The 141416-nt window shown below is 44.4% G+C and overlaps 7 protein-coding genes across 17 annotated transcripts in view; 4 read left to right on the top strand and 3 right to left on the bottom strand.

Moving 5' to 3' along the window:
* The window catches only part of GPC1 (glypican 1), a 200785-nt gene extending 193616 nt beyond the window's left edge, over window positions 1–7169 (top strand). Inside the window, exons 6-9 of the mRNA XM_041486923.1 lie at window positions 1–97; window positions 534–667; window positions 1807–1982; window positions 2485–7169. The exon at window positions 1–97 is cut by the window's left edge and continues 23 nt beyond it. Coding sequence (XP_041342857.1) covers window positions 1–97; window positions 534–667; window positions 1807–1982; window positions 2485–2705 — 628 coding nt within the window. The 3' untranslated portion in view covers window positions 2706–7169. The remainder of the gene's footprint in view (window positions 98–533; window positions 668–1806; window positions 1983–2484) is intronic.
* Window positions 7170–8487: 1318 nt separating this feature from the next.
* DUSP28 (dual specificity phosphatase 28) lies at window positions 8488–10336 on the top strand. Its single transcript, XM_041486959.1, has 2 exons — window positions 8488–9233; window positions 10096–10336. The coding sequence occupies exons 1-2, from the start codon at window positions 8886–8888 to the stop codon at window positions 10228–10230; spliced, it is 483 nt and encodes a 160-aa protein (XP_041342893.1). The 5' UTR covers window positions 8488–8885; the 3' UTR covers window positions 10231–10336.
* A 654-nt stretch (window positions 10337–10990) lies between these two features.
* Window positions 10991–25052, bottom strand: LOC121364045 (claudin-19-like). Its single transcript, XM_041486958.1, has 5 exons — window positions 24833–25052; window positions 16564–16728; window positions 16333–16414; window positions 13625–13735; window positions 10991–12317 (listed from the first exon to the last, which is right to left on the bottom strand). Exons 1-5 carry the CDS (start codon window positions 25050–25052, stop codon window positions 12218–12220), a joined length of 678 nt encoding a protein of 225 aa, XP_041342892.1. The 3' UTR covers window positions 10991–12217.
* Window positions 25053–29680: 4628 nt separating this feature from the next.
* On the top strand, window positions 29681–42295 carry PARL (presenilin associated rhomboid like). The gene is made up of 10 exons (XM_041486997.1): window positions 29681–29771; window positions 29864–30062; window positions 30969–31109; window positions 33582–33630; window positions 34968–35063; window positions 36420–36569; window positions 36942–37012; window positions 38372–38473; window positions 40272–40369; window positions 41910–42295. The coding sequence occupies exons 1-10, from the start codon at window positions 29683–29685 to the stop codon at window positions 42025–42027; spliced, it is 1113 nt and encodes a 370-aa protein (XP_041342931.1). The 5' UTR covers window positions 29681–29682; the 3' UTR covers window positions 42028–42295.
* Window positions 42296–47219: 4924 nt separating this feature from the next.
* Window positions 47220–62816, top strand: MAP6D1 (MAP6 domain containing 1). The gene is made up of 3 exons (XM_041487104.1): window positions 47220–47782; window positions 58029–58146; window positions 60699–62816. The coding sequence occupies exons 1-3, from the start codon at window positions 47280–47282 to the stop codon at window positions 60774–60776; spliced, it is 699 nt and encodes a 232-aa protein (XP_041343038.1). The 5' UTR covers window positions 47220–47279; the 3' UTR covers window positions 60777–62816.
* A 2859-nt stretch (window positions 62817–65675) lies between these two features.
* YEATS2 (YEATS domain containing 2) lies at window positions 65676–114427 on the bottom strand. 6 transcript variants are annotated; one of them, XM_041486900.1, is made up of 30 exons: window positions 113719–114425; window positions 110553–110650; window positions 110363–110455; window positions 107132–107374; window positions 104889–105004; window positions 103575–103736; window positions 101811–101922; window positions 100238–100282; window positions 99068–99254; window positions 97193–97432; window positions 95150–95308; window positions 92567–92670; window positions 90040–90147; window positions 88409–88579; window positions 86540–86798; window positions 85640–85801; window positions 84622–84746; window positions 84108–84263; window positions 83215–83388; window positions 82249–82447; window positions 79504–79635; window positions 79150–79248; window positions 78060–78171; window positions 76828–76901; window positions 75708–75787; window positions 74587–74788; window positions 72982–73208; window positions 71768–71842; window positions 70333–70406; window positions 65676–69282 (listed from the first exon to the last, which is right to left on the bottom strand). In XM_041486900.1, exons 1-30 carry the CDS (start codon window positions 113963–113965, stop codon window positions 69174–69176), a joined length of 4344 nt encoding a protein of 1447 aa, XP_041342834.1. In that variant the 5' UTR covers window positions 113966–114425; the 3' UTR covers window positions 65676–69173. The 6 variants fall into 6 exon arrangements, 5 of the variants coding, with proteins under 5 accessions (XP_041342834.1, XP_041342836.1, XP_041342837.1 ...); XM_041486902.1 differs by lacking the exon at window positions 79504–79635; XM_041486903.1 differs by lacking the exon at window positions 95150–95308 and having other exon boundaries at window positions 113719–114424.
* Window positions 114428–116551: 2124 nt separating this feature from the next.
* Window positions 116552–139490, bottom strand: KLHL24 (kelch like family member 24). 6 transcript variants are annotated; one of them, XM_041486844.1, is made up of 9 exons: window positions 139351–139490; window positions 139154–139253; window positions 136166–136258; window positions 131810–132797; window positions 126617–126801; window positions 125621–125739; window positions 124359–124547; window positions 123737–123925; window positions 116552–122575 (listed from the first exon to the last, which is right to left on the bottom strand). In XM_041486844.1, exons 4-9 carry the CDS (start codon window positions 132727–132729, stop codon window positions 122375–122377), a joined length of 1803 nt encoding a protein of 600 aa, XP_041342778.1. In that variant the 5' UTR covers window positions 132730–132797; window positions 136166–136258; window positions 139154–139253; window positions 139351–139490; the 3' UTR covers window positions 116552–122374. The 6 variants fall into 6 exon arrangements, with proteins under 6 accessions (XP_041342778.1, XP_041342782.1, XP_041342780.1 ...); XM_041486848.1 differs by lacking the exon at window positions 136166–136258; XM_041486846.1 differs by lacking the exons at window positions 139154–139253; window positions 139351–139490 and adding an exon at window positions 138717–138990.
* Between the last annotated feature and the right edge of the window lie 1926 nt (window positions 139491–141416).

The raw sequence follows: 141416 nt of genomic DNA, 5'->3' as shown, positions 1-141416 counted from the left end.
CAAAATCAGCACAAGAGGCTCCAGTAGTGAGGACAAGAAGAGACGGGGGAAGGTGACATTGGAAGCCAAATCCTCAGCACAGGCACTGGAGATGCTGGTGGGTTTGTGTCTGGAGCTGCTCCCGGGTCCTGCGGGTCAGCTCACACTGCTCTGGGGCTGGAGCTGCACGGCTGGAGAAGATCAGATCATCAGTGCTGCTGTAACCCAAGCAGACCTGATCTTCTTGCCTCTGCAGGGTTGAGTCTAATAACCAATAGATAACCAATTTGCTGATTACCAGTTTCCCAGGGATTTGGTGCCAGACATACCTGAAGAGGCTCCTAGACTGATGTGGTACTGGAACAGTCCTTGGCATGTAATCTTTAGTCTTGGGCACTTGGGTTGATGATTGGGGAGGGTTGATGATACATCCTATTTTGCATAAAAACAAATTTTGTGATGGTAGAACAAAAAATATGCAGAATCCTTGTACTTTCCTCCGCCCTGGGGCACCCCAGAGCTCTTGTGACCTTGAGCATCCCCTTTGCTTACAGGTTTTAGATGCCAAAGGGAATCTGACAGCTCTCAAGACATACTGGATCACCCTGCCCAGCAGCCTGTGCAGCAAAAAAGTAATGGCCAGCTCAGCATCAGATGACAAATGTTGGAATGGGATGACCAAGGGCAGGTATGGAGTGGGTCACAGTGCCAGGAGCACCAGTCTGGGCTGAGAGGAAGGGTTTGAAAAGGCACTTACACATCATCACAGCCAGCCTTACTTGTTCAGAGTGAGCAGTCTGTGCCTGTCCATAGAAATGCTGCATTTCCAGAAATGCTCATACCTGGGAATGTCAAGCCTGGTGTCATTTTGCTCTGTGTTGAGGGTTAAGCACTGAAATGCACTCACCATAAAATAACTGTGTAGTTTTCTACCAAGGAAGCAGTTCTGCAATTCCACGTGTGCTCAGAAGGCAGCAGGGCTGGATTTACCACACAAGCTCCAGAGCTGCTGCAGAGAATTGCATACACTCATATGTGTGTATGCACTCATATGCATACTCCCTCTATCCATACCTGCTCTGAAATGCTGCTCCCTCTGACAGGGGACACCTGGGTGACATCAAACAGATATAGAAACAGCCAGCCAAGGTTAAAGGATGGCTGAGGGGAGATTGGCAGCTGCTGGACATGCACCTTTCTCCTCTTCTCTCTGCAGTCCTCTTGGGCTTGGCTTTGCCAGCCTGAAGTCAACACCTTCAGTTCTTCCATATTTCACATTGTTGCCAGCAGTGTCCCAGATCTGCAGGAGCAGGAGGACCAGGGCACTGTGGAAGTCAGCAGTGCAGCTCTGGGTGACAGCTCCCAGCTAATTAAGCTTCCCTGGGAGCCTGTCTGGTCAAACTAGGCTGGGGCCATTCAGTGGTCCCAGGGTGTCAGTCTCCACAGGATTTAACCAAGCAGGGATTAAAATGCTCCTCAGCCTCCCATATGGACAGAGATTTTCCACAGGGTAGTGTCACTGTGGGCCCAATGGTACTAGCCTGCAGGAAATCCCTCCCCATGCTGGGACAGGGATTCTGCCAGGCCACCCAGCCACCTCCTGCAAGCTGAGATCCCTTCTGCTGGGGTCTGGCCATGACAGCATGGCTCAGCCATCCAGAGAGCTGGGCTGCCCAGCAAACGCCAGCTGCAGAGGCTGTTCCAGAAGTCAGTGGCACTGACTGCAGCCTCTCTGGGGTTCACAGAGCCTGGGTTATCCCTGGTGTCTGTAGGAGGAGGGGAGCTGAGCTGGGGGGACACATCTAAACCTTCTGCCTTCCTTCCCAGTTACCTGCCCGAAGTGATGGGGGATGGCTTGGCTAACCAGATTAACAACCCAGAGGTGGAGGTGGACATCACCAAGCCAGATATGACCATTCGCCAGCAAATCATGCAGCTCAAGATCATGACAAACCGCCTGGGCAACGCTAACATCGGCAACGATGTGGATTTCCAGGACACGAGTGAGTGCAGCAGAACCAGAGAGCTTCAAGGGGGGGTGAGGGGGGCTGAGCAGTCCTGCAGCCTGCACAGGTGTCCCTGCAGCCTGCACAGGTGTCCCTGCAGATGCTGCTGCTGGGCCTGTGGGCAGGGAGGGGCTGTGGCAGCCTGGCTTTTGGCTTGGGGCTGCTGAGGGGCTGTTGAGTGCAGACAATTTGTGGGGTGGCTGGAGGCTGTGCTGTTCACAGTGCCTTACTGAAAGCTGCAGGGCTGGCTCCAGTCCCAGCCCTGCTGACAGGGCCATTGCTCCTGTCTGCTCCGGAGTTTCCAGCTGCTGCAGCAACAGGTGACTAAAGCCAGCAGGAGGTCAGGTATGGGCTTGTATCCCACGTTGAGGGACAGGGGCAGAGAGGAGGGGGTGGCCAGGGTAGGGCAGGTGGCCAGAGCTCCCTGGGGTTGCAGCAAGGGGCCTTGCCCACCATAAGGACGGCAGTCTGTGCTCACCCCACGTCTGTCTCTGCACAGGTGACGACATGAGCGGCTCGGGGAGCGGGGATAGCTGTCCTGATGACGTCTGTGGCAAAAGACTTTCTAAGAGCCCCAGCACCAGGCAGCCAGAAACACACGCTATTCCTAAGCAGTCTGGACACGGCATCAATGGGGCCAGCAGCAGATCTTTGCCTTCTGCCTCCCTCCTCCTCCTCCTCTCGGTGGCTGTCATCGCCGCACAGCACTTGTGGCGGTAACTCACTGGCACAGCCAGGAAACAGACTGCGGCTGAGGGCTTCACTTTGCCAAAACCAACCAACCAACCAACCAACCAACGGACATATTTAATTCACCTTGGCAAAAAAAAAAAAAAAAAAAAGAAAAAAAAAAGAGGAGAAAAAGGTTTTCAGAAGGTTTCAGTTGTTTGCTATTTCTGGCAGTGCTCGAGCTGTTTTCTTCTTTCTAGGTCTTTCCCCAATGCTGGGCCCTTCTTTCCATACCTCATTGTTTTACTTTTGTTATTGCCACAAACTGGCTCTTGGGGCTGAAACGAGCCTTTGCAGAGGGCTCCAGGGGAACTCGGCCGAGCCCTCGGAGGGCAGCGGTGCTGCTGCCTCCAGTGGAATATGCAATTGCCCTGCCCTGTTCCCCGGTGCGGGCCGGAGCCACAGCCAGTGCCGCGGGCAGCGCCGGCTCCCGCGCGGACAGACCGGGATCCTCGCACGGCTCCCGTGCTGCGTTCAGGGGCTCTTTGGGTTCTTCCTCTGTGCTTCCTAGCTGGGCAGAGACGGCCCTTCACTTCCAGTGGTGTACGTAGGAGCCTGAGCAGGTTTGGTGGGTTGAACTGAAAGAGTTTGGCAGTGACTGTTGGACCCAAAAATGCAGAACTCGCTTTTTCTTTGGAAAGGTCACAAGTGGGTTTCTTGACTAGAGCTCGTAGCTGATGACAATTTGAAATGTAGGTTTCCTACATCTACGTGACTGGGAATGAGTGTTAGGGGTTGGGGTTTGGGGTACTTTTTCTTTGCATGCTAGTTGGAAAGCCATTTTCTACCCAAGTAACAGTGGTCCAATTTCTACCTGCAGTGCAGTACCATTGTAGGTAACAGAGAGATGCAAATATGCACAGTGCGATTCTCTGTGTGACAGGCAGTTGTGCTGCCTCCTCCTTCTCTGGCCCCAGCCATAGACAGGAATCCAGTTTTTTTTCTTGGTAATAAGAGAGACCAGGGACATTTTCTAACTGGAGCTTTGGGACTGATTGTGCCCCTTCAGGGGCTGGTGGGGATCACCATGAGCCCTACCCAGAGCACTGGCTCAAGGCAGCACCCACCAGGGGGGAATGTGAGAATGGGAAACATTTTGTTTGGGATTTCTTTTTACCTTTGGTGTTTGTTTCAGTTGTACTTTAGGTTTTTAATGGATTCCCACTTTCCCTCTTCCTTCCCAATCATCCAATTCACCCTCCCTAACCCCTGCAGGCAAGGGCTGAGCCCATGGGTCAGACACCACTGGCAGATTTGTTTTGGCTCAGGGGAGGGCCAGGCTCACCCTTTGCTGCCGCATCCCACCACTCGCCAGTGGGTGATGTGGGCAGCTGCCCTAACCCCAAATTGCTCGGTGGGGTGGGCTCTGTGCCAGGTTTTGAGACTGGGGGTGGTGAGTGAAGTTATAAATGACCTCATGTAGCTGTAGGAGTGTCTGTGCTTGTTAGGGCTGTGTGTTTGGGGCTTCCAGAGGCTTCCATGCCTCATGAGCAGCAAGCATGGGCTGGAGCTGTGGGTGTAGCAGATGCTGGATACAACACAGTCCCTGTGACTGCTTGGGCCAGGAGCACACACAGGTTGGGTTTGAGCTTCAGACGGGTTTGTATTGGGGTGAGAGGGAGGGCAGAGCTGGGCTGTCTCTTGCTTTTGCCAGCATTTGAGCATTTCTGCTCTGTCTTGCCAGAGGAGATGTGCCTTTGGGCTGTGCAAACATTATGGGATTGGGGTTTGGTTGTCCTCTAAGACAGGGGAAAAAAACCCTCATTTTGAACATGCAGTTTCTGAAGGGTGCAATTTAAGGAAAGAGGAGGACGTGAGCAAGGTAGTGCTGAAAGCCAGTTGGTTCCCTGCCCTCCCTGGGGCACAGTGGTGGCACTGAGGGTGCCTCAAACTAGGCAGAGATTTTAGGCCAGCTTTGACCAGCCTCTCCAAGTCACAGTGATTAATGTCACTGACTGTGCATCCTTTCTGCCTTGGCCTCACCTTCCTGAAAGGCAAAATCACACCTGATCTGGTCCGGTGTCAGAAATGAACACTGGGGTGTTGGGCAGTGGCTGAAGGACAGACAGTGCCACTACACCCATCAGAACCCTGCAGAGGATAAATGTGGTTTTGTCTAGATTTATTTACTCCTAGACATACGGCAACTTCACATGATTTTTACTGCTCTAAAGAGTTCCTGTCTTTTCTTTTTAACTTTTTTAATCAGAATTGCAAATACAAATTTAACTTTCAGTTACAACAATCCCCACAACCAATCCTGCAGAAGCTTTACATCCAAAGTGAGAAAAAAAAAAAAAAAAGCTGGGGGGAGGGAAGAAGAATGAAAACACTGTATCCTCATCAAAACACAGTTGGGTTGGGGTTTTAACACATGGATGCTGAGGTCAATGTTTTGCTTTGCAGAATGGGAGCTTGAAAGTCACTTCCATTTCTGTGCAATTAGTTTTTGCTGTCTGCCTGTTATCCTCAAAAGCTCCTTATGGGCCCCTTCACATCTTAAATGTGAAGCCAGGAATTTACTGATTATCCAGTTAGTATTTTAACAATTTAATAGTCCAAACTAGTGGTTCTGCTCCAAGAAAAAAAAACCTGATAGTGCAAATTAATAAGCAAAACCTCAAAGAAACAGTAAAATCTGTTATGCAGGGGAAACCCTTCCTGAAGCCTTCACCTCTGGGCTGGGCTTGAGCTCCCACTTCCACATCCCTCCTGACCCTGAGGGTGGCAGCTCCCACTTCCAGAAGCCAGGCCAGGGAGAGAGCAGGACAGCAGCCAGAGGTGGGGGCAGTGCAGGGGGCTCAGCCCCCTCTGTGCCCAGCAGTGCTCAGTGGTGCTGGTGGCCCTGCATCCTCTGGGGTTGATTTTTATATCTGCCCGTGGTCAGCCTACGCTGCTGCTTTTTGTTGGTCCCTGGTTACTCAGTTTTTCTGTTCTCCCTTGCCCTGAAGTTGTTTCCTCAGCTGCTGCCATTAAGTGGCCTGTGGTTGTGCTTGGCCGTGCCACCTTCCCCAGGAGCTGAAACAGCCAAAAGCCCCCAGGATATTAACTCTAAACTAAAGGAAACTGTAATTACTGCTGACTAAACAACCACTGGTGGCTGAACAAGCTGAAATCAACCCAGGTCCAGACAAGTCCCGAGCCTGTGGTCGGGCTGGTGCAGAACCTGGGGCCTTTCAGTGCTTATAAATGACATTTCCTGGGCTGCTGCCTGCTGGAAAACACTGTGACACACCTCCCCGTGGCTGGTGGCTGCATGAGGGGATCTCTGAGGAACTGGGCTGGCTGGGGAGAAACATCTGCTTCCATGTTATCAAGATGGTGATCCATGGTGTTCTGGTGTGAAAAGGCCTCATACTTGACAGGGGTGTGGAGGGGGAAGTGGTGTAGGAAAAAAATATTTACAAAGGCCCCGTCCCTGGGAAGGGAGAACCGTAAATGGTGGATTTCCAAGTGTCTCTGTCTTTCAGCCTGCTCTTTGTGCCATAATGTGTGTTTTAAACAATGGTGAGGGTCTCAAAAGGCTTTGAGAGCACAGCTACTCCTCATTTACAAATGACAAGCTGCCTGTTGTTTTCTGGTGGGCTTGGTAGGGGCTAAGGTATAGCAGGATATCTAAAGTCCACCTTTGCTTTAAACAGATGCATTTCTATCTGCAGGAGTAAGAATTATTTCACTTATCAGCATAGCTGGACAGTTATCTATTTCTTTCTGTTACCAAGGTACTTGTAACTCTCTTGCACTGTTTATCTAAAGTTGAAATATGTTCTTTGAATCCTTGTATAAATAAAAAGGCTGGAGACAAATCTGTATTTACAGGGCAATTATTTCTTCTCCATTTAAGCCAAGTCTGGCATTTTCTTTCTTTTTCACTTGTTAAGGCACAGATAAAGGCCAGGTCAGGAGCCCTGAGGAATGAAACCATGTTTCAGCCACAAGTGTGTCATGGGCTGATGGCAGCGTTGCAGTAGGGATTTGTGTTCCTGTACCGTTCAGAGCAGCAGCTGCTGGGTTCTGTGTGTTTGTGGGAACAAGGTGAGCCTGGCTTGAGACATCAAAGCGAGGATCCTAAGTTGTCTCTTTCTCATCTAGAAGCACAGAAAGTCATGGCATAACAGTGCAAAAAATCAGAAATGCCCTTGGTATTCATCTTTACAAAGTGTTGTGGTAATTACAGACCATGGCTTTGCACCAGTGCTCACAGCAAGCAAAGCAGCGAGGGGATGTGTGTTTGTGGGAACTCCAGCATGTGCTTGAGACTGGACTGGTGCAGCACAAAGGTTTGTGCTTCAGCTCCATCCACTTCCAGAAGTGGGTGAATGCAGCTGTCAAGGTGACATGTTGGAATCTGCTCATGAAATGTCTGAGACTTGGTAATTGAAAACTATTAAAAGTGTATCCTTCTGCCTGGAAGCAAATATCAGCTACATTTAATAAACTGACTGATACCCTTAAGTGAGTAGGTATTTATTTAGGTTCCTCTCCTGCAGCTGCAGCTATTTCCACCACATCCACACATTTATATAAGTACAGACAAATGCAAAAATACAGGTCTTCTCCTTGGAGAAGTTTTGTGCACACCAGTTTCCTGCTTTGCCTCCTCGGTGTATAATTATGATCTGAAATAACAGCCTCTGATGTCTGGGTGTTTACTAAAGGTGTCTGAAAGCATTTCTGCAGTTCATAATGTCACTGAACACTGCATGTTTGCAAATTCATTGCTGAGAGCTTGCAGGAGGTGTAGGGTGTGCTCCAAGCCCAGCTCCCACTCCACGGCAGCCAAGCATCACTGCTTCCCTAGGCATGGAAGGCTGCAGGGGCTCCAGCAGCAGCCCAGCACATACTGGGAGCTCACCAAGACAGTGAGGCCAGGCACTTTGCAGGTGCACGGCAGCAGGACAGGAGACAGCCATTGTGACAGGGGCTGTTGGCACTGTACTCCAACTGGCAGTGCCACCAAGACCAGAAATACTCCAGCAAAATCTGGACCGAGGCACCAGACCTTCTCTAACGCCTGGACCAGTGTCCCGGGATGAGCTGCAGGAGCTGTTAAACCAGGAACTCACACCAGACTTGTCTGGCAGATCCCAGAGCCATCTGCTGGGCTACTGCCACCCACACGGTTCTCCTTCCTGGAGACCTGGACCTGCCACCAACAATGGGTGGCATTGCACTTCACACCGGTCTGTGCTCTGCTGCTGCAACAATTCAGGTTCATTTTTGTGTCAGCAGCAAATGCCATCAAATGCTCCTGTTTGGCCTGAAAGCAAAGGGTTGAAGCAGCTCAGCCTCCAGGAAGCAGCTGGCACCTGCGACCAGCCCTGCAGCACCTGCCCGGCACTGGCCAATGTGACCTTCACCTGGCTGGGCTTGGCCCATCCCCACCCATCCTGTGCGGTTCTAACCCATGTCAGCACACTCAGGTGCAAGATGCTCTCTGCCCTAGCAGCACACCAGCAAGTGAAGTCCAGAAAGATTAGCACTACACTATCTGACCAGCCTAGTAAATCATTTTCTGGGCACTCAAAAGATGCTTTTGTTGTAGGAAAGGGGCACCGAGATGCTTTGGAAAATCACAGACTCAATCACAGAATGTGCTGAGTTGGAAGGGCCCACGAGGATCATGGAGTCCAAGTCCTGGCACTGCACAGAACATTCCCAAGAGTCACATCATGTGCCCAAGAGTACTGTTCAAACCCTTCTTGAGCTCTCTCAGGCTTGGTGCTGTGCCCACTGCCCCGAGGAGCCTGTTCCAGTGCCCAACTGGATCTTCTCTGGGTGAAGAAGCTTTTTCTAATATCCAGCCTAAACCCACCCTGACACCACTTCAGCCTGGCATCACTGCACCAAGAGCACCGCCCGCAGCAGCAGCAGCAGCAGCAGCAGCAGCATTCCGGTGCAGAACACAGCAGGTAAGCAGCTATTCTGGAGGTAGCGACTGTACAAATCCACTGCCTTTACAAGCGAGCTGTGGGCTCTGAAAGTGCTTGCAGCTTTCCAAGTCCTCTCTCGGGATGCAGCCGGCACTAGGACCTGCCTGGAGCCTCTACGCGCCAGCCCGTAGGGAGCGGATAAAAACAGCAGCGCGCGGGTGGCTGCGGGCGGCGCGGCCGTGCCGGCACCGGGAGCCCCGCTCCGCCACCGGGGCCGCTGGGTGCCCCGTGCCCGCCCATGCCCCAGCTCTGCCAGGTCACGGCCTCGCTGCTCCTGGGCACGGCCAGGGCAGCGTGCGACGAGGAGCTGCTGGCGCGGGAGGGGGTCACCTTCTGCGTGAATGTCACCCGGCAGCAGCCGTTCCCCGCGCTGCGGAGCGTCCGCGGCATCCGCGTGCCCGTGTTGGACGACCCGGCCGAGGATCTGCACCGGCACTTCGAGCCCTGCGGAGCCGCCATCGAGGAGGCCGTGCGGGCCGGGGGGAAGTGCCTGGTGTACTGCAAGAACGGCCGCAGCCGCTCCGCTGCCATCTGCACGGCTTATCTGATGAGACACCGGCAGCTGCCGCTCAAGGACGCCTTTGAGGTAATGTGCCTACGTCCAGATCCGCGTTTACAGCTCTCTTGGGGAAGAAATGCAATGCTTCTTATGAGTAATGGTGATTTCTTGTAGAATTATTTTGGTGCTTTCTCCTGCCCATCAGCGGTTATACAGAGATTCAAACCTTTAAGTTTTTTCATGCCCAGCTTGGTCTAATAAATTTTCAGTGTGGGGTTTCTAGGATGAACATCAATGCAAATGCAAATAGGCTTTAAGCACAGCTAGCAAACATACCAAGCTGGTTGCTTAGTGAACATTTTCTCTATCATTTGCACAGTCATGGTAAGACAGAGACAAAGTGAGTGGGTGCAGGAGCTGTTGTGCAGGGTTTGCTCCTGTGTGACAGCTCCACACAGCAAGGAACATCCTGTCAGGCCTGAGAGCCCAGGGCCCTGCTAGCTGTCAGCCACAGCTACATGGCTATAATGACCTGTCAGCTTTCCTAGGAAGCCTATCCAATACAACCTGCTTGTGCTCTGTGGGTTTTGGCTTCACCCATTTGTCAGGTTTTGCTTAATTTAAACTGAGGTGTGCAGAGAGTGACCAAGTTTCACACTATCATCTTAAACACAAGCAGTGTCACTGCACGTGGTGAGAGACTTCCCATTTCCAGCAAATCAACAGCTCTGTCTGGTGTCTTTCCCATTAATCCATTCTGTAACCAGCCCCACCTGCCAGCTCCTAGCAAGCACAGAGTGAAGTCAGCTCACCAAAATAGGTGTTTGTTACTCTGTAGCCAAATCAAGTAAAGTAAAATAAAGTGAATCTTCTCCTGTACAAAATTCATTTGCATGACTCCCACAAATGCAGGATACCTTGCCTCTACTATGTCTCTCCTGTTCTCTAGGCTGTGAAAACTGCCAGACCTGTAGCAGAACCGAATGCAGGATTTTGGTCTCAGCTGCAGAGATATGAAGAAGATTTGCAGATATCAAAGCAGTCTGCTCTGCTGAGCAAAGGACTTAAAAATAGCGATGTGTGAAGATACTTTAAAGAAAGTGAAGTGACTTGCTACAGACTTAAAAAAAAAAGGAAAAAAAAAAATCACATCCTAAATCACCTGTACGTAAAACACTTTACCCCCATAATTGAGATGATGGTTCATTGCATTCTTTCAGAGCATTTCTGTTGGTAATGCATGGAAAGAGGGCCGATAAGCAGGGAATAACAGCAGAAACAGAAAATGGTTGGAAGGACTGTAAACAAACCAGAGAAAGGCATGGAATCTTCAGCAGTGATTTTCCCCTGAATGCCTCTGAGTATGGTAACAATGTACTGAACGAGGGAAGGAGTTACCACACAGGGATTTTATTCCTGTTTTTAAAGTAAACTTCCCAGCGATGCCATTAGAAGACACGATGCCCGACCAAGGAAGTTCTGAATTTCTCTCTCACCTACTGGATCATAATTCATCTTAATGAGCTGACACAACCTTTGGTGGGAAACTGACAGTAGTTGATGCTTTGTCTCTGTGATTTTCCTTACGTTCAACTAGACCAAAGCACCTTCACAAATCACCTAAAAATCCAGAGGACAGAATATGCAGGTGATGGTCCCACCCTGCAGGCTAGTGCCTTTTCAGCTTTTGAAATTGTTCTCTAAAACACCAAAGGAATTATTTTAAAAACTGCAGATGATAGTGGAGGGAAGAAGATGACACTAGCAATCTAGAAGCAATCACCACTCCTTTTAGCTTTACTTACTAAGTAAAACAAGGCCCAGTTCATGCCTTAATGTGTCACTTTCCAAGTCAGCTGTTCCTGCATGCAAGCAGCATGGCTAAATCATTTCTGCTGAGACTGCTTACAGGTTGCCCTCTGAAATTATCTGTTGGGCATGAAACTTCCAGATCAGACTGCTCTGTGTTTATCATCAGCTATTCAAAACAGAGTTTTGTCAAACTGTATGAACACATTTGTAATTTAAAAGGGATGAGTTATGGACCCCGAGAGCCTGCAGGATGAAATTCCATTCCACCCTGCTGAAAGCATAAATATGAAGTAAGGTTAGTTCACTGCCATCTGCCTAAGTGCTCACACAAGGTAAACATATGCTCCCAGCTGTGGAGGAGTTTAAGGCAGAAATTCTAATGATGGAACAATGACAGAAAATCCAGCCACTGGGGAATTACATGAATTAGACAATTCAGATGCAGTACAAGTTCCCACAGTTAAAGACTGCTCAAAGTTAAAGTAGTGTTATTTTAAAAGCTGAAACCATAGAAATAAAAATAAAAATTTCAGGCTATCATTTTCTTAGTTACCACGAGGCATTTTCACACCAGATGCTTTCTCCAGTCCCAGCTGTGTTTTGTTCATTCTGTATCATTTATCTTCTCTATCTGCATTACAACCAACAAGAAACTTGTTGCACATCTGCAGATTTGAGAGTGTTTCTAGCAGACTTGCTAGAAAATTTTTTGTAGCTTTTATTAAACCTTGACTATCATATATAATAAGAATTTCAGTATAACATAAGATCCTTATTAGAGAATTCCACTTGTCAAAGAATCTGTTTCAGTCTGTGGAACAAAGTTTATTTCTTGTCAAAAGCTTAAGCTGCTAAACAAAAAAAAGGAAGCTAAACATTAATGAAAACAAAACACATTTCTAACTGTCAGGCATATGAACTTGCAGTCAGATACAGCTATCAGTTCCACATGTTTGAGTCAGCTGAAATAGGAACCATTGCTCTTGAGTGTCAGCATATACTGCACTCTGGTTAAATTTTACCAAGCTTCTCAGCATGCAGAAAACCTTCATGCCACAGGATTTCACGTCACAATGTCTTCTGTAGAAAGCTATTTACATCTGAAAACCATTCCTATTTACATTGAAAGCCATACCTCCTCCTGGTACTGCTCCAAATTAAGGCATAGGATTGCAGCTTGGAACCAGAATAAAGAAGTAGCTCACTTCTTTACTGGAGTCCATAACCCACTAACGCTACAGGTGATGCAGGATGGAAGCTCAGACATACTCCTTGTTGCTTATGACTGACTCAGAGCTCCTGGGGTACATGTGTGGCTGAGAAGCTGCCTGGGCTGCTGAATATGCATACTTCTTGGGACTGTGAATCAAGAAAAAAAGATACAAAATAATTGGTATTAGACACATGCCCATGGTTTCAGATACTTAGAAGTTACTCGGGTAGCTTTGTATCCAACCCACCCACAGCAGGTTCTTCACAACAGGGCAGAAATGAGAGGCCTCCTGTTCTCATTGTTCTGGTAGCTAAGGGGGAATAGATGGGGTCCCTGGTGGGCTGCACAGCATCTCTCATAACCTCAGCCACATCTGGATTCCTAACTCATGTGCTCTTCCTCCAGGCATTTCAGCCAAGGCCCTAAAGCAGAAGCCCTCAGCACCTTTGTACAAGCTGCAGGTTTTAATACAGGAATCAAGATGACAAAGAAAGAAAACAGTAGTATCTTTACCCAACCCCTTCAACTGTCATTCATCATGTTGAACTTCTATTTCATATGTCAGTTTTACCTGATTTTCAGGACATTTCAGGACATTTGGTACTTTGTATCAAAGTAAGGTGAGCAAGATCTAAAGTCCAATGTGGCTGATGAAATATTACCATAAAATTGAAATGGTTTCAGATTAGGCAATGCAGTACCAGAGGAACACTCACTTACTACATTTTGATATAATTTTCCTAATATTAAATAGACCAATAGTGAATATGCTTCTTCCTTGCATATTATAACCCTCTCAAGCTCAGCTAGTACAAGCTCCAAGCTATTGGAGTTCTGGTAGACATGGACCTCTGCTATTTCTGCCTGTTTCATCCCTCTCCTTCAAAAAGAGGCCTTCTGTATGTGTCAAAATTAAGACTGAAACAAAAAAGCAGGGAAGGTTAAATATTGAGGCCAGAAATCTCACCTTTCCTGATTTGATGTGCAACAAGACATTTCCAAAAAGAACAAGAAAAAAAAACCATGTTTCTAGTGATCAATTCCATGTGCTTTGGGAAAGATCTTTACACTTTCTGCAAACTGAACAGTGTTTGAATATTTTACTCACAGTGAGTACTGCAGAGGAACTGGATCATAATACATTATGGGGTTTCATATACTTTTCTTTTGGTGACAGTTTGCTCTTTCACTGCACATTTTCACTATCAGCAGTGCCCACAATTACCAAATACAAGTTAAAGGTGACTGCTGATGGTGATGCATGAAGTACCCTGTCTGGGAGGTACAAGTGTTTGGTACAGCATCCCCTGCCATCACCAGTCTGTGACATGCCACAGCACTGTTTGTAATTTATACATATTTATACAGGGGGTGGAGAGAGACAGAATAGTGCACAGGTAGAAAGTGGTATGTGATTGACAGCTACTACTTCAACTGGCAAATCCAAGATTACCTGTAATTCTGTTTTTCCTTCCCTCTGCATGAACAGGTCAGTATGATCCCACCAAATATATAAAGGATAGATCCAGTCCAGCCTAAGTACAGAGCTTCTCCTAGTTCATACCTGAAACATGAAAGATTTTATGGAAACAACTTATAACAGGATCACAAAGCCATGCAAACAAATTTGAATTTGCATTGAAATCAGCTAACTGAAAGGCACTTCAGCAGTTAACGGAGAACAGATCTGGCTTTGTGTCTGCTCAGTAAAACTCTTATTTGTATAGAGCTGTTCTGCCAAATTACTAACAGTACAGAGAGTACTAAGCAACATAAAGATAAGTAGCAATAAATAATTGTGTATATATAACTAATTGTTGATAATAAATAATAATGATATACCTTATGTGCAATCCATAACACAATTTTATTGGTTGTGTCCCTGAAATGATTTTGTGAAGTTGGATGATTCAGATCTTACTGTCTATATGCTGAGAAAAGGCTGACCACAGACCTCAGTTTTCTATGGACACAACACTAGGTCACCTACAAGTAGCTGGCTGAATAGGGCTAGGTTTCAAATTTAGATACCCTAAAGGATATTCAGCACCCTCTGTGGTGGTATGGCTGAAAGGCATTTATGAATGTCCCAGGCTGAAAAAGAATAGTTCCCTATTTTACTGTACAAAACTACACCTTTCAGGAAACCCCCTAGTCCAGTCCAAGAAAGTAATTGATAATGAATTTGTTCCAAAGACTAGACACAACTGAGTCTGGAAAAGTCTGGCAGGAGTTTCATGAAAAGAGGAAAACAAATTTTCATGATCAGACAAAAACTATATCCACAATTCACCTGTACATCTCTGGTCTGAAATACCCCAATATAAGAGCAAAATAAGTGTCCTGGACTGCATTGAAGGTACCATGGAACCAGAGATTTGTGTTTTCTTTCCACTTGGAAACACAATTATTTAAAAGTGTCAGAGGTTCTGACTCTGGAGTTCATTGCTCACAGGAAGGATTCAGAGGTTTACACAGGTTCACAGCTCTCTGTCTCATCACACATGGGAGCCACAAGGTCTCCACTGGTTTAGGTACTTCCAAACATGGAAGAAGCAGAGTCACTATCAAACAAACCCAGGAGTACAAATTGCACATTGCCCAGTGCCTGCAATCATTTCTGCTCACCAGTCACCTACAGACAAGAATGCTGTAGATGTCATACCAAAGTATATCAGAGACATCTGCAGAACAACTTCGTTTGCCTTCAGAGATGTAGGAGAAACTCCTCTAAGAATTAGCAGAGGTCAACTTCACTAATTTGCTGAAGTCAGACCAGAAAAATGCAATCTGAAAAACCAGACTTGCCAGTCTCTTAAGAGTGAAGATCAATACTGGCATGCAAGTGAATTTAAAATTGTCTCACAGACTGCATGCCCAGCTTTATCAATGATCAAACTTAATTCATCAAGAACTGCTCAGTGAATCAATGGCTTAAACATGAAGTTTAGCTATTAAAAAAAAAAAGATTTCTTTAGCTACTGAATGCAAACCATCTGGTAACTGATTAACAGGCATTGATGTTGAAGCCCCAAAGCTCTAGCAGGGAACTATCAAACACACCAACTATCCAACTAACCGAAATTCCTTATCAACAGTTGTTTCTGCTCTCTAATGCATTTATTACCCTTCATATAAGTTCTCTCAGGGGGATATAAAGCAACAAAAAGTAACTGCACAAATACAATTTATTTCTAAGCACTTCATTGAAAACACAGGGAAAACTGACAAACAACAAAAGCAATTGCTTAAAGTACTTTGATTTATCACAAAGCACTTCACCTCTGACTTCCCTGAACTGATTCCTGGGTGGGAACTTTACAAAACACTTCAAATATGAGCCTAGCAACTAACAATTTATAGTTTACTGAGCTATGATTTATATACTTGGTAGAAGTATATTATAGATGTCTCATATCCCACAGACAATGTTTCCCTCTCCTTTTCACCCTCTCTGAAGGAGAGGCACAGTTACCTCTGCCCTTGTTCCTCATTCCTAAACAGGACACCTAGATAAGGTGCCATAAGCTGCCATTTGGTTTTGACAACTGTTACTTTTATATCAGACAAAGAGCAAGGGCTTTTATACCTCAAAACTTGTTTGTATGCAACTGCACTGGCTGATAATCCCACAGATTTTGCCTAGTTTTAACTCATAAGGCAAACAAATGCTGAGCTGTTAAAATATAGACATGTGTAAGACAGGCAGCAGATTTCTCTGCACGCCACTAGTACAAAGCTCGAGCTGCTTTGCAGGCGATTTTCCCTTGCATGTGCATCTGAGGTACTTTATTCTAATCAGAACTTAAGTTTTGTACCTCTTTTGGTCTAAATGCCAAAGCAGATTACGAATTTTACCTTTTCTTCTTCATAAGATTGAGATACACACTTAACTGAGTCTCTCAAGAAAACGCAAACACAGTACAAAACCCGCTCAGATGGGGGTTGGTATTCCTCGCACACTCACTAACTCTTCCAGGAAAGAACTCTCCTCCCTCCCCACCAACATCTCTGAAGTGAAAAGGTTCCCTGAATACAATTTTTCCCTCCTGCATGACTGGATAATGGGATCCATCCAGGTTCTGAAACTCTGGAGCAGCTGAGGCTAGTGCAACTCTCCAACACATGATGGAGATTGGTATCACAGATACATTAACTTACTTGGTTCCAGCGTACAGTTGGTTAAAAAACTGAGCAGTAACCATTGCAGCGTACCAAGAAACAGCCACCATGGAGCAGAGACCTACCAGAAAAAGTTTAAAAAGCACACAGGTGAATGATTCCTTTAATGGCTGTAACAGATCTAAACCAAAAACAAGTTTGTTTCATTTAGTCTGGCTGTGAAAGCCATACAAAGTATCAACAGTGCTCTCATTTCAGCCTCAATATTACCTCCTAAAATAAAAAGAAATCCTCCTGTGACAGTAAACTTCATTTTTCCGTCTTCATCACTCAACCCAATGTTTGTGCACTTCATACCAAGCAGTGAGAGTACTGCAGCTAAGAATCCCAAAAGGATGGAAGTAATCATCAGGGCACGGCATGCCTGAATGTGAGCTGAGACAAAAAAAGAGAAAACAAATCAGGATCTATACAGAAATTGCATTAATCTTGTGCTGAAAGAAATAAAAGTGATTAGAGAAAGTGACAAAACTAACAGGTGCAGTAACGAGTGAATCTTGTCCAATTTTGTCACATGGCTCAGAGAAGTCTCCAAACCCAAGTGTGTTTAGCCTTCAAGTCAAACAGATTTGAGAGTTGAACTATGCCTACACTTTATAAGCTCAGTAAATCTTCTTGTGTCTTTAGTAAATCCTGAAGAACTACAGCAAGCCACTCATCCCTTACATTCCTGTGAAAATGCCTAGTGGTAAACATGGTCATTTGCAGGAGCAGGAAAAAGTCTCCTACTCACAAGTCCTTCAGTCTTCCTGACACGTTTACAGCTGAGTGCACAGGACATGTCTGAAATGCAGGTGATAGTGAAGGTGTGCAAGGCTCTGGCACTGCTGAGGAACTGGAGAAAGGTACCAGCTTTGCTGCTTCCAGGGAGAGGTAGGAAAGAATGGTGCTCAAGTTAGCAGTGCACTTCAAACTCAGTGTAACGAAGAGGAGTGAGCGAGTCTGAGAGCTGCAGCACTCCTCCCTGAGACACTCTGCTGTGGAGAGGTTACAGCTGCTGTGGGCACTTCAGGGAATTTGGTATCCTGGAATTCTGCATCATTTAAGCTCCCAGTCTTCACATCTAGGTATCAATTGCACAAAAACCAGGACTAGATTATTAATCAGCCTAAGAAAGAAGGTCACACAGGGACTTTGGGCTCCTTTAAAATGGCAGCCTGCACTTGGCAGGCTCCAGGTCAAGTGGCATTTCGGCACCTTTGTTGTGAGATAAACAAGCCAAGCGTCACAGCCTGGCAGGTCACAACTGCTAACTTTGTTAGCTTGATTAAGTCCTCTTCCAATCTAAATGGTTTGATGACTCTACAGTTATAATCCTACGTCAGAAGGGTCAGACCTGATTCCAGCTGGACACTCACATCATTGATGCCAGCATTCAAGCTCTTGCTCCCTGACCACCTCCACATCCTCCACAATAACCTGCTGGGCTAGTTCTGTCTGTCTCCAGACAACAAAAATCAGACAGAGAGACAGAAGGTAATGTGATATTCACACTCCAACTCAGCCTAATGTGGCTTAAGAGTATTGGTCCTACCAGCTTAAGAGTTACCAAAGGTAGCTATAAGCTTCCATGAGATAAATATACAGAATTAAAGGCTAAATTCATTTGAGGAGTTAATGCATTGTTAAGCACAAATTTTAAAACTTTCATGGAAAAAAATTAAGACAGTAGTAAAAGTGGGAAGACCTCTCAAAATACCACTAACAGTTCAAGGTTTTTTCCTGCAGAAGATATGGTTAAGGTAAGTACTCAATAATGTTGCTTTCAGGTTTGGGATCTTTCACGGTGGCAATCACCCAGCAGGGTCCAACAACTGACATTTCAGGTCTTGGGGACTCCTGCAGTGTTAAATGGGACTCCCCATATCTTTCCAGGACACACAAACATACCCTTGCTTGCAATCCAGTGGGAAAGGGATTTCATACAACTGTACCACAATACCATAACCTTAACAGCCTTAACTGAGGACCTTAGTTCACAATTCAGAAAACTCAATTTTTTATTTTAAACTTAGCTTATTTAACAAGACACAAGTCAGTGCATTTTATTAGTCCACACTAATTGTAAGAAATTATCCCCAAATCCTGTCATTGGAAAAAACGCCTATGGAACTTTAAAAAGAAGGTGAAAAAAAAGAGGGGGGAGTTTACAAAGCTTTGGCAAATAGTTATATCAAATGTTTGACTTAGTTGTGACTAGACAGACAGTGCTAGCTACATGGACTAGCCAGTCATGGTTTCAGTCTTGTTCAATATTGCATTTAAAAAGCCCCTCACTTCAAATACTTGTCATTTAGACTAATGGTATAGTGAACTCAAAAGCATTAAATTGGTTTAAAAGAACCAAGCCTGACTTTTCCCATACATAAAGCAAAACCCAGAACTATTCCATATAGCTCAGCTGCCAATAAGGAAACTTCCAAGGAAAATCTTCATTGACCTTCTGATGAGAGGTAACAAAGACACTTTTGTTTTTTCTTTTTGCCCTCCCTCCAGTCCCTGGCATCCTGGCAGCAGTTTCATCTAAGCTTCTAAACAGGAATTTGAAACACACCTAAACTGACCATGGTAATTTTTAATCTGCCCTGGTTCATATCTGCCAGCCTATGGATGTTTCTCAGAGGTCCCACTGTTTGCTGAGCCCTTGCTGCCAAACCCATTTTCTTCCTCTTTCCTGCTTTGCCCAGCTACAGTCCTTTCAACTGTTAAAAAGTGTCTTCTGACTCCTCTTTTTCAGCTTTCTTTTCTAAAAGTGTTTTATCTTCACAGATTTGCAAGTTTTCCCTTCTGCTTCCCCCTACCTTTGACCCTCCACTATACTGCCATCTTCTCAACTGCAGGACTGATCTCCTCTTCAACAGACCAAAGCTAATCTTCACAAAATCACTTCAGGGCCTGTCCCAGTCATTTACTTTCTGGCTCCACTTTTCTCCTTACTGCTGACTCCATGTTGTTATCTGTAGCTCTCAGGAGCCCTGCTGTTTCTTGCCTTCTGTTCTGTTTGCTTTAACACTTGTGGTGCTCTTTTCTGTCCCCCACCAGGTTCTTTCAAACCCACTTTTTTCTCCAGATGCTGATGTCCTGTGAGCCCATGGCCCAAATGTGCACATACTCACCCCAGTGAGTGAGTAAACACATCAATGACAAGATGCTGCCTGGAGTCAGTGGCAGTAAGCTACAAACCAGCCCTTGGAGGGTTTTTTACAAGAATCAGATAAAATCACAGAATCATTAAGGCTGGCAAAGATCTCTCAGATCGTCAAGTCCAAGTACTGACCCAGCAATGCTGGTGCACACTGACATAGGTAACCTGCAGAGGATAATGTCTGATGGAATGATCCTGCTGTTACTGAGGCTAAAATGCTTAAATAGGGTTATGTTCCTCTTCATACACACACACACACTCTAAAAGCAATTGTTAGAGAAGACTGAAAGATGAAAAGAACAGAAAGATGAAAAGAATTTATTCCCTAAATACTGGACACAGTTTCAGAGAATTGCTATGAGAGTATTAGAGCTGGTCAACAACAAGCCTTTACTTCAGATTGAGGGAGAAAGTGAATTTAACACCTCGTTCCCACTAATCCTGTATTACACATTCTTCAGATTAGGAATACCCTTTTACCTATGTAGTTTAGCCACCTCCTAAGGCAGATTCAGCTAGAAGGAAGGCATTTTTATTCCAAATAAGTATCTATATACTGAATTATTCAAGATTAATAAAAAAATAGCTTTACTGTCTATAAACATGCCTACTCTTCACAGAATATCGCCTAGTTGGGCATTTGAGGACAACCACAATTATGATGAAGACTGATACACAGGACAAGGGCCAGCAGATCTAAATTTCTTGATATTTAAAACCACATCTAAATGGACTTTAGTTACTGTCAGTTAACTAACTGACAGTAGTTAGCATTAGTTGACAAGCCTAATGATATATTAATTTATAGCATATACTCCTTCTATAACTTATAATATAATATGTTTAACATATTATCATGTATTTCTTGGATTATCTACAATTTTCAATGTCAACTTACAAAAACCACTACCACTTCTCAGCTAAAAACAGTATTTCCTATTACATGGAAAAACTACATCTACGGTACATTAGCTATGAAGTATTGCAAAATAAGGTCTACACATTAATTCCAAATAAATAAATAATTAAAAAATGTCTCCTACTAAGATAACCCACGAGATGCTAGAGAAGAGATTACAACCCACTTTAAATGCTTGTTAAATGCTTGATCAACCGACTTCATTTGCCTTAGTTTATAACCTTTCTGCTGCTTGAGAGAATTTTATTACTTCAGCCTACAAAGTCCTTCTTGGCCAGTTATTTTCCAGTATTACCAGATCACTAAAACAAAAGCCTTACTACTTTTTGCCAATAAGTTTTTAAGCAATATAAAAAAGCTGCACAAAGTCACCTACCAGGCAGTGCAAGCATAGAGTCAAAATCCCTGCAGTTGGATACTCCAGTGCTGTCTGTTGCACAGCTCTTCCACAGGTTTTCAAACAACGTAGATGTTGTGATCACAGAACCATGTATACTGGAGACTTTCCAGTAATTATTTGGCAAAGTAGCTCCAATAACTGCCAAGCCACCCAAGCACAAAATAAAGCCAACAATTTCCAATGTAGCAGTCATGCTTGTGAGTAGTAACAGGTAAATATCCTTATAATTAGATTACAATTAAGTGAAGCCTTTCAGAAGCCTCCTTGCTGTTTTATCTCTGGGTTTCACTCCAAAATGAGTCTACCTTTGCTCTTTGCTCTTTCCCCATAGATAAGGCTTACTGGGCATGACAATAAGAAGTGGGAGCAGTTCATGATAAAGATATTAGCATGTAAAAAAAGTGACCACATTAATTCTTTTTCTAATAGGAAGTGAAAAATGAGCCTATTCTTTTTCTCAGCCTAGAAAGTCCAGTCAGTATTTCTACAAAATACCTTGTAAGAGTGATAATATAGGCAAATATTTTATTTCTGTCTCTTTTCTGAGGTCAACTAGATTTTACACTAGATTAAGATTGCTTCTAGTTTTATTTTGCTGTCAAATCAAAAAGCTTTTGTGTAATATTCTCTTGAGGACTCAAATATAAAACAGCTTGAGAACAGAATCTTTATACGTCTGCTAGAAAATTTAGCACAGTTTTTGGAGCTATGATCACAAGTAATCCACAACAACTGTACTGCCAGCTTCTTTCAGGAAGGTAAAGTTTATGGATGAGTGGTTTCCATTAATATTTTACTGTCTATTGATCTACAGCTAAACACATTCAGTCTTAAAAACCATTCCGCTTACACTGTACAGTTGTACAATTTATTAAAATTGCAATAATGTATGTGCCATGGAATTGAAATGTAAAGAAATGAAGGAGCTAGTGTGGCAGACCTGTCTCAAAAGGAATAAAATTATGAAGAAAAACAGCTATAAGAAAAATAATACATTGCAATAAATTGCATCTGTTTGTTAGAATACCCCAGGATTAAAAAAAAAGCTACTGTAGGCAAAGCATATGTAAAATTCAGTTTAGTTGCTTCTGCCCTTGGCTACACAGAATGGTAGCCTCAATTCACATCACCCACTCATGTTAATGCTTTAAAGTACTTGTGGATCCAAACGTGGTTAACCATCTTTTGCAGTGATAACCTGCCCTTATCTCCAGGAAATGGAGTCAGAGTTTCTTCATAAAATAATTCTGCTATGATGCAACCTGGTAACAGTTCCACAGCATTTATGTAAACACTACCAGAAGGATTAGCCTTTGAGAGACCCACAACTCGTCCCTAACAGGTATTTGTTGTTTTTCATCAAAATTCACTGTCACTTTGAGCTGATGCTGTGGGTTGGTAGGTTCAGCTGCCAAAGGGTATTACAGTGCCACTATGACATTTTGGTTCCCATGGCAGCCAAGAGAATCATTGCCACTGATTTAAACAAGACCAGATTTGGCACTGTGATCCTGTGCAGCTCTTAACTTGCAATCTTTTAAGGAAACCAGATAGTGTGTGGTAGGAATTGATCTCAGGTGACTGTTACAGAATTCCCTCCTTCTGCTTAGTCACTGCAACTTGAAAAATGATGGCACAGTAAAATGAACACACTGTACCAGTACCATGGAGTATCTGCATTTCATTAAAAGCCCTTCAAAGAATTTCCAGCTAATTTATCCATACACTGGTGCCATGCTGGTGATCTCAGCAATCACTTCTGCTGACAGCACTTTCAAAGGTGAGATAGTTGGGACCTTGAATCAAGTGTCCACGGCAGTTATACTGCTGCCAAGGATGCAATAAAAAATTAAGAGTATAATTTTTAAAAAATCTCTTCTTAGTTAAGAAATGTGTTTCAACTGGCATCATACAGCACACATATAAACAAAAGATTAAACTGCAGACCTCAAGTGCATGAGTTTTCCTACACAGCACCAGGCATTTTAATAATTCCCTTCAGAAAATCACTCTCCAATGTGTTAAAGACCATAAGGCTATTCTTCACTAAATTTTGTAAACTGTGGCTTTTCAGGCAATGGGCCTAACAGCCAGTACTGCTCTGCAAGAGGCTCTGCATCAGCAGGGCTTAAGAGTTGGTGTTGACAGCTTCACATCAGCACCTTCCACAGCTTGGGCGCGTTCCTTTGGGCTTGCTCTAACCCAGTCAGTTGAACCAAACGCTGTCATTGTTGGCCCCATCTCATCACTGTGATTTCCAGAACGCTCCCAAGCTGTGGAAGGTGCTGATATGAAGCTGTCAACACCAACTCTTAAGGCATCCTGGTACCTACACAGAGGAGACCCTGGAGAGGAGCCGAACAGGTACCAACATGATGTGAAAAGCTGACATTGCCTCTGATGCAATCAGCAATGTTTTTAAAATCCTCGGAAGCATGTGATTAGCCTCCTTTTGAGGCTACAAACTCTGGCCTCATTATGGGATGCTGATACTTATTCTTAAACTGGCCTCCCCATTATGAAGGCAGATGAGGCCACCAAAGTGAGGGTCCTGCAGAAGAACCATGAACATGCTGCATCTTGAGAGTTAAACTCTCATCCTTTAGAGATCTGCATTACAGTTAGGCAGCTCTGACTCCAAGGAAGTCCACATCTGTGTCAAGAAAAGCAAGGTTCATAGTCTGTGACACGTGGTATTTTTAAGGTTTAAGCACTGCACATTCAGAATAAAACTGCTGGAAGAGTCCAGACAAATAGCAATGACAGCAATCAGGAACCTATAAAGCACAGAAGACTTGAAGAAATTATATTAACATCACTCATAAAGTGACTGCAGAAAACTGAAAGTTGTAAAGGAATAAATGCAAGGTTATGTTCAAGACAGAAAGCTTAACAAAATACTATTTCCAAAGGCTACAGCGTTACTGTTTCTACACTCAGTCTGCTGAGGAAACAACTTCAATGTCAGTCCTTCCTATCCTTTACCATAAAGACAGTGGTTACAGAAAGATAGTTTTAAAATCCATAACTATTCAAACAAATACTTTCCAGCCCCTACTGAGACATTTCTTCTTTTTCTAGCTGCAGATGAACTGCTACCCTGCTAGCATGGTTGACCCTAGAAAACACAGAAGCATCCATTGCACAGATGTATTTTAGTCTAAGCTCACTACCTCTGAGAAAATCCAGAAAAAATATCCAGGTACACAGGTTTAGCACAAAGTATCAAACCAGTTCTGTAATATCTAATAATGCTGTCTCACACTAAAGCACAAACAAACACCAGTGCTCATGGAACTATGCTTGTATCAAAGAACTGGGCTGAGTGAAAAGATGCTATTTCTTCCAAAACTATTTTTTAAAAATTCTCAGATTTACTGTCTATCACCCATACCTCTATGTCAATGCACCAGAGAGGGCAGCAAAGCCACAGCAGTGACCGAGCTGAACTGCAGGGTGAAACATTGGTTTTCATTTCATTGGTGGCCCTTTAAAGTGCCTGCAACCACAACAGGATTTGGCCATACTAGACATACAGCCCACACGGCTGTTCTGACACCTCCAGTGCATGGCTGCTCCCTGATATCCCAGCACAAAGATGCAGGTGACATTGTGCTACCACTTAAAGCACACACATGTGCACCACTGCAATCCTTAGGCTGAATTTTAGCTGCAATGCTTTGTTCGGTATGTCATCATACCAGAGACAGGTTTTGGTATACAGGGATTTTATCTTGCCCTAACCCTTTTCCTTCTTTTGTATACATAGGGTAAGCACACCACATTGAGAAACAAAATTGAAAGCTGGAAGTTATTTTAATTCAGTGAGAGACACTGATGGAGAAGAAGGCAAGTGGAAATAAAGCACAGAGAACTGTAAAGCACAGAGAACTGCAGTGCCCTCTGGACAACTGCACTCTGTGCCCCTCAACCTGCTAACACACTGCCCAGAAAGAAGGACAAAACCCATCTTTGGATTTTATGAATATATACCATGACTACTGAGTTCACTTACGGTCTGAACTCAGCATGTAGAGAAATTTCTTGCACTCTACTGATCCAAGAGCAGTTGCTGCACAGTCCATCCAAAGACCTTCAGAAACCCAGTCTGCAGTAACCAGCTCTGTTGTGGTGTCCAAAACCTTCCATCTGCTGGACATGGCAGTAATAAGTGATGTAGCGAATCCTGCTAAAGCCAGCAGCAATGCACAAATCTGCAGACAGGATGATGCCATTGTGACAGAAGTTTTCCTCAAAGATGTTCCCCAAAATTTCTGGTATTAGAAACCTGTTGAAACAGTTCATACATAAAGTATGGAGTTACCTTTACACGAGCCTGACCTTTGCAAAAACGTTTAAAAAATGCCTACCTACAACATAATGTATCACACAAGGGAACGGTAGAGGTGGAATCTAAATCTCATCAAGTAACTAGAATAATTGAATATTATTATTCACATTAATACATTATTTTTCTTAGGAAAACTTTTATTATTGTACACATTTACCACTAAAAAATGCAAACAGAGCAAAACCACAGGAGACAACCAAAGAATTCTCTAATTTTAATTTGCAATGTTTCATCCATTTGTTACTTGCTTGCTAACTCAAAATTCATGTAAAAATTAAAACTATCAAATGTTTTAGTAAATTATTCATCTCCCAATTACAATGTCTACCAATACAAATTTAAAGCAAGATAAATTGTGATACTCACGTTTATGGTATGTTTCTAATCCTTTTCTCTACCTTCCTGCTATATAGTAGTGTCAGCACTTTGTGAGGACCAGTTCGACCACCCAAACAAAATTTTGTACTCTTCAGGACCTTTGTCCTATTCTAAAAATCAAGGACCCAGGGCCAAAGCTCTGTCCAACTGTTGCACAAAGACCTGGCATGTCAAAAGGGAAAATTACCAGGAAATTATGTAAATTAGTTCCAAATATACTCAGCTTAACTTGGCATATAATTTGCTTTGTCAGGGCCACCGAGCTGCCCAAGCACCACTGGAGAGCAAAGCACTGCAGAAACATTGCTACAACTTCCACAATGGCTGGTTTACCTAAAACCATTTCTTCTAAAGAAGAAATATGCAGCTGGACACCTGTGCAGTGGATGACATTACCAAACCAAACTGTTTGTGACTGCAGGACAGACCTCCCTGGCTCACGGCCGAAGGACTGGCAGCCTGGGACAGCTCTGCGGCCACTTTGCTGCCGCACTGCCTCCTCTCTTTGCCTTCCTCCCTCATCACCCCTTCCTGACCCTGTTTCTACCACACAAACCCCATAGGACTGTCCAGATAATACTTTATTCCAACAGCACATCCATCCCCTTTCAGCCCATCCCACGGACACCCCACCCTACAGGACCTGATTGTACCAGCTGTCACACAGTGCCATGTTTATAAGTTTGAGGTGATGGCACAGCTGATAGCAAATATGCATCGCAACTGTCCAAAGGAGAATGACAATAAACCAAAAAGGAATAAATACACAAAGTCCAGAGCATCTTCCCTCACAAAGTACACATATAGGTTATATGCAAGTAAGAGCTATAATGTGATAAAAACAAACCCTGGGGGAGCAAAAGGATCACTGTAACAACATTAAAAACAGCACAGCCAAAATGTACGTGGTTTGAACACAGCACAGGAAAGGTTAGCAAAGAAAAATATTGAAGTAACTTAAATAAACAAATTACTCCTGATAAGGTCTTTGGAAGCAAAAATGAGTGGTAAGTGTCTAAAATGGAAAGTTAAAAACCTCTTTTACTTCTTTTTTATTTTGTTATGCAGCAAAACAGGAAAAAAAGCATTTATTACAACACTGGTTTTCATTTATATATAAATTTCTAACATCAGCAATAAATGTCTTTGAACCTACTAATCACTTCTTAGTTCAGGTAAATTCTGAGGCTGACCCATGGCCACCAGCGCAATCAGAAAGAGATAAAATGCAAATTTAAATACGGTACTAAACCACTTAGAGCAGTTTCCCACCACAGCTCACAGAGTTTTTCCCTCATCAGAATCTGACCTTGGGGTGAGAAGGCAAACTCTTTTCACTACTAGGTAAGGGGAAAAAGTAAAATAAAAAATAAAAAAGAGGAACAATGTTAATTCATTTCCTACCACTTCCAAAGAATATGACTTTGTAACTTTGTTCCTGAAGTTGTCATAACATCTTAATAAATGAATCAGTCTTATAACCGCTTGCAATTATAATATCCAGATCACTCTCATCTTGCTATTAACTTTGCCTTCACATAATGAACTACAAAATAACTTGGGGCCACACAGATGTCAGCCTCCCACTAAAGCAGAGTTACAGTGTTGGGTCAGGTCACCCAAGCCTTATCCGGTCACAAGAGAGGGGTCTCCAGAGCTGAATTTGCACAACATTCTCCTGTGGAGCGTGCTCCTCTCACCCATGCAGAACTTTTCCTGCTGCATACGTGACTGCTGCCTCTTGTCCTCCACGTGCACCTCTGATTTTTCTGCTGCTGGATTTTGGTAGCTCTGCACTCTGCCTGGTGGCCCAGGCATGTCTGGCATTGTGTAGGTGGCTTTGCTGTCCCATGAGTATGTCCATGGCAAAACAGGCAACCAGGAAGGGGCATGCAACTTCTTAAGACTCACAAGCTTCTTTCAATGCAAATACCTGTTTTCTTTTCCCATTTAATTTCAAGAGGCTGGCGGTGTGTACAGTGGACTTTTCTCTGCTAACACAGCTCTCCAGCCCTGCAGAGCTTTGCTGGCATGGAGATGGTGCTGGGAAGAGCAGCACAGTGCCAGAGACCAGGCACCTTGGTGGCAGCAAGGGGACCACAGGGGCAACTGTAGCACCTGCTCAGGCATGTGTGGGTAACTACAGAGTCATAGAATCACCGAGGTTGGAAGAGACTTTTCAGATCATCCACTCCAACTGTCCACCCAGCACTGCTCCTGTACCCCTAAGCCACTAGACCACATCACCCAGCACCAGGTGTAGGTGCCTGTTGAGCACCTCCAGGGTGGGCACTCCACCACCTCCCTGGCAACCTGTCCTCATGTCTGACCCCCTGAACAGGGAAAAATATGTTTTAATATTTAATCTGATTCTCCCGCCTCTCTTAAAGCCATTTCCTCTGGTCCCCTCTCTGCAGACATGGCAGAAGAGACTGGCCCCATCTCACTACAGCCTCCTGCCAGGGAGCTGTACAGCGCGAGGAGGTCCCTCCTGAGCTCCTGCAGACCAAACAGCCCCGGCTCCCTCAGCCACTCCTCGTCAGACAAGTGCTCTAAACCTCTCACGAGCCTTGGTGCCCTTCGCTGGACACGCTCCAGCACCTCAATGTCCTTTTTAAAGTGAGGGGCCCAAAACCAGACGCAGAACTCAAGGTGTGGCTTCACCCATGCCGAGTACAGGGCATGATCATTTCCCTGATCCTGCTGGCCAAACTATTCTTGATACAGATACAGGGAAGAGACTGGAAAGAGCTAGTGGGGTGGGAATCCTGTCATCCAGCAGCCCTTTGCTGGAGCATCCCAGTGGTGAAGCGAGGTGAGGTGAGGTGAGGTGAGGTGGGGTGGGGTGGGGTGAAGCGGGGCAGGGCAGGGCAGAGGAGCCCGGGGAGGGAAGGTGCTGAGGTGTGGCAAGGTGATGTGGAGCCACACACGCAGCAAGGCAATGCTGAGGCAGCAGCTCCAGCCTCCACCTCGCCTCCTGGGCTGCTGCAGGCTAGGCAGAAACTGGCTCTGCCTATTCCACAAGGCTTCTAGAGAGCAGTACAATAAATCAGCCCTACAGAGAGACCTTGATAAATCAGAGGGCTGGGCAATTACCAGCTGTGTGAGGCTTAAAAAGGGAAAGTGTTGGATTCTGCACCTGGGATGGGACAACCCCAAGGTGCCTACAAACTGGGGAACAAGACCCTGGAAAGAAGTGCTGTGGAAAGGGACCTGGGGGTCCTGGTCAGCAGCAAGTTGAATATGAATGAGCAGTGCCCTGGCAACCAGGAAGGCCTGCTGTGTCCTGGAGGGCAGCAGCACAGCATCGCCAGCCGGGCCAGGGTGGGGGTTGTTCCCGTCTGCTGTGCTCAGACATGGCTTCACCTCGAGTCCTGGAGGGAGTTTTGGGCACCACAATAGAAAAAAAGATATTAAGCTATTCGAGAGTGTCCACAGGAGGGCCACAAGGATGGAGAAGAGCCTTGAGAAGCCATATGAGAGAAGAGGCTGAGGACACTTGGTCTGTTCAGCCTGGAGGAGACCTCATTGCGACTTCCTCATGAGGGTTAGAGGAGGGGCAGGCACAGGGGACCGGTTACAGGACCCAAGGGAACAGCCTGAAATTGTGTCAGGGCAGGTCTAGGTTGGATATTTAAAAAAGGTTCTTTATTTGGAGGGTGGCTGGGCACTGGAATAGGTTCCCTAAGGAAGTGGCTGCATAACCACACGTAACAGAGTTCAAGAAGCATTTAGACAACACTCAGGGGTACACGGTGGGATTCTTAGGGATGGTCCTGTGCAGAGCCAGTAGCTGGACTCGATGATCCTTGTGGGTCCCGTCCAACTCAGCATATTTGATTCTGTGAAATCACGGCAGCCCCCGGCCTCACGGCGCCAGCGCTGCCCTCCAAGGGGGGCGCGGCGGTGAAGGCGCTGCCACGCTCATCATGGCGGCAGAGCAGGCACCACCCACCCGACATCGCGGCCCCGGGGAGGCTCCCACACGGGCGCTGCCCGCTGAGCCTCGGCTGCTGCACCGGGAGCTGCGCGGGCGCCCATCCACCCGCGGTGCGGAGCGGCACAGGAGCCGCAGGGAGCCGCGCCCACCCTTTGCCATGCGGTGACCGAGCGGCTCCCCCGCCATCGGCGGGAAGATGTCGACCGGCTGCCCCGGAAGCGCTTGGGGAGGCGCCAACATGGCGTGGCGGTGCTGGGCCCGCGCCGGGGGTCCGCGGCCGCACAGGTGCCGCCGGCACGGCAAGGGACGGGGAGGGTAAGGGAGGGAAGAGGCGGCTGGGGCGGGCGGTGCTGACGGTTCGCATGTTTCCCCCGCAGGCTGGCGCTGCTGCTGCTGCAGCCGCGGCGGGGTTTCCGCCGGGCGCGGCCGCGGCCCGAAGAGCCCCCGGCAGCCGCCACCGAGGCGCGGCCCGGCCCGCCGCCCCCGCGCCGCAGCCTCTGCCCGCCGTCACCCACCACGGCCGCCGGCCGTCCCTCGCCGCGCCGCCTGGTGAAGCCGCTCCTGTTCGCCGTAGGGGTAAGTGGCTCCTGGGCTGGGTGCTGTGCCCGGCTGGGGGGAGCGGGGCGGTAAGGAGCTTATTCCATCTGTCTCGGGAATGTTTCCTCCCTGGGCTTCGCTTCTCACTCCCTCAGAGTTAACGCAAGGTTCTTGGCCAAATACTGTAGCGTTATAATGAGCTAATACAAAGTAACTTCAGCTAAATCAATGGAAATACTGTCGAAGTATCCCAGTTTCATTCCATTTCGGTGAACTTAGTAATTTCATTGACCAATTTTGTTTGTGAACCTTTTTGATAAAGCATCCTCTCATGACACTGAACATCCAGTAAACCTGAGGAAATGGCCTCAAGACGCACAAGGAGAGATTTAGATTAGATGTTAGAGGGGGAAAAAAAAAAAGAACAAAACGGGTTGCAAAGCATTGAAACAGGCTGCCGAGAGCAGTGGTGGAGTCTCCATCCCTGAAAGTGTTCAAAAAGCACGTGGATGTACTCGAGGTCATGGTGAACTTAGTGGTGGTGCTGGCTTGGACTCATGCTCTTAAAGGTGTTTTCCAGCCTTAAGGACTGTGTCATGCTGTGATTCCCGCTGGTCAGCGGTGCCACAGGTCCCTCTGCCGTGCCCGGGATGCGGCATTAGCCCGGGATGCGGCATTAGCCCGGGATGCGGCATTAGCCCGGGATGCGGCATTAGCCCGGGATGCGGCATTAGCCCGGGGTGTGCCATTAGCCCGGGGTGTGCCATTAGCCCGGGATGCGGCATTAGCCCGGGGTGTGCCATTAGCCCGGGATGCGGCATTAGCCCGGGGTGTGCCATTAGCCCGGGGTGTGCCATTAGCCCGGGATGCGGCATTAGCCCGGGATGCGCCCGGCCGGGGCCCCGGGGCGGAGCGGTCACTGAGCCTTTGTCCGGTGTCGCGCAGTTCACAGGCTCGGCCTTCGGCTCCGCCGCCATCTGGCAGTATGAGTCGCTCAAGTCGCGCGTCCAGACCTACTTTGAGGAGGCTCGAGCGGACTGGATGGATAAAATGCGGCCGCAGAAGAGAGGCGAGTTCAGAAAGCAGGTACGCAGAGCCGGGCCCGGGCTGCTCGCACAGGGGCGGAGCCCTGCGGGGCTGCGAGGGCAGCTGCGTCCCTCTGGTGTCAGCATCGTTTGTGCAGATACTTGTCCTGGTTTTTCTGATTTGGAGCTTGCAGAAATATTGGCTTCTCAAAAAATTGCAGTAGATAAGTTGACTTGCAAGGAAAACTGATAGAATTAGTTCTAGAAAACTGTAACTTGATGTTACTGCAAAAGTTATAGTGGAAAAATAGGGAAAAATACCATCTTCACCCAGAACTGCAGGAAAGAGAAGTCAGTAGTAGGAATTTGTTCATCTAAACTAGGTACCATTTTCTTTTTCACCATAAAAAAAATCTCAACAAATGTTCTTGCTTTATCTTAAGTGCACTCAAAAGTGAACATGAATTCCCAGAGGACAGACCTAGATTAAATTCTCAAACTTATGCTTAAGGCTTTTCAGTTCTGTGGCTTCTGAAATGGATTTGTATTTTCAGCCTCTAAACCCTTAAAAATATGAGGTTTTAGAGAGCTTTTTTACTTTAAGAGCTGACATTTCCACACAAGTACTTTTGAGTTTGGGCAGCAAGAACAAAATAAGTGCTACAAGATTTGTTATAAATTTAGTTGGCATCCCAAAAGTATCAGTCATTTAGTTTTTAATTAAGTGTACTTAAACCTAACCTAAACATTCATGTATGTTTGCATTTGTTTCAAGGTTACTACTAGCTTGTGATAGACTGGGCTTGATACTCTTTCAGGTCTGCTTGTCCAAGGGAAGTAGGGCTGAGCGTGGAGCTGGAGAGGCTCGGGATCCTGGGCAGGACACACAGGAGCTGTTTTTCTAATGTGTATGGTGCACACCAGCACTGCTGTGGAAATGGGCATGTGGGATAACCCTGGTGGGCAGCAGAACTCCATGTGGCTCCTTGCTCACAGCCCCCACAAACCCCCAGTGGGCTGGGGGAAGAAGAAAAGCAAGACAACTTGGGGGTAAAGATAAAACAATCACCAAAAAATCGTTTAGTAAGTGTGTGAAGAGAGAAGAAAGCAAGTGACGCATAGGCAGCCACTTTCAATCTCCTGTGGAAAGACCAGTGCCCAACAGTTCATGAGAAAAATACGTTAAAGCTCCTGAAATCCTCTCTTTTGGGGAGATGCCGTTGTTTGGTAGGGAATATCTCTGGTTAGTTCAGATTACCTGCTTGGTTGTGTCCCCTTCCAGCTTGTTGCAGCCTGCAGCGGCAGAGTGAGAAATGCAAAAGATCTTGATGTTGTATAAACACCATTCACCAGAATGTAGAACATTAGTGGGTTATCAGTACTGTCTTGGTCAAAAATCTAAAACACAGAACCATGTATAAGCAGCTAGAAAGAAAATTACCTTTATCCCAGCATACTTTCTTGCTTGGTGTATATGAACTTCAAGGGAGATTATGATCAGCACTTAATATTTTTAAATAATTATGTCTTTATACTTTTGTTTTCCTTCAAAACCTGAAGGGGAAGATCTGGTGATTAGCTATCCAAAAAAGAAAACTAAACTGCCCTGTTGTTAATAGGCTTAAACTCCCAACCCCCATCTTCAACAGGTAAGTTCTGTTTCTAAGAGTTGAGGATTCCCCCGTTGTTTCTGAGCGTATATAATCCTTGTGTTGTAGAAAAATCATGTCTGTTCTGTGTTCTTATACTGAAGAATATCCTCTGCCAGAGAATTAAACAAAAAATGCAATGAAGTTGTTACTTTGATATCAAATAGTGAATACTTTCTTTCATACAGCATCCCCTGCCTCCAACCTGCAGATAATTTTTATGACATTGTCCCCATCAATATGGTTGGAAGGTCACTGAGGTGGCAACAAAATATGTCCAAAATGATTACAAAAGCTGAGGAAGGGAAAGGGGGGTGCAATTTGTCTGTGTGCTGACTGCACTCAAAATAAACTTTTTCAGGGGTTTTAAACTTGGAGGAGGGCTGGGTGAACTGGACGCAAGGGGGAAGGATTCCACATCTTGTGAGCCACCTCTGCAAAAGTGATCCTGGCACAAAAGTGGAATCACTCAAAGGTGGGTGGTGTGATGTTAGACAGCATTAGGGTGAGACTTAGTCGAGGCAGGATTTATGCTAACTTTGGCTAATCTGCTAAAGTCAGCATTATGGGCTAGATCTTTGTTTAATGCAAGCAGGGTAAACCCACTGGAGTTGTGCAAAAGGATATAACCCCATTCTTTTTGGAAAAAGTCTTCATCCTTATTGTGGTATTTTATGAAAAGGAGGGTAGATAGCTGTTCTTCAGTAAGGAAATGTCAACTTGAAGAGCTAAAGCAATCAGAAGTAAAAACATTTTGAAACTGATTTACTTCACAGATTTCAAACAAATGCTTTCCATTCTTAAAAACGTATAAGCTTTACATGGCTGTTTTTGAAATTGCAAGTGCTTCATGGTGGCATTGATGGAGAACAATTCTGTTCCAGGTTAACAGCTGGTGGAATAACCTGACTGAGGGTCAGCGGACTGTGACAGGTTTGTGTTAGCTTACAAGTATTAGACATTCACAGGAAGAGAAATATGGCAAACAGGTACAGTATATTAAAACAGATGGCTTTCATACCATGTTTAGGTTGTTGGGCACAAAGCATGTGTAAATTTACACCTGCACATACACTATTTCTGCTACCATTCCTTCTGACAAACTATTTTTTGTATGCCTTAAAAAAGTTCCTGTGCATCTGTGTGAGAGAGTGTGGAGGATTAAGTAGAATCCTCCCCCAGCAATATTTTGCTTATGAATTATGAAAAACAGCAAATGCTTTTAGAAGAAATAGGTGGATATATTCCACTGAAATGTGGGAATTAAAAATTCCCTAATAGTTACATACTTGCAGTATGATATATGAAAAGTAGCAAAAAATAATCTTTGAGCTTTCCTTTGGTTATAATGTAGTTTTGATTGGTTAGCCTAGTGCCAGGTGAAATCCCTGAGATAAATGTAATGTGTGAAACAAAATTGATGGATTCAAATCCAATAGCTGAGCCCTATCTCCTGCTACATATTTTACATTAAATATTTTCTGAATCTGTATTAGCAGGTTGTTAGTGTAAGGTTACTTAAATGCCATTTAACAGTTATTTTCACCTTTTATGTTTTCAGCTATTATAAAACATTTTAAGTACCTAAATGCTTGGATATAAATAGAGAAGGCATTTTAAACAAGAAATAATATATTTTCATTATGTTTCCAATAATTTGCACTCCTACTGAAAGTAGAGTGAGATAGCAATAACATCTGTGAAGTAAAAAGCTGTGCATTTGCTGTCTCCCAAAGGTCACAAAGCCCATTCAACTTTGCAATTTTCTTAAAACAAAAACTCCCCCCCAGAAATGGACAGGATATGTACTGTGTATTTGTGTGGCTCCCCCAGTCTTCTCCTGTTGTGCAGTTAAATGCAGCTGTGCAGTAGATCAGTGGCATTTGGAAATAAATAGCAAGAGGGACAGGAAATGGGACCTCTTAGATGGCTCCTGTTTCATTGATTCTGCAATAGAATATAGCAGTTTGAAACCATAGCTTGAACCTTCTCAGCACACATCTTTGTGGATTCATTACACTCTGTGTTAGAACAGTTGCAATTAAATGTCATATTTCTGAAAGACTTCCACTATAAAAATGTAGCTTCCAGTATTTTTCCTTGCTTTTTCTAGACTGTGTACAGAGTAAGAAGTGGATATTGCTTTTAATGGAATTGTGAAGAAAAAGTACAATTCTACAAGCTGTCTTTTTAAATACTTGCTTTCAGTAAGCATTATGGTTTGTTACCTTTGTAATTTGCTTTTATACTTTCTTTTCCCCTCTTGATAGGTATTATAGCTGCAAATGTCTTTGTATTCTGTTTGTGGAGACTGCCTGGCATGCGACGGATTATGTTTACATATTTCACCTCAAATCCATCCTCCAGTAAGTGAACAATAATTCAGGTAGCTTTCCTACACAGAGATGTAATAGAACCTCTGATGCTGCAGAAGGCTCAGGTGGCATGTGGCTTGCTTAGAGCTCCATCACCCACAAACAATCTCAGTCATGCTCAAACACATTATTCCATCTAGGCAGGAAATGGTTTGAGGGGAAGAATGTTAGGAGTAATGGATTTGATTTTTTAGAACAAACACAACTGGTGCTTTTCTAAATATTGTGACATCAGAACAGTTGCCTGCTACCTGACCTTTTCCTGCATGCAGTGGGATGCAGCAGCTCCTGCCTGAATAAAGGTGAGAGGTGCTTTTCCCAGTGACATCAGCCAAACTGCTTTCTTGGACAGAATGCAAATCGAGCCACTCAGTGAAAGAGGAAAAGAAGCTGTACTACATAATGCCATTCATAAACTAGACTCAAATGTGATTATTTCCCCCTTTAATGTTCTGTGGGATGCAGATAGAACCATCATCAGTCATGTGCATGTATCTTTTCATCAGTAGACGAGGATTAGTCTGTATGTTGTGTACAGAGTCCTTGCTTCAAAGCTGTGCTTTCAATCACATTAAGAAAACCCAAGCATCAACTTGGCTTTCACTGTGTATGAAATGTGCTGAAGATATTAACATAGGAAAAAATGTAGTAATATTTAATGGCAGAAAAATGGGGTTTCATTTCTACAGCAGAGAAAATAATTAAAAGGACAAGAAGACAAACATGTTCTGAAGGTGCTTCCTTCTGCCTCTTAATTTCTGCTGAAAAAGTGGAAACTCAACCAGTTCCCCCACACACTCCAAAGCTAAAGATATCTGCTACCCAAATCTGAGCATGTCACCCCAAACACTCCTATTTTATATAATGTTGACCTTCAAACCTGCTAATTGGCTTGTTTGCATTTTCAAAGCTGCCATTTCAGTGAGGAGAGCTAGTTTCCTTTTTTTTCAGAAAAGAAAATGTTTTTTCTGAATTCTTCTTTGTTGCAAATTCATTATATATGGCTGCTCATGTATTAAAAATCCTTTACCATATACATATATAAATGAAATACCTTTTTTCTTTTTCAAAGCATAGGACATGTGTCATAATGTTTTCTATGAAACAATCCCCAGTAGGTAACTAAGACTGTTATTACAGCTTGCTTATCTTTGGGGTACATGTTCTACCTTTCCAAAAGGCGTTGCTTGGAATTTGAAATTTTTTCATTGCTGGGTTTATTTCCTAGCTTATATTTGAGAATCTAGGCATAATTATCCTATAGTGTCTCTTGATACATTTCTAGTCTACGTGACGTGTTGCAAATTAAAATACTGACTTCATGTGCATTGCTTTTCTCTTTTGTAGGAGCCCTGTGTTCTCCCATGCTGCTCTCTACGTTTAGTCACTTCTCTCTCTTCCACATGGCAGCAAATATGTATGTTCTGTGGAGCTTTTCCAGCAGCATTGTCTCTCTTCTGGGCTGTGAGCAGTTCATTGCAGTGTATCTTTCTGCTGGTAATGTTAAATATATATATTTACAACACTTAAAAAATATAAATATGTGTTCATACAAGTAAACTGTGTGCTTGGTTAATAGATATATGATGACAGATGGCCATTGTTCAGTCCCACACATTGCTTTATACTAAAGGCAGTACTACTTTGCTGTCATACAGATTTTTGGTAGGTTTAAGATACTGGGCTTTTAAATATGATAAAACTGTATCTGGTATTAATTCCTGCTTTACTACCAAAATAAAATAGCTGTTAATACAGTCTCTATATTAACAGAGGAATTTTTGTGACAAAAGATGACAGTTAATTTGTACTTTCTGATGCTGGTCTGCATTGCTGCCATCATTTCCAGTAGTAATTTCTCTTTTTCAGGGGTTATCTCCACTTTTGTCAGTTATGTTGCAAAAATGGCCACAGGAAGGTTTGAACCATCCCTTGGAGCTGTAAGTATCTTGGAATATGAGAGACTGGGACTAATCATGATCTTTGAAGCCAATTTGAAACCCTGCTATATTCTTTCACCTCTTTAAAAGCCAATAGTATATTTGGGGTAATGGAAACTAGAAAGGTTTACCACAATCAAGTAACCAGGAACAAACTGGTTCTCCTGTGCAACAACTTGCCTGTTCTTCAGATACCTTAACCTCCACTGCAGCAGCTGCCCAGAACTAACACCACTTAATGCTGAGGGTTGTAAATGAGTCCTGAACAGCAGGAGCTCTTGTCCCTGAGCAGATCAGTTATGTAACTTTTTATTGCAAAAATGGTATTTTGTAATTGTGTAGCAGTCTTCTCTAATTAAAAATAGAATACTTTGGAAAGAGATAATGTAATCAGACAATCAGACTCAGCATGTGATCCCAGTGGAAGTTGTAGGGCATGCTGTGCAGGAAGGGCAGCACTCCTGCCAAAAGTCTCACCCGATGAACAATATGAGGCAGGCTGAAGAGCTTCTTTAGCTGCCAGTTCTTTCCGAGTGTTTTTAGTAGTAGAATGTTTTAAAACATTTAGCTTGCATTAAATTTGAGGTTAACCTAGGCATTTGCCAGGTTTTAAAAGCTTAACTTACTATACTAAATAATTTTGATAAAAGCCCAAAGTCAGATTCTCATTATTCTGTTAGAATGAAAAAAACTGTTTAGCTGTGCTGAAGTTAGAACTTTTGGAAATGCTATGTGTATTGTTCCTTTGTCTTATTAATTAATTATATCTGGAGCAAGTTACTTTCTCTTAGTCTTACTGATCTGAACTTAGTGAAATTACCACACATTGCATTAGTTTACTGCATTCAGAGCCTTTCCATTGAGATTATTTCAGGGATACAAAACCCCATGGTCAGTTTAGTACAGTCCAGGGAATTACTTGTTTCCTTGACAAAAGGTTTTTGTTCCTGTCCATCTGTTACTTTCCTTGGTTTTGTACAAGCTTCAGAGTGTTTAGCTTCTTCAAATGTGTCTATGCTTGATTGATACATATAGAATTTCTAGGGCTTACTTGGGAAAAAGCACATTTCCAGAAATCATTATCTTAAATTCAGGAGTATGTATTTCTTAATTATATAAGAGGATTTGAAGGATGTTTTTTTCCTCAGGATTTATAATTCTAGATATTGAAATTAAATAGTGGTGTCTTGTTTTATTTTTATTTAGAACTTTTTTGTGGTGCTTTGAGTTTTACCACAGGGCTGCATTTGAAAAGCTAAAAGGAAAAAGCTAAAAGGAAAACAGATTCACATGCAGAAAAATATATTATCCCTTATGTAACATGTTAGCTTGCTTTGATGTATTTTCCTGTATTTCCAGTCAGGAGCTATAATGACTGTCCTTGCAGCCGTGTGTACGAAGATGCCAGAAGCAAAACTGGCCATCATACTTCTTCCGATGTTCACATTTACAGCAGGAAGTGTAAGTGCCTTTGAACTTCAAAGAAATGCTACTCTCAAAACATTTTCCCCCTACCTCTGCAGTGTCTGAGCATCTGTCCTCTTCCTCTGTGTTTCTAAGCTGTTACATTTATTTTGAAAGAGAAGAGGGGCCACGGAAGTCCCAGGGATCGATTCTGAATTGTTACAGCCTAGCAGAGTCGTTACAGCAGAGGGTGGTGAATTCAGAATTATCCTAAATTCCATCCTCTGTGGGTCTGTTTCAGATCTAATCCCAAGAAGTGAAAGAATTTGGGAGGGAGTCAGGTTCACCTGTCTGAGGAAACCTACATACACATCCTCTTCTTTCTGATGGGTGGTATTTTTATAGCAGCACTTGAAACAGGCTGATGTAAAACTGGTACATGGTCTTTAAAGAAAAATGTATCAAGATGGGAAACACAGAATTTCACTTCTCAAGATCACATTCCAGCCCTGGAGGAACATTTGCCTTCTCTTTTACATATCATCTTTTGATACTTTTAGGAACACTGTTGGAATTAGAAGTAGGCTACTAAGACTTGTCTTCATGTGTAGTACTAGACTCCTTTTTTTTTTTTGTTTCATTAAGTTCTTTTATGCACCACCACTGCCACATTTAAGAAAAGCTTCTCATGTATATCTCAACTTGCTTTAATAAGTTAATCATGTTTGGTCCTACTTAAAGGTGTTTTACTGCTTAAAGCAGTTAAGCCAGGTCATTCTAAGATCATGAGATTTAATACTCTTTATAAGTGAAGCTTATAGATTTGAACAAGCATTCTTAGATGTAGTCTTCATGTTTTTCTTGCACTTCTGCTTGGGTTTACCTGGGGTTTTTTGCATGCTACCTTTTAACTGTGTCTTTCTTTTAAAAGATGGCCAGGGTGGAAATGTAGGCAGAGCCACTGAGAGCATTGTCATGAGCAAGTGCTCACTGCAAAACAGGAGCAGTATCAGCTGCTGCAGTGGAAACATTGGAATGATTTTGGTCCAACTGTATAACTGTTTATCTAAACTTTACGGACTCCTTTAATCTACCTTACCTACACTGTAATGGGCTTTCAAATTAAACAAGCCAGTGTAGCAATGGAGCTTCCATTCTAACACCTATGCTTAAGGAAAGAAATCCTGCCTAAAGTACCATTTAATCCTAGCATTAAATCTGTCAGTCTTTATGAAGTGAGGCATTTAGTAAAGTCTTGTGTATTGACAGTTATGGTGCCTTGTGTCTCCTGGAGTTGGTACACCAGCAGCTTGTGTTGCTCTGCTGTGGAGTTGTTCACTGCCATCCTGATTTTCTGCCTTCCAACAAATGTTTATATCAGATAAGATAACAGGGATACTGCCCCACATGTTCAATCCACTAGAAGGTAGTGGTTCAGGAGCACAGATCCACATAAATCTAAGCTACATCAGAATTAGAGAATGAGAATGTTGCAATTACATATTTTGTGGTGTCTTTTATAGCATGTACTCTTTCAAGTAATTTTTGTTTCCTCCTGACCCAAGTTTGGTATTTGTAGCTTTAGAAACGAAGACTGGAAGAGACTGAGTGTTCAAAAAGGACACATTCCCACCCTGCATTCTGTAGCTGCTCACATCTCTATTTTGACAGCACAATACAGCTGGGGACTGAGTCTCTTGTTTTAAAACAATTTTTACAGTAATTTCTTTGATATAAAATCTATAGGATGTTTTTTGATTCTGAATTTTTGCTCTGTGCTAGAATAAAAAACTGTTATAATTGGCTATTTTATGCTGTGACTGATCCTGTCCATTTCATGTTCTCTCGTTTCTAGGCTTTAAAAGCCATAATTGCATTTGACACTGCAGGGCTTGCTTTAGGCTGGAGACTTTTTGACCATGCTGCACACCTTGGGGGAGCTCTCTTTGGAATGTAAGTCTGTATTTGTTAACTCTGTTTTGTATTTAAATTAATCCTGTATTTTTCTCTCCTCCTATATTGCTGAAGTGTGGGGTTTTTTCTGTAAAGTTGTCTTAACTAGCAGTGAGTACAACTCACTGTTACCCTTTTAGTGCTGTAAAATTTTATGAAAAACATTGTTAACTGATGAACTGAAAGAATTGAGCTGAACTGCCTTAGAACCATGGATTTAATGTCAGGTGGTCCTGTAAACCTGGGCTGGCTGTTTCTGTCCTGCACTTGCCAGCACATTGAAGAGGGTCACAGGGCAGAAAAGATTCCCACAAAACACAGAATGGACAAATTAAAATAACTTTAAAGAGCTAAAAAAATGTCTTTGTGTCCGTGTTTTCCCTCTAATTGCCAATTTACAGAGAGCTACAGAGTTAATAAAAGCTCAGGCCAAATTCCTTTGAGCGGCCTCTAGTGCAGATTTCTCAGTGTTGCTGTATTGCCTTTGTGGGGACCCTTCCTAATTAGTAAGAACTACTAGAAACAAGTTTGTAGGAAACAGTTCTGTATTGTTCCATGTTTGAACTACATTGAATTTTTCCCCTTCTACCCAACTGCACACCTATTGCTAAGTGCATTTTTTAATATTTTATGTGGGCATTTGAAAAGGCTACCTGACATTTCACTAGGCCAGACTTAAAGGCAAACCAGCTTGTAGACCAAATGGTTTCCTATTTCTTGGCTTTGGTGTCAGTAAGCTCTGTGCTGTACAGTCTCCTTTTCTCCCTGTCTCTGGTATCACAAATGCCTCTGATGTAGTCTTGCTGATTCATAAGTGCTTTCTGTCCTGATGGATCTGAATCAGCTCCTTCATTGTGATGAAGGAACAATCTGCATTGGTAAGGCAGATTCACATATGAAAAGAGGATAGTTGCAGTAAAAATGGTCCAGACAGCAAGTTTCTTGCTGTCCTCACCTACATATGTTTTACCTTTTTGTTCTACTCAGTGATGATTTTGGTCACTTCATCCTAGAAGAGAAAGGGCCTTATTTAGGACCTATGTTGAACGGCCAAAGTATTTTCTATACATTGCCTCCCACTTTGGAAAGCAGCTGTATGATTTAAAGGGATTGATTTAAAGGGATGGCCAGTTCACTGGCTGCTGGCTCACAGAAAAGTGCTTTTGTTCCTCAGGATTCAGGTGTGGAGTTGGGCTTGGGAGAGAACCTTCAACCTCTTTTCATGTGGTTGCTTCCCCTCATGCCTCTCCACCATAACCTCCATTGCTTAATCACTTATGTTGATATTCATATTATTAGCATATATAATTGTCTGTGAATATAAACAAAGCTAGAACACTTCAATAGATTAATGTTCAGGTGCATACAGAAGAAAATTCATTTTGAATGGAACATGGTTGTTCCTTATGGGGCAGTTGTATTTATATAGGAGAAGAAAGAACACTTTTCCTTGGTGTTGTCAGCAAGGATCAGCTCAAGCAACAGAACTGTTTTAACAGTCTTTTAAATGGAGATAATTTTTTATGACTTTCTTTCCCAGGTGGTACGTGACTTATGGCCACGAGCTCATATGGAAGAACAGAGAACCACTGGTGAAAGCTTGGCATGAAATGAGGACAAAGAACACAGGAAAGGGAGGAGGTGGAAGATCTAACTGATTCTAATCCTAGAGATTCCTTGTGCCCAAGTGGTATCTTACTTGAAGACATGGGATTGAATTGGTTTTGAAGGTTTTTTTGCTACTCCACATTAAGCCTCTAAGGAGCTGAAGTTTCTAATGTAACAAAATTATGTTACAAAAATTCGTATCCATAGAAAATGAACTCTGACAAAGGTGGAACAATAAAGGTTTTTATTCTATTGCTTTCTGAGGTAACAGTCTGCATTACCTTTTTAAAGGTGGAATAAAACATGTTTTTCAATTAAGTGACCTAAATCTCTGTTAAAAAAAAAATGGAGTGCAACTGGTTAATACTTAGGAAGATAAACATTTTCAGAACTGAGGAAGTTAATGGATCACACACACTCCTAATGTCTGCCAGACAATACAAGGTGCTTTTCTAAAAGGGAAAGTGGGACTCAAATAAGGCTAATATGGTAAAGTTCAGTGGTTCTTATTGTTGAAATTATTGGATGAAGTGAGGCAATGGTCTTGTTTGATTTGAAACTTGAAATATGTGAAGCAATACTGGATTGTTTGCCAAGGCTTATGTACTGGTTTAATGGTCCAGCTTTGTCACCTGTGGCTTATTCAACTTGTGTTTTTTATTTCTGTTGAGTTCCAACAAGATTTTGGATCTTACTAGATTTTACTACAATGATATATCCTTTTCATAATTACGTGCAGGGGAAGAATCACATACTGTGGTTTTTTATATTCTGCCATGAGTTACACTCCTTTATGTGTTCTTTCACTACATTGATTTGGGGGTGGGGTCGAGGGGTATTCTTTAAGCTGTGCTGTATTGTTACTTTTCTTTAAGGTTTTTTTAAGAATTTTAAACCTGTAACATCTGGTTCAGAATCTGCCAGTTTTAGAAAATAAGCAGTTTCAGCAAAAATAGATGAGGTGCCTGAGATCAGCAACGCTGTAAACAGAAGTAACCACTAAGGAAAGCCTGAGGGTAGTACCATGACCAATGTTCCTATTTTACAAGTAAAATACGGATTTGGGATGTGCTGCTACTCTGTGCCTGTCGTGCAAGGATGGTACTGAACTGATTGCAAAAGGCTGGGGAAGCTGCCCAGACACAAGCTGGTGGGTTTAAGCCCTTAACTCTTTCCTGTCAGCTGAGTTAATCCTTCCACTGCCAAAGAACATGTTGCATTTGTAAGAAGCAACTTGGCGTGTGTTTTTACTTTACAGCAGTGCCTCACATAAAATAAATTTTCTCTGGGGAAAGGGACTGCATAATGCTAAGTGGCACCAGTTTTAATAAATGGTGGAGTACAACATTGGTGGAAACTCCCTGTCTCAGGCCAGTGCTTGTTAAATTTTTTTCTTCATTAGAAAAATGAGGCACTAGAGTATTTGTAACTTCATGTGCCTGGTGACATAAACGCTTAAAAATGAAGGAGCTGGAGTATCTAATATTCCTTTGCTCTTCTCCTGAAGTTTTCTGGCTTTCAGTTTCCAGTCTATCACTTACTCCCCGTTCCTGCTCTGTGCTGTGGTATTCTGGCCAAGCATGCCAGTTCCCAGAGCTTCGGGCACAGTGCAGCCCTGCCCGCAGCAGAGAGAGGGCAGCCGAACACACGGTGAAAGCACAGCCACGGAGAAGCCAGCAGCAGCAGATGATGGCCTCTGAACAGGCTTATGCTAAGGAAGCATTTCATGCCAGAGAAGCTCAAAAGCCGTAACTCAGACTACTTCACATGCTGGGTTTGCATCTATTGTGTTTGTCCACTCCTTTTTTCTCCCTGTTTCTCTTCCTTGTGTTACCTCTTGTCCACTCAACAACTTACCTAGTCTCTTCAACAATTATCTATTTGCTGAGCGTTTTTCAGAGATCCTGGCTGAAAGCAGCAGGGAGTAATGCTGCAGGAAATAGTGTATTAAACCTGAAGAACATTATATTTTACAGGTCTAGTAGGATAAGCTGAAGTTGCAATTAAGTTCTTGAACATAGCACCAGTACCTCCTGGCCCTGTATCATCTGCAGAGAATGAAGTCCCACTTGTGCTGTGTTAGACCTCCCTGCAGCATGCTACTGCACTCTTTCAGCTTGCAGGAAGGGACTCAAAGCACCTGAAAAAAACATCCTGGAACTGCCACAGAGGTTTGGAAGTTACCAGTTTTCCAGCCAGTGTCTGTGGTTTGAGGGTCTCATGCCTAAGCTTCACCTTAACTTTTGGCATAAGAGCATTCACCCTTCTAAAGGGTGTTCACTATCTCAGTTTTCCTCATTTATAGAGACCCTAGAGGTGTGCACCATATGTAAGGTTGTACAAAAATCTTCACCAAGCAGTGGCTAAGCATTGGGTTTCATGTCACTTTGCACCTGAGCCTCTGCAGCATTGTCTGGGAAAGACAAACTCTTTTCTGTCCAAAATTACTTTAAAACTGCAATAGGAAAACCAATTCTCAAGTCACCGAGACAAGGAATGCCCTGAAGTTACAACAGCTCACTAGAGCACATAAGAGACCTTTCTGGCAAGCAAGTATGCATTTCTTGCAAAATGTGGCATCAGCACATGTCAATATCTCAGCATTTAGTCACACCTTTGACTGAAAAAGAAATTAGAAGAATGATAGAAAAAGCCCAAAATCCAAACCTAGAAAAAAACAAAAATAACCAATCACCTAAACCAAAATCAACCACATGGAAAGACTTCCCCCTCCCTTTTCAAAGAGATTATTGTGAATAAAAATACAATGTGGTGATTATGTGGACACTTGGCAGAGACAACAGCTAGTGTTTGTGTAGGAAAACAGCAATAAGTATAAAGTTGTGGTTAATCATGTAGACACAATTCTTCATCCTTTTTCAGTGGCTTTAAAGTCTGTTTTGGCCTTGCCATGTTTAAGGAATAATTTGTTTCAGTGATCTGCTCTATTGGAATTTCATTTTAGTGTTAAAACTGTTTGAGCTTTCAGCCCCCATTCCTGGCAGCAAGAGCTGTTTTGCCTTCTGATTTGATGGCTTTTGTCTTAGTGTTGCAGTATTCCACCCCTCCTCCCCGCAAGCTTTTAATCATGACAAATCTTCTAAATGCAGACAACTTTTTAATCTCATCCAGCATCTTCTGATTTTCCTGTCTGAGTTAGCCTTTGTGCCAATTTCATCCTACAAGCTGTGATGAGCAGCTGCTCAAAGCACTCCCTGATGCTGTAGGTGGGCTCAGAGACAAGCAGTGCCAGAGCTGAACTCAGTACTAGGAAGCGTCAGGCACAGGATGAGCAGAGGCATCCGATTTATTCGCCAATGTATTTTGCTAAGTCAGGCCTAGGAAAAAGGATCAGAGCATCATTTGTACTGTGCCAGTGATAACATGATAAAGCAGATGTTCTGTTTTCTCCCATGGCTGTAAAGTCTGTTTCTCTTTACCAGACATGATTTATTTTTTAAATATTTTAAAAATTACAATGTCGAATAGAGCAGTTCCAGAAAACCAAGAAGAGGAGAAAATTAATAAATATCTCCCTGGATATTCCTAAAAGCAGAATTACATTTGTGAAGTTTTTAGAAAGCAAATGAAACACAGCATCCAATAGCCTGTGTAGTATGGTGACAAAAGTTCTGTGTTGGGATCAAAATGTTTTTACTGGACATTTCTGGGTCTCCTTGCCCCAGCTGACATGTGAGATGGGGGGATGGTGAAATCAAAACGTAGCAGCAGGGGCAAGTGCTAAATCAGATATTTAGGACAGCAGGATCATCTGCAAAGGAATTTCTTTTTGTCCCATGATTGTGTTCCAGAGAGATGCCAAACACTCAAGGAGAGGTTCTGCCCCTGTCCATATGCACATTTCTAGTCCTCCTTCACCCCAGGAGCAGGTGTAAATCTGGACTGAAGTGAGGTGCTAATACACTAGGATAGAAACCGCTTAGCTGACACAGAGCAATAAATCTTACCTTCTCAACTTTCATTGCATAATGAATTTCTTAATAAAGTTTCACAGAATGGTGTGCGTTGGGTTGGAAGGGACCTTAAAGATCATCTTGTTCTACCCCACTGCCATGGGCAGGGACACCTTCCACTATCCCAGGTCGCCCCAAGCCCATCCAGCCTGGATTTGGACACTTCCAGGGATGGAGAATCCACAGATTCTCTGGGCAACCTGTTCCACCTGAACCACCTTAATTAGAAAAAAATTATTTCACTATTTAAGCCTGCCCTCTTTCAGTGTAAAGCTATTACCCCTCGCTTATCAGATAACCACCTGTAATTGCATTATTATATTCTGAAATGAAATGCCTATCCTGTTAGCCTTTTAATAGATTTTCCAATATGTGGCATATCAGTTTATCTGCATTCTTCACTTTTACAGCCTTGCATTTCACAGTTTGGTGACCCTTTGGGAGATTCAGCTTTGGTAGTAAACCACTGAATGGGGAATTGTGGAGGAGCATTATGTAATAAGTGGCTACCGGCCATAAAATGTCAAATTTCAAAAGCCTGATTTTATTCCTGATGTAATTCTGTCAGTTTCAATGGTTTGTGCCAGGGCTGTTTACTTTTGAACCTGAATGTATAAAAGGAAAGCTGTAATTTGCAGTCTCCAGTGAACAGTAAAGGATGTAGGCTCTATGTTGAGATATATAATAGATGCTTGGATTTTGGTCAATAGTATTTTAAAAGTGAATTGGTTAAACTGTTAATGTAAATGGAAGGGGATTATGAGAGGTGGGGATTTGTATGAAGCTCTTGGAAACCACATCGCAATGCTGTTTCTCACCCAGCTCACTTATTTTATAAGCGCCAGGTTTCGCATACAAACGCTTTCTCTAATCCTAAATGTTTACGGCTGCCTCGAAGGTACAATTGAGCAGTATCACCCAGCTAGCGCGGAGCAGCGTTCCTCGCCTGGCCGGTGCCCGTCACTGGACGCGCCACGGCGCTCCCGGGCACAGAGCGGCTCCTAAAGCACCGACAGACACCGGGACCCGAAGAAGCACGGCAGAGCCGGTCCCCCCCGGGAGGCAGACGGGGGACGCAGCCCGGCGGGGTCCGGTCCCGGCCGCGCTCCCCACGCTCTGCACCGCCGCCAGCCCCCGCAGCTGCACGGGGCTCCCGCCGGCAGCCGGGTCACGTGTGCGGGCCGTAATCCCGGCGAGGGGGTGTCGTTACCGGGGAAGGGGGCGGCGGGAGGAGGGGCTGCCGCCGATGAGGGCTGAAGCCGGGAGCGCGGCCGGCTGCGGGCGCCGGAGCCGCGGGCGCCGCTGCGGGCGAGGTGGGGGCCGCGGCCATGGCCTGGCCCTGCATCAGCCGGGTGTGCTGCTTGGCCCGCTTCTGGAGCCAGCTGGACAAGTCCGACCTCTCCGTGCCGCTCACCATCCACAACTACTCGGACATCGAGGAGCAGGAGGACGGGCCGCCCCAGCGCGGCGGGCCCCCTCCCCGGGGCAGCGCTCGCCCGCCCGCCCCGGCGCGCCGCCCGCGGGACCCCGCCGCCGGCAAGCCGAGCGGCCGCAGGAAGAGCCGGGCGGCCGCAGCCGAAGAGCCCTTCGCGGCGGAGACCCAGTACCGGCGGGACTTCAGAGCGTGGCCCCTCCCGAGGAGAGACGACTTCCCCTGGGTCAGCGCCAGTAGCGGCGGCGGCGGCGGCGGGAGGGACGGGGCCGCCCCCCAGCCCGCCCCGGGACGCGCCGCCTGCGCCCTGCCCGGCGGCGGCGGGAGACCGGCGGTCGACGGCCTCGAGCAGCTCCGGCCGCGCTCGCAGGCGGACGGCGGCCACACCACCTCCTACAGGTAACCGGGCCCGGCGAATCCCCCGCTCCGCCCCGAGTCGGGTTGCTCCTGCCACGGGCGGGGGACGCTCCTCCGCAGCGCGGGGCGGGGATGCCGGCGGGCGGGCGGCCGCGGCGCGGGGGAGCCGCCACCGAGGGGAGGGGTACGGGGGCTGCCGGCTCGCCGGCGGGCTCAGCCTCTCGCCGCAGCCGCCTTTGCTTTTGGAAGTGCGGTCCTTAAAAGCGTCTCTAATGCCCAGGGCGGGTGCCTGGCCCCGGCAGCCCCTCTGCGTGCCGGGGCAGCGGAGCCGGCCTCAGTGCGCTCCGTTGCCCGCCCCGCGCTCAGGGAGAGGCGCGGGCTCCAGGGTGGGATCCATGATGCCGTCCCTGGCGCAGCAGCGCTTTGCCCACCCGCTGCCGGGAGACACGGCACCTCCGACAGCCGGAGCTGCCCGAGTCCCGTCCGTGCCCAAGAGCCGCATCCTTTAGTGCCACCATCGTTTTCCCTTTAAAACTCCTGGAATGCGACATTCAAGGCGAGCCAAATTACAGCCTTAAAAGATTAGTCAGACAAGAAGACATTTTGCAGGATATATCCCCTATGTCATCTAATAGGCAGTGCAAAAGACTCACAGACCACTTGTCTCAGAGCCTTTAAAAATTGAGTGACTTATCTTATTGCTGTCTTCCTTTCCCTCTGAACAGTATGACAGATTACAGGTGCTTATTTTCAGGAACAAGCAGTCAAGTGGAATGCACCTAAACCCAACTTCTGTTCTTATTGACATCCTCCATGGAAGGAGAGGGATTTCAGCTCCCACAGTGCTGCTGTTGAATATTGTATCAGTTTCATGTTGTTACCACATGCTCCCTCATAATGATGTTTGGCAGGTTTTAATATACCTATGATGTATACTAATAGAGTAATTATTTTTATTCTAACTGATTCACAAGTATTTAGGCACTTATTGCCTATTATTGTCTACCTAGGAGAAATTTCATCACTGCAATTCATTAGATTATTTATCACGATGCTTTTAAGACAAACTGGTGCCTCGGGGAGGATTACCAGCCTGCACAGCAGTATTGCTTATCCCACTCCTCCTGCACAGGCAGCTATGTGCAGTTAACATGCAGACTCTGAAAGGATAACTGCAGTGCTTGAATTTATACGCTATTTTCTCCTTTGCCACATCTCACAGGACAATCACAGAGTAATTATTGGTTTTAAGGTAAAGCACTTTTCAATTTCAAACTACAAGGAATTACTTCAGAGAAACCTGTGTAGAACAAGACTAGCAAGATTCATCTTTCAGAAACACATCCATCTCCACCTCGCTGTTGAAGCCTCCCCTGTCTTTTCAGCCTGACTCGAGAGGAAGGCTGCATCAGCCTGCATTAGAGCCACAGCTTTCCTATAGCAGTTCAAGTGCTCAGAGTCACTTCTCTCACCTTCCTCCCCTCTAACTTGTCTGTTCTTACACAAGGCTCTCAACTACTGTCATCAAAGAACAAGAAGTTTACAGATCACAGGACAAAATACTGGCTGGGGCAACATACCAGCATGCAAACCAAAACAAATTTTACAAAAAGTAAGACTTCAAGGTAGTTGAGGAACTACTCACACTGAAAGAAGGAGCAGTTAATGACAAGGATGGAGGCACAAGCCAGGGCAGCCACACCAGAAAAAAGCTCCCATATAAAACCTTTAAGCTGTTTGAAGGCACAGTAAACAACTGATGCAGACAGAGCTATTTAAGTCCAGCCACTTTTACCTTATTCCAGCAATTCCCATAGTTTCTTTAGGTTGTCACCTGGTACAATGTCATGTTTAAGTTGCTGTACCTCTGAGCACACAGGCTTCACAACAAGCAGCAGGATAAAAGTTCACAATAGCTTCACAAGCTCCAAGAGTATATTTTCGTTTAGATTTTTTTTTTTAAAGACTGAGCATGTACTTGGCAGAGTTACACTAATTATTAGTTACACTTGGGGTACTGGGTTTGTATTTGGTAGCTTCAGTGATGGCACTCCTGCAGTGTGAAGCAGGGAAGGGCTGATCACAGCACACCCACTTTTGCTAAGCTCACAACCCACAAGGACATTTCCATGAAAACCACTACAGCTCACTCCTCTCCTCTTACCTTATTTTCCAAAGGCAGCACTGCAGTCTGCAAACGTATCCAATATTCAAGTAGTAACCAACCAGCACCATTAAGGATTGATATTCTTCATCTTCCTCTGTGACAAAGACCATAAACACCCTCCTTGTTTATTAAATTGTCCCTTGGTGGCCATACACAGCCCCACTGTGCTCTGGCAACAGGGATCTCCCAACTTCTTGTAGACTGTACTCCCCCAGAAGTGTGAGGGCGGCAGGGAAGGCAGAGCAAGGGGGTTTCTCTTACTAAGGCCCTTTGTGTCTTGAGGAGGAGGTTGGTGAACCCCATGATGTCTTTGGGGCAGTTGGAAAAAGGAAGTGTCCTACAGAGACATGCAGGCAGGGACCACTGCAGCAGATGGTAAAGAGAAACAAAGGTATGATAACACATGTTTTTTGTAAGACAGTCTCACTGCCTTGCTAGGGAGATTCCCTCTTTTCTGCTTGCTGGAGTAGCTGCCCTCCCTGTGGGTCAACCCAGTGAGGAGGAGGGGCAGCCCTGGTGACTGGCTTGTCTGCATGGGGAACTGTGTCCACTCTCCCAAAAAATGGGTCATTTGAGTCCTTGGTGCTCCAGGTGCTTCAGCAGGTTCTGAACAGCTGGGTCAGGCACGCACTGTGAGGCTCTTCCTGGAGGATTGGCTCCTGCAGTGTGGGCACTGCTGGTCAGTAGCCTCCACCTGTACTTTGTGACTGTGCCAGGTCTCAGCAGCTGCCTGGGCTTGCTTAGTGGGAAAGACAAATCAAGTCTGTCTTGAACAAGACAATGCAGAAGAGTTGTCATTGATACATGGTCCACTCCATGCTTTTTATAGCAGTAGTGGTTTTCTTGCTTCGCTCTGTAAGGTGTTGGGATTTCTTTAGGTTTTGTACTTTGGGGTTTTTTTTAATTCAGGAATTTTGACTCTAGCAGCCTATTGTGTTTCTGTGAAGCACCCAAGTATAATGTTGAGTCCCCTGTAACATTCAGCACCATTTGATGTGCCTTTGTATTATCAGTGCAATGCTCCTGTGAGACTTCATTCTGCATTCTGCTTTAAGCTCAGAAGGAAGCACAGCTGCACACAAATCTGTCTGTGGGTAGTGAAGCTGGTCAGCATGACCTGGCATTTCCCAGAACAAAATAAACCTCTGGGATCAGTGATTGACACTGGAGGAATCTGTCTATGGCCAGAGTAAAGAGGTGGAGGGGGTGTTGGAGCAATACCTGTATTACTGAGGAAGTGAAGATTTTTTGTATTTTGAAATAATAACTGAATAAAAGGTGGAAGAACAGCACAACTGTCTGCCCTACAAACTGCCCTAAAACTTCCCTGCCCTATTGCCCTGTGTCTCCAGATCTGTGGACAGCTTCTCTCTCCCTCTAGTCCCTGAATTTTGGCTGGAGTTTTGCAGGGTCTAAATTAAGTCAAACCCAATGGGGCTGCATTGTGGGAGCTCAGGCACACAGGTTAAGGCAAATCAATACAAGCTGCACTTGAAAGCCTAAAACGGGATGTGCTCCAACTGTGAAAAGATCCTGAGGACTGCTGCAGAGGGTTGCAGTAGATTACACCTTACTGATGCTGGAGGAGGCAGAAGAAAGTGCTGAGTGGCCTCTCTGCATCTTCCCAAGGGTTTGTCCTTTGGCGTCATGGAAGTGACTTCTCCCTTCAGCAGTAAATTGCAGGTGCTACGCGCTTTTGGCTTTGCACACAATTAATTGTAGTACTAGGTCTTGATTGCATTTAGCAGACAGTCTAGAAATAGAGAAGTGCTTTACTTAGCTCCCTTAACCGACGATGAGAGAAATTGGTGCTGTCAGCAGGTATCCCCACCTGGCTCTGTTCTCTGGATGTCATGTTCTTACCTTGTTAGAAGGCAATAGGGGTGAAGGTACAGCCTCTCTGTCAGGGCCAGTACTGCTGGGAGGAGAACCCTGGTCAAGGCTCAACTACACTAAATCACTACAAACATCAGTTTTCCCTTCAGTAACCTGCCAGCTTTTGGAATACACCTCAGGCGTATAAGTGAAAATGTTGCACCAGAGCTGTGAGCAGTTGTTTTGCCTCTTTTCCCCCCACCCATCATCTTTACTTGTATTGGCCCTTGGGTAACTGGGAGATGACTTCAAATTTCTGCACACACATACAATGCAGGTCCTGAGCAGAGCCCAGTCTCTGCAGCTGGGGTTTCCATGACAGGTATTTTGAGCAGGTATGAGAGTCAAGAGCACCCAACTTGTTTGCACTTGGGAAGCACAGCAGTAAATAACACCAAACTGGGACCCTAAGATCAGGAAGGTTTCTTGCTCACCGGAGTGAGCCATGTTGTTCTGATGAAAAGAAACCTCATAAAGAGCTGGAGTAATTAAGGAGAAAGGTGTCTGTTGTGCCATTGCTCATGATTTTTGGGAATAGCAGGTGGAAGGTGCCTCAGCAAACTGAATTCTCACCTTGTACAAATTCCCAATTGTACAAATACTCAGCACATGCCATTCCATGACCATGAAGCAGACATCTCCCCACTAGGAGGGATCCCACAGAGTGAGGGCTTTTCCCCATAACTATGGATGCACTCATAGTGTGTTACTTGGCTGCCTGAACATTCATCTGCCTTCACATAGTGCTTGTGTAGAAAAGCAACGTGAACTGCAGTGACTCCTTACTTTTAAAAAGCATCTTATTATTTTGCTGTGCAAAAACCAGCAAAAATACCTGAGCTTGTGTTCAGCAATGTATGGGATCAGAGCACGCACCTGAGCCTGTAGGGTTAATATTACTGTGTATGAGGAGCTCCATCCTTGATCCAGCAAGATCTTTAAAGGCATGCTTATCCTTAATAATAGCAGTAAATCTTTTATAATCAAGGCTTACAGTTATCTTTACATTCGTAAGTATCTTGCTGCTTGGGGAAATTAATACTCAAGCCCCTGATTTTTATGCTATTTAAGAAGTAAGCTTGCTTGGTGCAGGCATTGGGATGGATCCAGAGAGTGCCACTGTGCACTGCATAGCCTGGCTGAGGCAGAGAGGGCTTGGAGGGGCACAGAGGTGTGTGAGGAGAAACACAGTGAGGCTGGGAATAGAGAGGGTGTCTGTTGTACAAACTATGCTGTAGAACTGAAATTGGGATTCAAAGATGTTCCTTAAAGTAGGAGGAATTTCCTCCACTTAAAGTCCTTTCAGCCTTATATTAGAGTGAAAGAATGGATAAAGGGTGGATGGCAGAAGTCAAGAACCTCAGACCTACCCACACATTCCCAGTCACATAGTTCTGATAAAAGAGAAGCAGCTGCCTGTCCTGTCACACCAATGTAAGTGCTCCTTCCTTGGGTATCTGCCAGTGACCAAAGCAACTCCCTAAAACTCACCCTAAGATAACAGTTTGAGTCTTAGGGTTTTTGTCTTGTACTTTCATTCAAGTCTTTTGCTATTGCTTCCTTCTTGTGACTTATGAACAGCTCCAAACAGGTACTGCCTGACCTTACTGGACGTGAGAGTTGAGATAGGAGATATCCAAGTGGCTTCTGCTTTCGTCCTCTGTAATTCCTGTGTGCTGGTCTGTCTTTCTGCTATGTCATTTCTCTACCCTTCTATTTTTCCCCCACTCCTGAAGCCTTTCCCCCATTTCTATCCTCATGCTGGACTCTTTGGCTGGATAGGAGAATGGGCACAATCTGCCTCTGTGTCCGAGGGTTGGAAGGGCACCGCACCAGTGTCTGACACAGCTCAGAGGAGAAGCAGTTTAGTGGCTCCATCCAGGAGGGCTCCTGACTTTGTCATGCAGAGCTCTCACTGTGACCATGATTTGTAACATTTGCAATCTTCCATTTGTCAGGAGACATCATAGCACCCTCCCTGACCTGTGGAGCTCTTTGCCAACAAGTGGACTTAGCCTGTCCCTTGGGAGAGCACTGCTGGCCACCCAGCTCTGCCTGGGCAAACCAGATGAATGGCCCTGAAGTAGTCCATGAAGAGCTGTGTTGCAGACAGGGAGACATTTCACAACCCACACTTTCAGCCAAAACCTTTCCCACAGCAGTCTGGCTTCCCCAGAGGATATCTAGAATAGTTTGTACTTTCAAAAGAGAATAACAGACACCCCAAGCTGTTCACACAAGTTTCCTTCTAAAAGGAAATTTGGAAGAATGTTCATTATGCTTTTTAATTGTCACTGGTGTGCTGGGTATGAGAAGGAAGAAGGGACAAGAATGAGAACAGAGTAGGTCAGGCAGTGTAGCTTTGAGTTATTGTCAGCTATACTGACCAGGTCAGGATGAGCCTTCTTCTCCAATTCTTAAATAAGCACTGTTATGCAGTGGCTCAGAACCACCACTGATAACTAATCATGCATAGCAATCTGTGACATAAAGATGAGGTACTAAAATGACAACTGTCCTGGCATTGGTGCTTCATGACTGTCAATGCTGAATCTGTATGGAAACAGCACTGTTGGGATTGCCACTGTCTGCCTCTCTGTGCCTAACAGAAGTGCCCTATACCTTGGTGAAATTAAAAAGCTTTCTAGGCTAGATTTTCACTAGGTCAGTGAAGTAAAATGGATTTTGCAGACAGCTTTCTCTGCAAAGCAGAAAACATTAGTAGAGCACACAAAATGGGGAAAGAGCTGGAGGCAGCACATAGGCTGGTCATTGCTCACAGCATCCAGCAGCTCGAGCTGCAGCAGTAGCAGACACTGTGGTTGGAAAGAACAGAAGGACCAATCCCAAGTGCATAATTTCCAAATCATTTCCTGAAGTCTGCAAGGACACACGATGAATGATGGTGGAGCCATCTCTCCTGCCTGGCCCCCTGTCTCAGCTGTTTGACAGCCTGGTACAGGCAGTCCTGCTCACCCAGGGGGGAGGTGGCACATAAACAGCAGCTCAGTGAAACAGCTTCATCAATGCTGGGCTTCATCACAACACCCTGGTAATTAACAGTCCAGTGCTTTTTTTTTGTTTCTAGTCTATACGTTGTTTGTACTCCCACTTGCTCCATCTCTCATCACCACAGGGGTTAAACTGTTCCAGCAGGCCACAAGCCTCTCTCTCCACTCTGCACTGATTCAGACCTTCCCCTGCAGACACATCCCCACACATTACAAAAGAAATGCCTTTTCTCGAGCTCTATTAACCGATTTTGAGAAAGAGCAAAGAAACAGTTGAAAAAGCAGTGATGTATATGATCAAAGCACTGGGACAACCCACTTGCAAAAAGCTGCTTCTTAATTATTCCTAGAGTGAGTTAGAGGTAAAGAAACAGCAGTACACAGAAACCAGCCCTTCCTTTTGATCACTGCTGTTTTAAAGCCTGTGTGCTGCTCTGAAGGTCTTTCACAACCCCAGTGGTTTAGTACTTCAGGTACCACCAGGTCATTTCTATTTATGGAGATCAAAAATCTCATCTTTAGGTTGCAAGAGTTTAGGACAAAACAGAACCTCAATAGAGCCTGGTCACTGAATTCTAGGCCTGGAGGCTACCTTCCCTCCACTGCAGGTCCTTGCAGTCCCAAAGTGACCCGACAACTGCTGCTGTGCAGTCTAGGAACAAGGGGAGGAGAGGGGTGCAGTAGGAAGGATGAAGATTACTGTCTCCAGCAGCAGCAGTCAGTCTTACATACTCACTCCTAGCAGCAGCTGGATGTCACACTACACAGGGTGTAAAAGGGAAGACAGTCACTATTCTTGTCATTAACATCTTAAACTAAGTAACATTAAAAACAGGGCATTCCTCTTCCCCAGGCTTTGATCAGATTGACTCCACTGATGACTCCGAGACTGATTTTTAGTCGAGTCACCAGGTTGATAATTGGGCTCGTGTTCTTTCTGACTCTTGGCTATGCAACTGGAGATGGGAACATATGACCTGCAAGCTTAGAAGCAGAGCAAATTTAGTTAGCTGCACTTTCTTGACCAAAGGTTATAATATTCCTTTCTTGTGTTAAGTACCTCAGCTCCCAAAAGGAGTTAAGCTAAGTTGTCTCTGTTTTGCTCTGCCCTTCACTTTTGGCTCAGATTTCTGGGTTCCCCCAGATCAAAATCCCAGTTCCAAACAGAAATGCTGCTGTGGTGTGCGCCATGACTGTATCTGCCCTTATGTTTCTGATTCTGTGGGGAGCATTTCCTCAGTGCATGTAGGTGCTTCAAAAATAGCTTTGATTATCCAGGCTGAGAGGAGAATGGTTTGACTTCCAGCCAAAATGAGGGTCTTGTGATCCAAAAGGACTGTGCTTGGGGGCCTGCCAAATCAGCAAATGATCTGCTATAAAGCATTGAGACAGAGTTGGCTGCACAGGCAGGCAGCACAGTCATTCATTGAAAGCTGGAGACACACTCCATTGCAGCAGGGAGACCAGTCAGTGCAAGGATGAATGGTTAGGAATCAATGCCACCAGCATTCTTGAGGAAATTGGGCTTTATGTGGAGCAGCAGGTTCCAGTTCCTAGAAACTGTGGGAGTGTAACTGATGGTTTTGTACCATTTTGCTGGTATTTTGCCCAATAGTTGTGTCCTCCTTCTGGCTGTGCAGCAGGACAGAGGTCAGATTAACTCTGCTTTCATTCACATCTGGGATTTGCTGCTGAAAGGTTGCCTTCTTGGGGCGTTGCTTGGCCAAAATCACCTTTCTTCAAAAGTGCTGCCTTATCCTGAAGTGTTACAGGAAGAGAGCAGGAACACCACCAGCAGCACCAGGGATGCTGCATGGGCACTCAGCTGCTGCCTGAGCAGGCCCAAACAGCATGGTGCAGAGAAGGCAGAAGGTGGCAGCTCAGGACAGCAAGAACAAACTGATTATAAACAAGATTTGCAATGTGACATAGACAGCCCTGAGAGGGGCCTGGCTTTGTTTTCCAGCAGCAGGAAGTTCTTCCATAGGACATTATCCATAATATACTGCAAGGATCAAGTCCAAACTACACATTCTAAAATAATACTCCACACTTATGCACTTTGAGTTGGATATTTAAAAGAGGAATTTGCAGCTATTATAAATATAGCAAATAGCATGCTTGGAAAAACGGAACTCAGAAAGGCTGTGATCAAAGATAAGCTTGACACATGAAAACAAGTCTCAGTCTTAGCCCTTGATCCTGTATATAAGCAGATAGTAAAATGCAGTTATTGAACCGTGCCAGGGTAGGAAAATAAGATTGTCACATCTCGGTTAGTCACCTCTCCTTTTGCTACAGAAGCTGCCTGAATTTGTTGCCAGAGATACACACACAAACAGAGCAGACTTCTGTCTTCCTCTGAGCAACAAGGCAGCTCAGCTGCTGCTGCAGCATCCAGAAAGTCCTGATGGCAAGGGCATTAGTGGGGCCTGTTTGTGACAAGGCATGCAGAGAAGCAGAGGGAGAGCTGCAGAAGGGAGCTGGCAGCTGAACTAAGCAGGCCCTGCAATGCTGTTCTTTAGTGCTCTCAAAAGGTGCTGCCCCTTTCTCAGTGCAGTCTCTGTGCATTTCTCAGATGACCCTTGGCTGACTTATTCTTGGAGCAGCAATGCCTTTTCAGACATCCTCATGCAGATTTAAAGCACTTCCCCCCCATCTGAAGAAAAATCATCAGCGTAAGCATCTGCCAGCTGAGACGGTGTCTCCCTTTGGATGTATTTCAGACTGAGCTGCCACAGCTGTGCAGCACAGCACACGCTGGCAAACTCTGCTGCTGAGAGAGCCACAGCCAAGTATGTGAACATCAACAGGCCCTTGGCATATGTGAGGGCCACACATCGGACCAAGGTGTCTTACAATGTAAGTGGCCAATGTGCCAGACAATGTTTTACATTGTAAGTGGTCTGTGGGCTAGCATGCAAAAAGTAACCCTAACTTCTTACCCAGGAATGACCTCCAGGAAAGAGCACATTTTGTAGGAAAGAAAGAAGAGTTAAGTCAGGGAATCCAGTTAGCCCAGTCTGTGCCCTGTTCCGTCTTTCAGTCTGGGCTTTCTGAGAGAAACAGGCTGCTAGGCACAGTTCTTTTATTCTCGGTATGCCTCAGACAAGGTCAGTCGTGCAAGCTGATTGCATCCCACCTTGCCTTCTGGCTTTGCAACCACTCTGAGCAGAAGTACCCTGTGATAATGTTGTCTTTTACGAGTTCTTCTGTCTTGACAATGTCATTTCAGACAAGAGTATCGCCCATGGACTGGAGCAAAACCATCCAAGCCTATAAAGTCAAAACAAGGTTTCATTATCCCAGAAGACCATTTTGTTCAAGAGACAAGCTACAAGGCAGACTTTAAGGTAATTAGCAGTTTTTAAAAATCCTGAAGTCAATGTGGATAATGCCCAAAGTGCACATCAAGAACTCCTCATATTTGATCACTGTGGTGCATGTAGAATAAAGCCACATCCTCATGGACAACTTTTTTGTCATTGCCCATTAGGCAATGTGGCCATCCCTCGCCTTCAGAAAGGCATGCTAGACAATGTCATACTCTAGCTGATCATAGTTCAACCCAAGACAAAGATTTTAAACTGGAAGGAAGTTCAAGATTTACAATTCCCTCAATTGGATACCTTATGTACAACGTGTGTGTCATCACCTCTCTGTGTGTAAGGTGCCATTAACACCTCCTGCACTGACTTGGAGCAGTCAGTGGGGACTAGCACTAGGGTTGCAGAGTGAGATTCGGCCTCTGGGCACAGGTGTTTGCCTGGGAATCTTTGCAGGTCACTGCCTAAGGAACAGCACCTGCCCAGACAGCACAAAACTCCCCCTTGCTGGTGTGGGCAGAAGCTGCCCCCACTATGAATGCCAAGGAGGACATGGCTGTGATGAACACAAAAGCTAAACACCTCTGAGACTTCCTTGGGATTTTCCTGTGAGATTCTACAATTTTTTTCTGTGAGTTTCTCTATACCAGCAGAGATAATTTTATTGCTGTGAAATACAGGTGCTGTTGAAAATCCCATGAGGAAACATTCTGTGCTCAGCATTTTCCCTGACAGGGCCCCCCACACTCCCCATCCCCAGAAGAAAGAAAAGTGCACACTGACAAGGCTCTGTTTTAGCTGCTTTTTGCATTAGGCCACCAAAGAGAACAGCACCTCCCAGACAACCACAGGAATTGTTCACAGGCTGCACTGAATGACTCAGAATGCAGGGCTAGGGCTGGGGCTGAACTCCCCAGCCACAGTGTGCTGTGCCAGTAGAGGTAACAGCAGCTACTCCAGGGCCACATGTGAAAAGTAAATCTTTGCCTTGGAGGAGACAAGGAAGAAGTGTTTAATCAGCAGACAGTCAAGTGCCTCCTCCGCAGAGGATTGCTGGCACACTGCTGCGATGAGGCTCATGATGGGTATAGCCAGCTCTGCTGAAAATGGGACAGTGACCTCAGGCAAAACAGAATTTGCAAACCTCACCAAAACTTCCTCCTTGCTCTGAATAGTCTGGGCTGTTTACTGAGGTGCAGTGATGACGATAGACCTTGCATTTGACCTTTTAACCTTGTATTTGACCCATGTTCATTTAATTTTGCATTTTGACCCTAAGGAGTAAAAATATGGTGTTTTCCAATTTGTCAGGTAGGATGCAGAGAAGAGGATCCTAGCTAAATCCCTGAAGGTCCCTATCCCAGTTCTTGAGGAAAGGAAAGAGGAGACTAGAATCCCAGACACAAGCACATGCTACCAAGGCCACGGCACTCTGAACATCCTGGAGCCCCAGGGCACCATCACAGTCTCTCTAACAGACAGCATGGCAAAGGTGTAGTCAGGAATGAAGATGGTGCCAAGATGCCACCGGTCCAAAGAGAAGTCAGATTCTCCCTGGTTCACATCTGGCCATTAGGATTTTGCCTCTTACCTGAAGCCCCTGGCTTTGCCAGACATGTGGAAATCAGATTTATGGTATGTCCAGACAGCCTACATGTAGGACTCAGGCTGCTGGTTCTCCCCAGCCACTGAGCTGTGCATATATTGTTTGTGATATCGCACTTGTTCCTTAGTGTCAGATGCAGCCCCAGAGGAATGGAAAAATCAGAACAATGAAACAACATCAGCCAGAGATCAATGGCTTTCCCTGTACTCTCTTTGCCTGTAGTTTTGCACTTCTTTCTCTGCTTGAATGGTGCCATCAGCATACCCAGCAGTGCTTTCGACCCTTTCATGTTTATGGCCAGATTCACCCCGAGTCCTGGGCTGGATGCACATCTACAGCCAGTCCTATATAAAATCCTTTGAGTTTTCAGCATTAGGGATGACAGAAGCATCCAGGTGTCCTTCATGCTTCAGTACAACTACAGAGGCTATATATTGCTTGAAATTCTGATTCCACAGGCATCAGAGAAAGTGACCATTGTTATCTCTGCCTTTCCTCCAGGTGTGAGAAGTTTACATCCTTACCCAAGTCCTTGCAGTTAAACAGCCTGGCATGTCCAGTAACCAGTTTGTCTCCTTTGGGTCCTCCAGGTCTGCACCTCTATTCACAGCAGACATGGACTGTGGCCCCATAAAGCATTACAATGGAACATTTTTGTGGAGCCTGGATGGCATTCTCCAAAAGCTTAAGGACCAGACACACACCACTCTTAATTCCTCTCACTTAAATCCAGCACCCATCCAGCAGTGAATTTGTTGTGATGCTTGTAGAGTGTTTGCTAACATCACACCTGCCCTTGAATCACCCTGTACAGCAAGACCAATCTCACTGATGCCCAGCCACGGGCTAACACCTGGGTAGTGGTTACAGGGAGAGCAGATAGATCCTCACAACACCCCAGGCCCCTCAAACTCTCTTTGACAGTTGTATCCTGTGTCACACTAATGCTCTTCTCCCTTTCTCACCCCACTAGATCCCAGAGGTGAAGACCAGGTTCTCCCCCAACCCTTCTGCTGTTTTCCAGGCGCCATCACGGATCCTCAACGTGTGAACCTGGACCCTCCTCACACCCAGGCAGCTTAAACGTGGAGTTTCTGTTAAGATGTATCACTATGCAATTTTCATGAGGAGTGTTAAGATCAAAGAACCGGTGTTATCAAAAGCAGCTCCAGTGATTAATGATATGCACACACACTTTCTGTTAACACAACAAACCGCAAAGCGCTTGGTTCAGAGCTGGCAGAACACGCTGCAAGGAGTGACCTAGTTTTTCACAGGAGCAGGTTCATTACTATGCCAGCTGGCGTCACATTAGGAGATTGACTTTGGGCAGCAAAGGCAGGATTGCAGGCAACATCCCTACTCAGAAATACACAGGGTAGGAGGGAAAACAGTCGCAAGCAGGATGGATAATTAAAACCCAAACCAGTTTTATTTAGCAACACCCTCTAAGTAGGCCACTGAAAGACAGGGAGTAGTCTGGCTGACTTCTGAGCTTCTTGGGGGGGTTTTGGGAGTAGGACCTCAAATGGCATCACCAGAAAGTACAGCATCAAAGGGGCTGGTCTGAACATCCAAAGTTGTTTCAGAAGCTGGAGGAAGCCAGTGTCATTGAACTCTAAAATAAATCTGGCACATGCAGTGTCTTGGGCCTTTAAGGCTGGGAAGCTGGATATTTCCAAAATTGGAGACCTCATGCAGGAGCAAGGGAGCACTGAACTCCAGGAGACAGCCCTGACAGCAGTGCACCAGACTGGTGGGGAGAGGAGTGCATCCAGGCACCCACCAGACTCCTCCAGAGGATCTAAGATACTTATGTAACTTGTATAGCTGTCAGGGTGACTGTAAATATTGTACATGGATTTTACCTAAAGCAATTTGTGATCCTTTAATCAAAAGGATATGCTTATACTTTTAATAAATGTTAACTCTTTGCATATGCAAGGTGGAAAATATTGCCTTGAAATTCCTAAATTATCGCCTGTATATTGGTAATGCTAATGCTAGGAACAACCACAAGCGAATGTTACTTAGATATTCTTCTTAAAGAGAAATGTAATGTAGAATGTAAGCCATCTGTCATTTTTAAGATAGGCTGTTTCAAGTGTCATTGTTCTGAAGCTGATTTTTTTAGACTGCTGTGCATTTAACTTTTGCTGAGGTACATGTGTTTCAAGAAACCATTTTTTTAGCCTTTGTTCATCAAGACTTTACAATTTCTATTTCGATAACATGCAATATGATTAGTCTACTGCTTATTTAATGTATTTACTAATTATTTTGGAAAAATAAATTGAAAAACTTTTACTTTGTGTTTGCAACACATGTGTGTTGTCCAGAACAAGGGAAACTATCCTCAGACTTGAACAGTGATCAGATATTCATTCATCTGTAATAAAACAGACTTTTACACAGGAGGATTTTTTCTTAACCTTCTTACTAGCTGAAGTCTAAGACAAATTTAATGAACTTTGGGGATTCTGCTAAAAGTATGCATTGCTGATAATTCCCATAAGAACAATTTTTGAGCTGTTGGCATGTGAATTGTACTTGCAATACATGCAGACAGCATCTTCTCACAGCATTATGTGAGAATTTAATGGTGCCATCCCTGTTCTCTATAGTGGGACCGAACACAACCACCAGAATAGGGAGCACCTGCAGTAAGCTGCATTTGGCTGGGGCAAGGGATGGCTCTTCCTACACTCATCCTTGGAGAAACCTGCAGTAATCCCAGTGCTTGCCAGAATAATTTTTCAGGAAATTCATTTTTCAGGAAATTAATTTGAAGCATTCAAACTGTGCTAAAAGAAGTTTTGCATGTTAGATGTTTCTAATAATTCAATCTGCTTGTTTAATCTCTTTATAATGTTTTTAATAGTTTTGTTCAAACAATTTAAGTTCATTTCAATCCTGGACTTTATTAACAGCAAGGAAAAAAAAAAGTAAAAAGGAAATTGTCTATTATCTCTTCTTATTTGACTGTATTTCTTAAAAAAAAGACCCAGATTTAAACAAATTGGTAATATAATAAGCTTGTATTTTATCAAATGGACTGGATTTAATTTAATAAATTAAAAAGTATTTTGGCTATTGGTTTTCTCTCATATTTTTGTTGTTATGGTTGTAAAATACAACCCTCAGGTATTCAACCTTGCAGTACAATTTGTCACTGCGTGATAGCAGGGCACACTGGACACCGCAAGGCATTGGGAATGCATTCAGAGCCATCAGAGTCAATTCCTTACTCCTGGAGCTTTCCCCCAGGCACAGCCCCCAGCAAGCACAGCTTGAAGGCACACTCAGAGCTGTGGCCCAGCTGCATTCCCTGTGAAATGCAGAGGTTTGATACACTTTGATGTAGATGCCATGCTCTGAAGATCCCTTTCTGCAGTACCCACACTGTGCCCTGTTAAGTTTCACCTCAGTTTCACTCTGCCATCTCACATAAATTACAGGAAAAAGTGATAGCATTGAATGTTAGAAGAGACCACTGCTTTACAGTTATTCCCAAGAACATTTCAGTCAGTAAAAGTGCTGAAGATACAACCAGCTTCCCTAGACAGTGCAATAGCTCTTCTAGCTATGCCTCAAAAGACTTTCAAGGAGAAAGCCAAAGGCTCACAAGCTGCTGCTCAATGTACATGAGCAATGAACAGAAGGAAAAGTGAGCAGGCACTTACCACTGTAAGGTCCAGGGTGATGCCACTGGCTGTCAATGTTTGCAACTTACCTGATTTTGTATGAAAAATGCCTGCCTCAACCAAACTGAAAGGTATCACACCAAATTCCTCTGAAGAAGTCAAATCTACATGACTTAGGCAGGCTCCAGGGAGTCGTGATGCCAGAATTGCTTCCAACACTGCTCTCACACTAGTATTTGTCTTCCCAATTGCTCTGGGCCCGTGTCCAAGTCCCTCAAGGATTTTTGATTGTGAATCACACTGCAAGTAAGGGTTATTTGACACATAAAGAAATGTCCTTTAAAAAGGAAGGGTTTACACCTGTAACTTCAGAATTTATTACCTCTAGCGTGACACTGAACCTGCTTGTTTTGTTTAGTCCTGCTGACACCTGGCCTTTTGGGATGCTGAAGGTGAGTTTTGTGGCAGTGAGCAGTGAATATCCACAGGGCCACATGCTCAATGTAAGCTTTGGTGTGGGAAATACACCATCCCTCAGGAGAGTTGTTGTTGTGGACTTGCACAAGCGGCACATTACTGATTTGCTTGCTTTCATAAACGGCTTGTTTCTCTCTCCATTGCACTAATTTCTTTGAAAGCAAACAACCAGATGCAAACCTATCACCTCTACCTTAGTCAGACCCATTTCCTCTACCTTGGCCACTGCGGTAATGCCTGATCCTAAGGACCAGCCTGGTTTGCCACAAAGGGATTGCTGGTGCCGTGCAGCCCAGAAAGGCTGTGTTTACTTCCAGGGCAGGAGGCACTTGTGTGGCATTTAGCACTAACACCGAGTTCTGCAGCATTTCCAAAAACAATGGCGCGTTAGTCTGTTCACAGACACCCACGGCTCCACCCTACAGGGCAGGGAGAACACAGAGTTTGGTAACTTCGCTTACTCTTCCAGTTCCTGTCCGTGTCAAGTGCCGGTGCCCAGCGCTGGTAGCGGGTGGTGGGGAGGGAGCTGTGGGGCGGGTCTCTGTGAGGGGAATCTCTGTGAGGGGGTCTCTGTGAGGGGGTTTCTGTGGGGAAGGAGCTGTGGAGGGGTCTCTGTGAGGGGAATCTCTATGAGGGGGTCCCCATGAAGGGGTCTCTGAGGGGAATCTCTGAGGGGAGGGAACAGTGGGGGGGATCTCTGTGAGGGGGTCTCTGAAGGGAGGGAGCTGTGGTGGGGGGTCTCTGTGAGGGAATCTCTGAGGGGAAGGAGCTGTGGAGGGGTCTCTGTGAGGGGAATCTCTATGAGGGGGTCCCCATGAAGGGGTCTCTGAGGGGAATCTCTGAGGGGAGGGAACAGTGGGGGGGATCTCTGTGAGGGGGTCTCTGAAGGGAGGGAGCTGTGGTGGGGGGTCTCTGTGAGGGGTCTCTGTGCGGGGAGGGGCTGCCCCGTGCCGGACACCGCCGGTTCCCGCCGCCCCCGGGCAGCTGAGGGCGCCGAAACCGTCGGAGGAGCCGTGGCCGGCCTGAGGGAGGGAGGAGGCAACAGCGCTGAAGGACTGAAGACACCAGAAAAGAAGGCGGGGGGAAAGCATTCTGGGGTTTTTTTAAATTTTTTTTTTCAGTTTTTTTGGGGGGTGGGGGAGTTTGCGGTTTTTTTTTTGTCTTTGCCTCTCACCATTCATCTTCTATTTGGCAGTACGTTCAACTACTTTTCCCCAAGCAGAGCCTGTTTTGCCTATGGCAGTAACCAGTACACGACGTCCCTGTTTTTGTCTACTGACTTCATTAATCTGCCCAGGGCAGTGGTGGCATCCCAATCTGTGGTGGCATTTAAAAGACTCATAGCTGTGGCACTTGTGGAAATGGTTAACCGTGGGCTTGGCAGCCACAATTGGACTGGGTGATCTTAGAGGTGTTCTCCAAACTTAGTGATTCTGTGGTACATTATCCTGACCCACAGAACACATGTTACTTTCTCCTGAGTTCTGAAGGGGAGTGAGGGCAGCTGGGTGGGCAGCTGGCAGCTGGGCCAACCTCAACCCACCTTACTTTTCAAAAAGTCTTCCACACAAATCAATGATTTGCTATTTAAACAGGCTCCTCTGAAAGATGAAAGGTTTGGGGAGCTCAGCTCCTGGCTTCTCCTCCCCCAGCTTCCAAAACCAGGAGCTTTTTAAAATAACTAGAAAAGGGGAAAATTACCTTTTCCTTCAGATCAATTCCTCTGGATAAAAATCCAGAACTAACTACAACATTCTGAATACACAGAGCACAAAAATATCTGTGGATGTGGAGAAACTTTGAGTGACAGGTGACAGTCAAGGCAATCCTAGCACAGCTAATAAAAGAATTTATTGTAAACATACGTATATTACACAATTATACAGTATAATACAGATAACATGAAGGATTTAAACACTCAGCATTACAAACAGGGGCAATATTTGTAAAGAGATCTTTAACTCTTCAGAAAGCCAGAGAAATACACTGTAACATTTCAACACACTGCATCTGTAGCATTCCACAAATACCTGAAGGGATATGTGAAATTCCACAACCTTTACCTTATCTCCAAGCAATTCCCACAGGAACTTCTCACCAACAAATTTTTCTCCCACCACTATTCAAAATGCAAAGAACTTGTTGCAAACATTTCCTACATCTGAAGAACTAAACAAATGTGTCATTTTCTATCTGCTTTGAACAGTTTATTTTTCTTCAGCAAACCTCATATACTAATAATATAGTATCTCCTAGGAGAATAACCTGTGGTTGCTCAGAAATGTAGCAACAGATCTCCACTACAAGAACCCCATTAAGAAGGAGAGATTCTGTACCTGCCTGCTTGAGGGCCAGGTTCAGGATTTTTTCTGAAACTCCATTCCTCACAGAAAAGCAGGACACAGGCAAAGAAGCCACAATTTGCAAACAGATGCCCAAAGATGAGCTCCTGCATCCTCAAAAGCTGCTCTGGCTGTTATCAGAATCCCAGAAACAAAGCCTGCAAGAGGCAGGGGCTGGAAATGCATGTGTACAGAATCACAGAACAGGCTGAGCTGCAAAGGACCCACAAGGATCACTGAGTCCAACTCCTGGCCCTGCACAGGTCACCCCAGGTCACACCACATGTCTGAGAGCATTGTCCAAATGCTTCCTGAACCCAGACAGGTTTGGTGCTGTGCCCATTGTGCTGGGGAGCCTGTTCCAGTACCCAACCACCCTCTGGGTGAAGAATCTTTTCCTGATATTCAACCTAAACCTCTTCTAACTCAGCTTCATGCCATTCCCTCAGGTCCTGTCTAGGTGAGGAGTGAGGAGACTGGTACCTTGGAGGATGCAGAAGACCACAATGAGGTCTCTGCTCAGTCTCCTCCAGGCTGAACAGACCAAGTGACCTCAGCCACTCCTCCCACAGCTTCCCCCCAGGCCCTTCCCCATCCTTGTGGCCCTCCTTTGGATGCTCTCCAATACCTTAATGTCTTTTTTTTATATTGTGGCACCCAAAACTGCACACAGTACTCGAGGTCATTGCAGATCATAGCACGACTGAGTCTGCCCACAAGGCTGTTCCGACAGAACCTGCAGGCTGTCGTGAGAGTGACAGGGATTCTGAAAATGCCCTTCTCTTTCGTGAAGTGTACAGGGTTGCATGAAAGCAGTACAGACCTCAAGTTCACTACAGCCCTACAAAGCAGGGGGTCTGCAGTTCCCCAGCTACCTGGATTCCTCCCAAATCAACGCTGAGCTGAAACACAATCACTGCTGCTCAACTCCATCACACTGACCTCTGCTGATAAAGTAATGTCAGGGCTAAGCTGTGCCCTTTCCTTTCACAGGCAATCCTGTACTTAGCTCACCCAAGCAAGCCAGGATTAGCTTTTGAATCTAGAGCATCTGTAATGTCCTTCCTAGGGGGCATTTAAGTCCATCCCTAAGTGCTGTTTGGATTTCATCCATTGGTCCCATTTCCTAGATCCAGGGGTCAGGGTCTGTCACTGTTTTATTCTACAGAACCGTAGCTCCCTGTTAGCTATGATGAACTGAGAGGGGCTTTCCTGCAGACCCCAGTTTTATTTAAGGTGGAGAAGACAGGTGGCATCCCATCTGAGGTACACAGTGCTTTCTTCAGTTTAACAACTGCATCAAACTTATACTACTCTCTTTCCAAGTCTGAAACCTCTAACTGAAGCATTTTTCAGAGTGCAGTTCCTGCACGCTACTGTGGTTACCATTGCCTGTGTTCTAGCCCCTAAAAAGCACCAGAAGATAACATTCTTCTCCTACCCCAGGCCAAGAAAGATAACTGTAGTTTAATGTTTATAAAAGGCTTTGTATTGTCAAAGCACGGCACCAACAAGAGCGAGGCCTCAGTACACCCCTGTGAGGTAGGTATCCTGCTCCCCATGCTCAGAGATGGGGAAACTGAGGCACAAAGTGATTAAATCAAAGGCCATGCAACAGATCAGAGACCCAGCCGAGATCAGCACACCGGAGGTTCTGGCTGTTTGGCCCATGCTCCACCCATGACAGCACTGCCAGACAAAACAAGCATGCTGAAAGCACAACAGTCCCACAGGAGTCCCACCAACTTCACAATGGCTTGTTCACACTACCAGCAAGCACCCATGGGGCAGGACAAAGGGGTGGTGGATGTGGGGTTGTCAGGATGTTGTCAACGAAGCTTTCTTCAGCAAGGTGTTGATAGCCAGGCTGCAGACATGTCTCCCTCACCAGTGGTCTTCCTGAGACAGGTAAGTGCTGGAGTTAGTAGCAGAACTTCTTCCTGCAGTCAAGACATCAGAGGATCTCCCCACAAGCAGCAAATCTTTGATTTTTTGATTCCACCAGGCCTCTGTGTTGAAGAGAACTTAGGCCAAAGCAGTGCTGCTCCCACAGCACTGCACAGTTCAGGCTGATACTTGGTGAATGCTGCTATAACATTAAGACTTGTACAACACCACTGGTCATCTGCCCTCCAGCACTCTTCAAACCTCCTGGCAGCCTGGGGAGGCACTCGCTGGGCAAGCGAGGTGTTTCAGCCAGTCCAAGCCCACAAACCCTGAATATCGTTTGTTCCTCTCCTTTCCCAAGCAGGACAAGTGGTCAGTCAAATCTTCCCAAGCCTGATCGTGGTTTGTTCATCTTGCTTGAGGATCTGCCAGTCTACCCTTTCCAAGGTGACTAAGAAAGGTGGCACCTGACACCTCCTCTAGAGAGGCAAGGAATTTGGTTAGGTGACATTTAGCTGAGTAAGCTGCTGACAAACCTACCCAGCTGTGTTCTCAGTCACATACATCATGCTCAGGCAAGAAGGGCCAAATCTGCTGCTGCCATCAGCCTTCTGCTCCCCCAAATCCACACCTAATCCACCCACCTACTCAAATGGCCCACCTTCCACAGCTCCCTTTGACTTTTCCCATATTCAGAGTGCCAAAGCAAGTGCCAAAGCTCGCTGCATGGGGAAACCAACACATATGTAGACTGCATTAAAAAAAAATCATTTCTCATCTTAAAAACCAGTTCAGTCTCACCAGCAGAACTGTCTCAGAGGGACCAGGCCTGTGGAGTCTCTCACAGCTAGCAACTCGATGCAAACTGACAATGTTTGTTCAGCCACTGAACATACACTTACCAAGTAAACACTGACATTTAACAACTTGATTTGGAACAGAGCATCATTTTGTTGCATTAAGGTGCATCTTTAATTGGAGGTAACAATCTAGTAGCCCAATGTTATAAATGTAATAGTGTCCTACAGAAATACTGGATTTGTCAGCCCAACTTCAGTCATAAATCCACCTTTCCTGTAGCACCTTCTCTGCTCTATTTCATTGCTCCTCATTTAGTATCTTCATATGTTTGTTTGTGAGGAAGTCAAGAAAAGGAATATTACAGATGGCTTTGTGAATATTCATCACTGTGATCTCTCTTGGAGTCCTGCAGGGAATGCACCAGAGATGCTATTATAATACACAAAAAACCACATGTCCATAAAGCAGCAAGTCAAAAATAACAATCAAAGCAAAAAAAGGATATAAGAGCAGGTGTTAGAGCAATGCAAGGAAAGCATTAAAATATCACAGCACAAAAAAAAAGCCACTCAAATGACTGGGGGGGAAAACTCTTGGGCACTGGGACAGCAAAATTAAGTACTAAAGTATGAATTAGTGAACTTGTATAGCATAATTTTTGTGTATGTACTTCTACATATAACATGTATACATACTTTTCAATATATTAGGTAAATATTTATATATTGCATACAAGTGAATATTTAAACTGAGCATTTTCTCAGTGTTTGGGTTTTTTTAAATCAATTTATCACAAATAATGCTGCTGAATGGAAATCAAAATGTGGCCTAATCAATAGATACTAAAAAAAAATTTCTTTACTGTTGAGGGTGGTGAGGCACTGGACAGGTTGCCCAGAGAAGCTGTGGCTGCCCTCTCCCTGCAAGTGTCCAAGGCCAGGTTGGATGGGGCTTGGAGCAACCAGGCATAGTGGAAGGTGTCCCTGCACATGGCAGGGGGTGGAACACAATGATGTTTAAGGTCCCTTCCAATCCAAATAATTTTATGATTCTATAAAAATCACTCAGCACCTGAGGCAGAAAACTGTGTATCAGTAAAATAAAGAGATTATTTAGGTTAAGTTCTGGCAGGCCATGGCTAAGCTGTCTACACAGCAACCTGAGAAGAACAAGAGTGAGCAGGTCCTTCCAGTGTGGCACTGCAGAAACAGGTCATCTGCCTCTGAGGCATGGCAACACCAGAGAACCCTGCCTCGGTTTTTAATGTTTATGTTCCCATCCTTTCCCACTAGGGAGCCACAAAATGACAAACCCTCTTAAGGCTTGGTTCTTCTCAGAGCACAGTCCATAAATACCCTCAGTCTTGTGGTCTGAGCTACACAAAGCCTGACTAAATTCCCAAAGCCATTCCACCCTCAGGGCTGGTGAGTGGTGGCAGAGCAGCCCCGTGCTGTACCTGTTGTGAGGAGCTGTCTGGTATGCCACAGCGAGCGCCTGCCGTAGGATATCACTCATCAACTGTTCAGTAGCCTGAGACAAGAGACAGCATTAGGAGGCAGCATGACAAAAAGAGCAAAGGAACTTGCTATTTGCTCAAGTATCTGTGTAGAAGCATCTGAAATTTTGGCTGGCTTCAATCCTCAAATGATCAGCACAGGGCAGCTCAAGACACCTGAGTGAGTTTTATTACTTAAGACATGAGTTTCTTTAACAGAAAGAGACCCAGAGGTGCACAGAGCTTAGGCTGCAACTGCTCAGCCTGCTCATCCTCAGACTGCAGACCTGTACTTGCCCAGAAGGGTGGATCAAGCATTCCAGAGCCTGAGCTTCCAAGAGTATTTTGGGACCCTTCCTCTCACACACCAGAGCTGGTTTTGTACATGGCAGACTGCAGATATTTTCTTGGGAGTCAGTACCTCTCCTGTGGTCATCAGGCTTCTGTCAAGACACCCTCACAGGAACCTCCCAGCCTGAGCAGCCATATGCCCAACACTTGGCTTAACCAAGGTTTAGTCAAAAGCTAATTAAGGCTCTTGGCTTTCTGTGCTGTATTCAAGACCAGAGGAGAGGTTTCTGCAACATTCAGTGAGGAAAGCTGGCATAACTCTACAAATATAATGGAGCAACTTGATGGCTACAATCTGTGTCTATAAATGGATGTACTGTGGCAAGTAACAGGAAGCACAGCACAAGCATGCACATGAGTGCATGTGCCACCTGGAATCAAATAGATTTTGTAAAACTCATCTTCTGGTAAGCTGCAGTCTGTATAAACAACCCCAAAAATAATCTTTGGCATGAAATACACCAGAGTGCTGCTAGAAATAATCTCTATTAGCCTTCAGTCCAAACCCAAGAACTCCAGATCCCTGCTGTTCAAATTTTGGTGCAAAACCATTTCTCTGTTTTTCTAGAAGTGACTATGATAGAGAAATAGTTTCTCACACGTGGCAGAACTCTTACTCTCCACAGGAATTCAGCAGTCTCCCATCAGAGACAACCTGGGCAAAGTAACTGAGGAGTATTTAGGATAACATAGCTAACCTTGTATAAAACAACCAAGTCTTGCACAATCTGAAAGATTCCCCCCTAGTTCTGAAGGGAAGGACAAAGCAAGGGGTACTTTCAAAATCACAGCATGAGTCAGTATCTTCATTGTGGTGAGAATTTGCAAATCACTATTCTGTGTCCAAGCCAAGAGATCAGTTAGAAAACTGAAAACCCACACAAAAGTGTATAACCCTCTTTGGGCAGCTATGTATCTATCTATCCATGCAGAAAGACAGACTTTGATTTGATAAATGCACATTATTAAAGATATGCCATCTTTCTTTCTAATTGCTGAATGAATACAATTACAGACAAGCCCTTCCTGTGAAGTAATTTCTTACCTTTAAAATCATATCTTCTATTACAGACGCATAAACATTCTTTTGTACCTCAGCAGGTTGAAAAGAAATCCCTATCTATAAAATACAAGAGAGAAAAAAGAATGAGTATATCAAAAAACACAATGCACATTGTACTAGAATTAGATGAGATTAACAGAAAAATCCCCTATTACAAAAGGCAGTTAAAAGAGAAGTAAGTAGACATACAGAGCTGTCAAGCAGTATAATCTCAGACTTAATTTAAAAAAACATCTGGGTAAAACTAATACAGCCTGTAGAAATGCCTCTAAAAGTCAGAAGAAACAAGAGCAGGTCTTAGTTTTTGTTTCAGAAAGTCCACACAAAGCCTAGGCTGCACTGGGTATCTTTGGGTTGAAAATGGAAGCTCCATTTTGAAACTGTACTTATCTTCAATCCATCTATTCATCATCTTTCCTGCACCCAACTATGGCCACTGAAACCACTCTAAACAGTACTCCTGGCACAGGAGTTCCACCCCAAAAGGGTGTTTCATTCCTCAATTCCACTCTCGTTGTGCCCACACCTTTGTCCCCTATGCAGCAAGAGACCAGACACACTGCAGAACCAAGGTTTTGTCCCTTGCTGTCAGCAGGTGAGGTGGGGACAGGAGTTCTTTCTTTCTCCAACAAGTGCCCCATGCAAACCCCTCCTGCTGCTCTGGTACAACAAAAAGCACTTCTTCCTACAAGCCAGGTCAGTCTCCTCTCTCTCTCCTGCTGCCATGACAGGAAACCTCCCTCTTTACTGCCCTAAACTGAACAGGAAAGAGAAATCCAAGCAGCAGAGAAGTTTGTGGAGTTTTACCACAAACCCTTTTCAGGAACTGCTACTACACAGCATTGGTCCAAGTAACAAGTCCACATATTTCACATGATGGGACAGGAAGAATTCAGTGCTAGTGCTCCTCATCCCTCATTTATCCTTGCTTTTAGCCTTTCAAGATGATTTTTCTGTACTAAGCCCTGCAAAACAGCTACTCTGAAGTGAGCTCCCAGCTGGCATTCTTCCTTTCCCCTGCCAGAACTGGCAGCTGTGTGCCTTGAGTCAGAAGGTCCAAGTTTTCCTGGGCATGTATAAAAAATTTCATTAAAAAGTCCTGAAGCCTATATAGATGAAAGAAATGCAACTAAATAAATGTAAGAGCACAACTAGCTTAACAACAGTTCTAATCAGCTTTATGATTGACTTATTACCTTCTCAGCAGTGTCCCTCACAAACTCTGATGCAGGCAAGGAAGCCATGTAGAACTTCATCTCTTCTTGTTTCTCCTCCTGTTCTTTCTTAATGTTTATTTTTAATGGCTCACTGAAGTTGAGAATATCTACTTCCTCTTCGTGTTCTGGCTCTTGCTTCAGAAATTGCTGTAGTTCCTCTAGTTTTCGGCACAACTCCTCACCACTGCTGTAAGATGAAGGGCACTCTGAAATAGAAGCAATCAATTAAACACATGATAGGTTACAGAAAGCTGTTTATAAACAGATGCACACTCAAAATATGGTAAGAAATTAAGGTAATTGCAAGCTATTTTTGTAGTGCCTACCAAATATAAGGATGAACAGAAATGCAAACAGTCATTGAGAGCCTTCTAATTATATCTTCATGACACTCATGGCTCTCTCCCACATCTGCTCCTACACCAATCAGGAAGGCTGCATTTCATACAAAACCAGGCTCATGTCAGTCTCCCGAACACTCTCACAGAAGCTTTTTAAGCTTCTTGGCAACTGGCAAATCAGTCTGATGCTCTTCAACTTGCTTAGAGAAGTGGAGCTTTTACACGTAGGCACCATGTAGTGCTAAATCATCTTTTACATTGTGACGAGCATTATCATGCATCTTCTTAAGAAAAAATCAAAAGCCAGGTTCACAGCGGAATGGCAAAAGGGAACCTCTTCTCTGCATGATTGACACAAGCCAGTAAAACCTTCAGTGCAAAGCTACGCAGTAAACAGATTCTACTCTTCAAAGACAAACCCAAGCACAGTGACTTAGATAAAAATATTATAAGGTGGACGAAGGCCTCCTTTCCACCTTCAACAACAGCAATGCAGGGCCATACTTTACAACATACAATCAATTCCATACACTTCTGTGAAATACCTTAAATCCCTGTATGATCAGAACAGAAAAACATTCAGCTTTTGGAAAGGCATTACCTGAAGGTGAAACAAGAGAGCTCAACTGTGAAGAATGGATGAAATTAAAGAAGTGATTTTAAAACATACTGAAATGAACTGAGGGGATCCTAGAGCTATGCTAATGGAATAATGTAGCAGCTGTAATACAAAGCATGAAGCTTCACATGAGCCAATTCATCTCACTTTTGGAGGTAAATTAACCCCCACTGAGGTCTACACTGCCACTGCCAGGTTTGGGGTTTTTTTTTATTCTGTACCTGAACTCATTCATAGTGTTTGCATGATAGGTCTTAACAGAGGCTAAGCGTACCCAAGGGCAGAAATGTCATTACTTCCTATGCTTACTTTGTGTATCCACTTACAAAGGATTACATTGTGGAATAAGGATAATTTTTCATGAGATTCATCTACACTGAGCCTCCAAGGGCCCCAAAGCACAATAAAAACCAAGAGAAGGCCCAGAAAAACATCAGGACTGACAGGGACAAGGGACTTCCCCTCTTGTAGGCCTGCCCTTACCCTCTCCAAGTTTTGTTATTCCGGAGTGAATTAAGTGAAAACAAAGAAAGTAAGAATCCCCTTCTCCACATGTACTTGCACAAAGGCATTTAATGAACAGTGTCTTTGGCAGAAAGGAGCTCCCTGTGCCTCCACACTCACCTGGCTCGCTGTCTATCTGTGTCAGCACGTCCTCAATGGAGTCCTCCTCGTTCCGCAGGGTCTCGGGGTCAGGGGGAGTGTAGCCATGGCACCGACACCAGTGCACCACGTGCTTTGTTTTCAGGGGGGTGATACTGTGAAACCTGGGGTGCTTCTCTACGATTTCTTGGAGGATCTTTCTCACTGTCATTGCTCGTTGCCACTGTGACAAACCGAAGAGAAAGCTCATAACACTGGCTAGAACATTTATGGTTAGCTCACAGCCCAGAACCATAGTCCAGGTTTGCAAGGGAAACAGAAAAGGAACATGATTTTATCAGGAGTCAGAGTGACCTCTGACAGGTCATTTAAACTTTACTTTATCATCCAAAAAAATCTCAAGAAAAGGGACACACATTTACAGGGGCCTAGACACATCTATCTTGAAATGTTTCATCTCCCAAGTAACACCAAAAATGGCATGGTGCAAGAAATCCACTAGAGCAAAATATGTTCTTAAAATTTGGTTAAACTCTTTGATCATTTAAGCTGGCAACAGCAGAGGATCTAATTCAGTGTTAACATCTTCCCTGTAAAACTGCATAGCAAGATGGCTAAGTTATGAAGAAACAGAGGGAAACCACAATACAAAAGGTCCAGGTTAAGTGAAATATTTATCTTTGGTGAACTGACAATCTATTTCAGCACTAGTACTGCTTACGTTAGATGCCTCAATTTTCATCCTACAGAAAGCAGACACAATCCCATAACAAGATAGATAAAGTATGTTGGGGAAAATTCCCTTGACTGTAACATGCCACAGATGAGAGATGAGGATAAAGTACTACCAGTACTTTTATCCTCACTAAAATTTATAGCTTTAAAATGCTTCAAAAGCCATCTTACTGCAAATAAACTGAAAAATGACCTTCAGCATCCTTTTTGCTTGAGAAAGCCTGCGAACAATAAACTGGATCACTGTCTGAACACAAGTCAGTGCACCTTGCAGTAAGGAATGCTGCCATTTAAAAGAACAGATTTATTCAGAAAACAAATCAGAAAACAACAAGGCAAGTTGCACAATTCAGAAATCCTGCTTGAGTTCCTAGTGACTGCTTATGAAACATTGGAGAGAGAATTACCTCGGCTGCTCTCCTCTTCCCAATGTTCCAGCTGTAATACTGTTCCACTGAACTGGCACAAAAAGAGCTTACATCCTCACCTACAAAAACACAAAATCAAAAACTCCATTAAATTTTCAGTAAGTGAAGTAAGATGCATTCTGGGTTTGAAGCTATTTATCAAAGAGGAAGAGGGAAATGCATTTCATGCGCACAGGATCAATGACTGTAACCAACTCTTACAAATGCTGTGCTCTCTCCAAGAGACTGACACTGGTTTTTGAATGCAAAACCAGCCTCCCTCTTGGTCATATACACAGAAACTGTAGCTATGGCCTGTTTTAAGCCTCTTTTCCTCACCAAAACTCTACTATGTAGATCTTTAAGTCTGCCTTACTACTCAAAGTCTTTTCCTTTGGAAAACTGGATTTTTTTTTTCCCAAACAAATGGCAACATGAAAGTGAAACAACATTGAGAAGGTTTCCTGGCAAAAGCATGAGAACTGTATGTGATGAAAGCTTTCCTGTGCCTCTCACTCCTTCTTTGCTGCCTCTGCTTGAGAGGGTCTGCTCTACCCAGACTCCAGGACCACTCCTTCAAAGTGCATTAGTTACCAGGGAAAGCTGATACATTTTCAGTTATGTACATGAGTAAGAGGAATGAAACAATAAAGTACCACACAAGATTAAAATGTTTCTCTGCAAATTATCCCCTTATGTTTAAAAAAGAAGGCAAAAACCCCAATAACAAACACATTTCGGTGTCAAGCTATATTACTGTATTTGCCAGCTTGATGAAGCCCTAGTTCTAAATTTAAAAAAAAAGAAAAAAGAAAAAAGCAAATCCATTAAGGACAAACCAGGAAAAAGAAGACCTACTTGCAACCATTATGTGAAGAAATACAATCTATTTCTAATGAAAAAAAAAACCAAATGAAAGATTTTAACTGCTAACAACATATTTGACTTTACTGGAAGAACCTAATTCTTAGCATCTTCAGAATAACCCCTGGGGTAAACTCTCTAGGAGAAGGGCTTCATTTCATTCCACTTGTTAATAACTTCTGTGGCTACAGAGTATGCAAGGCATTCTGTTGATACACTGACAATACAGAGCAAAGCCTTTTCATTTACTGCTTACTTTTTTCAGCAATTAATGGAACCTTCTTCACTATTGCTGTTAAAAGCTGCTGGATGTTCTCCAAATATTCTATGCTGCAAGGGATAAAAAGAATCACAGTGAAGATTGCTGTTGGAAGCAATGAATCAGATTCAAAAGGTTTCAAAATCATTGCATGGTTTAAAGTCTTTAGCCTCAAGGCATTAAAAATAGCAGTGTGAGGATAAACTGTTACACCCCAAACCAGAGAAGGTATTTCAAACAGCCCTTCCTCTTGTCAAAGCGTCCACATCTGAAGCTGCATTTGTCAGGCTCAAGAAACTGAAGACAGGCTTGCAGAAAATCCCTGCATTATCTCGCAAGCTGCAACATTACTTTGAGGGGTAACTAGTGCAGGCTGTCCCCACAGGAAACATGGGAAACTTTGTATTTATGGGACTTGACTTAACCAGCCATAGGAACTGTATTTTCCAATAGTTATCTTATAACGAAGATAACTTTCAGTGTGTAGTCTCTTACACACACTCTCCATCAGGGTAGTGTCTGCAAGCATACACCAAGATAACAAAACTTTACAAAACACAGAGACAGGGAAGTTAGAGGAATCAAGAGCAGAAGAGACATCCTACACACTGCAAGAAATATGCAGAGAAAATTCTGCAGTCTGAGTTCTGATGAAAAAACACTAACAAGTACTTGCAAAAGCATCACAAACTAGGCACTGGATTTCACAGCATCCAGTGATGGAACACTCATTATTATTTAAGTCTAATTCTGAAGCAAAGCAGCCCTCATACTAAGCAATTACACAAGTATAAGAGCTTAACAAGACCTGAGGGTCCAGAAGGTGGACAGCTATTCTCATTTCAGATGCCCCTTTTCAGAGCTGCATTTCACTGGGTAGTGTGACCTGACTAAGGACACTCAATGGCAATGGGACTTATACAAGCAGAGGATGATAAAGAGATTTCAGCAGCTTGTGATTTTAACAAAGCCCAAAACAACTGCAAATCTTCAAATAATTTTTTCCCTTTCATGAACCGTGCATACAAATCCATTCACAAATAAAATGTTGCAACACTGTCTGAAACAAATGCCACCCAACAGGACTAGTACAGATACAGCAGTGTATGGGACAGATTTTATAATGTATTTCTAGGTCAAAGTAACACTACTGCATGCATCCCTAAAACCATCTCCATTCCCCCAGCACTTCAAAGATCAGAAATCCTTATAGAGAAATGAACAATTACTTGATAACGTAATTCCCAAGTTCAGAGCTCTCTTCTGTTTTAACTGCTGCTTGGCCTTCTTGGGTACCCACAGAACTGCAGTTTTGTCCTGATGAATCAGGCTCCATCTTAACTTCAAAGAAACAGAACACATTTTAAGACAAAAAGTACAGCCAGCTTGATAAAAGTACCAGACAGTCTTGTGAGACGAAAGGTCTTACATAACATCCCTTCATTTATTGTTTGCATTCTCATTGCCAAGCATGAACAAATTTGACTTTCAATTTTGCTGAAAGAGACCTACCAGAACATGCTCCCCCCACAAATCTCCACATGCTCACATCTCATTCTTGTCAGAAACCTGCATAATCAATTGCTGCTGTTTTGCATATGACTGCTTGATCTAAACTGAACTGCCTGGCCAATCTGCAAACAAAGAGCTGGATAGAAAGCTACCAAGTTTTAACAAGAACTGACATTTCAAAGTGACAACTTTTTTGAAGACACCACTGATTGTGACGTGAACTTTCTCACGTCTAGGACAAACTCTGGTGAGACAGAAGCAGTGAGAGATGTGCTGAACCCAAATAACCAGGCAGTCTGGTCAGGCAGCTGGGATGGAGAGAGACATGACTGAAGTGCCAGAACTGGACTTCAAGTGTGTCAACTCAGCCCCATGCTTTATTTGGGAAGGACTGTGTGTATCTCTTTCCTCACTGTGAGCACAGGGACACGTGTTGTCTGCATTTAGTGCTGCTGGAAAGCAACCTCAGTGCATCCGGCTGAGAACAGCAGGATCTGGGGCTGAATACTTGCTGCTCTATGAAGTTCTGCAAATATGGACTGAAACAAGGAGTGTTCAAGGTACTCCTTGTAGCTTTCTAGAACATTCTCCTTTTCTTCATACTTGTCCACGCTGTGGGATTTTTTTTAGGGGGAAGTCACTGTAAAATTCCTAGACCCCAGGTGTCATTTTAACTTGATTTAAACTCTATTAATGGAAATAAAGGAACCCACAGTCATGGAATCTACTTTAACAGTCAGGCTACTTGCATAAAGGAGCACCAGCTTTTTTTTAAACTACTTGTCTTATTAAGAAATCCCTTTTTACCTTTGGCAATGGATGCCGTGGAGGGACTTGCGACAACTGTACTTGCTGCTGTGACTGCTGAAACTGCTGAAACTTTGCTGGTAGAAAGTGACTGTAGCACTGGAGATGAATAGAAACAAAAAAAGGGAGGGGGGCAACAAAGAAGAAAATAAAATCAAATTTCATACACTTCGACAAATTAACATTTTCAGAAGCAACACACTCCTTTTGCAGCACAAAGTTTAGGGATGAATTCCTTGCTACAATTTCTTCTATCTCTACTTCCAGGGACCATGTATGCCAACAGTGACCAAGTGCTACCCTGTGTCAAAGGAGATTTTCAAACACCATCTGTCATCCTCCTCTGCCCTTTACCTTTGTTCATAGGCATGAGTATTGTCTGAACACCTCCAGAAGCTGTGTTTACACCGAGCTGTTTAAGCTGGCTGGGAACTGTCAGAACAGCCTGCTGTGGACTAGACTGATTTGAGTGGATTTTTAGCAACCCTGCAAGAAGAACGGAAGACAAAATGTTAAATAAAACACACCAGTTAGTTTATCTCCAGCTACTTCTCTCCCTTTCTGCTTGAAGCAGGATGGCATGTAACCTAGCACTGCCACCCTGTTAACAAGCCACAGCTGAGTGAGCTGTCAGGACGAGTTTCCACTGACACAAGTGATGGCTCAAATGCCGTAGTGCTGCACCACAATGCGCACATTCTTACATGCTGCACAGCACTCTGAGAGTTGTAAAGCAAATCTCCTCATTACCTAAGGAATCTTGAGCAAAAGTTGATGTAAGAAACCTTTCAACTGAAGCAGGCTCAGCAGAGTAAAACACTCTTGTCAGGACCAGACCTTGTGCTCAAGGCTGTGGTAAGCCAGTGAACTACAGCTCTGTTGTACTCACACAGCTGCTCTCAGGGAGGTATCCCAGTGCCTCTCACACCTCTGCAGTTCAGCTTAGCAGCATCCCCTGCAGCCAGCAGGGCACAATCAACCCTGTTCCAACTATGGGACAAGCCCAAGGCTGCTGTGCAGCAGGTCTACAAAGGACACACCCAAACTGAGTATTGTGATTCTCTGTGCAACATGCACTGAACACAGCTATAAGGATGGCTAATCAGGCTGGGAAGAACATTAGACTGAACTAAATCCCTGATTTTAGTCAAGGCCAAAAGAACAAGCAGAACATTCAGACATTAACAGCATTATCAATGGCAGCACTCAGTAACTTCAGGAGAAATCAGCACGACTCCAAGCTGTGCCACAATCCCACGGGTGAGGAGTGCTCATCACCGGTCTGCCAGCTCCCTCCTCCACAAGATGTCATCTCCTTCTGATAATACCCCAAGGCACCACAGCCAGCACTCTAACACTGTGGTTTGGGCCTGTGTCCATCCTTTCCACTGGTAAACTGGCTATTTTCCATGTAATTGTATTCAATCTGTAGCTAAGTTTTCTTCATATTGTGGAAATTTAGCAGGCTTCTATTTTAAAACATTGACAACTATAAACTTCTTCGTTTCACCACGACAATTTTGTAACTATGATTTGTTTTGACAATATTATTATTAGCAGTAGTGAAACACAGCTGCCTTCCAAGTACTAAACATGCAAGTTCTGGTGAAGATGTCTTGGTTTTTCTTGGTTTTTAAGGATGTCCAGCACTGGTCAGTTAGGCTTTCACCTCCAGGCAAGAAGGCTCACCTAGTGCTACCCATTCCTTTGTGTGGGACACACTGATGTGGCAGGGTAGGACAGCAAGGGCCCCAACAGCAAGGCTGTTAAAAAGGGACCTTTTCAACAAACCCTACCAGCCTGGTGGGTGGGAGACACTGCTTGATACAAATCAAGGGATCAAGGGGAAGTTTGAAATCCTCTTCAAAAAGTTGCCTTTAAAAACACAAATGTTCAGAATTTTAACAGTTCTGAGTTTGTTATTACATTGAAATAACTCTTTTATAGCCACTGTTCCTTCTGAGATTCTTGAAGAAAGAGGTTTTCACCATGAAGTCAATGCCTTGGGTTAAAAAAAATCCCCAAAACAAAATCTAGACAGCATTCTCACATATAAATGGGAGTTTTATTCTGAAAGCTATTTAGTATGGCTTATTTCCACAAAAAAAAAAAAAAAAATCCACCTTGCTGCTTTCCTTGCAAAGAGAAAAATACTGAATTGCTTCCTGCAGGATTCTGTCAGTCTTAGCAGTCTATGCTGTTTATTTTCAAGCTCTGGGTAAAATATACCCATGAGAAAAGAGAAGTTTAAGTCTGAGTAGAGAGGAAACAAGAAGAGCTGCTTCAAAAAGACACTGTCAGATGAGCTCAGTGTCACTTCTTTTCTCTTTTCTGTGTTTCTACTCTGCCTTCACTTCATAAGAAACCACTTCAAGTGAAGAGAACATGCCAGCAGGTAAATTACTCTAAACAAAAATTTCCAGTTTTAACTCATAACTCTCAGACCTGCTGTATTTGCCCTCCCTGACACACAACATGATGGAAATACAATAAAACTAAATAAGGAGAACTCCACTCCACACAAGGGCAGCCAATTTTTATTACCTCATTTTTATTAACTTGAGTGATCCAGATCCAGCCTAGTTCACTGTACTTAATGAATTTTGACTTCAAAGGCTCCAGTTCCCTCTAATCAACATTTCTCTCCTTTTCAATCCCAACAGAGCAGATGCAAAGCCTCGGAGACAAATTCTGCTCATTCTCTGCATACAGTGGAGTTTCACTTTCACAAACTAATCAAGTTTGTACCATGATACCAGCAGTACCAGTAGTACATGATAGTGACACACTCTGCTCCTGATGGGCAAAATGCATCTTCCAGTGAAAACCTGGCACGAAAACTAAAATCCCTCTCCAATACCAAAGGGCAACTTCTGCTGTTATTTGTATCAGAAACAGTCAATGCCAAAAGGATGCTGAATTATTAGAAATTTCCTTGGCTAAGCCAAAAATTATGCTAGTAAGGTGTCTTAGAAAGCACGACTTGCACTCTCTCGCAGATACAAGTGACTAAATTCTTCCATTTACAGTGAAGACATGTACAGAACTCACACCTGGATTCTAACTTTCTCTGGGAAAGGTGTGAAGGGAGTTTAATACCTGATACTGTAGCTTTTCCTGTCACAGGTGTTGCTGTAGTCATCAAGGAAGCAACACTTACAACACTGGAAGTCGCAGTCTTATTCACTACTGAAGAAGTAGACTGGCTCTGGCTTACACAGATCTGGTGCTGCTGTCCAGGTGTCTTTGCTGCAGGAGTTCCAGAAGATGATGAACTGGAAGCTGCATTATCTGTTTGCTGCAGAGGCAAATAAATGACAGAGAGAGGCAAATAAGAGGGAATAAGAGGCAGAGAGGGATAACAAATCCTTCTTCATGTCACAGTTGATTCAAAAATAAGCACAACAGGGTAATATAAGTAATAAAAGCAACAAACACAAATTTTTATCTATCAATTGTTAGGAAGCAACAGATTCTTGAGCTCACACCCAAAGCCCACAAACGATGGTACATACAGAATGGAGGCTGTGGCAGGATGGCATCAACTCTCCACAGGTATTTGGGAGGCACAGATTAGGGGCTTATAGAAATAAACCGGCCCAGAGTGAATTCCACACTCTTTACTGCGCTGCCCCCTCCCCTCTCCATGCACTGCAGCTCCACTCCACGTGGACAGCCTGCACCAACTGCACCCACTCACAGGGCATTCACTTTAGGAGCACAGACATTGTGTGTCCTGCCTCCCTCCGTGCCAGAGCAGCTCCTTGCCAGGCTGCAGTGCCACAGTGCCCTGGGGTGGAGAGCAGTGACAGCCTCAGCACACAGCCAGGGCCAGCAGGCACTGCCAGCCCCCAGCACCTGCTGCCAGCAGTGCCTGAGCACTGGGCAGGGCCTGTGCCCTCAGCAGCACCCACGGGCTGCTTAGAGCTCTTGGTAAGGGAACAGCAGTCCCACCTGCAAGCTGAGAGCACTACAGGGAGGAAAGCAGTACAAGTCCTCTCCTGGGGCTGTTGTGGCAAGACTGCAATCACTGCATTACAGAACACTGGCAGTGCTGTTTCTCACCTGGGCCACTCCATTTGTGGGGAGGGCCACGGCAGGAGCAGCAGCCGTGGTGATGACACCTCCTGACACTCTCAGCACAGTGGTGCCAGGTTTGGAGAGCTGGGATGAGGCAGGCACTGATTTTATAGACCCATCTGATATTTTCACCAGTGATGTCTGTCCACTGGATGTAGCCTTTGAGAAAGAATGCAGCATAAGGAAAACAGAGTATTAGTTAGGGTTTTAAATTATTTTAAAAACCCAAATCAAAACAGAATAACAACAACAAAACGAACAAGAGAAATGCTTTTTATATTATCAGAAAATATTCTCAAAATACTTTTGAAAAAATCAAATTCTGGCAATAATTGCTGGAACAAAATTATCACCTCAGAAATCAACTTTGTAAGTGTTGACTTTGCAAATATATGTCTACCAGACTTGAATTTTGGATAATCAATTGCAAGTACTCTTAGGGCATTTGAATTTCATAGACTACTTGGTACTTTTTAAAAGAAGGATCTCTGAGAGGTACCAAACCCAAAGATTTTTAAGAGCTTTAGCAGGTGACCCATTTCTAAAGTTCAAGTATTTAACTACATTTTTGCACCTGACTATTCACTTTTCCAATTCCATTTCACTGAGAATCCCAGAGCCCATTTACAAAGCAGCAAACCCAAGCTTACACAGATGGCAAGCTGACTCCCTCTGAGAAGAGAAAGCTGGAAATCTGTAGTGTGATGAAAGTAAGCCTTTGTGTGCTTTCCTCATTGTGGTACAGCCAGCACCACAATTGTACAAAACCCCACATCAAACCAACTATGAAAGGAAAAGCTCTCAATAATGTGTTGCTGTGGTTCCTGCACTTTATCTGACAAAACTAGTAAGAGAGAAACACATCAGCTGCACATTACCTGTGTAAACAGAGCTGTTTTCTGTCCAGTTATGACTTTTAGGGCTTGACCTTGTGTGGAAGATGCTCCAACTCCTACACTGCCCTGAACAACTGATGCTGGAGTCAGCTGCTTCCCAGAGCCCTGGGGTGAAGGCTGGCCAACCAGAAAGGTGCCCTGCTCCAGAAAGAAATCAGGGAGGTCAGCACTTTGAAACACAGTTATGAGTCAAGAGAAATTTAGGAGTGTCAGATAAAAGCAGGACTAACAGATAAAAGCTTGTGGCTATAACGTAGCCACAACAACATTTCATCTTCTGAAACAAGGCACTGCTAACTGCAGTGGATGCTCCTGAGCTGAACGCAGCCTTCTTGCTGCAGAACACCTTCTGATGGAAGCAAAGTGGAGAAAAGTCAAATTGGATCCAGACACCAGAGTCCCAGGATGTTTCACATTCTACAGAACCACAGGACAGCCACTAAACACCTCTGCAGCCTGAAATGCCAATGTGCTTCCACTGAGACGTGCCACTGACCTGGGGTGTCTGCTTCAGGATGTATGATGTGTAGGTGAGGTGCTGTGACAAGTTACTGCTTGTGCTTTGGGTTCCACCTCCTCCTCCTCCTCCCCCACTATTTGTAGAAGAACCAGACTGAAGACCTGTAAAGAGGAAAAGACTTGACCCTTTGGTAATCAGACAGTGCCAGCTGCTAAAGCACCCCTGCATATACAAGTACTTGAAAAGACTGCCAGACGTGGTGCCACGTGTTTTGCAGTAATGTTATTGCTCAGTAAAGAAGAGTTCAGCTGTGCTGCTGTGCTCTCTTACAGCTCAGCTAATGCCACGAACAAGAGGAGCTGTTGGGGAGATAAGGAGGGCGGTGGGCAAGCAAAGCTCATTTCAGGCTGTATTGAACTTTCTATGAAATGAAAATGCTGTCCAATAAAAGAACAATCTTTTCATCACTCTTTTGCAGGTTTAGGGATCTCCAGCAAAAGCTCTGGAAACACTCTGTATCTCACTGGCTTCTTAATTTTAGTTTCACTGGCCATCAATGCAATTTTGTTAACATAATAACAGATCATGGATACTAAGCAGTAGTAATTTGCAGTGCCACTTTGTATTGCTCTGTCTCCAGAAGGAACAGCCTGAACAGTGACTTTTGCAGTCTCTCATCAAGAAACAAGGGTAAAAAAAAGTACTCATGGCTCTGTCATAAACATCACAAGTATTTGATCTTCCTTGCTGCCAATGAGTTTATCAAAGTGGGACTGCCTCAGCTGCAGGTATTACACTGGGAGTATCATTCACAGGCCTATCAACCAAAAAAACCATTTCTGCATTGAGCATGAAAAGCAGTTTCCCTGAGAACAAAAGCCATTTGTGAGATCTCAGCCTTAAAAAACACCACATATGGGTTGTTGTGAACAAAGAAAACCTATCCCATTACTGATTTCCACAGCACCAGGATGCTTTCTAGCAAAAATGCCAAACATATTAATTATGCAGTGATTACATTATTTAACTCATTAGATTTCCCTGCAAGACTAACTAGCATTATTTGTGGCTCTCAGTATGGCTCCTTGGGGTATCAGCAGCAGTTTTCCTTTCCCAGAAGGGTTCTTGCTGTTGGTGGTGAGGTACAGCTTGGTGCCTGGTGGTAAGTTTGCCAAGTTTGCCAGGTTGGTGGCTGGTAACTGCAGTGTAGCCATCACTAGAAAGAGAGAATAAAAAGGAATAAACCAGCTGCTTGCAGAAAGTAGTATGCACTGAAATCTGCACAGGATGCAAGTACTCAGTGACATGCAACCAGCCCTCAGTAATCCCTACTTAGCTGCTCTAACTGCAGATTAACTCCACCATCAATGCACAGACACTTTTTTTAATAGGTCTGGAAAAAATCTCTCTGTGTGCAGTCCCACTTGTGGCTGCAGGCCGAAAACAGCAGAGTCATGGGGTCTGCAGCCTTCCTGCAGCCCCAGGCACCACGCAGCAGCTTTCCAACAGCCCAGAGCCCCAGCCTGGGCTCAGCTAAAGCAGCTGTGTGCACATGCACACAGGGGGCTTCTGCCCGTACTCCTGTACCTGTAAGCTCTGGGGAAGATGTGGGGATGAAATAGGGACACTTTGGCTCTGGCTGGCTGGATTCATGGGGAAAGGACCATAATGCCAGGCCAAAATGCGAGACCTGGCTCCATGAAAGTCTGCACATTCCCCAGTGTATCCATCTGGTCTCCACTCTCAGAACACTGCATGTTTTAAAGCACTTGTGCTCCCTCTTCCCCCTTATAGATAATGAATTAACATTTTCTTTATTATTAATCTCAGCCTGAATTTTCCAGAGAGCTCTCTACTCACTTCCAAGTTTTTCAATCACACACAGTTATTTTGCAGCTGAATACATCATTAGAGACCCATCACTAGCTATTAACAGGGTGTAAAATCACTCTACCTGAGCCTTGAGATGTACTTTTCAGAGCCCCTGTGGAAGAAACTTGCGCCTTGGTTATAGTCTGCACGGGCTGAGCCACAATTGTCCCTCCACCTCCACTGACGATGGCTTTGGCTACACCTTGAGTCACAACCTGCTTGGAGCCAACAGCCTTTGCCACCGAGGAGCCGGACTTTGCCACAAGGATCTGGCCACCACTGATGGCCACCGCTTGTTTCACCGTCGACTGCAGCGCAGAACCAACGGGAACGCCAACAACCTGCAACAAACAGGGATGGGATGGGATGGGATGGGGCCCTGCTGGCCACAGCATCCTGGGAATCCTGGCTGGCACACCACCCCCTGCTCCAGACATTGCAGGACGTGCCTGGTCACGAACAGAAGCTCTTCATTCAGGAACAAAATTAAATCGGCAAGAGGCCAATCCCAAGTAAAACGATAAACTGTTAAACCCAGCCAGGATCTCAGCGCAACCACAAAAGATTAAGTTCATTCAAATCACAAGGCAATTCCTTTTTTTCTGATTTATAAGCAATGGCTTAATTCCAGCTGAAGATAAAGCTTGCCTTGGTGAATTAAAGAGATACAGAAATTCAGTTTCAACACATCCATGGGAACAGATTCCCTGGGAAAACTACGGCCTCAAAGCAGAACCCATAAAGTGCTTCAATTTTATGTGTTACTGGTAACTGCAGTGGAACATGAGTTTTTGCATACCTGTTTAAACAGGCAAGAAAGGCAGCAAAAAGAACAAGGAAATGTTGGAAATGCAAAAAAAGTATTTACTTATGCAAACGTGGCCCTTCTGTATGTAATCTCTAGTGCCTGGCACATCATTTGACTCTGTCCACAATGGAAAGAGGCAAGAATGGAGACAATTTCTGACACATCTGTCATCTTGCCACTGCACCGTGCCTTCTCAGAAGCTGTGTCACTCCTGGCAAAGCAGGACTGCATTGGCATGACTCCTACAGTAAAATGCTTGAGTTGCCACTCAAGTAGGACTGCTTTCACCTAATCCTAGCTCTGGCTCAGCCTCCACCTCTCCCTCTTTGTGCTGTTCTCTTGTGTTGCAGGCCTGCACACACAGGAAAGAATTCACCTTCTCTTATGGAAAGACCTGGATGAGTTTCAGCAAGAGCTGCTGATGGCAGCCAGTGTTCTGGGTTGACAGCCCAAAAGCACCTGCACCCCACTGTTGCAATGGCTTAGACAGAAGTGGGCAGTGTCCCTGTACACAAGAAAATGCAACAGTGCCTGCTCAGCCTGCTCCCTTCCCAAGCACTACAGGGAAGCAGGACACGAGCCACTCTGCACACAGGAGCCCAGCTACCCACGGTGCTGCCACCTGGGAGCGAGGCATGAGCAACCCTGCTCCCCTGGGAGAAGCACCAAGGGCTGCAGTAACACCACGAGACAGCACCCCAGAGATGCCCACGTGTGATTGTTTCTGGGGTCCCCAGGACAGAGGAGGAATTGATGAATCTGACTCCATGTTGTTAGAAGGATATCATATCATACCATATCATATATCATATCATGCTATACTAAAACTATACTAAAGATAGAGAAAGGATATAGACATAAGGCTAGAAAGAATGATAACGAAAACCCATGACTCCTGCCAGAGTCCTGACACAGCTGGACAGTGATTGGTCATTAAGTTAAAACAATTCACATGAAACCAATCAAACAACCACCTGTTGGATAAACAATCTCCAAACCACATTCCAAAGCAGCAAAACACAGGAGCAGCGATCAGATAATATTGTTTTCATTTTTCTCTGAGGCTTCTCAGCTTCCCAGGAGGGAAATCCTGGCGAAGGGATTTTTCAGAAAATATGACAGTGACACCCAGGTGCCCCTTACCTTGGACTGCACGGTCCCCTCGCCGGCGCTCACGGTGGGTTTCTGCGGGGACAGGGCCAGCATGTGGCTGCCCTTGACGGTGACGTACTGCTGCACCGAGGGCTGCGCCGCGCCCGCCGCCGGCACCGCCGCCTGCTGCGGCAGCTCCCCGGGCTCCTGCTTGATTATCACCTGGGCAAGGGCAGCACACAGTCACAAGGACAGCAAACACCTTGGATGCCTGAAGATTTTAGCTTTTCTATTTTTCAGATCCTGTACCGCATTAGTGCATAGCTCCAAACTCCATATAAAGTGTTATTTAACTGTCTTCACATTTTGGTCAGACAAAACAATTCCTCTGGGCCTGGGAACCCAAGGACATCCTACAGCCTCAGGCCTCAAAAAGTATAAATAAAAGTGAATCTGGGGAGAGCAAACTGGGGGTAAATGACTTCATTAGCTGAAGCTGTAATTGGAGAATTAACCCCTGATGTGTAAATGGACCTAACTTATAACTGTCTGAAAATCTGGTGCCCATTGTCCAGCTTGGGTGCAGCCTCTGGGAGGCTTTGGCTGCCCAAGGTGTGGCTGTTTGAAGGCCTTTAATAAATACCCACTTTATTCTCTGAATCTTGTCTAGCCTGTGCTTTAGGGAGCCACTCCAAGGCATCGCCTTCAGCCACTGAAGATGGCTGTGGAGCAGCCTGTCTGCAGGGAAGGCGAGGCACACTCTGAACTCAAGATGTGGTGCTCACCACCACAGGGACTCTAACTCGGCTTCAAGTGAGGGCTGCTCCCACACAGCAGTGGAGTGGTGTGACAAACTGACATAGTGACAAAGCAGTCCTGGAAATTACAGTCACAGCAACTGCTGGTAGGGTTACAAGTACCACTCATCCTGACAAGGGACTTGGGCAGACCTGACTTCTTCAGGCCCTGCATCTCCACGTGGAGCCACGACACTTTAAAGTTTCAAATTTATGTTCTGAACCTGTTTTTTATGTCTGTCCTGGAATGTTACAACCAGCAGCTATAGACACTGTAAATGATTATAGCTGACATACACACATTCTCTTGCGTGTGTTTTATGTTTCCCCTACACCTAACCTCTAAGGGCAGCGACACAAAAAAAGCTTCTTTAGGGGCTTTTTTTCCTGTGAGACTGTTGTAAGTACTGTAAATGGTAGGAAGCATTCTTTCATCTTTTACTTGGATCACCTAACATTGACAGAAACAATTCTATATTCCATGTGGTAGTATTTAAGGAAACACAGCCAGAAGCAGCAACATCTGAGATTCACTAATCACTGCTACAATTTTTTAAGAAGCTCCTGACAGATCTATTGCAGTTTACTTCTGCTGCATCCCATTAAAAACAGCTTTCAAAATATCAGCTGGAACACCACAGTGATGCAAAAAAGAACCCCAGAAAGGACAGAAGAGGTGATAAAAGGCAAGATTTCAGGTACAGCAGAGCCACAGGGAAAGAAAACAACATTTTTGAGAGATGCTACAGAGCCCTTAGCAGCAAGATACATTGCTTCAAGTAAGAGTTTCACAAGCACTGAAGTTCCATGGTTTGTGGCACAAGTCAGCAGGAAATGGCACTACTGGGCTGCCTGCCCCAGCACAAAGTCAGGAAGGAAGGATACCTTTGTAAAAGCTCCCAGTCCTCCAGTGACCGACTTGGGGCTTTGCACCTTGGAATGACTCCCAATGGGACAAAGGGGTGGCATGGTGGCAAAAAGAGAATCCTCCTGCTGCAAATAAAAACACATGGTGCAAAAATCAGTGATATGTCCAATAAGAGAAATAAAACAAGTGACTGCTAATAAAGGGCACTGGACAGGCCAAATTACCCATAAAAATAGGACATTTCCAAAAATCAGTCAACACTTGAGTAAAAGGAGTCTAACTTTCTTAATATAACCCACAAAACAAATTTTAGATGGAAAGTTACATCTCCAACAGCAGTAACTGTATCTTACCATGTCATACACAGGCAAAAATATTGACTGATGTTCTCTGAACAATTTTTTATATGAATGTATTTCACATAAAATTTAAATAGGCTGAGGGGGCATCTTATCAATCAAATACCTGCTAGGAAGGTGTAATAAAGGTCAAGCCAGACAACACTCAACAGTATCCCATGCAAGGACTGAGTCAATGGGCACAAACTGAAATACAGGAAATAAGGAAAACCCTGTTGTTGATGGTGATCAAACAGAGTAACAGGTTGGTTGGAGAGGCTGGGGACTCTTCAGCCTTGAAGATACTCAAAACACAACTGGACACATTCCCAAGGAACCTACTCTGCTTTGATTTGGAGTTGTTGATCTCCAGAGGTCTCTGCCTCAATCATTTTGTGATTCCATACACAATCTCTGACAGTTTCTGCTAAGAAGAAACAAGTTATGGAGGGGAAAATTCTTCTTCCAGAGGAGTTCATGCTCTCCTCTAACTGGAACAATGCAGTGGCACACAATCCTTCCAGACAGAACTCACCATTTAAAAGAAACAACAAACGTTAGGTAAAAAACATTTTGCCATCTGCACTTGGCATTTCTGGGTCTGAGGCCAGCAGAGAAGACAAGAGCATTTAAGGGAGTTTGTTACAGTGCAATTGCTCTCTTTTACAATCAGTGTGAACCCCAAAGGCATGGTTTTACCATCACCTGGCCCCTCCTTGGGTTGGATCATGAGCAGAAATCAGGCCCTGCAATTCCTGGCATCTTCCTGGTACTGACACATGTTAGTCAAACATTAGTTTTCACACAGGTTGGGTGTCTGCTCTGGGTCACCACACAGCTGCACAACTGCTGGCAAATGGGAGGTGTGAACACAAGGCTAGAGCCTCTCCACAGCACCTACATTTGAGACTGGCCGCAGAAATACAGCCTGAAGTCATTAAAATAAATACAAAAAACTAGCACACAGTGAAGAGATGGAAAGTGGTGAGTTATGCACAACCTGTAATATCCCACTGAACTATCAGGCACACTCTTCTCTTTAAAGAAACCTTAAAATTACAGCTTTTCCACCAACCAGAAGACATATATCAAATAACATTTCCATTTACAGAAGTATGACTTCTATGAGTTTTTAAAAATATCTTCAGTTTTTAACATTGCCCTGGAAACAGAGAATTCAGCTGTTACTAAAAATGTGTGCCTACTTTGACTCACTGAAAACTTTTCAGAAAAAACTGTCCCAAATCAGTGAAAAATAAAGAATAATGAACTATTTTCAACATAGTTAAGTGAAATCCATCTGAGCACACAGGTTTTTAAAATCTGACTGCCAGCTGCATACCTGACACTGGAAATGCCACTCCAAATGAACTGCTTCAGACAAGTCCGCTACACCTTTTCCTCAGCAGACATAGGAAGGATCTCAGGTCTAAATGTGAAGTGATTTATTCTCTGCAGGCTGACTGGCAAGCCTTCCCTCAGCATATCCTGCTTTAATACTGAGGCTTGGAGACAGGGAATGCTCCTGTTTCCAGCAGCACACCCACCAGCTGCTTTCAGAGCCTTGCTGACGCCACTTCCCTGCCAGAAATATCATCCCTAGCACAAGATGAGGGGAAGATTTTATGTGAGACAGTTCAGCTCTGTACCTTTTGGGCTTTGCAGATCAGAAGCATGAACTGTATTTATTGCTGTTTGTTTACACATCCAAATGTTACTCCAGTGTTTACACAAACATTTTTCTAAACCCAGGCAGTTGTAAAACCACTACATGAGTTATTTTCAGGCTGCTTGGAACAGCTGCTGTACAAAAATAATGAACAGAGTGAAGGTTTTGAGGTAGGCATCTCTGGTTTAATCATGCTCTGTGACTAACAAAGTGAAGAAGATCAAAGGCAGCTACAGAAGAGCTTTCTTTGAAAGATAAAATGTTTGGGGAACTATGCCCTCCATGGATTTCCTTGCAGAGAAGTAGAAGTGGCTTTAAGAGATATGCAGGCAAGCCTAGTTAGAGCTGCATGAAGTGACACTATCATCTTGTATAACCACCATGTTCTCCTGTGGCTCCATCTGTTACACACTAAACCTTCACAGGAAATGACAATCCAAGAACTTGCCTGAAGTGCAGAATTTTTAATGCTAAAAAAACCCATTTAATAGAAAGCTGGACTTTAAAAGGGAAGTACACACCTAATGAGAACATTACCTTGACAGCTGAGGTGCCAAAACTGCTCCCATGGGTCTTTGACACAGGAGATCCAGTCCCGTGAGAGGTCTGACAGACACTGCTCAGTTTGCTGGTTGGGCTCCCTGCACAGCAGGAAATAAAGCAGATGCTGGGTGAGGGCTGGGAGCAGGGCCACTACACACATGAAATCTCTTCTAGCAAGGAACAAGGCATTTCATTTCATCTGCATTCTGCATCAGGTACATCAGCAGGAACCAACACGGGCACAAAACAGATCCACCACCGAATTTCCACCTGCAGGAACCACGCCCCAGAGAAGGTGCTGTCCACCCACTGCTCTGTGCTGCAAGCAGATGGTCAGGAACCCTCCTGGCTGCTGAGGATATCAGCTACGGGTGCAACTATGAAACTGGGACAGGTGCAAAGTCCTCTGCTGCCCAGAAGCCTCCTGAACCCACACTAGCCTTGGACACTGGCATGGAGGAAGGCCTGGAGAGGGAAGGAAAAGAAACACCACAAAAGGAGGGAGACAAAGTGAGGAGTAACAAGGGCAAAGGACAGAGTGAGGAAGGTAAAGAAAGAAACATAAACAAGGAATGAAGGCATAGAGTCCTCTGTGGCAGATGCTCTTGCAAAATTATCAGACTCACACATGTGCCACAGCACTCTCCTGACCCCAACATGGATGGGGGTCCAGTGGTAAACTTACCCTGCATTATCAGCATGTGCACAAGACTGCCCCTCAGCAGCCCTGTGACTGCTGCTGTTGGGCTGGCTTGGCAGTTTTGTTTGTTCAAGAGACACCAAAGCCACGGATTACACACATGAAAGCAAAAAACCAGTGTCTCAAAGTTGTACTATAATCCACACTTGAGTTTAGAAGTAAACGAGCAGCCACTTCTGAGATTTAAGGGCTTTGGGAAGGCTGGCTTTCACAGAGAATGAAGATCTCACCCCTTTTGTTAAATACAGTCTGCAGCCTTATGAAAAGTGCCCCAGTGACTTTTTCTGTAATACACATTATGCTCAATCCAGCCTGGCTGCTGTTGCCAAAAGTCAGTTCCACACACTCTCCTGCACCCTCACACAGGGTCTGCTGATCAGGATCCCACAACAAAGTTGTTTGGGGAGGGGAAGGTACCAATTTTCTGCTCTGCCACTGCTGTGATCTGACTTGTGCAGGATACAGGGGAGGCACAGCAGTGCAGGGAGGGAGAGGCAGCAAGCAGTCCCTGCCAGGTCACTCTGTACTTCTGCCCTGTGGTGGGAAACTGCAGCTTCAACAATAACTGCACCAACACTTGTACATCCCAACAATCTGGTGCATCTGCACATCCTATCCTCCAGGTACAAACCTCTATTAGAACCCAAAAGTTATCCAAACCATGATAAACCACTTAGGCAGAGGAGACAGTCAGGCTGGAGATGAAGAAACAGAAAAAAAGAGGAAGAAATCCCCCAACCAATCAAAAAAAAAAAAAAAAAAAAAAAAAAAAAAAAAAAAAAAAACCCAAAAAACCCCCAAACAAAAAAAAAAAAAAAAAAAAAAAAAAAAAACAAAAAAACAAAAACAACCCAATTAATCAAACCCTATTGGTGAAACAGCATCAGTGTTACCAAGAAAGTCCAAAACATACTTAAAAGAATTCAGATACAGCTACATAATTCCTACCAATTACTCTACTAATTCCCTCTGTGATGAAGTTAAAATGAATGTGACAGCCGTGTTCCCTCAGATAAAGGGAGGAAGAAGCATCAGTAAAAAGAATTTTTGTGTTTTCCAACCACGGAAATGATTTGTGTTTCATGGATGCTGCACTCCCTCACTTGGCCCTGGGCATCCTGCTGAGATGCTGGGAAGCACACACATACACAAACAAGTGTGTTTTAAAATAAGACAGCAGTTCTTGGCCATTTATCACAACAAATAAATGACTTCTGAGGACCTTTCCTCCACCCCAACACAAACATTACTGACTGACTCCTCTATCCATCACCTGTGTCCTGCAGTTCAGCCCTCCTTGTGAACCCAGGCTTTTTTCACCACTGAGGGAATCCAGTTAAGAGAAATCCAAACCAGCTGGATTGGACCAGGCGGAAGCTGAGAGCAGTAACAAAATCCAGCACGGCTGTTCTCCTGGTAACCAGGATCTCTGCATTTTAACACAACCACTGTGCCCCACACTGACCTAAGACTGATCTGCCAGCCACTGCAGCCTGTCCATGCTCTTTGCCACACCCACACCAGCACTGTCACCCAAGCACTGTGCACTCTTTCTGTCTCAAGCTGTGCACCACGGTCTGCATCACTTTCTCCCCTTCCATTGTCACCTGAAAAGAACAGGCTCTCTTTGAAGAGGTGTCTGTGAGTTGAGTTTGGCTTCACACTGTGCTGCTTCCTAGAGGAAGCACGCTCAAGCCTGAGATACCCTCAGGCAGGCACACAGGCCAGCTGTGCAAACCAACACCTTCCCCTTTCTCTTCTGAGCACTGCTCCATCTCCATGAGCTCAAACGCTGCAGTGGAACTGATCATTCTGAAGAGAGAACAAACCTGAACAGGTAGGACTAAGCCACTGCCCTCTGTGGTCACACTACACACCTGTGCTTGTGGCTGCTGCTCCAACCGTCTGTCCAGGCTTGTCCACAATAAGATAGGGGTTATTGAGGACTGAGCTGGCAGAGCCTTGCTTCATGTGCACCGGAGTGGACGTTGGGGTACGAGGTAGCGGAGATGGACTAGGGGTCGATATTGGAGAACCTTAAGAAAAAGAGTCCAATGCTTCTAGCTTGTAAGTGTTGTCAGAACAAAAACATGGCAATAGTAGTACTTTTGAAAATGGCTTAGAAAAGGAGAGGTTTTTGAAGATGCATTTCCCAGCCTGAGTGAGGTCACAGGACTTGGAGAAGGAAAGAGACAGAAGGAAAAGGCACACAATGCACTATGGCTCATAGCTACCCTGGACATGCTCTGCCTACCAGGACAAGCAGGGCTCAAAGGTAACTTGGGAAGCCATCTGGTCCACCCCTAAATCCTGAGGGCTATTACCTACATCATTCTCACTGCCAAGACCAAGGAGATGGAGAAAGGGAGCTGAGCTGTCTTGCCCTTCTGCAGCCCAAGGTACAGGCACTGAAGAGTGGGAGTTCCCCTAAAAAAGCTGTGTGGAACAGCCTCAGGCAGCAGGAACACTCAGGTCCCTTCACTGCTCTGGTCCCTTCACTGCTCTCACTACAGCAGAAACCCTGGAAATCAGTCTATGAAATGGGCAGCTTCTGGGTAACATGGCCAGGAGAGAGAGAAACTAGAGAAGAAAAAAGCTGCATGAAGAGGTAAACAAGAAATTCAGAGAAAAGGACTGGCAAGGAAGTGATCAGAGAAAAGAGACAGCAGCAAACACCAAGCTTCCCCTACGTTTTACCCTACTTTCTTGACAGTTATTGACAGTTAGAACATAAATGGTTATCAAATAAAATCTTATAAACTGCTTTGAAATCTCAAAGGGGTAACCCTTCTCAGCAGACAGCAGAACTTTAGAAAAATGTTTAGCAGGGAAACATTCAAATAGCAAACACCAACAAAGAATAGTCCAAGGACTTTAGGAAAGATAGCATGGCCCCCTAATTCCTGCCTTCTAGAAAGCTTTGGGAAAAGATCAAGAGAAGAGCTTATAAAGAGAGAATAAAGCACTTGGCACAGGTTCAAGTGTAAATTAACCTGAGTAAAGTTTTAGGATGTCAAGGAACAATATTGACATTTAATTTAAAAAAAAAAAAAAACAAAAAAAACAAAACCAAAATCAAAACAAAATCACAAACCAGACACACTTTAAGAAAATTATGTGTGAGCATATCACCAGAAATCACACGTACTGACAGCTGCTGCCTTATCCTCTCTACCCTGAACACCAGAAAATGAAGAGCTGCAACAGGTCACCTTGCAGCTTCTCAGCATGTGCCATGGTGAGCTGTACATTAACACTTTCTGATGTAAAACATCATCCAGTGACTGGCATCACACCCAGGCAGGGAAGGGACCACCAGTGAAATAAGCAAAGCAGCACTTTGGCCATGTTTGGTTCAAAAGCTGTCACACTGCCCACTGTGGCCAGCTGGCAATTTAATCCAACACAAGGTGGACTTTTGGAAGACAAAGACCAAAGCTGCTCCATCTGATGCAATATGGCAAGCACAAGAGGGTCTATTTGAGTCTACAAGGTTAAAACTAATTTGCCCAGTAATCAAAGAAAAGATTCTTCTTCATCCATCCCAGCTGTATGAAAGCAATGGGGAGAAGAATGGACTCTTCCCACACACAAAATATTCCACATGGAAGATGTGTATTGGCCTGGGCTTTTCTGTGGGTAACAGTCCATTTCAAGACTATCTATTTCACACTTAAAAGCATTCAAGAATAGGGAGAGAACAGCTCTCATCATCCTTTTCATCTGTTGTGAACCATTTCACACCTGTATTTCTTTTCATTGAGCATTAAGAAGTGTGCTTAGCTCCTTCTTCTAGAGTTTCCTACTGTCTGATGCTCAAAGATTGGCAGAAAATCAAGGGAAGGACACAGAACAAGTCCAACTGGTTCACTCTCTTGTTTTCCAGGGGGAGGCACTCTGGTAAGTAAACTAACATTCACCTGATACAATCTTGCAACTCATGGTGATAGGCTGGAAGGATTTTCCTGGTGACTCTGCAGGGCTTGGACTCTGACCTTGAGGCACTATTTTACAGCTAGCTGCAATGGGTTGAAAGGCTGAATTTCCATGAGAGCCAAAGGCAACTTTCTGTGTGGCTAACTTGGTGGGAGTCCGTTCTATGGCGGATGGCAGGGAATAAAACGCGGCATGTCTTTCGGTTTCAGCACTCCCAGAGAATCCTGATCAAAACAGGGAAAAGAACAGAAATACTGCTTAGGCTGACACATCTGATTCCTTACTGTGCTCCTCTACACAAGCATAACTCAGGTATGACAAACACGTTCTTGAAGGAAGGAAGGAAAAAGCAACTGGTGGGAAGCGTTGAACAGGGAGAGAGTGAGGGAGGGGATTGCTCCTGCACAGGCCTGTTGGATCTGCTGGACAAGAAGAATAAAATGATTCCATGCACAGCCTGTCCAGCCACTTCTTACACATTTCCTTGGAATGCCCTTCCACTGACCAAAAGCTGCTGCTAGTCCCAAGTGTCCTTGATTAGGGCTGCACAGGACCAAGGTTGCATCTCCTTTGCAAAGAATCTCGAAGTGCATTTTTTGGAGTAAGAGCTCAAAGAGATCAGAGACTGCCTTTTGAGCTGGGCTGTGGAATCCACTTTATTTGGTGCTCAAGGAGCTCAATTAACCTGGAGCTGCTGAGAGAAGCCACTGCCTGTAGTGTAAAAAGGAGGTAGGTTTACTTCCTTCCTGTTGGCTGTAGCACTGTTCACTTAAAGATGCTACAAATATTCCTGTTTGAATAAAAAATCTCTGTGTTTAAAATGTGGTTGTGTTTGTCCTTTTTTGGCCACAAGAAAAGACCACATTTAAACAGCAGACATCCTTCTTGCTGAGCCTGAACAGCACCAATGGCACCACAGAACCTATCAGGAAGTACAGCCATGCATGGCACCAGCTTACAGCCACTCCTTGAACACAGGAATGTGGGAATAGATCAAGAAAACCATCAGACCATGCACCACTATTTTGCAATTTAACGTGGCTGTGTTCAGAAAGTTTCTCACACTAGAGTGTAACACACACCTTTGTATCTCAGCCCAGTTAAACAAGGGTTCCAGAAAACAAGGCCAAATGCCACCAGAGGCACAGCTCTTCCTATCTGGCACAAACTACAAATCCTACAGTGTGCCCATGGGGCCAGCACTGCCTGTTCCAGGCAATCCAAGTGATCCTAAGACCTCAGCTGCTGCCCCACTGTCATGGATCTTGACTTTCCTGATCTCTCATGGGAAGGGGAGAATAAGTCCGAGGGTGCAGAGATGCCATTGCCCCTTAGACAGACACACACAACTTCTTCAGTCTCTATTTTCCACAGGACAGTAATTACAGATACCTAGGGATTTTTGCTCCCTCATAGTCACCTCATGTTAGGTACTAACATATATAACTGAACACACCACTAGACCAATTCCTGAAATGCATACACAGTCCCCAAAACATCCAGAAACCTAAAACCTCCTCTGAAAATAGTCTGCCAAAGCCAAAACTGCAAGTGCAATTCAACCACCTTTTTTCCAACTGCATCCACTTTTCCTTATTCATTATGTTTTAGCAAAATAGAGCCTGTTCAACAAACTTCAGATTAAAAAACCCAAACAAAACCAAAACAAAGTCCAAAACCAAATAATCTATAACAACTTCCGAACCACACTTCAGAGCACATTAAGGAAAATATGATCTGGGGTGAGCAACAAGCAGGTAGCACCAGCAACCTTTAAGGCATAAGAGCAATTAAGAGGAGGTATCCAGCAGAGCCGAAGTTCCAAGAACTTGCATTTCACCAACACTCATTTGCTTTACCTTTGTCCACAGAAGCATCTGGGCTGGAGTCCCTCAACTGTTTAATTGGTGAAGAAGCTTTGACTGGTGCTGGGATACTCAGTGGCAGTGATAAAGATGTAGGAGCATCAGAAAGGTCAGACTCTGAAGACTGGGAGAAGAGATACTCCTCACCAAGGGAATGCCTGTGCAGCTCCACATCCACTACCTTCCAAAAACAGGAGACAGGACATTAGTATTTGGTAGCTTGGCAAAAATATAAAAAGCAAAACCAACCCCACCTTTTTATTTTAATGCCTAAAAACCTCTCCCTTTGTTTCCCCCACCTCTAAATAACATTTCCATTCATTTAAGGGACATTTCCTGAAAGTCCAGCAGTACCCGAGCTACGAGAAAAATCTCGCAACATTGAACTCGCACAGTAAAACAGCAAGTCTTGGTCCATGGGGAAATCTGAACTGTAAACACTGAAGGATTTTGGAGCCCAGCTCTAATAAAGTACTGCACACCTCTGTAGGGACAGGCACAAAACTGAAGCCTGCCTTCTCTGGTAAGGCCTTGAGAAACACACCACATGATCTACTCTTCAAAAGTGTTCTTTAGTAACAGTAGACATTTCACATTAATGCTTTCTCCACAAACTGAAAGGCTGAAGTAATGCAATTTAACCATAAAGATTCACTACAGTACAACAAGGGGAAAACAATATCAAGAAAACTTTAGAAATTTAGCAAACTATGGGTTATTAATTTATTTATTTCAAGAGTTCATTTTCCATTAAAGTCCTGAATCTTGACAGATACAGAAACTTTGAAGTACTTAATATACTGCAAAATTTCAACAGAATAGTTGGGTGATCCCTTGAACTTAAATTCTTTATGTGCAAGCTCTGCAGCAGATCAGAATGCAAATCAGAACATTTTGTACCAAAAGCTTCACAAAGCAACAAAATTTAAAGCTCCAGTACAAGCCAGGTTCTTTCTGAAGGAAGAGCTGGAAAGTCTCCCCTGAACCAAAGTTGTCATGAAAAGTGACAAGGTGTCATAATCCTTTCATTCAACAAGAGAGCAAAATCTACATTCTAGAAATTGTGAAACCAAATGGGTCTGACCCTGTGCTTAGTCCCATGCATCTTTTTTTTTTAAAACATTTTTAAGGGAATCAAATCCATCCCACAACCCTCTGACTCACCGTTTCTGCACCAAGTGTCTGCAGGCCTGTGTAGGTCCTGTCCAGCTGGAAAAGACAATACAATGTATTAGCCAGGGCAAATCACTGTATTAGCTAGAATTTACAACACAAATTGTGTGAAAGAAGTCTCAAACTATGTGAGTTGAGCAGCAGTGCATCCAATATTTTGAGGCCATAAGGTCAGAAATCTGTGTGCTCTGATAAGTGCCCTCCCTCTCTTCTGCAAAAAATCACCCATGACCCAAGGCCCAGACTAAAGGGGAAAGGAGCAAAAAAGTTGAAGGAAATGAGATTGTTGAGGGAATATTTCCATCTAAGAGGAGACCTCAAGCAGTGTCCTTTTTTATTCTTTATTCCATCAGGAATAAGGAAATATATAAAACAAGGAAATAATAATGAGAAAAACTCAGAGTTTTCAACTGACCAGCACAAAGGCTGTGTTTACACTATAGTTTTTGATTAAGTAAGTGTTCACACCAAGCCATCAGCTGATAAACAGGCATAACATCCCAGAGGCACCTGTTAAGACACTGTAGAAGCAGCTGGCTTTGAGAGGTGTAGGATGTGGCAGAGCTCAGGGGCACATGGGGTGCCAGGCACAGAGGAGGGCTCAGCTCACTCTACATCCTCACAGCAGCCACAGGCTCGGAGTGAGAACAGCAGGATTTGCTGATCTGAGCTCCTGTGGGCCATGGACTGGCTCAGTTTTCTTCTGCAGGCTGAGTTTCCCTCACTGTCCATCACAGTGTTAATAACTTTTCCCCAAGTCACATTTCCCCTAATATTTTAATTTTTAATAATTTTTAATTTTACTCACCATCTGCATTAAATGTCCCTAAGCTGCAGGGGAATATTTTCAACCTCCTCTACTGTCTATATTTAGGGTTGTAATGAGGTATCTTATTTAGCATGAAATTCATCAATGCAGGCAGAGTTCAAATAAAATTAATGCTGCTCAAAGAAAGAGGAGACTAACCCAGCTCAGGACTTAAGTCCACTAATGCCAGGGACTACTAATTAAAAGGAAGAGGAGCAATGGCCTAGTTTTCCAGGACTGCTGCATACTAGAAATCCCAAGTGCTGCAGGGGTGAATAAGTTGGAAAAGGGAGCTCTCTTCAAAGGGAATAGGGAACCTCAGCCCTCCCTGCCCCCTCTAACAAAAAAGAAAATCATTAGCTGATGTGTGTCTATACTGAAGGAACAGAACAGACATGGCAGCCACTTTTCCAGCAGAAAGACAGACCTGAAGCACCCTGTTAGGTTAAAGCCAGTGAAAACATGATAAAAATCTCAAATTTTAGGGAAAAACCAGGTAAGCACTGCTGCTCTGAGAACATTCAGCTTCAGCTGCTTCAAGGCTGGGCTCCCTCCTACTGCATCAACTCCATACAGCCAAAGTAAGAGGCTTTCCTGGATCTATTTCAATTCTCCAGCTCAACTATTCACGTGAAAATAACCACCAGGACACTCATAACACAGAGAGACAAAAGCACATACACAAGCACAGCCTCCTCCAGATTATGCACAAAAGCTCATTTAAACACCTTTCTCGAAAGTATTTTGTTCAAATACCTTCAAATTGTGTATGATATCAATCCTTTTGTTCTGGCTATCCTTGAAGTGTATCTGCACTCTCACTGGGAATTCTCCCCAGCCTCTCCTGGTCAGGTGAAATGGAGGTTCTCTGGAAACAAATGGTGATTACATTTTGATGCAGAAGCGGTACAGCTTTCACCTCCCTCCTTTTCAGAAGGCCAAAGACTGTTTTTTCTAGCTGACAACTAAAGCTATCATCAGGTCTGCTATTCACCACAGAGTGTAATCATAGCAATGAGAATTTTATGGCTTTGGACAGCTGAAAACACACTTTACACAAGGGGACAGGGAAAAAACAGTAAAGCACTGTTGGATGAGACATGTGGGAAACAAGTGTGGTATTTTTAAAAAGAAGACAAAAAAAGGGCTGTGCTATGTCAAATGAAAAACACTTGGTTAAAAAAACCCAAGTCAGCTCACTGCAAGGTGAGCTTCCAATGCAGCATTTTGCAATTACTGCCTGCTGCTCCCTATCTAGTAGCAAAAAGGCACGGGCTTCATCTAACACCAACAGAACAACATAGGGACAACAAGGAAAAGTTAATCACTGTCACTCTCCAAGATGAAAAAGAAGGATCTGTAACATTTACTTCTACTCTGTATTTCATCTTGTTATTGTAAATGCAATACGGTTTCCTCAACAGAAAAAATGCAAGAAGCTTAAGGGTGATTTTTAGTCCAGAACATTAATGCTCACTACAATGAAGGGGACTGCTACACCAGGAATCTATTAACCAGATGGGATTAAAGCAGAAGACAACCAGCACTGACAACTGAGAAAGGCACAAAAAGACAGTAATCAAATGTAATTTGGTATGTTACAGAAGAAATACAACAGAGTTTGCTTTTGTCCTGCTCAGGGTTGTCCTCCCAGAAACATTACTGAACTGTACCAACACTTCTTATCTCAGGAAAGTCTTCCTGGAGTTGCCTTTCAGTAGTCTAATTTTGCCAGAAATAAGTTGCCTTTCTGTACCTAAGCAGCCTCTCCCACACTTCTCCCTCCAGGAGGCAGCTGAACATCCTGTGGAGAATAATTTCTTTGGGAAGACACCAACTATTTCAAAGGCATCCTCCCTCAGTCTTGTCCAAGGAAAGACAAAAGACTGACAGGGCACTTCCAGAAAGAACCTACCCCCAGCAGGGTCACTTGGAAAAACAGGTGTGGGGTACAGGTTTGGGAGAGCACAGGGAAGCTGCCCTGTTTCTGTAGCACCAGCACCATGTCACTGATGAGGAATCCTCAGAGCACGAAGCCAATGCCACTGATCCCACAAGATGGAGAAACATTTTGGAGTGGGATATTCATACATATTCATACCCAAACACACATGTAGCATAAAAAAGATGGGCAAGTCAGATTTTGGAGATTCCTCTTTCTTTTCCATACTGAAATAGAGGAGTGGTAGAAAACACTTTTTTTAGCACCAGAAGCCTGACCTGAGCAGCAGACAGTATATGTAACACATACAGGAGAGGCACAACCCACATGAACAGCAAGGAATGCAACAACTGAATGCTTTTTCTCAGAAGGAAATTAAAAAAAACCCAAGCTAACAAACCTGTTTGGCACATTTGCTACATAAAAAAAAAAAACTCATTTATTTTTACTACTAGTTTGGAGTAAGCCAAGTTAAGCCAGAGGTTAAATACACACATGGAGTGTTAAACCAGGAAAAGAAGTTGTTAATTGGCACTGTAAGCCTGGCAAGCATGAAGACTGGAATAATTTCTTATTACCTCACTTCTACCAGGTCATTGGGTTTGTAACTGGGGTGGAGGAAGAACCAAACTTTCTTGACAAAATGATTTATGCTGGGTTCTCTCCGAGAGCCTCGGACGTACACCATCCATTTATGGGTTGACTGATCATTTTCTTCTCTCTTGTCAGGGGGAATGTACCTGGCAAAGAAATTAAATAACAAACACAAGATAAAAATCCCAAATAGACAAATATGGCAAAAAGCATTTCAGGAAAGATTAGGCAAAAAAACTGGGGATGTTAAAATGCCTGTGGGAACCTTGCCCCCTGCTCATTTGCCTTTACTCTGACAGCTCATCCAGGAACAGATACAGGTCCCATAATCTACTCTAAATTTCTAACACATTTCCTCTGTTTTAATGCACAACTGCCATATGACATTCACCCATTTAAACGTTTGGCTCTTAATTAAGAAGACTTAATTTTAACATTCTACTACTGTCAAATCCCTTATCCTGTCCTATTCTGAGCTATCAGGAAGCAAAACTACACCAGAATACAACACCAACAACTGTGCTACCATAAATACAAAAGAATTACAATTCTTCTTACAATTTTTTAAGCAACTTCAGTCAATACTTTGTTCTGGGTCCAGCCCTTCAAGAAGCAATTCTGACCCTAAGTTTTGTCAGCAAATGTCTAATATATTCTGTGCAAAAGACTGACTTGAGTAGAGCAAGGATGGAGAGTTAAAACCTGGAATTGTCCAGTTTCCCAAAACTAATGCCTTTCTTCATTAATTTCCTTGAAGGTCAAAAGTTATACATGTTTACCTGTCTTCTTATTCTAAATATAAATAAAAACTGTATGAAATAATTTATTTAGACTATTCTGAACTTGCACAATTTTCCTCATTGTGGTTGGTGGTGTATTGCTCTCTTGGGGTTTTTCTTCTGTTTAAGAGACCCCCACATTGTACCCATGGACACACTGAATTAGCCAACTAATTCAATTAGCCAAAACACTCAATCAGGACAACTGGCTTTTCCAAATTTTCAGGGGAAAACTTTTGACTTCTACCTGATCAAAAAAGGCTGAAAGACTTCCCTTCAGGGAAATAGATCTTGAAACCTCTGCACATATATAAACTTATAAATAAAATAACTACTAGAACACCAGTTCCTTCCACAAAATCCTTATGCTGAGACCAGAGGAGGGTGCCTTGGGTACAGTGATTATTCAAGGGGAACAGCTCATATTGTGACAGCCCAGCAATTTTGTCTCCTAATTGTAACTTTCTATTCAATTTAATCCTGAAATAAAGGACCATCCCTCAGGCTCTGGATACTAACTTGGAGACGTTGCCAACCACAATCGTTTTCTTCACATAAAGTCGTGAAGTTTCATCATTTGACAGTCCGGCATTTCGTTGTCCTGGTTTTTGAGAGCTTGAAACACCCGAACTGTCCTGAGGGTAGGGGAAGAAAAAAAAGGCAAACAAAAACCCAAACATTCCTCTTAAACATCATTTTGTTTGGTGCTAGAAAAATAAGGTGTTGTTTAAAAAAAAAAACAAAACCAAAAACCTGCATAAATAAAAGATCAAAAAAGAATAATCCCTAAAAATATTTAAATTGTTCTCTAGGCACATTGAAGCAACTCAGGCATGTAACAATGCTATCCTCCTTGGCCAAGAACACAGTGCATGGCTTAACTGAGCAGACATGGTGTGACATCCCATGGAGCTGAGCCATGACTTCAGCCTGGATTTCAAAAGCACTGCCCCTGCACTACCTGAAATAAAACCAGGCATGGCTAGAATGGCATCGTGTTGGTCACTAACCAGGAACAAAGCTCAGTCGCCCATGAGTGGGGCTGAAAATCTAAATCTTTCCCATTCCCAGCCTCTGCTGCTCTGAGGGACTCTGCTGTGGTCTCACAGTGAAGAATCGAGGCTGGGTCTGAGACAGGAGAGCAGCCATAACCTGGCACTGCCATCCAGGTAAACCCACAGATCCACAGCCATACCTTGGCATAATAAATCCAGGCACCCTGTAACACAACCCCAGCTATCAAGCAGCGGCCAAGACTTCCAGTACAATGATCTGACCACCCACTGTGCCAACACAAGGAGAAGTGTTGTTTGCATGGGACTGAGAGGCTTTTTGACAACCCTGCTGGATGAAGAATAAGGATTGCCATCCTCAAATGACCACAGAGCATCCCATTGGATGCACTCTTCTGAGCACTTGCCAGGAGAAGGTCAGTGTGGGAAGCACTGAATTCATTGAGGAACCATTCCCCCTTCTCTGCTAAGTCAGGGATGCCTCAAAGTGGAGCAAGGAGTGACAGAAGGCTGGGATGGCCCCTGCTCAACACTCCCTCAGCCTCCCCTGCACTGGTCACAGATGCACCAATGTACTATCCCCAAGCAACACAACTGCTCCATCCATCTATGCCCCTAGCACAGAAACAAGTTCTATTGTGTGGTGGTTTAAAACATAGGTGGGTCCACATTCTGTATGGCTCATCTGCCTTCTGCTACAGACACAAGGAAGAGTTCCAGCAAACTGCAGCCCTGCTATCAAGGGTGTCACACTGCTTAATGGAGGCAGAATCACTGCTCTTTCTGCCATGGATTACTGCAAATTATTCAGCTGCAGATGGCAACCATATTCACTGAGATATACCCACCCCTGGCCATACTCCCCTGGCAGGCCTGACTACTTACAGGAACTGAAAGGAAACTGAAGAGTTTCACCTCATTTCACACTTCACCTGCAGACACTGAGTGAGCCTCCCCAGTGGAGCTACCTGCAGCCAACAGGTGAAGCATTTGGTGGCTGCACAGTGAACCACACAGGGAGGGACTGGATCCAGGTCAAAAATAACCCCCCAAAAAGCATGAAGGGACACTGACAGAACATATTTTCACTTGGGTCAGAGTGGTTCAGTTAAGGAAATGGTGGTAATGCACAACAGCAAGCAGCACCATCAAGAGGAAAAACAATTCTCTCCTGTATGGTCCCAAGTTGTGCACCCAGGCTTGACCAACTCACACTGCCAGGGTGAGCTAATCCTCCAGTGCTACTGTTTGCACTGCAGGCTGCTGAGGAGGCCAAACCCCTCCATTGGATCCCCTGTTCTGAGCAATGCAGTCCCCATGGGCTCCCAGAGCCAGCAGCATTACTCCTGAAAACATTGCAGGGAATGACACCCACTGCTCTCCTCTGCAGGCTCTACCCTCCCGACCTGACTTCCAGCCATAGAGCAAAGCCCAAGTTCAGGCTGTGAAGCACCTCCTTCCCCAGAGGTTACGGCTGAGGCTGGCAAAGCTGTGCTGACCCCATGGCTCTCCCCGGCCTGCTGAGCTCGCTTTGGGCAGGACTGAGGTAAGAGGAGGTACCCACGTTACAGACACTTCAGTTGGCCTCACAGCAAAGCCAGGCTGAGGGAGTGGGAGCAAGCGGTTGGAGAGGGTAAGAAACACATCTTCAGCAAGGTGGGTGAAAACATGAAGAGCTCCTGGTGCCAGCACCGAGTCCTCAGAGCACACACCTCCAACAACTTGATCACCACTCGAGTTTTACTTTACCCGGCCAGCATTTCTGCTCTGTCTCTGGTCCAGGCTGTTTGTCAGCCGCTCGTCGGCGTCCAAGTTGCCATTGTCCTTGTCCAGGAGAAAGTCATTGTGCTGAGAGAGCGAGTCGCTCTCAGAGTGGTTGGCAGAGGGAGTGTCTGAGCCCTGGTTAGCTGGAGATGAAGATCTCGAGGGAGATTCCAAGAATTTCTTGATTGAAGGGTGATTAAGAATTGTTGCGTCGCATGACCTGGTCCCCTGCAATGAAGAGGTCAGGAAGATCAGGTCACTGTTTCCCCCAGGAAGATCTGGTCACTATTCCCCCCAGGAAGATCAGGTCACTATTTCCCCATAGTCCAGATAAAAACAAAGCTGTGCCAGAAGAGAAAAAGTCAATGAAGAAAGAGCAAATATTTAATCAGCTGCCCTGCAGGAAAAACAGATGCTGCAGAAGATAACGGCTTAAAAGGGCTCTACAGAAACAGTACCCTAAATTGAATCAGTTCCTTCACACCTTTTGATCTCAGAAACACTTTGTATTTTGGAAGGGAGGACTGCAGCCTACTCAACTACCCAAAATGTCCCTTTGAAAACAACCTCTTCCTGTGCAGCCACCTCCAGTCTCACCACACACAGGAAGGCCACAGCTGCCTGGCTCCTGCAGGCAAGCAGGGCAGGGAAGTGCATCAGGCTCTTCAGCTTTGATACTCATTGGCAGTTTTGTCGACACCCAGGAGGCAAGCTACACCCTGTCTGCACCCAAAGCTCAACAGGGGTAAGTAAAAATGTGCTTAGGCATGCTTGCAAACTTTCCTGAAAACTGGCATCTTAGAGCTAATCTTAGATCCTTCTAAACCTGCAAGGGGGAGGACAGGGCAGGCAAGTGTTCACATCTCTCAGTTTTTTTATTCCCATGACAAAGGCCCTTCTTTTTCTCTTGCATTTGCTTTTTACCTCTGAAGTAGAAGGAAAACATCCATCAACTCAAAACAAATGTCCCCTGGCCACTTCTTGACCCAGGCACCAGACCTCCCAGTCACCTGGGTTTGAGGATGAACCAAGCCAGCAGGAGCCCCTGTGCAGCAGCAGAGCACAGCCTCCCTCCAGCTCCTGCAGCCACAGCTCAAAGAGGCTTCTTCCCTGCCCAAACCACCTGCATCAGTCAGGCTGGAACAATTATTCATGGGGCACGTCACAAAGGAAAACAAATCAAGAAACTGACTTGGGATTTATTTGTTGTTTTGTTTGTTTTGTTACTGGTTTTGTTTGGTTTTTTTTTTCCCTTCACAGTTTTATTTTTAATCCACATTAAGTTCCCTGACTGAGAATTCTGCCAACATGACTGAGGGGGAGGCAGACACCAGCATCACCACAGAGCAGAACTGCCTTCGAGAGGTGGTAGCAAGAGTGGAGTTATAAACATTGTCCCACCTTGGCCTCTGAAGGACCATTCCAGAACTTCCTTTCCAGTTGTCCATGACATGCACAAGCAGAGAAATTACCAACTCTCAACTGTCAGCTTGGGAGAGTTAAACTCATTTATCCAAAGGCAGGGACACACACAGAGTCTGTCCAAAAAACCCCAAAGCTCAAATCAAACACCTCTCCTTTTGTTTTACCTCCAGTCAAGTAAAATGACCAACATTTTGTCCAGTAGTTTGTGGGAAAACATAATAAAGCACCATCATGAGGAATCCCAAGCCTCAAAACTCAGCAGCATTGGGTTTGAGCACTGTTTATATTTATGAGTACAGGTCAGGAACTTGCAAATCATCTTCCCAGAAGTTCTGAATTAAACTGCAAAGACTCCTATTCTACCAGAAGCAGAAACAAGACAATATTTCACTGCCTGGTGAAACATACAGGAGCCACAATTAAAAACAGACAACAAAGAAAACTGAAATCAGCAACAATTTCAAAATGAAGGAAAAACTTAACCAGGACGTTCAGAAAAAAATTTAAAATGCAATCAAAGATACAGTCATAAACTCATAAAAACTACTGGAAAACGTAATAAAGCAAGGAGGCACCAGTAAGTTTTGTGAATACCTCAAAACAATTACAGAATATATTATTTCTGGAAAGCGTGCAAATCACTAGGGCAAAAAGCAAACACCCTGCATGGCAGAACAAGAAGAACAAGGAACAGTACAGCTCCTGCAGACACATGATGACAATGGACAAAGGCACTTACAAAGATTAGAACTTAGCTCACATTCTTCAGCTGCCTACACAAAAATCAAAGGGGGCAGAGAGATCTCCAAGCCTCCCAAGGATACCACAACCTTTTCAAACTCCAGTTGCTCAACTCCAGTTCAGAGAGGGAAAAACAAGCTAATCCTCTTTGTTTTTACCTCATTCTAAGTCCACTGAAAGGCACAACAGGAAAACCAGGAGCAGCATTGAGAGCAAGTGCTTGGAAGAGAAATTCTTATGGGACTAGAGTGAAACCCATGTTTGCAGCATCCATCTGCAGCTTCCCAAACTCACTGGAAATCAGATCAACTTGAATGGAAAAGATGGTAACAAAATGCCTACATTGGTAATGAACTACATGTCATTTGGGAGTCTGTACAATCATGAACACCCTGCAATTAACAGTCATTAAGGACAGAGTGCTCAGAACTGGGGTTTAACTACCAGGGCTTGAGGTTTTTTAATCCTGTGAATTTTTAATCAGTCTGTGATATCTCCTTGATTTATGTCCTGCTTTACTGCTGCCATCAGTCTGTTCACCAACCCATTAACAGACTGCCTGCCAGGGCAAAGGGAAGATGGTTTCACAGCACTGCCTGAGACTCAAGTAATCTTGAAATCTTTACTCTTTTTCTTTTTTCCCAAAAAGTGCCCAAATGCATATGTTGCCACTCTCCTCCTGAGAAATGGGAAAACATATTCCACACTTTTCACAGCTTTGCAAGGACAAACTGTGCAGTGTCTGAGAAACAAGGTGCTCTCAAGGAAAAACTGAGGATGAAAAGAAAACTGCAGACTATTTCAGAAACCAGAACCAGAGGCTGCTGAACAACTTCACAACTGCTTCCTCAAGCTTCCTCTTTGCCAGGTACCTGAGGCCCAGCAAATGATGCAAAGGTCTCCTCCCACTGTCAACCCACTTGCAGTTTGTATTCCACTATTTCATTAAATCACACCTTAACACCAAACATCAGCTGAACAGCCATTGAACTCCACACCTTCCTCTGCAAAGAGTCCCTGAAGTCTTGTTATTCCCGAAGTAGTTTTTACCTCTCCAGCTTTGAGGAGACCAGCAGAGGCATAATAGTTAGCCACAATGCAGGCACGCAGCTTGTCCATCATCCTCCTGGCTTCAATCAGGCGCTGCAGAAAGGAAACACAGAGTAATGGTCAGCACTGCAGCAATCCCCCACCCCCCAAACACCAATCTTAGATATTTATAAGAACAAAACCTTTATACCTGATCTATAACTTCAATTTCATGTTCTTTACTCTTCATTTCGACGGCAAACTGTTCCTTTATAATGGTCTCAATCTTCTGCACAGTAACATCTCGAGCTGTACAAGGCCACACAAGGAAAATAAAGGAGGAAATATTTACATTTCTATTTCTGAGGCTCCATTTGAAAACAGAAAGATCAGAAATCACTACAGAGTGAGAAATGAAGGGATAGTAAGTTCAGCACACACACACACAAAAAGGGAAGGATCATTTTCTTCCAAAAAAAAGTTACGTCTTAACAAAAACCACATGTATCTTTAAAAGCCGGCTTATGTGGCGAGCTATTTTTCCCTTTTTAGGTCTGAGATGGCAAATAACAGAAAATGGGAAGAAGAGGGCCAGTTTGTTTACTTCTGCCCCAGTAAAGCTGTAAACAGCAAAAGGAAAACTCCAGCCCCAGTAAAGCTGTAAAGAGTAGAAGGAAAACTCCACGGTGCTGGCCCAGCGCAGCCACCGCTGCCACTGCGCCGGAGCGAGATGGAACACCACGGGCCTTCTTCTGCTCTCCTTGGCCAGACCCACATCCAGGAAATTTACACCACCTCACACAGCAAGAGTACAGCAAACTCATATTTATACAGCCCTGGCACGAAGTGCAGCCTGCTCTGGAGCGCCTACAAGCTGTTTATTACTCACATGGGAAACTACATTATCAAAATCTGGTCTCTACCTCTTGCAAAATCCTCTTCCAGCACAGCAGACAAAAAAATGTAGCCTTTCAGCAGGAGTTTACTGACCTTGGTGGAAAGTATGCAGTTTAGGATTTCAAACTGTGCAAATGCCTTACAGCAAATTAGTGGCTAAGAATGGAATTGGCATATTATCATATTTTTCTAGGATATGTATAAACATAAGAACTATTCTTTTTGCTCTACACCTGCTGTAGACTTTAATATCACCCTTCATTTAGGGCACCTCCATTACATCAAGGGGTTTCAAACAAATTCTGGTTTTAGCAAATTCTAAGTCAGAACCTGGCATAGCAGGAATTACAATTCTAGAAGAAGGCCTGGAAAAGGTGCTGCAGCCTGTGTCAGTCATGGAGTGACCCCACTATAAAGCAGATCAGCAAAAGAGTCTGGTTTTCCCTGGAAAAATCTCACATTGTTTCTACATGAAACAGGAGGCAACAGCACAAAGACTTTGGTTTGAGCTTCAGAGGAAGTGTTTATCCTCCTAAAAAGTACATTTCTGTTTGAAGAACTTTCTAATATCACCAGAGAGAAGGGAAAGAAAAGCAAGTCAAAGCTTTGCTGGCATCTTCCAGATGGCACAGATAATTTTACTGTCTGATCAGGTACCTACAACAGGAGTGAGGCAACTGATGCCTCTATATGCAACAGGGGTATCCTAAATAATTCTCCTTCTTTCCACATACATATATATATACACACAGATATATATATATATATATATTTAGGACCAGAAATAGTTCAAGCCTACATTAAAACACAATTATGGTTGAATCTGTACGAGTAAGGCAAAATTAAAACCCAGAGGGATATCACTTACCTCCAGCCATGAACACCATGATGAGGAAATGCTCATGTAAGGCTACACACTAAAATAAATCTAAACAGATTAAGGCATCAGAGGTATGGTTCAGAAAGGGACAACTGCACCTCTTTCCAAGGCTGATTTTTGCCATGCCACAGCAGCATCATGATGATTCAAGCACTTTAGGATTTGTGGTTATACTAGAGAGGCTTTTAAGAACACTTTATATTCATTTTTCCCCAGCTTAGTGTCAACCACAGTACCTCATAAAGATCATGTTAGTGAAATTTGTGTAGTTAAGGAATTCCAGTATTGAAAGCTGGAGACCTTCCATGAAAAGAAGAAAGAAGCAAATTTGGAGGAATCTCCTGAAAGCAAAGTTCCCTTTGGCAAGGACAGTTTTCCAAGGCCCTGAGACTCTCCCTGCTCATGATAAAAACCTTCAGAAAAGTTGCTTCAGAAGCAGATTAAAAACCTGTCTCCAGTCCCTGGGACAGGCCAGAACAGAGTGTGGTGGCTTCTGGCAGCCAGGCAGCTGGGAGTGGTGACATGGCCAGCTGCAGCACGGCTGCCCCAGGCCCCCACTGGCAGGGCCCTGCCCCACGTGGCAGACTGGACTGCCCAGCAACACACTCAACCCAGAGCTCAGCCTCCTCAGAGCTGTCCAGCTGTACAGCATCCTCCAAAACGTCACCCACTAAGCCATCCTCTGCCCCTCTCCAACTGGCAGCTCCAGCTCTATTCCTGGATCTTTTTCAGAGCCCACAGCCAGCCTCAGTTTTCTCACCTCCCTGTTTGTCAGCTCTTCCCATCACGATCCTCTCTCACTAGCTATGCTATGCCAAAATTCACTAGCCTACTCCCTGCCCCCGGGGCAAGCAGCTCTACTCTCATTTGCCCAGAGAGACTGCAACCTGTCCCAGGCACTCTGCCAACAGGCTGGTTCCCAAAACAAGCACATCCAAGCGTGCCAAATGCAAACCTACTCATCCAGCTACTTGCTCCACTGCACTTCTTTATCCACCTTTCCTTCAGTCATGCTCCTCTTCCTCCTCTCTTGCACATTTCAAAGCCCCTTCCTTCTCCCCAAATTATCTTTTCTACACTTCATCAAAGAAGCTCCTTTCTGCTTCATCTGCCAGCTCTTGCAAACATTTGTCATCTTCCAACAGCCAGTGCATCTCTTTTACCCCGCAGCGTCATGGATTTTCTTTTCTCGTCCCCATGCTGTACTGTGACCTCTATCCCCCAAAATGTAAACAACCTGCCAATCTTTCCCAGAGCAGACTTCAGCCACAGAACAAATACAAAGGCTGGAGAACAACTCAGCACAGGAAGATGGACTGTAAATACTTTAGGAAGCAACAGGAACCAAAGTGCTGGGACCATGGACAGCTTGTGCTCCATCTCCTATCAGGCATCAAAGGCTACATCCTCATACCTTCTGCTCCAGATAGCAGGAAGGGATGACTCCACATAAGATACATCTTTATTTGGCTATACGGAGGTATCACTACCTGCCTTGCTCAACATCTGTCCTTCGCCCCTAACTCCTACCCCAGCCTTTTCCTGACTGCTTTACAGACAGCATGCACATCCACAGAATTTCTAAGTCCACAGCTCCTACCTGACTGTTCAGCTGCTTTGTGCCGCTTGTTGGGATGTGTGATGGTGATGTCCTCATAGTCAGGGTCCTTCTCTGCGATCACTCTCTTGATCCCAGACATGTTCTCTACTCCACTAGCAGGAAAAATAAAAGCATTAACCTTTCCCACAGCGACCATCAGGGCAGGCTTCAACCTCTCACCATATGGAGGCCTGTGGTGCACCCCCCAAAAGAGAAGGGGCACCTCTCTAGTGGGGTTATTGATCATTGCACAGGTTCACAGCTGGGAGCTGCTTCTGTTCTGCACAGCCCAGCAGCTTCAAACGCCTCCTGACGCCTGTGGCTCACCAGAGCGCGGGTGCCCACAGCTCCAGCGGAGCAGCAGTGGCCGAGCCCCGTGCCCCCCGGCAAAGGGCTGCCGAAGAGCCCGGTGAGCCGTGCTCGGGATACCACCCGTGGTCTGCAGGGAGACCCCAGGAGAGCGGGGCTCCCCCCACACAGGCACACCGCCCGTGGAAGGGGAATGCTGGGCACCCCAGGAGCGTGGGGCCAGCGGACGGGCCCAGGTGCCTCAGCACCAGCGCGGGGCTCCCCGCTGCAGGGTCACACACCGGCTGTCCCTCGCCCAGAACCGCTCAACCCGAGCCACGACCCTGCCCGTGAGGGGGCAGCGAGTCCCCCCGAGGCGGGAGCACCGGAGGCGCACGGCGGCCGCCGCGGGGGGCGGTGTCGGCGGTGCCGGTGTCGGTGCCGCCCCGGGCGCGGAGGGCGGAGCGCTGCCCGCGGCCGGTCCCACGTGCGGCGGCGCCGCTCCCCTCCCCCGCCGGGACCGGCTGTGGGCCGAGCGGGCGCTCGCTCTCGGCAGCGGAGAAAGCGCGATGGGAGACCCGCTCGGGTTCCTGTATGGAGAGACGAATGCAGTGATTTGATCCTGACTTGCTGCTTGGAACAACCGTGTTTTAACGTGTTAAAAGATCTGAGGAAGACTTTTTAATGTGGAAGATATTTTACGAAAGGATAACAGAGGTGCTGCAGTGTGTTCAGAGAATGGCAGCGTTGTTTGGGAAGGCTCTGGAGCACAAGTCCCATGAGGAGCGGCTGAGGGAGCTGGGGGTGTTTAGCCTGGAGAAAAGGAGGCTCAGGGGGGACCTTATGGCTCTGCACAACTCCCTGACCAGGAGGCTGTAGCCAGGAGGGGCCGGCCCTGCTCTCAGGGAACAAGGGACAGGATGAGAGGACATCGCCTCGAGCTGCGCCAGGGGAGTGTCAGGTTGGACATTAAGAGGAAATTCTTCACAGAAAGGGTGATTAGGCATTGCAATGGGCTGCCAGGGGAGCTGGTGGAGTCATCTTCCCTGGAGGTATTTAAGGAAAGACTGAATGTGGCACTTAGTGCTGCGGTCTAGTTGTCAAGGTGATGTTCAGTCATAGGTTGGACTCGATCTCTGAGGTCTTTTCAGCCTAATGGATTCTGTGATTCTATGATCAACAAAAGGAAAGACTCAAGAAAGGAGTCCTGGCGTGACTGAAGTGCAGGATAGCAGAAGCTCACAGCATGGGCCAGGATGGAAGCCCTGGTCTACCCTTAGGCTTCAAAAAACCCTTATACTGCACTTAGTAGTCATCATACTTCATATTCTCAAAACAGAGCTAAATCAGTACAATGAGTGCAGTTAATGCCACGGTTTGTATTTAGTTCTGGCCGGGCTGCAATACCTCTGAGGTGCAGCTAATGCTATGGTCTGTGGCAGTCTCATGCTTCATGCAGTGAGCCACGAACCAGCACAAATTAACATCCTGTTCACTCATGGATTGGCAAACTTATTTATGAAGGCACTGATTAGCAAGTCTATGCTGAATGTTCAAAGCTGAGCCCCCAAGGTCCTCTTTTCTTCTCATTTCAGGATCACTACTGTCCTTTCTGACACTACTCGCCTTTCTTTCTGCCAAGCAACAGATGTGAAGTACGGCAGATGGACAGAGATTGTTCTTAAACTCAAATAAGTATCCTGCTCACCATGAATGACTAATGTAGTTCAATTTTATTTTCTTCCTTATTTTTGCTTAATAGAAAGGTTAAGAAGCTGTTCTTAGAATACTGCCACCAGCTGACTGTGTTTAAGACTTAAAATATCTTAAGGTGGGCTTTCCAGCTCCCAAATATATTTCCATTGCTTTGCAGCCTGCAGGGATTCCCTTTCATTTTTTTTTTTTTCTAGATTACTTGTTTCTGCAGTAAGCTGAGCTTCTGCAAGCACTGAACTTGACTGGAAGTTGCTCTTGGCACTGCAGCAAGAGCCAGTCTGTGGCTGTATCCGAGCCTGGCTTCTCTAGAGCTGCAGCAGTCACTGCTGGCCTGCCACGTTTTCACTTGGGCTCTACCACGCCCTGCCCCTGCCCTGCCACGTGTGTGTAGCATCTTGATAGCAAAGCCTCTGATTTTAGGAGAATAAACCTACAGGATTATTTCCAAGCCACGTTTTGTTACCTTTTCCCAATTTCCTATGCTGGTTTTGCCTTCTGTGTCTGTTCACATTTTCTTGTCATCACAATACCCAGGACTAACCAGTATTTCACATCCCAACCCCTGCTTTTTACTTTTTCCAGTTTTCTTTCAAGTTTACTCTTCTGTGCAGCCCCCAGCTTGCCTTTATTACCTTTGGTAGGACAGAACGATGAGCAGGGAAAACACCTAGACTGGGAGGCAGGAGAACAGATCAAAGGAGAGGAGAGACTGCACAAGGGGCAGAATCCAACAAGTTACATGGCCCAAAAAAAGCAGGAGGGAGTTTCCTCCTTGTACCACCAAGCCCCACCCTGGAACTTCTCATAAACTAAATAAACCACAGTGAACTATTCAAAAGGCAAATGTTTATTAGATACACTGAACTTTAAAAAAACTTTCAAAGAATTATGCAAGAAGTATATTTAAATATAACAGGTGTTATTGCAATTGTGCTACATAACAAAATCACTTTTCTACTGTCAGCACAATCTGAAGACCTTAATGTTATGTGTGAGATCCGTTACATTGACTCTGGCACACAGTAAGTGGTCTGAGCTTTCCTGTTCAAATGTCATTTGTGCTGCACCAGGCTGTTCTTGAGGGCAAGATCAGCTCTCTGTGGAACTACAGCTTTTATATTTCAGTAAAGAAAGGAACTGGCAAGGAATAACAAGAACTGCTGTTTTCCTCAGCAAAAAAAGGAAAATGAAAATATGATTTCAGGTGAAAATATCATATGAGTAACGGTTCAGGAGGTAAACTCTCTTTCCATGGCCAAGTAGTTCCTATTAATCCAACTCCAAAGTGCTACACGTGCACCAAAAGAGAATGACTCATAGGTCCAGCATTTACACAGATGAAATTAGTAACAGTACATTACATTCAAGTCTCTTGATTTGCTTATTGCCATGCTGCACCATATTATTGCTTCATATTTTGTATCTTGAACAAGAGGTTGATGACTTTGTAGAGTTCAGAAATATCACAGAGGCTACTGACTAATACAAGAAACTGTACATGTTAAGGACAGGAAGTCAAAGACTAAACTCAGTCCTTTGTCACTGAGGCATTGCTGGAAACAAAAAATAGAAAAAAAAAACAAATACTGATTTCACTAAATTAAAGATTAAATCTGCCATAGCACTGTAATAATGGAAGCATTCTAGGCATGTTCTAAACAAGAAGTTTAACTGTGCTACTTAATGAATGGCAAGATTTATTTCTCCTAGAAGGACATTAACAGTCTGGACAGTAAGACCAATCATAATAAAGGTAACAAACTGGGAGGAGTAATCCAAGCTCTTCCTCACAACAGATACAAATATAGGTGAATTCAAGGCACAGGTTTTTTCAAAGTTAACACACATTATTTTCTTTGGAGCTAATCATATAAACTAAGCCCTAATTACCCTATTAACAAGTTGTACACAGGGCCTTTATGTGCATCACTTGTAACAGCACTATCAGAAAATGATCACAAAATAATTCACATACAGATGTGCACACATAAACATACTAGCACTGACTGGATCTCTACAGTAGAAAAAAAGAAATATTCCTGCAAATAGCTTACAGTTCTTAGACAGTAACATTATCATGAACCTGTGTGTGACACAAAGGCAGCGAGCAGGGAACACAGAGTCACAGCTGGTTTGGGCCTGGGGGGAGGCTGCTGGTTACACAATCATGATCCATTATCCATTTCAATTAATGCCATCCGAAATAATTCCACACTGAGGAAACTTGTGTGCTAAACATCTTTTACAAAACCCAAAGCACCACTTGGCCCCCAACCAGATAGCAGGTTTCTGCTTAGAAATTCCATCTTACCCAGCAGACTCCTTTTCTGAGTATATGGTGCTCAGATTTTCTTAACCAGGCACAACAAATAATTTAATTTGTAATTTCTTGTGTACATGAGACTACATTCAGATGAAAATATTCGTTGTGCCTTACAATGATCAAGTCTTGTGAGATTCTTAATGCTCTTGAACTGGGTTTTATCTTCAATGGTAAAAAAGAACCCCACAGCTACTTGCCTATTTGGGCAATTCAGAAAAATGAACCCCTGGCTTTCCTGAGCATTGCCACTAGCAGACCACAAACATATCTGCATCTTTATTGCTCCAGCTGAGTTCAGTGAGTTGGCAAATAGGAAACATTTTTTCCACCTGAGTTTCAGCATGTGGAATTGCAAACTTATTAGCATCTTGATCACCCTGGTTTCAACAAGCCCAGCCAAACTGCAACCCCCAAACACACTGGGTCTCCTCCTGCCATCTCTGAGCCTGCTCCAATGCTTTTCTCCTGTCTCTGCTCTTCAGAGCTCGACTCAGCTCAGACTCTGCTGATCAGCCCCCCTGTGCCTCGGGCAGGGGCAAACATCAAGTCACAGGCAGTGAGTGGGCCTGCTTCTTGTTCTGTCCTTGCAGCAAGTCAAACACAAACAGGATAAACAAAGTGCCTAGGATAATGAGGTGAACTCAACTGTTCTGAGGAAGAAACTAAAGAGGCAGTAGCATCCTTGCTCTCAAGCACAGGTGACCAAAGCTTCCTCTGAATCTCTGTCCAGGTGAACATATCCTCTTCCTCCATCATCAGCCTCTCTCAAAACTTTGCCATGTTAAAAATACTATTTAAAAATCTTCACTAAATTATGATAAGGGTCCATATCAACATAATCTGCATGAACATCTCTGCTTCAACAAGAGTACAAACAAAGCTACCTTTGATGAGAACTGGATTGATGCCAATCAAAAGAAAAAAATAACAGTACAGTCTGGACCCTTTGGTGCTTGAGGGGAAAGCCCAGTGCCCAATCCCCCAAATGCCTACCAGACACAGTATAAAATCGAACACTCCACAAATTGTGCCTACTTAATCACTCCCGAGGAGGGAGTCTACAGCTACAACTGCAAGATCAGCAGGCAATGTTCTGTGGCTGATGGCTGTGAAAGGGGAATGCTTCAGCCACAAGCCAAGGGCTAGAGGCTGCAGTGATCAGTAAGTAATTCAGAACCTTCCAGAAGCCTGGCTGCAAGAAAGCATCAACTGCCTTTTCAATTAACATCACACTGCTAAGAACAGAAGTGGACATCAAAATAGATAAAAATATTTAGCCGTTTCTGTTTAGCAGAGTGAAGACAATTCTTAGAATTTATTTTTTAGGTGTGACTTGGAGATGCTTGAGCCCTCCTATGTATGTTTGGACTGAAGTTCCACCTTTGTGCACGTGCTCTACAGCTACCAAACCTACTACCATTTATGACGGAAATAATTTGATTATAGTAGATGACATTAACAACTTTCTCTCCTAGCTGAGACATAGGAAAAAACGAAAACCAACTTGCTGCTCAAGCTCACAAACTGCAAGCATCTAGATATGCATAAGAGTGAGAGGTTAAATCTTTGAATCCATTCATACCTAAGTGAAATGCATTGGAGAACAAGTGGCTCAGGAATACAACTTCCAAATTAATGCATCCTTCTAGAAAAATGGTACATTTTCATTAAATCAAGGTCAAATTGTTCTTTTCTAGTATATCTAAAAATAATTGAAGGCCATAAGTGCAAATTATTTACAGAGTAAACAAGCAAGAAGAAAAACTCACTGTCTGTTTTAAAGAAATCATTGCTTAAATAACTGCCATTTAGCAGTGCTCCACACCTGTAACTGTTCAGCTTTGATACAGATTCTGAAGAACTGTAAGCAGTTTTCTGCATCTACATTTCTGCATTTACTGGTTCATTAAACACTGTCATTTTCAAAAACAGGTAACAGTAACAGTACATAAATTGTTAAGAAAAGACCACTAAACTATAAAATTAGTCTTAAAAACCTTGGAAAGCAGTATCTTGTTATTTACAGAGTAGTGCAGTATTATAAACACAGATTAAATGACACTGTTCTATACCTACAGAATAAGCACTGTTTAAAAACAGTATAGCATGACAATGTTACAAGTCTGAATACAAACAAGAGGAAATCAAAGGAAAGGAGGATCTTTTTCAAATTGCATCTCTAACGAAGTGCTCCTATAGTCTTTGTAATTTTTATTTACAAGGATGGCACAAACTATATACGCTGTTAGTACATAAAATCCATTACAGGGCAATTACCATTCAATCAACAGACCTTATTCACAGGTACTGAAATTGCCATTTCAAAGTAAAACTTGGTGAGCAAAACAGATGAAACTTAGAAAAGGATTAATTTATCTGATTCATTTGTCTTACATTGTTTCAAGGGATTTTCTTTTTAGGGCAATGTGAATGCTCAGGGACTGACCTCCTGATTAGATCACTGATATGCAATGATTTGTATTTTATCAATATTCTTACTATATCAAAAGCAGTGTTTGGTATTCAGCCAGAAACTGAAATTTGTGTCCTTTCCTGAGGTTACAAGTTAATGCATCCCAAAGTGCAGCTCCCAGTGCTCTTTAAAACTCATGACCATATTACTGAAAATGGTGACTCCCAGTTTGGCACAGCTTCGCTGAGGGTCAGAATTTCCATCTCATGAAGAAATACTCTGGGAAAACAGATGAGGAAAGTCCAGTGGAACAAACAACGTTCCAGAGATGGTGCTTGTTTTCACCCTCCTGAGCAAGCACAGAGACCAGAACCCCGAGGCCAGGGCTGGCTCTGCAGGCGTTTTATGGGGTTTTTCTGCCCTGGCACCGACCGATTTCCTTACTGGCTGCTGTCCTCAGAATTCCTTTGAAAGGCAGGTCCTGAGGTTTTTGGTGATTTACAGGAAATTGGTACACAGACAACCCTATTCATTTTCCAACTCCCAAGTGCTATTTCAGTTTTTATGAACTTTGTGCCTCAACTGTACAACTGTGTACTGGAAATAAGGAGTCCTAGTACAGAAATCTAGGGAGGATTTAAAAAAATACCTTTACTGAAAAAACCCCAACCCAATAATGGTGGTGCATTAAAATGCAGGTGCTTCCTAGGCTTCAAAATTATCCAAAACACATCATATGGCTACATGGACAGGTCCACAGATATTTTTCTGGTGAAAGGAGGAACCTTCCCAGAACTTCTTTATCTATGGCCAAGCAGCTTATTCAGTAGTTTAACTGTGCTACAGTAAGTGATTGTCTGAAGAAAGGCCAAGAAATACTTGCTGGATACTCTGCCATCTCTGCAGATGAGACATCCAAAAGACCAATTTATAAGTTGTAGGACACAAACTCTATCATCAGGTAATTTATAACATGATTCAGAAAACTGAGAGAAGCCAGAGTTCAACATCCTTTTATTTCCTAAATAGTTTAGACACTGCAGTGAGCAAAGAGTGAACCCAGTAACTCTCAGCCTTCATCCACACTATTCAAAAAGGTAAAAACTGTGATTCAAACTTTGCCTCACAGGTGCATGCCTGAACCCACTGGTTTTCCATGTCATGTAGCCTTGTACTTCTTTGCTGGACATTTATGAGCACTATGAAAAGTTCCACAGGGTTAATGTATACAAGCATCACTGCAGTGTGTTGTAGTGGCTCACCAAACAACCAGTTTGTCCTTCAGAAGAAAGCATTTCTCAGAGGTTCTCTTATTTGTCCAATGTAGCTTGTTTTGTTGGTGTTTTGGTTTTGCTTTGGTTTTTTATGTTGTTGTTTTTGTTTGTTTTTTTTTTTTTCTTAATTTCAACCCATGCATGATCTGACCAAAAAAATCTCCTTGGTTAAGCCAAGTAATCTGCTTTTAAGAATGATGCATATGAATTATAATTGACCTTTTTAAATTGCAGATAACGATTTTTGGGATTTACTTTGGGATTTACTTGCCTATGCATTTTTCCCGTTAGCAGAACTGGAAACACCTTGAAGATATTGCTTTTAAAGACACAGGCACAAATGCTGAAGGCACTTTCCCCAAAAAGCTTTCAAGGTTTTAGTTACTAATCACACACAGGGCAAACTTTCCGACCACTGTACAACGTCCTGCTCTCGTATCAGAGCCCACAGCAGATATATCTGAACTCTGGTTACTGGACAGGTTTGTAGACTTGTTTGGTAAGTTAAATTAACCCTTTTTCTAAAGGCACAGAATATAATTTTCATGACACTTAGGCAGGGAATTTCCACTTCAGGAATCTTTAAAAAGCCTGTCTTGCAGCAGACCACTGGATTCGTTCTTCTTCTTTTTTCAAGAAAAGTTACAGTTTAAAGCCTTTTTCATTATATCTATGAATGGTCACACAGCCATGATACGATACTGGCCTGGGCATGGCTGCTACTCCTGTGATAATGCCCGTTGCAGGGTCATAACAAAGAATAGTGTCTGTGGCTTCACCATTTTCCCGTCTTCCACCAAGGATATAGATTTTTCCATTACACACAGACATGCCACAGTTCTCCTGTTGCAAGAAAACACAAGGGAACACACTGTTATTTAAAAAGCAAGACTTGATTCGTGCGTGTCTGCCCCAGTGCAGGAGGGCAGCACTGTGACTGCCTTCTGCAAACAGCCTGGCCTATAATGTTCCCTCCTGAAAGGGCCAGTGCAGAAAGCACAAAAATTAGGGAAAGCAGAGCACAAGACTATTCCATGTCTAAGCCTTTACTACATGTAGCTCAGACAAAGGGAACAATGGAATACAACTCAACACTGTACTTACCACTGAAAGATGTGAGATAGGGAAAGGAGGAGAGAACAAAGGTTTTCAGAAGAGGGACCACCATTAATAGTAGGTACTATTAATGCAAAGAATGGGGAAAAGGAGAAGCACCTTAGAGGAGTAACAGATAATGAAAAGGGATGTAAATGTGGAGAGGAAAAAAGGTGTGACTAAACAGAGTGCACAAGAAAAGACAGTGCTATGTCTTACTTGAAACAGAGATAGGACTTTATTTCTTCCTCAAAAGCAGGCATGGAAAAAATACTCAGTTAAATAGAGAACACAGATTAAAACAGAGGAACAGAGGGAAGGCTGGGGGAAAAAGAACAAATTTCTCTTAAGGTAATACTACAGAATATGTGACTGGTGTTTTTAAAACATGGGGAAATGTGACTGCTGCACACACACTTCACTACTGAGCAGACTCATTCAAATCCTGCTCAGTGTCCCACATGTGGAAATGAGAGCTCTCACTGCTGAACTGACACTTTCTGTGCTATACAGTGGGGCTTTTTCACACTGTAAAAACAGCCTTCAGTATTTCCTGTTACACTGAAAGGCTTTAATCAATTATAAGGAAATTACTCCCTTCAGTCTAAATGACAACATGCAACAGAAGGTAATGTCTATGCTATGAAATCATCATCCACTACACTGTTCTTCAGCAGTAACAGCTCTCAAGCAAAGCCTGAACTGCCTAAGTGACACCCAGCTGAAAAGCTACTGGTTTAGAAACCTCCTCTTCTGTGATGTTTTGAGTTATGCAGAATGAAGAGGCAACGCAAGAATGGAATCAGAGATGCAATTCTATCAGGGTTAAGCAAATGTATACTTATTTAATGCCAAGATAATGTAAAAAAGTACCTTTCAGCTGTCTTTGGGTTTTTGATTGGTAATTACCTGTCTGCTGAATGTATTCTGTACATGCATCCAGTAGTCCTCAATGGGGTCATAGCAGTAAATGGCTTTGGTGAGCCCGCCAGCAACGTAGATCAGGTTGTTCAGGGACACGGCCGTGATACATCTCTTGGCAATGGGGATGGTGGCACGGAGCAACCAGGAATTGGTATCAGGATCGTAAGACTGAACCTGGAAACAAGGACAGGCCTTTCAGACTGAGAAAGGCCCAACTCAAGGAACAGCCTGGCATGCCCACACAGGTCACACAAGGAGAGACAAAGCAGCAGGGCCTCCCCAAAATAACAGGAGTCAACATACATGCAGATCCATATATCAATAATGTATACATATGAGGAATATTTTACACTGTTTTCCAAACACTCCCATTTAAGAATTCACAGAACTTGTGAAGCCAATGGTACATGCAATGTATCCATGAGAAAGACCACAGGAACAGTGTATTGCTCAATTAACGTTTTTTACTCTATATTTTTTGTATTAGAATAACTCCAGACTCCATCCAGCAAAAAACAGCTCAAGCAGATCTCCTGCAGGACCTGGTTTTAAACCAGCAATCCAGTTTGCTGTGGATAGAAGATGCAACCCAACAGAGGTAACTGACCTTGTCAGAACAGGTGTTGTCATCAGGGCCACCCCCGATGACAAAGAGTTTGCCAACACAGCTGGTGACAGCTGGGGAGCTCACAGCCTCCTTCAGGGGAGCCACCTCCGTCCAGCGATTGGAGAAGGAGTCGTAGCACTCCACACTGCTCAGGCGGTTCTGCCCGTCGTATCCTCCCACCACGTACACCTGCACAAAGTGGGGAAAACTACCATCATGTCGTGTTTGCAGCAGCTATTACATTTAAATATCAAATTCAATTCATTTAAAGCTGATTGGCTGGGTTTGTCAAAGGACACATTCCTCACATTCTTTATTTATACACAGGAGGAGAAGAATATGGTCTGAAAATAACAGGTAAAGACTCCCTGGAGAGTTCCATTCAGTCACATGTGGAATGACACTGCAAACACATGCCAAAGCATAGTATTATTAATACTGCAGTAGAAACTTCTTATTTGAATAGCATTTGTTAGAAAAAGCATTCCTCTGTATTTCTCTTTTTTTAGATAACAGTCAACAACAACAGCAGCAGCAAACGCCCATCTGAGTTTACCTTTGCTTTTTTTTGGTATTTTGCCTTTTCCCTACTTGCTTACTGAAGTATTTCCTCCTCTCAGTTTGTAAACTCTACTTTCTTGTCTCTTCTTTCATATTTAGGAAGCACAGCTCCTCATTATTTGTGATTACCTTCTTCCCTCTGCTTGCTTAGCTGCACGTTTCATCTCTAAGAAGATCAAGTGACACCACATGCACATCTTGTCTAACTTTCAGTAAGGGAGTCCCAGCTAGTGGTTTTATGGTCACACATATTTGCCTTCAAAATACAGGAAAACCTCCCATTTCCACGTGACATGTGTTTGCTTAATTTCATAGAAAACATTAAATAAAACTGCCAACATTTAGAGCAGTATCAGTTTCTGTTAATAACTACATAAACTGTTAGACAGCATTTTGAAGCACAGGCAAATCCAGATGCTTCTTTGCTTCCCAAAAATTTGCTCCTGGGAAAAAAGCCACTTCAATGATGAAAAAACAAAACCCCAACAAATAAATGAGCAGTAAGATGATTTTCATGTCCATGGGTAGTGTCTGACTGATGAAGAACCTAACTGTTTGAAGTATTATACTTGAAAATATAAAAAATAGTTTAAAAATTATTTGATATGAAATACAAAGTAATACTTAAGTATTTTCTCCTCTGTTTCCTTATATAGAGCAAACATTCCCACTAGAAATAAATTAAAATATATTTCTCTTACTTTACCCAGAAGAACAGCCATTTTATGTCTCCATCTGCCTTTATTTAAGGAGGCAACTCTGATCCAAATGTTAAGTTGAGAGTTATAAATCCAGACATCCCGGCTATTGATTCTTCCACCTTTGAAATGAAACATGCCAATGTGAATAATTATTGAATGGATAATGCCAACTACTAATACCCCCCTCTAGAGTGGGCAGTGAAAACTTTATATCCCCTTTGGGATGTAAGAAGGATGTACCAGTATTTATACATTACACTGAATAAGTAATTTGCAGTGGATTTCAAAGATAAAATCACAGTGAGTTGTTTTCCTCACGCTTTCCTTTCCCATAATGCTGAAATCACACCAGATTATTCCTTGAAGTTGGAATGCATTTTAATGGCTTTTGCCCAAGCTCTTCAGATTTTCTGTAGTGTCACTACCCAGATGAGACCCTCGAAATGCCCTTGGCACATCCCTCCCACCCCCCTCCTCTGCTCTGGGAGCATCTCCTTGGCTTCTCCCTTTGTTCCAATGACACAGGCACACACACCTGAGGAGACCAACACACGCAGCCTCCTGTCTGAACCATCAGCTGCACCCTGTAATTTTCCCTTGCTAAAGGACTGAATGTGCTGTTGGAAGAAGCCTGCTTGGGATTTTTTGTCTGTAGTTTTCCCAGCTGTTGCAGCACACAGGCTCCTGCTGTATTTCAAAGCAGCCGCTAGTTAGCTGGTCTCTTTAAATACAATTGATGTCCTGGAATCAGCTGTAAAAAACTGTGGATTCATGCCAAACAAGAACTCCAGAAAACACTTTTGTTTACAGTAAGATTGTGCTGGGGCTGGTGTTCACAGCAGCAAGTGACTTTCAGCTGAGCTTCTGGAAGTTCACAGTACAAAGATCTGCCACACTACTTAAAAAGCAAACCAAAACAAACACACCCCATGAACAGGACACAAGGAAAACCAACCAAACAAAGAAAGAAGTCTTGAATTGTTTAGGATTGTTCACCTGAAACAAGAATATCATTCCGCAGAGCACACACGGCATACTCAGACTTGGTAAACTCTGGAAGTTTAGCCAGTGACTTCCACTCTCCTGTCACAGGATCATAGCACTCCGTGTATGGCAAATTAAACCCTCCAACTCGTTCACAGCCTCCAACAACAACTATCACTTCAGAATAACCAGTTGATCTAAAAAGTGAACACAGAAAATTAAGATGTAGGGGATAATAGTACATGGAGACCAAACAACATTGTCTTCAAAACTCTGCAAAAATCAGAAAAAATACTATTTAGCTTTAATTTCATAATAACAATGAAAAAATAAAATAGAAGAAAGAGTCATTTATCAATCAGGTTTTCACTGTTTCCAGCTGTCTCATTACACAGCAGGTTACCACACTGACAGGAGTCCTGTGTACGTGGTGGACCTGCACTGCACAACATTCTATATAAAAACCACGTCATTAAGTAACATAGAAAGCTCTTACTATAATAATGTTTTTCCTTTGACTGTACACATAGATCAGAAACAGAATTCAAGCGAGGCCAGAGACAATGAGATGAACAATCTGTTTCACAATGCAATCAGTCTTCCTTCCCCCTCCTGAGCTTTACAAAATCTATAACACTTTACATCACCTAAATATTCCAAATGTTTAAAAGCAGAAGGAATGTAGTCACCAAAATAAGGAAAACCAAAAAGACCTTAGAGCCAATGCACATTAAAACTGAAAACAGCAGTGACAGGAGGAAAAATTAAGGAATACTGAAATAAAAATTCAAACCTGAAACCAAAAACTACAACTCAGTGGGAATAAATGAGGCATTACCTGACAGTCTGCAATACCCAAACAGACCTTTAAGTTTTATTCCACACACTGATTCTCCTTCTACTCACCAGATACTTCTGCATTATACGTATTCTATATTCACAGCAATAACAAAATTTATCTAACAAAAGTTAATGAACATTTAAATGTAGAGAATCGACCAACTATCTTTGATGTGCAAATCAAACTGTGACCACTTTTTTTTCCTCCTCTCAGACTTATGACTTCTTGTCAGCATTTGTCAAACTCCTTTCTTTCCAGAGCATTTTAAAATTCAAACACTTTGCACTGACATAGTTATTTCAAGGACTGCTGTCAGTTAAGCAAAACTGAATGTAAGATTGATTTTATTTCTGATGAGCCTTTTTGTTGTGTTCTGCTTTCTACTATGATCCCACTGGGAATAGGTATCCCTATTGCTGAGTACTGCAGTCTTCTCTCAAAAACAAAGAAGAAAAGATTTATGACTGGATTTGAGGTAAAAGTTACGTGATCTGACCCTCAAGTTCCTAACATGAACTTATGCACATATTCACCTAAAAATCCTGATGAGGCTTTCCCTGTCTTGAAACATCATGAATAAAACTCATGAGCCCTTCTATCTCCTTGTCACCACACACCAAAGTGAAATATTCCATGTCTGTTTCTACCCAGAATACTGTAAGCAGGCAAAGGCAATGCTAAATGCTACCATCCCACAGGATGAGATAAATGAGATGTGCCTGAGGAATGGACCTTACCCACCTGAACCCACCAGAAGAAACTCTTGCCAGCTGCTCAGCTTTGAAGTCATGCTCCCCTCCTGGTTTCTATGTATTTACTGTTTACTGGGTTTTGCTTTCTTGAGGAACAACTCTGAAAAGAATCTCTCAAAGGGTAAGAGAGGGAAAGTTCCTGTGCTAACCAAGCATTACCCAGGAAAAGAACTTCCATAAAAGCAAGGCGCTCATCTCATAATTTGCCTTAGAAGCAAGCCCAAAGACACCAGCTAATTGTGTACAAAGAGGTTTGCCTGTGCATTACTTTCTAGATTAGAATTAAGGCCTCCATTCACTCACTGAAAAGATGACTGTGACAGATTATTAATCTTTGGTTTAAAACTAAATGAACTAAAAAACTTTGCTCAGAGAGAGCTTTTTATGAATTGCTATAATGGAGTTTTTCAAGAAAATATTCATTTAGCACAGTATTTCAAATCCAAAGAGAACAAAAAAAAATTCCTGACATTCTAATACCCATATTAAATGGGTATTAAAATGACCAGATTCTTTCTTCAGAAAGAATCTGATTCTTTCTTCAGAAAGAATCACTTTCAGATCAGAAAAATTTTCTTCATTGTATTTTCTTGAATGAGTCTTGCACTGTGCAGGTTTTATAGTTAGTTCAATTTTTCTTTTCAAATAACAGAGTGCACACCTATTTTAAAAACTAGTAAAATGTGGTAGGAATACACAAAAAGAACATTCAGGCAAAGGCTAATTCCAGAAAAGAACTAAGGATATATTTAAATGAAGGTTAGGATAAGCTGTGACCTCAACCAGTGGTACAGGAAGCCCTTCTTGTAGCCCTCAGAAGAAATACTGTGAGCAAAGTAACACAGTGTTAAAACAGTCTGTAAAGATTCCAGGAGACACCATCCCACCAAGAACGGGTGCATTAAATAGAAAAGAGGGAGTGGAAGACAGTCAAAGGTGTCACACAATTCCATGCATTCCCAAGAGCAGGCTTTCCAGGGGTCCTGAGCTCCACACACACCTCTTGATGAGGTGAAAGCACCAACCAGGACAGCATGAGCTGGACAGGAGAACTTGTGGTAGTTCAAACTGATCACATCCAAAACCATGCTAAGTTCAGAAAACAAACGACAGAAATTCAAACTACAGAAATTCTGGTAAATCACTGCATTTTTTTTCCTCACTGTTAAATCAATTTCGGCTAGCAAATGATGTAGCAGACAAAATGCAAAGTGAAACAGAAACCCATCTCCAATGGGAAAAATAGGGGACTACATTAAACTTTCCAAAGACAACCAAAAAGGACATGTTAGAATGTATAAACATGCTAATTTCTGCTTAAAGAGCACACTCAGGTACTGGTACCAGACAGCTGAACAGCAGCTTTGATCAGGGTCTGAAAGCACACAGCAGGAAGAGCCCCTGCAGTTTTGGGGATTGGAAGTGTGTCACTGCTCACTGCCAGGTCTCAGCTTGCAGATTTGGTGTGCAACACAACAGCAGGGACAGGACAGGCTTACAGGGAGCAGGAGGGACAGCCTCAAGATGTCACTGTTGCAAGCCCGGAACTGAAAGGCTGTCTCAGAAAGACCTGCATTCGCCAAGGATGCCTTAGTGGCAAAGAGAACAGTTATGCCACACCTTAAACTTTTATTTAACTCTTAACTTGCCAGGTAACTCTTCAGTGGCTTCAAAAAGAAAAAAAAAATCAACTTGAATTGCAATGTAGTCTGTTCTTTGAAAAAACAAGTAGAACCCACTTCACCTATGGTGCATCCACATCCATACAACTGATCACAATTTATATCCCAAAGTTTCACCAAAAGCACTGGTGCGAGATTTTTTTATCCTGTAGCCTGTCTCCTTTTAGAAATAGTTTATATAGAAAAGATATTGGAGGAAGGCAAGAAAAAAGGAAAAGAGCTCTCTATTGCCCTCCCCTCCCCAAAGCCCTCCAAAATGCCCAGAAAAGGTCGATGAAAACATGGGGGAAGGGGGACCTGGCAACTATTGCAAAATATGATCCCTTTTTGCTATAGGCAACAGAAACAAACAGACAACAGAAACAAATGACAAAGAACTATTCCATGAATGTAATATAGAAAAGAGGAAAAAATTCCTGCTGGGATGCCAGCCAGTTTTTCTCTTTGTAAATTACTTCTCTTGTTCCTATCTACTCAAACTCCCACTGCCGTTTAATAAACTCAGGAGTAAAACCAACAAACCCCCGGCTTCAGAAATCACCTGTACTAGGCAAGGTACTTCACCAGAGCCCCACTCTGGGGATGCTCAGAATTTCAAGCACATCCATCCCCCACACTGACAGAACTCCTGAGTGTATTTGCCTTCCCCAGCCAACTGGGTAAGAAAAGCAGAACAAACACCAAACCAAACACTGCAGCTTGCAGCCCCCTCCAACTGTCTGAATTCCCATAGTCCCTCCCTCCAGCCCAGAAACCACCACTGCAGCAATTCCCAAAGTTCCGTGATCCAAACGCTTGCTAAGACCTCCCACGGCAGTGCACAGCTTAGAAAGCCCGGGTGGGAGCAGGGCTGCAGGGACTTCAGGATGAATTTCTTCTCTCATGGCAGGACTGACGACTGGAAAGCCACTAATGGGGCAAACACTGCCAAGTGGTTTTTTTTTTCCCCTTAAGCAAGCCTTCAACACCTGCCAAAAAAATAAAGGTTCCCTGCAGAGTCACTGTAGAGCAACCACATATGAGTAAGAGTAAACAAAGAGGAGTAACTCCTAATACAATCTGTCTAGACCACCATTGCATCACCTTAACGTAACATACGATTTTATAAAAAACTTCTCAAATCAGCTGGAGTTAACTACAAACTATCCTGTCTACTATCGTTGACATGAGACAGGGAAAATATTTTTCAGGAAAAAAAAAAATCATAATAGCCATTGCTCATAAATGCCACTAATGGATTCTTCCTCATTTCTTCTTGCAACCTCAGTCATCTATTTGTGTAACACATTATTAAGCAGCAGCAATTGTGAATTATTAAAATGTCACTGAATGAGCACAAAATACTTCAGGAACTGTTTCATGATTCTTTAAAAATACAATATCTGGTTTATTTACAGTTAACAACCTGTTGTTCTGCTGTCTATTAGAAACACATGTGCTACTCCACCTGTAAAATATTTGTGATGTAGCAAGGAAATGCTCTGAAAACATAATACCCACATCCACATCCTCTGTGGTGCGCTGTAGGTTTACATGACTTTGTTACAAAAAGAAAGCTGGGGAAATGGAGTGGTTTTCCTGCCAAGGCACAGTAAGTTCTCTTCAAGACACTGCTACTGTATAAAGTAACTTAAGATCTCCCCTAGCAAACATTAACATTAAGGAAGTACTTTACTTGCAAGGTAATATAACTTGACTTACCTTTTTTTAGAGCAATAAAGTGCTCTGTGTAAAAAGACTCATTTATGCACACTCTCAGACATGTGAGCTTCATGCATGTGGGGAAGTACAGAAGGTTAACTGCAGCAGCTCCAGAGTTTAGCAAAGTAAAATAATCTGCAAGAGACGTTTCTCCAGGCATGCATTTATCAAACATCAGTACATCAAACATGTCCTTCAGCAGGAAAAAAGGTTAAAAGAATTTCCTCACCTTCGTGGCCTAGTTCTGGGAGACATCATCTCGTTTCCAAGGATGTGGTATCGCCTGGCTTCGTGCAGCAGCTGATAGCACTCTGGGGAATTCTGAATCAGCTGGTCCACTTCCACAGTCTGGACAAAGTAGTTGGGGTGCAGGAGCGGGAGCCTGACGTGCGTCAGGAGCTCGTGGAGCACGGGCCGGCGCAGCTCGACCGCGCGGTACACCCAGCGCATCACGGCCTCGAACACCATCTCCTCCTTGCTGATCACCAGCTCGTCGCTGCAGATGTAATCAATAAGCTCGTCCTTCCCCAGCTCCAGGAACTCTTCGTGCTGGGACACATCCTCAAAGGTCTGCAGCGCAAAGTTCCTGCACTTGGTGAACAGCGTCTTGAGCGAGTGCGTGTCTGCGAAGCGCTGGATGCCCAGGCAATTGCAAGGATCCAGCTGCTCCTCCAGGAACTTGGCGCAGGCGTCGCGCAGGACGCTGATCTGGAACAGACTCGATGTTTCGAAGAGATACTGCACGTTCTCCGTCGTGATTTTCACCTTGCCCGTGTACACGTACTGCAAAAAGCAATCCATGGCTTCGGCAAAGATGCCGTTGATCTCCACCAGCATCTCCCTGCTCTCCCTGTGGTCGTTGCAGAACATGGCTCTGAAGTAGCTGCTGCAGGCCGAGAGGACGGCGCGGTGGCACGGGAACTCCCGGCCCTCCACGCAGATGATGACGTCCGTGAACAGCCGGCTGTCTCGGAATTCATTGAAGATCTGGAGAATGCTTTCAGCGTGGGATGATCCCGAGGAGAAGTCGAAAAACTCAGGGCCTGACAACGACTTTGGGTCCATTTCAAAAACTTTCCGCTTGGTTGCAGGGGAATCTCTTATCCCGCTATCCTCTCTATTCAGTCTGCGTCCCAATATTAGTACCATTGTTACATCAGTTGGCTATAGAGTCATTGAGAAAAACTTGCAGAGGTTCTCCTTCTCAGTGCAACGGTCTGAAAAATTAAAACACCTCAGTATTCAGTCTGACACACTCTTAGTTGCATCACAGGAATTAGACAAGATACTTGTTTGCTCACTCTAAGAATTGATGAAATTGTTGACCTTTCTTGGAGGTGGCACAGGGCAAATTAGTGCACACCCTGCCCAGGGCAGTGCAGCACTGCCAAGTGTTAAATGCAAAATATACCCAGAAAACAGATGTCGTGGATGGCAGTTTCTGAGTGTCCCAGAATCACTGGTACTGCATTACTGTGCAAGACAAAAAAATCTCAAGACCCCGGCTCTAGCAAATCATCTGGCTGATTTGGCTAGAAGCCAAAATCTCCTGAATAATGATCAAGAGCTTTTCACTTTTTTCAGTGTGATCCTCCTTTCAGCTGGAGCCTCCAAAGTACTAATATAATAGCACCAGTCAAAAAGGGGAGTGGGGGGGAAGACTGAAATTTTAAAAGCAAGTATTTAATTGAGTAGCCACTCCATTTTCATTATAAAGTCTATCATAATGAAGTCTTGTAACATTAGAGTTAAATAACAATCTGTGATCTCAACAAGTAACCTTGACCGTAAGTTTTTACCTGTTCATTCCTAACATCTAAAAATTAGTTCATTGACAATCTATGATTCTATTAAAAATGAATGTAAATTTCTAGCACACAGATCAGAATGAAAGATGAACTATGTTTTTTTTTTTTGTGTAAAACTACTGGAAATATGAACAAAGGGCAACTTGCTGAGGACAGCAAAATTTTCTGTTTCCAAAGCCCTACTGGCAAATAATTATTAGCAGAAGTTTCTGCTTGAACACCTTCCAGTTTCAAGTGTAAAGGTTCCTCCCAGCATGCAAACACACACTCACACTATCAGAGCACTGAAGTTGCAAAAACCAAATACTCAAACGTTCGCATGTGCCAATATTAAAGTGTGTAGGTGAAGAAAATGCAGCTGACTTTGCAAATAATGCATGTAAGAGTTAGTGAGAGCAACCAAACTACCACAACAGGGCTTTTTGCCTCTCCTGACCTTAAAAATGACCTGGATGAATGTACACCAAGATATACTGAGGTAGCAAAAGGCTGGCAAAGCACCCTCCTGGGCCTGGCATTGGCACAATTCCAAATGCTTGTAATATTTACTTGTATGTCTACAAGGCCACAAACTGAATTATTTTTACATTTATGGAATTTTTTTTCATGCCTCCCAAGGTTTTATTCTCAGTTTCCCTGAATCCACAGTCAGGAAACACCAACTCCTCACGGCAATTTCATTTCCTGATGAGCTCCCATCCTCAGAGCTGCAATTACCCAGTCCCAGACTGGCCACGTCACTACTTAATATAGCACACAATGAACGTGCTTTTTTTAAACAGCCTTTTTACACAGCACCTTTAAAAGGCACCAACTGAACAAACAGCAAGGAAAGAATGCAGGCTGTCCCTTCACTCATTGAGAAAAGAGGTTCTAAAACTATCCCGTTCCCAATAAAATTTTTTACACAAATTTATAAGGTAGATTCTTGGTCTGGGGCTCATTTACCCTACAAAATATTTCGTTTTAATTTGACTTAAAATAGGACCAGTTGTCACACTGATGCCTGAAAAACGCTGTTGCAATGAGCCTATCTAATAACTGATGGCTTCAGAGAGACTAACGAGGCACAAATGGACAATCTGATCTGTAGCTGACATTCTATCCCACGGATTGCACAATCGCTTCACCCTGCAGTGACACAGCCCCGACACAAAACAACACCAACAACCACCCCCAGCACCTCACCAGCCCTGCTGCCAAAATCCCACCCCTGTACTGAATTTCAACTGCAACTAACTAGGTACTACCCGCATGAGGAAGTGGGCAGAAACAAAGCAGCAGCAGCAAAGGGAAATACAACAATGCAAATAGAAATATAAACACGAAAGGCTCGATTCCAACATCGCAGGTTTATATCAGATTAATTTCACAGAAGCTAAGGGTCCTTTTCCAAAGACAGTTAGCTTGAAATGAAAAGCAAGACCCTGATGTTGCATGAAAGGGCAAAACACAGCAACTAAGTAGAAATTCTTCAAGACGGTATCTTTCTCATTATGTGAGAAGTTAAGACATCACTGTATTACACAATCATTAATAACCAGAAACAAGGGCTCTGGGCTACAACTGCTCACTGAAGGAAGCAATGTCTTCTTTATGCTTGGAACATCACAAAATTAGTGGTCAGCAAACAATTTTTATTTTTAATGTCCTAATGGTTTAAAGAAATGGGAGAATGAAAAAAAAATTCACAGAGTAAAACCTACTCAAGGGGATAAATATTTTAAAATCACAAATAAGATACTAAAAAGGAGAAAGAACTCCATCACAGAACATACTGTTTTTAAATGTACTTTCCTTCAATTTCCAGTTAATTATTTCTGCAGGTTTGCTTCAGCAAAACAATTTCACAAGCCTATCAGTAACAGCATCACATGTTCAGCTCTATCACATTTACGTGTTGCCTTCCTGCAAATCTTGCTCTAGCAGTTTTCAAATGTCACCTTCCAGCTGCCAAAGTGGGAAAGGCAGAGGGGAACCTGTGCCTGAGGCTGAGCTGGATGTTGTGCAAAGGGGGGAAACACAGACCTGTCTGCACCCTTCTGGATGCAGAGGCACTTTTATGCCTTAGACCCTGCACTGTAAAACACCAGCCATTCAGAGAATTTAACACTCAGATCTCTTCAGTAAGTTTAAACAAAGCAAAAGAAAAATACAATTTTTTTCCCCCCAAGTACTGGGAAGTTCTTGATCAAAGAGAAAAAAATAATACAAAATCTACTGGATTGCTTGTCTGAGCAAGGGTCAACAAGGATGGATCTTAAGCATTCAGAATCTGCCCATTTGAAAAACTAGAAAGGTAAAACAAATCACACTTATAATCAACAGGTTTTACAAATGCTTTCCAAACACAGACATGGCTCTGACATGGATGTTACCTCACACACACGTATTTCTGAGCTAAGCTGGGTTCACCACAGTCCAGGTTCCTCTATTTCCTTCACCTACACCATCCCTAAGCCTGTCTACACCAGCTGCTCCTCAGAAATACCCTACAAGCCCAATTCACAGGCTGCTAGAAGAAGTCTATAAAACGTCTGCCCTGAGACCTTCTATCGGTAAATCCTCTTTGATAAAATACTGTTACGTGGCACTGAACCCCTCCTTCCTCTAGCGCAGCCCCCTGGTGTGCGCTTCCCCTCAGCCGCAGCAGGGCCAGCAGCCGGGCTCCTGTGCCCGGTGTGTCCCGGAGCTCCGGGGCCAGCGCTCCAGCGACACCCTGTCCCCAGGTGTGCCCGAGCCCCAGAGCCCGCCCTCGGGCCGTGCTTTCCGAGTACCTGAGGCTGCGCTGGGCTTCTGAGCTGCCGGGAGGCGACGTCCGGCCCGTGGCCACCGCTGCCAGCACCGGGCGAGGCCGGAGCGCTGACCGCCTGTGAGGGGAGAAGAGGAGGCGCTGGGCAGGGCCGGGCAGGGCCGGGCCAGCAGCACCGCACGGTCCCGGGCTGTCACCGTGAGCACAGCACCCCCAGAACCGAAACCCAGTACGGCAGCGGTGTTTTCGTGCCGAGGCCTGGGAACTGCAGCTGAGGCCGGTGCCCGGTGTTTTGTGATGGGAGGTAAGGCGGTGTGGGGTTACCCTGAGGCTGAGAGAACAAATCCCCCGGAGCAGCGGGCGGAACCGCCGCACGTGCTCTTCTTGTTTGGAAAGGAAGAGGGCGTGGGCAAAAAGAACATAACCTTTCCCTCTGACAAAAAAAACAAACGCAACATTTCGCCTTCCTTCATCTTTCTCTGTGATACGAAAAAGACCAAAAATGTTGTTGGTTTTAAAGATTTTTTTTAAATAAGAATTCTTGTTTTACAAGGGATATTGAGAATTGGAATGTCTATAAGAATACAGATTAACTATTGAACAAGAATTGACCGTGATCGAACTGACTGACACGATAAAAGTTAGCTCAACTGCATTAGTTTTTTTATTCTAATGTAGGACACTCTCTTCATTTCTAAAAAAGAAAGAATATCAAAACTCAATAGTTATACAAGCTAGTGACACACACACACCAAAAAAGCCTTAAGTGCCCTCAAAAGTCACCCAGCAAAAAAACAGGAACTGACTGGGACATGAGAATCATGATTATTAAGTAAAACAAAACAAAAACAAGGATTGAAAAAGGACACCTTGAAACTGCAGAACCCTTTATGTACCGTTTTGTAAACGAAAAGGTCCGTCAGAAGGGAAAAAAAACAATTTAAATGGGGAAAAAAGTGGGGAAAAAGCACGCTGCGTAGTATCATTCATGTATGGGGAAACAGTGAAACAGTCCCAATCCTTCCCCTTTGGCTTCGCTGTCGTTCTCGCACGTGATTCAGATTTTGGTAAGCCAAACTCCAGCCTGAGCCCCGGCCACAGTGTTGTTCCCAGGGCTCCGGGGTTCAGCCAGATGCCAGCACATCCGGCACGGGCCAGCGCCCGCCGGGCTGCAGCCCGGCGGGGAAAGCTGCAGAACGGACCCGCCCGCGCCCAGCCCCGGCACGGCCGGGCAGGGAGCCCGCGGGAGCCGCTGCCGCAGGGAACAGCGCGGCACCGCAACCGAGCGGAGGCGAGCGAAGCGCGGCCGGAGGCGGCGGTACAAAATGGCTCCTCCCGGCCCGCCCTCCAGCTCACCTTCACCCCGGGCCGCCGCCGCGGCCCCCCCGCGCCCCGGCCAATCCGCGCCCGCGGCCCCGCCCCCTCCCGCCCGCGCGGCCAATCCGCGCCANNCGGGGGCTCCGCGCGCCCCCCGCCCGCTCTGCCCGGCGGGCCGGGAGCGCAGCGCCCGCCGGCAGCGCCGCGCCGCGGGGCGGGGAACAGCAACAACAACAACAACAATAACAATAACAACAGCAGCAGCAGCAGCACCGCACACCGCAGGACATGCACCGGCGCGGGCCCCGGGGCTCCGCCGCTGCCCACAGCCCTTCCCCAGCGTGGCACCGCCGCCGCGCGCTGCCAGCAGGGCCCCGGACGCGCTGTCCCCTCCGCGGCGACTAACGGTGCCGGCCTACCCCGCGTCTCGGCCCCGCGCCCCGGCTGTCCCGCAGGAGCCTCCGCGCCTTCCCCAGGGGTTGCCGGCCCGCCGTGGGGCACCGCACCCCTCGCCCTCCCAGCCGGGAGCGCGCCCCGCCGCCCCGCACTCACAGCCGGGAGCGCGCCCTGCCGCGCTGCGCCTCGCAGGAGCCGCCGCCGCCGCCGGGGCCGGGTCGGGGTCGGTCGGGCCAGGTGGGTGGGCGCGGAGCGGAGCGGTGCGATCCGGAGCGGTGCAGCGCGCTCGGGCCTCTCCGCTGCCGGTCGCGCTGCCAGCGCCGCTCAAAACAAAGGGGCTGGCGGGGCATGTGACCTCGGAGCCACCGCACATGATGTCACCGGCTCCGCGCGGCCCTGGGAGCTGTAGTTCTGCCGCCCCGCCCGGAGACGGCCCCGCTGCCGGGCGGCCGTCAGCGCCCCGGGGGGAGCCGGGACAAACGGCGGGGGACGGGAGAGCCTCGCGGCAGCAGCAGCGATGGGTGGGTGGCAGCAGCCGCCGTCGCTGCGAGCTCTTGCCATCGCCGTCCCTTTGCGGGGCAGGGGGAGCACACCCCGCGTACCCCACAAGTACACCCGACCCTCCCCGCCCCGTGAGCAGGCAAAAGCTTCAGGTGCATCGAAGCAAGCGGTTGCATCGGGAGGGCACCTTGCAGCGTGACAGTCCCTTGTGCCGGCTCTGGGGAGCCCTACCGAAGCTCTCCAGCAAGAGCCGGCTCCCAGACTGAAAATAACAGCCTGTCTTGGGGTGGGTGTTCAGCCTACATGACCAAAACAAAAATCATTACATGAAAAAAATTAACCAAGATAGAATCTTTGTCTACCTGAGCCACAGCTCCACCCAATTAATTCAGAATTTCCAGTTCCTCTTCAACAGTAACACAAAACAGTGTGTCCCTGTCCCTGCTGACCACGGAAAGCCAAGGTCATCTTTAAGCCGGGACACTTAAAAGAGAGCTCTGCTGTCACAGCTGGGGGTCCCACTGGTGGCAGCCAGTCAACTGCAAATATAAAAGCAGGACCCTGGTGTCATCGCCCTGCAATTTCATGAGCAGGTCTGAGCCTGTCCTGGAGCCCAAATTCACTTCATATCCGAAGTATTTGGACACTGGCCCATGCTCCAACACAGGCTGATGGAACATGCCTGGGAGTATGGAAATTTATTTTTGTTCTGCCCTTTAGCATAAGCAAACTTGCGAGCCCATAATGCAGAGCAGCGAGGCGAGGGCAGGGACATGCATGCTTAAATTAAGATCATTACCTGGTACTAAATGAGGCTTTATGCAACGCAGTGGAGCTGATGTGGGCAGGTAACTGGCTGTGTGCTTCCTAGAAGGATGACCTCCCCCTCTGGCCCCTTACTGCCAAGGGAAAGGAAAAAATACAAGTTCTATTAGCTCCCCCCTACTTTGCTCTCCTAAATGTTGGATATCAATCCCAGGCATAATATATCTTTACCTTTTGATGAACCTCCCCAGTCTCCTGACCCCAGGATGTTCCCAGGAAGAGCTCCCAGCCGTGTGCTCCTGGCAGTAGCTGACCGTGCTCTGCCACTGAAACTTGAAGAGGAGCAGAGTGTGCTCAGGACTCCAGGGCTGACCCCCTCCGGAGCAAACCGGGCTCAGGTTTTCATAGGCTAAACGAGCTCTGATTTCTCCTGGGGTCAGGTAAATTGCAGCTTTGCAAAACAGCTAGAATTATTAATTAACATTTAAAAGGCTGAGTTCTGAAAATGTTAAATGATATTGGTATGTAAATTGTTTTCACATAGATCTTAAACAATTGAAACCTTCAACTACTTTCCTGCAGAGCTAAAACTCAGAACTGTTTGACTTCATTAGAAGTGAGAGCATTCAGTCCATTTCTCATCCTCTGCCTGGAAAAGCAAGAAGGACCCCGAACAACATAGACAGCAAAGAGAAAATCAGCAGCAAGTTCACCTCATAGAATACAGGTCTGTTGCAATAATGTGTTTCACCCGCTGATTATAGGAAATATTAATAACCTGAAGTCTACTTGTTACAAAGACATTAAATCTAAAAGTATATGACCTAAGAAAAATGTTTTACTTAAAATAGATTTCTTATCATTTATATCCTCTTGTCTGCCCCAGTTCTTTGAGTCTATAAGTCTTGGGGTCAATATGAGTATGTAGAGTTCACTTGAGAAAACGTAACTGGGATTAAAGGAATGAGTCAGAGGAAGGAAAAATCAAAACAGGATCAAGATACCTCTGCGCTGGCTTGAAGCAGCTATTCTGAAGGGACTATGTTTACTCCAATAAAAACTGCACGTGGCAAAAATATCTTGAGTGAAGAGGGTAAATGGAGCATTTAAAAAGAAAATACTAATTAAAAATATTCATTGAGCAATCAATCATTTCATAATGTGCTCATGTGGTCACATCCAGGCACTTCCAGTTCTGAAAGCCAACGTCACTGAGGATGTCTGAAATTAAGGATACTTGAGTTGCCACTACATCCTATTGCTCCTCATTCCTCTGCTAGCAGGAGCATTGGCTGTTCTTTCTCAAGCTGCGCCAAGCATTTCTCTCAAAATAAGCAGTTGTACGCTGCCTGAGAAGCTGAAACCAATTATTAAAGATTACTCATTTCTATAAAGCTTTGTTAATACTTTTTTAACAATGTAAAGTACTTGTAAAGCATTTAGGCCAATGTTTTCCAAACAGGTCGATGATTTTGGAGATTTTGAAGGCTTCTTCAGGGCACTGGAAAGGTTAAAACCTAAAATTAGAAGGCTGCGTGAAGGTTTTGGCATGCATCCACCAATGTTCATGTGTTTTTCTGGTGGTGTTGGATTTGAATGCCACTGCTGGGCACTTTTCAGACACATTTCATCAATGCACTGGGCCACCTAAATGGTCTGTGCATTCCTCCAGGTAAAGGTATTGGCTGTTTTGGGCAGTTTGTGCCTGTATGCTCCTGGGAACTTCCCTCTGCTGTGGGGAGCATGGTAGCTCCTTACCAGATTTTTCTAAAATTGAGGAAAACCCAAAGGTGTTCAAGTGGCTCATGCACGGAGAAAAACCCAAAGAAAGTCCATGATTACTGCTCTTGGGCATCTATGCAAAACAGTCTGGGGAAGGGCTCAGATCTGAAGGAGGGAAGAGGGAAGGTGAGCCACAGCAGCCAGAGGAGGAGGCTGAGGAAGAGCAGGAAGGGAGAGAACAGTCTAAGCACCACGTCCCTCACCCTGATCAGAGAGAAGAGAGCAGCATGCAACTTGGACAGCATTAAAAACCCTGAATGCAACACAGGGAGGGTATCACTGGTTAAAAGAGAGGATTTAGACATTTGAGTGAAGAGAAAGATGAGTACAGACTGACAACTAATAACCAACACAAGGAATGTTATGAAGAGCTGTGCAACAAATGGAGCAGAGATGAAACAAATCCATCAGTACAAGGAGGGAGAACAGATCTGACATTTGTATGAAAAGTTTTAGTGGTCAGAAAGCTTAAAAAAAAAAAAAGTGTTGTTGAGTGGCATCACTGCAGAGCCTGA

The sequence above is a fragment of the Pyrgilauda ruficollis genome, unplaced genomic scaffold, assembly GCF_017590135.1.
Source record: "Pyrgilauda ruficollis isolate IOZ18807 unplaced genomic scaffold, ASM1759013v1 scaffold79, whole genome shotgun sequence".
NCBI classification, from domain to species: domain Eukaryota; kingdom Metazoa; phylum Chordata; class Aves; order Passeriformes; family Passeridae; genus Pyrgilauda; species Pyrgilauda ruficollis.
This window is presented reverse-complemented; position numbering and strand designations above follow the sequence as displayed.

What these genes read in the sequence shown, in the direction of transcription:
- DUSP28 (XM_041486959.1), top strand. Translation starts at nt 8,886, where the DNA reads ATGCCCCAGCTCTGCCAGGTCACGGCCTCGCTGCTCCTGGGCACGGCC. An exon ending in CGCTCAAGGACGCCTTTGAG is followed by an intron (nt 9,234 to 10,095) that starts GTAATGTGCCTA and finishes CCTGTTCTCTAG; the next exon opens with GCTGTGAAAACTGCCAGACC.
- LOC121364045 (XM_041486958.1), bottom strand. Translation starts at nt 25,052, where the DNA reads ATGGCATCATCCTGTCTGCAGATTTGTGCATTGCTGCTGGCTTTAGCA. An exon ending in ATTTCTTTTTATTTTAGGAG is followed by an intron (nt 16,415 to 16,563) that starts GTAATATTGAGG and finishes TTTTTCTGGTAG; the next exon opens with GTCTCTGCTCCATGGTGGCT. An exon ending in AAGGAAAAACAGAATTACAG is followed by an intron (nt 12,318 to 13,624) that starts GTAATCTTGGAT and finishes CTTGATTCACAG; the next exon opens with TCCCAAGAAGTATGCATATT.
- PARL (XM_041486997.1), top strand. Translation starts at nt 29,683, where the DNA reads ATGTCGACCGGCTGCCCCGGAAGCGCTTGGGGAGGCGCCAACATGGCG. An exon ending in CACCTCAAATCCATCCTCCA is followed by an intron (nt 35,064 to 36,419) that starts GTAAGTGAACAA and finishes TCTCTTTTGTAG; the next exon opens with GAGCCCTGTGTTCTCCCATG. An exon ending in TCACATTTACAGCAGGAAGT is followed by an intron (nt 38,474 to 40,271) that starts GTAAGTGCCTTT and finishes TCTCGTTTCTAG; the next exon opens with GCTTTAAAAGCCATAATTGC.
- MAP6D1 (XM_041487104.1), top strand. Translation starts at nt 47,280, where the DNA reads ATGGCCTGGCCCTGCATCAGCCGGGTGTGCTGCTTGGCCCGCTTCTGG. An exon ending in GGCCACACCACCTCCTACAG is followed by an intron (nt 47,783 to 58,028) that starts GTAACCGGGCCC and finishes ATGTCATTTCAG; the next exon opens with ACAAGAGTATCGCCCATGGA. An exon ending in GCTACAAGGCAGACTTTAAG is followed by an intron (nt 58,147 to 60,698) that starts GTAATTAGCAGT and finishes TCACCCCACTAG; the next exon opens with ATCCCAGAGGTGAAGACCAG.
- YEATS2 (XM_041486900.1), bottom strand. Translation starts at nt 113,965, where the DNA reads ATGATCAATAACCCCACTAGAGAGGTGCCCCTTCTCTTTTGGGGGGTG. An exon ending in AGATGCTTCTGTGGACAAAG is followed by an intron (nt 97,433 to 99,067) that starts GTAAAGCAAATG and finishes TGTTTTGATCAG; the next exon opens with GATTCTCTGGGAGTGCTGAA. An exon ending in GAGTTGCAAGATTGTATCAG is followed by an intron (nt 95,309 to 97,192) that starts GTGAATGTTAGT and finishes CTTTTTCTTAAG; the next exon opens with GTTCTCCAATATCGACCCCT.
- KLHL24 (XM_041486844.1), bottom strand. Translation starts at nt 132,729, where the DNA reads ATGGTACTAATATTGGGACGCAGACTGAATAGAGAGGATAGCGGGATA. An exon ending in GAATGATATTCTTGTTTCAG is followed by an intron (nt 125,740 to 126,616) that starts GTGAACAATCCT and finishes TTCATTTCAAAG; the next exon opens with GTGGAAGAATCAATAGCCGG. An exon ending in TGGCTGTTCTTCTGGGTAAA is followed by an intron (nt 124,548 to 125,620) that starts GTAAGAGAAATA and finishes CACTTTGTGCAG; the next exon opens with GTGTACGTGGTGGGAGGATA.